Genomic DNA, 144,179 nt, shown 5'->3' with positions numbered 1-144,179 from the left:
TGGGAGGAACCCCAATGGTTTCTTCACCACAGCCCCTCCACTGATTGAAGACCTGCACTGTGTTTCGATGCTGCCTCACATACATCATCCCCAAACCCCATGGAGGACTCTGCTCTTGTCCTGATCTCACCCACAACCAACATTAATGCCCAGGGAGGTAACCTGGAGGGTTTTAACATCCCCACTCCTGACCTCCATCATGCCAGATTTGCTCTCTGGCTTTGTTTTCTAAGCCCTTGTCTAGCAGCGTTGCTTCTCCCTCCTTCAGTCACTCGCCTGATAAAGCTGCCCCGAGCCCCATCGTCCGCTCGCTTCTCCGACACACAGATTAGCCAACAGCTACAAATAAAGGCACCAGCTTTGCTTTTCTGGAAGGGATTAGTGCGCTTCCAGAAGAATATCAAACCCACAAGCTGGTCCCTTTGTTCTGCTCCACTTCATACACATGTGTTTTTGTTGAGGCTTATAAAAAAGAAATGAAAAAAAAGCGGGGTGGCGGGGGGGAAGGAAGAGAGGGGGAGGAAGAGAGACAGATTGCTTTGCTATTGCCTGGTGTTATCTCTCCTCGGCTTTATCGGGGGTGGAGAGGAGGCAGCAGTGTCAAAGCAACAGTGGATTCTCTGGATGGTGCAGCCGCTTGCCATGCTGCGAGTCAGATGTTAATAATTATTTAGCAGTTGAGTGTGCAGAGAGAGAGAGGGGGAGAAAAAGAATTGAATTTACATGCATCACTACAGTGGCCTTTTAAAGTCTTAGCATGAAAAATGCATGACTGCCCATGCATTATTTATTCAGCAATGAATAGAATTTCCCGAAGATCAGACTTGCAGGTCAAGACTGACAAATTTGGCAGAATTAAGCATCGTGTCTATCAGCCCAGTAGCAGATATGAAGGAGAACTGTGCTTCGACATGTAAGGCATTGCTGCTTTGTTGCATAAATCTGGCTTTAGAAGGGCACGCAGGGTTTATTCCGAACAGCGCTCCCTTGCCAGGCTGTGTTTAGTAGAAAAGAGCTGTTTTTCCATTCATGGTGGATTCGGATTGGGCCCACTCTCTCTTTCCACAACGAAAAACCTTTTAATGCTAAGTATCTGTGGCAAAATCTAGTCATTTTGATCCATTTCTTTCAGGTTTTCTTGTGTTTATTCTGTCATCAGCAAGGCAGCTTGAATGCAACCTTGAGGCTTCCAGCTGACAAATGCCCCCAAAATTATCTCCATCTCTCTCTTTTTGCCTTTCCAATTGTAATACTTGTTTGAAAATAATTTTGTGCAGTCTCTAGTCCAGCTGTCTCCAGAATACCAATGAAGTGCATCTGAGACAGCAACTCTATTTTCACTAGCTGGCCTGATCCAGTATTAGGCAGTATGCAGACCCTTCCAAAACCATGTTTCCCTCCCTACACACGCAGGCTTGCATCCATCGCTCCTGGCAGGCCAGTTCCCCCACACACCAAACTTCTAAGCATCCCAGCAGCAGGGGACGAGCTGGACCGTGGGGATAGCTCCGCATGCAGAGCACCCAGTTCCAGGCTCCTGCAAAGAATTACCAAACCTCGTTAGCTAATGAATGGGGAAACATCTGGTCACTCTGTGGGCTCTCACTCTGGAAAGATAAATCAGACATGTTTGGAGTTCTCTCCCCGTCAGGACTAGAAAGCTATGAAAACAGACACACAGCGGGTTTTTTTTGCCCACAGTTTTGCAGCTTATTAAAAGGGAGAACATTTAACTTTTGTGCTGGTTTCCTTACAGAGTCATTTGTTAATTCATTTGCCTCTGAGCTCTGCTGGGAACACTCTTGACATAGGAGACACGACCTATAGGTTTTGAAGTCTAATAAATACTTATCCATTGTTTAGTGATGGGAGAAATACATCTGCAATCACTGTATTTTCCTTGCACATGTTGAGTTTTGAGTGGGAACAAGTCCCTCTCTGTCACAGCTGCTCCAGGGACTCTGTCCCAAGGGGACCCCGTTGAACAGGGCAGACAGACCCAGGCCAGCCCAGCAGGACCCACCAGAGGCAAATGTCCTGGTGGCATGAGGAGGGAAAGGGGTCTGGAAGGGGATGAGCTGCATGGAAATCATCATCATTTTCATGGCAAGAACTGAGCAGGGCAGACAAGCAAAAAGAGGCAGGTGGGGAGTGAAACAGAAACAAAGCAGTTTGGGGAAGGAGAAGCATATGGTGCAAAGTGCTACCAAGTGGAGGCTGCAAGAGTGCAGCCAAGGCCCTTCTTGCTTTGGCTCACTCCCATCACATGTAAGCTTTCATCTGGAGAGGGCTGGGAAACACTGCTTGAAGCAAATTGATGCTGTTGCTCTGCAGGGTGGTTGTCTCTCGTGGGGACAGAGGACTCAGAGGACAAATATGTCATGGGAAGGGACAGCAAACGTCTTGTGTCCTACCACTGTTCCCCACTCTTTGTGCAGAGGGGTCCATAGCACGAGTTCTAGTTCTGCATTCAGAAAGAAAACAAAAAATAAGGTTGTGTGAAACAGACACAAGCCCTGCACACACTAAGGAAACGGGAGGAGTTAGCAGCTTGGTTCACTGTTATTCCTGTATAAGGTCAATAACATTTTCCCCACCACCACCCCACTCACAAGTGCCATAAGTGCATAATCCACATTCTATGAGTACAGAAGCATCTCAGGAGCAATCTACTCTGGAGCTTGCTTGAAAATTGCTGTTTGCTGTAATGGTACCCACGGGAGCACTGCTTTCTAATATTTGTTTAAAGCAGACTGGTAAAAGTAAAGTAATGCCCTTACTTTCTCAATGCAGGCTGTTCGCCACAACATTGAGCAAAATTGAATTGCTGAAAGAATAGCAATAAATTGCTCTGCTCTGGAGTGAGGGATCCTAATCCAATCAAAGCATACAGGTAGAGAGGTGAAGCCTATGTAGGAGGCAAGTAACACCTACACTTGGCATTTGGTGTGATGCTTACAGCAAGGTTGCCCACCTAAACATGAGCTGGGTTTTAGCGCTTTTTTGTTGCCTGGTTAGGAGCTTGTTTGTTTATTTGCTTTTTAAAAAGCAAATGAGAACCTCAGAAGAGAGAGAAAGCATCTGCAGTGGCAGTGGCCAAAACCAGGATGAGCAGAAGCATTTTTGGAGGCTCAAGCTCTAAATGCCTTTAGGAAACAGTCCAGAGGGAAAGCACTGTCAAGGTGATATCATGCATGATGACATGCACTGACTTCTGTAACGAAGCCGGTGGGAGAAAGAGGAATATAGGAGTGCCTGAGAAAAGCTAGAGGCACTGAGCCTCATATATAGTGTTGTGTTTCTGCACAGCATGGGCTTAGGAAGTGGATGGGGTGATGTGAGACCATTCTCACCTTCTGGTTCAGTGTTAGGGGAGCCGGAGCAGCCACTACTGTCCTTCACTCACCTCCCAGCTGCATTCAGAAAATAATAATCCCCTGTGCCTAAAGTATCTCCTTCACGCTGAGGCTGCTGCTTTTCACTGCCGATGCTCTGCTTCCCAACAGTTGGTCTGATGAAGGTGACAGGGCTTGTACGTAGACGAATTTTTTCCTTTTTGTTGAAGTTGCCCGGTGTCAGTGTCTCCTTTTGTGCAGCTGCACATTGAGGCCTGATGGTGTCTGCCCACGCTGACATGGGGTGAAGCCTGTTCATCCGAGGTCCCTCCGCAGCACTCCCGTTCTGCTCTGCATTAATAACGGCAGCAAAACTCAGCCCTGGAAATCACCCATGCGAGGCAACAACCGTGTGTGAATCTTGGCGTTAATGTTTTTGAAGTGCTTTGAGATCCCATCAGGGAAATTGTGTTACAGTGAAATATTAAACTACACAGATACCTACAACCTTGCAGGCAATCGCCGAGTGACCTGAGAGGCTTTTTGTTCTTCCCCAGCCTCTTAGTTTCTTTGTACAAACTGTGGTTTGCTAAGTACAAGATCATCTGCAGTTCAGTTGTAAGGAATATCTTCATACCACTTCCAGGCAAGAGGAGAGGGCGGGTAATAGAATGTAATGCAGAAGCTTTTGTTGCTCGAGTCATATTTACCATTAATTCAGCTACCATTTAGAAAGAGAGAACTAAAGTGGCTGTCCTTAAAAAAATATATTGGTCGAAATAATTCTAGGCATTGTTATTCCTATTGCACACTGTCGTGTTCATTGTTATCAGAACAGTTCTGTGAAATTGCCGTGGATGTACGAGGCTATTTTCATAATTCACTTTTGACACACATTCTGCGCTGCTGCTTTTACAGTGGACTTTTACTTCTTACCTTTAATCATTTGGGTTGTATATTGCTTTCTTTGCATTCCCATTGCAGCAAGCAATCATCCCAGAACAGGTATATATATCTCTCCTGAATTTGGTAATTCTGCACGTTCCAGGCAGGTGTGGACTCTTGAATTCTCAATGTACCTCAATTTGCCCTTAAGTATTGCAACCATTTCCAAAACATTCAGTGTTGCCCCCAGAGCTCACCCTGGGTTCTTTCAGAGTTGTGTTTTATTAGGTTATTGGATCACAAAATCCTGAAAACCAGCTTGTGCAAGATGATTTCTTACAACATTTTGTAATTACTGTAATAACTTCTATATGAAGATCTAAAGGTGCATTACCAAATGATATTTGTGGCACTCATTGGAGGTCTATAAATATTATTATTCACACTTTATGGGTAGGGAATTTAAACAAAGAGGAGGAAAGGCGGTGTATCTGAGACTGTGCTGGAACTATTTGGAGAGAATAGGATAACATAAAATCAAATATAGCTCTGACTTCCTAAATCTCACTTCATTAATTTGAATTCTGAACGATGCATCCTTCTTATCCAGAGGGCTGTATGTTGATGTGCTACCACTGGGGCTTTTTTCTGAGGATCAAAAGGGCCATGAGCCCTGTTGGGCTTGGTTGGAGTTCTACATCTTGACTACTCAGTAGCTACAAACACAAAAATGAGAAAAAAAAGAATCAGTCATAGCAAAAATGTTTGTTTCATCCATTTAGTGAGATGGACACGCTGTGTCTCTGCTGCCCTGGAGATCTCTGGCAATGAGAAGCTGGGGCTACCTGCACAGGTGACTTTTTGAACTCAGCATAGCCGGGAGTTGATGTCCCTGTAACCGGAGTGAATTAGGGGACTTTCATTTCAGAGCTATCCCTTTGGTGTCCACCTCTTACTAACCTTTAATTATGCCTTCGTGCTCACTCTCGCAGGCTCCGTAATTGACCACAAATTTAGTTGTGTGGCCCAAATCAAAGGCAAAGGCACATAACTGTATTAAGGTCAATTATCTTGCACTACGGTTCTCCTGCAAAGTGAGCTGCTTCTGATAAACCATATTATTAAACAGGCAGTTATTCAAAGCTAAAGTTGCTTTAGTTGTGCCTTTTCCTCCAAGTAACACCAGCAGGTCGTCAGCATCACAGAGGATTGCGGTGTTGGAGACAGTGTGGCAGCCAAATCTCATTGTGTGCCTGTGATCAGGGTTTGAAGTTCCCTAAAAAGGGACAGCTGATGGTGGACTACGGGTTTATCTGCTTTACAGCCAGTTCTTCTGGAGGGTCTAACATCTGAACCTACTCAAGTTCTGCAATATTAATTAAGTTGTCTAATACCCTGTCGAATTAGTATGCATTTTGCAAATGAAAATAGAGCCCTCAAAGTGCAGTTGGTCTGAAGCCAGTCTGAAAATTGGTGGTGAAGGATCGTAAAAGCTAGAGAGAGGAAAAGCCTGTGAGAGCATCAAGTCGCTCCTCTTTTAATGCAGGATTACTTTTAAAGAATAATGGGCTGAACTGTATGCAGCAGAGGTTTTAAAATCCCATTAAAACAATTAAAAAAGTTAGGGTGATTTTTTGCATGGTGCTAAAAGGAAAATCACTCTGTATCCTTGTTTCACATCTGAAAAAATGCTAGAGAAATAAAACATCTGTATAAATGCGGGGAACTGTGTCAGGTAGATTAATTAGGGAACTTCTTGATCTGTGAAAGATGAATTCTCCCTTCCATATCGCAGCAGGGATTTCAACAGTTAGCGGGGGATTTCTGAATTGCATGGTGGTTTCACAGCTGAGTTTCTCACGGAAGAAGTAAATGGAAATAGATCCCGGTATTAAACAAAACAAACAAACAGAGACCGAAAGCCCCAAACTTGATGTTTTTAGTCCCCATTAAGCCACAATCAGCGAGGAAGCTGTGGGTGAATGAATGGGCAGGTACATCCTGTAATCAGGCAGGAGATGGTGTCCCTGTCTGCATTGGGATAAATTACCTATTTACATCTATGGCAGATATTCATCCTCTCTGCTGTCTTTTCAAACAGGGAGCTACTGTTGGAGTTACAGACATTGCTGCTGTTTGTTAAAAGCTGTTGTTTCTATATCAGTGAGAAGTACAGCTGTGTTTCCATTGTGCATCATTTTGCTGTGCTAAGAAGTATCACTCAGGTGTTTTTCTTTTAATAAACATCACACATACGGAAAAGATACACATAGAAAATGCTGCTGTTTTCATTTACAGGGGATAATGCAGTGACTTTTAAGAGAGGTAAGGAAATTGTATCACTGTGTCAAAACTGAACTTGGTAACAGAATCAGAAAATAATCGCAGTTTAAGAGAGAAATACTTCAACTTCCAGGAAAAAAGGGCATCTTAGTATGAGCTGAAGGTTTATGAATAATCCATTATCTGGAATCTCCAGAGGATTCAATAGGAAAGCCATTGTTGTATTTCCTGCTAGAATTCAATTCAGTTTTGTATTCTTCTTTGACGTTAAAATATTGATGTTTACATCACTGCTACAGCTAGACACCAAATCTGGTAATGGGAAGACAGTGGGCCACAGTTAACATGAAAATTAGGAGAAAAAGCAGTTCTATTCTAGATTTATGGCTCCCAGTGGTTTTATGGTGTGAGGTGGCAAAGGAATCTCATGGTTTTGTAGTTCAAGATGGGATTTTAGTTTAGGATTTGAGACCTTGACTAAAACAGCTTTGCACTTGCTTTTTCATTTCCCTACAGACAATATTTTCGGCCAGGATAGTCCTTGAATCTACAGTGCTAGAAATTGTTGTGTGTCTGTCACACCTGGAATAAATCACTTTCTGTATGATACACATCAAGCCTCCCAGCCCACCAACCACGGGCAGGATCTGGCCCCTCATGGCTGATGGTCACTGGGCACATCCCAGTGCTCTGAGCCGGGTCCCCATCTCTCCAGGGGACCCAATTGCAGGGAACTCTGCCTAGAAAACAGGAGATGGTCCCAAGGACCCACCATCTGCAGGCAAACACAACACCCAGGACAACGCTTCCCAGCCCTAAACCTGAGCTACTGTGGGAATAGAGCTTATCAGTTCATCTCATCTTGATTTAAAGCCAGGATTTCCAGACTCTCTTGATCACTTGCTCTGATGGTAAAGTGCCCTTGCTGTTAAAAAAATAAATTTTAATCATTTGATTTCTAATTTAATCATTGCTGAACTCAGCTTCCAGAAATTTAATGCCTTTGTCTGTTGGAATAAAGAACACTCTTGTACCAAATGTTCTCCCTGTGTAGGTACTCACAAACTGTGATTAAATTGTCTCTTAATCTTCTTTTCAATAAGCTTAATTGAACATTGTATTACCAGTTGAATCTCCCAAAAAGGGCCACCTCTTGATAACTGATTTTCCAAAGAACCTTAAACCCACAGGAACAAACTAAGTGTCCCAGTTCCCCCACTATGTTTTTTTCCTTCTGGCCTCTGTTAAATAAAAACAAAACTTGTGGCAAGGATTCCGACTTCTGCCTGCTTAGTTGAAGCTCATTTCCAAGGCAGGCTGATGATACGGCAAATCAAAAGATTCAAAGTCCTCCATGTTGCCAAGGTGCTCTTGGCACTGAATTAAAAATGAATGTGAATAATGAAAGAAATCGAATAAAATCTGGGACATGTGAATAGGAGATATCCTCCAAGATATCTTGGTAGAGCTATTAAATGGTAACTGGTTATCTATTATCAATTTCACCAATTATAATTGCTTTTCCCTCTTTATGGCTGTTTTATGAGATTGCCATTCCTCTTTGCTGGCGGCGGGTGAGCTCCTTGCCAGGCGCCCCCTCTCCCCTCCCCACCAGCCGATGCTGCTCAAGGGCACCGGGAGGAACCCACTGGGGATGTTCCCACACTGCCCACCTCCTTGGTCCCTCTCCCCGTCCCCACCAGCGTCCCCCACCTCTGCCCAGTGTCCCCTGGGCTGGGGACCATTCGCCTGGCCGCCTTGTCAGAGCGCAATTTGCAGTCTCTGGCAAACACCAGGACCAGGAATGCAACTGGGATTACCAGGTAATTCTGAGCTTTGAAATGTGACGGGAGTGAATTCCTGGTACTTGATGTTCCCTTTCCTTGTATGGAGTCAAGGACTAGGATGTGATTTTTCTTCTTTTCCCCCGTGAGATCTTTGCAAAACTCTTTTTCTGTTTGCACCACAAGCAACAGCAAGCCACCAAATGCGAGATGCTTCTGTCTGTATAATCGCAGGTTAAACACACAATGCGATCTAAGGGTATGTAAGCAGCTGTTCCTCCTGGTGCAGCAACAGAGCTTCTCTCCCCAAGACAGCTAACAAAGCGTAGTGTGCTACGGTTTCCAAAATGATCTAAAACTTGTCAGACATTCCATTCACGCCTTAGAAATAGGGATGTCTGCTCAGCAGCCAGCTGACCTGTTCCACTGATAATCCCACATTGCACTGCTTGAAACACTTGCAATAACCAACACTAGAGGAAAGTCCCCAGTCCAGCTGGAGGGCTGTGAGCTCACCCTGCGTGAATATGGCTGGTGCAGCATCTTCATCTCCTGTTAGAAGCCTTTAACTCTTTTTCTTTTCCTTCATTTTAAAAACCACAAGCTGAGCCCAGTGCAACAGAAAAGATGTTTCAATTGAGAAATTTGGGGTGTCCCTCCACGGTTGCCTCCTGTAGTCATTGGCAATGCTATGAAACACTTCCAGCAACAAACAAATGAGAAACAGAAAATGAGCAATGGCAAGCTAAAGCTTGGATGTCAACTTTGCTTTGCCATTTCTTCCGCTGCCTATGTCAGTCACTTTGGCAGAGTGTCAAAAGCTACAACGTTAGCGTGTATGCCGAGTTGCACCCCCTCTTACGCCTGTATGTCTGATCTGAACACGTTCACTGAGAATCTGCTTCTCTGCGAATCCCTGCACACGCATCCTCCTGCTCCAGCCATGGGTAGGATAGGAAATAGTATCTGTGTGACAGCTCTGAACAGATGGAAAATACTAGTGTCAATGTCTCAATTATTAAGCTTCTGTGTACTCCCAGTGATTGCTGCCATGCTCTAAAGAGCTAAATACATGCACTAAGCCTTTTGTCTAGACTTCCAGGTGTTGCTGGGTTTTGAGTTCTTAGTTCTGCAGAGCATTACCCAGAGTAGCTGATCCACTGCAGTTATTGGTATTTTCTCTTTGACATCTTAACTCCTTTCTAAATCTCCAACATCCCCAAACAAATGCCTCTTGTTCTTCCACTACCATTTTTATGTATTGCCAGAGGGCACGCTGTGGGACATCACCAAAATAAAACAGTAATTGCAAATGGATATCTTCAATGCAAAAGCCTCAATTGGCAAAAAGAAGGTACTTTGATTGCCAGTGGGAGTCCGTGGAACTGCAAGTCTCCAGGTCTTGCATCTGTGTAGCCCCAGGTGGCTTTGAGGGGAAACTTCACAGTGGTGCACATGAGCACACAGAGCTGAGAACATAATCCTGTAATCTGGTTATATCTGGTGCTTAGTTGCCAAGGAGCTGCCCGCATTACAGCAGTTGCCAGGTCAATGAAACTCGGCAGCCTTTGGTGTGTATGCACGAGGAACCCAGAGGGTGTCGGGGAAACTGCTCTCGAGTTTGATGTTAGGCTTGTGCTTAACTGGGCCTTACACTAGAAAAACATCCATAGACATTAAAAAAATCAAAGACGTATTGCTCTGAATAATTTAATATTTAGAATAAACTTCAGGAATGTACGGTTACTATACATTTGCTTTTTTTTTCCTTTCTAGTTGCCCATTCATTTTATAATTAACAAACCCATCAGGATAAATCATTGTTTCCAGCAGCTTAGTGTGTATTTCCTGGGACAATGGCCTGGAAACTCTGTATGATACTGTTTATCAGCTGTTTCCCATACTCTGGCTGCCAAATAAGGATCCCTGGAAAGAGCTGCTGTTGACGTTCAGTAAAGTTGTTGCCTGCATCTCGGGGTGCTATAAACTCTGAATTACCCACGCTGTGCTTCACTGGGCTGCTGGGCCTGGCAGGAGGCTGTTGTGGCTCAGCTCCTCATCTCATCTGTGGGAACATTGATTATTTATACCCCAGCTGCCCTAAAACTTAATCAGTTGAAAAAGCAAGAGAGAAAAGCAGCATTCCCAGGAAAATGGCTAGAGTTCATGGTTCCTTCACTCTGTGAGTCTCCTTCAGGAGATGAGTAGTTGGATCTGTTTTTTCTTAAGGGAAGCACTTAGTCACAAGCTTAACTCTGAGCAAGCTTAAGTAGTTTGCTGGATTTTCTGATTGAATGGAAGAAGGTGGGAGGAAGAAAAACAGCATAGAAGTTTCCAAAAGAATAAAAGTTAAAGCAAAAAAAAAGACACATAGACAAAATACACAGTTGCAAGAAAAAATAAAAAGATGGGGATTATATTGGGAGGGGGAAAGGGAGAATTCAGATGTAGTTGAAGGAAAATAAGAGCAGCATAGGCCAACACACACACCCCAAACCTGCCCCTCCTGCCAAGTTTGGAAATAAAAAATCAAAGACAAAATACGCCTGTCTTAAACTTGAGCTAATACTCCAGTGAGTCAGAATAAATTATTCGTACTTTGTAGCCCACTTCATGTTTTCCTGATACACAATTGGAATGCTTATTATTATTATTATTATTATTATTATTATTATTATTATTATTATTATTACAAAGAGTAGTTGGTTTCTGGGGGAGTACTAACAAACCAGATCTGTTCTTTCCATTCTCTTTCATGCTCTGCTTGTGCAAGATGAATGTGAATGAAACCAGAGCTCCAACCCCAGCAGTCACACCCCCAGCATCACAAGGCTGTGATATGTTGAGTCACCCCGGGCATTTGCAGCTGTGGCAGGTGAGGGACTGATGCTTCGGTGCCTTTCTGGTGCTGCAGTCAGGAGAGCTGAGCAGCCTGTGCTGCGCTTGCTCTGATCGCTCAACGTGCATGTTAAAAATCCTGTCTGAGAGCAGGACATGCTGCAAGATGCTGCTATATTCTGTGCTGGAGCTTATGCCACGCTGCCGAGCAGCAGCATACGTCATATGTGCAAACCCAAAGTGCATGGGCAATAAATATAGTAACAGAGTCTTTATGCCTTATGTTCCAATATATTTGCAGGGTAGCACGTGCTGCGGGAGAGTGGAAATTGCATGGATGGGATATGCAGGGCTGTAGCAGAGGAGAAGCAGAGCAGCAGATACCCATTACCTGTGAGGGACAGCAGCTCCACGCTCTTAGTTGGACCCCAAATTTTCTCCGCAGCATTGTCCTACCTTGGCAAGATGCACTTATGGTGACATGCTCAGGGGTATGGAGAGAAAAGCTGATTTGCCTCCGCTGATTGCAGGGGCAGGAGGGGAAGGAGACCTTTATCCTTGGACAACAATGTGCCTTATTATGGTCTTCAACATATTCTGCCCTGCCACACACCTCGCTGCTCAGCAATCCTTCACTGCAGGGAACTGCTGAGCTTCAGGACTCAAATCCTCACCCACAGCAAGTGCACCTGCTATTGACACTTATTACTACGAGTTTGTGATGCTAGAAAGAGTTACTGAAGCTAGAAGGAAAGTAAATTTTCAAATCTTTTGCAGTTCCCTGCCCTGCTGGGTCTTCTCAGTACATTTGGGCTTCCTGGGCTGGCTTCGCACTGGGGTTTATCTCCTCAGGCCAACATGAAAAGCAGCAGCTTCAGTTGCAAGGGGTTGAGCCCAAGCTGATTAACATCTCCCCTGTCACCCCAGAGGGGAAAACAGTTTCTGCAAACTGCAGGTAAAAGCAAAATGGGCTGTGTGGCCTGGTGAGGACAAGATGAACATGGTGAGGGAATGCGCAGGCTCTAGGCAGCGGAAAGCAGAGCTGGTTCTGGGAGCTTAGAAACTGAGCAAGCCCCAGCTAAGCACAGGCGTAGGGGTGTGTAGAGGCAGTTCCCTATAGACAGAGGGTTATATACGATCCTCCAGTTGCCAGGATGAAGGCTGGGGAATGCAGGTGTTGAAGCTGTGAGGGAGCAGAGTATATTCAGCTATTAGTCAAGGACTCCTGCAGCTCGGCAGGCTGCAGTGCCACAGGAGGGAGGAAGAGGAGGAGCAGGGACATGGCACCGAGGCCAGGAACAGACAGCCAGAGACCTTCGTTTCTGCATGAACCTCAACCTTCTGGTTTTGTGCACGGTCTAAACACCAAAACACAATTGGGAAGGCAGCAAATGCACAGAATAAGGAGCTGTTCCCCAAAAGCCCTAGAGTAGCACCCGCTCTCCCCATCTCAGAGTAGCAGCCAAGGCAGACAAACCCCCCCACAGGCTTTTCGCCTGGGGGAAGGAGCAGAGAAGGACAAAGGAAAGCGTTCCTCCAAACCTTGCACACGCGTGGCCAAGAATTTAATTACATGCCATCTTTTGAGTCTGTCCCATACCTTGCTCCCTCAGGGGCTTGCTGATTTCTTTCCTCTCTGAAACTAATCCCAGTCACCTTGTTTGGATGGTTTAAGTCCTTGGCTGGCCCAGATGCCTTATTGCTTCTGCCAAGATGCTGTTCTGTTCTAAAATTCATGTTTCATGACAGAAGACTCCTGATGATACAGATGATTTTGCTCCATGAACAAACTGGGAAATAAGGAGGATCTACCAACAGAGAAGTGTCAGCTGGCTTGCACAGCCAGGGGATCGCCTGTCACTGGCTGTTTCCCCAGAGGACCTATGCTGTTAAGATGAAGTTATCTGTGTAAAACAGAAAGCCATGTTCAGGGATGTCTCCCTTCCATTCCTGGGGCTTTGGAGTCATCCTTCCACACCTGCTAGGAAATAGCATCTTGTGAGCACCTGCCAACAGCAGCAGTCTGACAATCGCAGCACAAGGGGGTGGATGTCAGGGATATGGACAAAGACACACGGTTAATCTTTTACATGAGAGTAGATCTGGGAGATCTTCGGTGGTATCTCATAGACTGGCACTTGGGGCTATCCAGAGGCTTTGCTGCTGTTTGACTGCAGGGAATCCAGTGTGGCCTGGGACACCCATTCCTCACAGCTGCATTGTGTTGGTTTTGATCATTGCGCAGTTTATGTCCAGTAATCCTCATCACAAACTCTACATGACTGCAAATGTCTCCTTGTTTTGGGTTAAAAAGTAGAAACTTCAGATCTGACAAAAGAATGGAGCCACAGGGAGAATTTTTCTTTGGGATCTATTAGTGAGCTCTTTGCAAGTGATGTTTTGGGTTGATATTTAGTTCTCAGCCTACATGGAGTCCAGTGTACCAGTCAGTGCCCAGTGTGAAACCGGGTTTCTCTTGTACTCCCAGTTTGGTCCTGACTGATTCCACATTCATGCTCTACTCAGTCAATGCATAGTCTGCATTACCATTCTGATTGGGCTTCAAGCTTTGCTGGAACATGGGAAAGCAAAAGACAACAAAAATTATCTCCATGGCCCAGGGAACATATGTGACCTCTGCATGTGTCACAGTCACTTAGAGAAGAGGGTGCTGTTTGCTTCCTAACCATTGCAACATCCTTCACAGGTGGTTAATGCATTCCACCAGCACAAGAAAGAATAATTGGACAGCCACTTTTTAAAGCTGCATGTAACCAACCGTATCAAGTTTATCACTAAATGTCACAGTTCATCCTAATCTAATCACCAGAGAGCGAGAAAAATGAGCATACTTGTCTCCATCAATAAACGAGTGATTATTCAGACAATAACTACGTTTATTTGCTTTATTTCCATAAATGTTTGAAGTGTTATGAAGATGCTCTGGAGAAAAGATTATTTATGTTGACATCCAGACAGTATAGTGATAGGAGGTTTTAAAAAGTTAAAGAAAGATATTAATTTAGGAATGATCCTAAAAGTCTTAATTTTTTTCATTCTGCAGAAGGCATTGGGGACATCAGATTATTATTATTTATCAGATTAGAAATACATTGACATTTCCATCTTGTAGCATGCAAGCCCGATGCACAACAGCATCACTGTAAAGCCAGTAACAACGAAGGAGCCAAAAGGTTTATTTTTAAGAAAACCCAGCTGTTTTCCTGCCGATTGGCCCTTCTTCCATGTCCCATTTTTGGAAGTTCCTTTAGTATCAAATGCAGACGTTACCAAAGAAAACCACCCCACTGACAACAATAAAACCAGTTTTGATCAGCGCCAGGAAAAAAAAGGTATAAAATATGGCCCCAAGTGCCCAGTATGTTCTAACATGAAGAAAATTATCGCTTGTCCCCAGGAGGCTGAGCAAATCTAACGCCACATGACACCTGCGCGCCCACGCGTGCCAGGAGACAGGTGCGTGCTGCAGTATTTCATATAAACAGATGTCCCCAGCCAATGCACCGCCTTGCCTGAGCCTCTTATGAGAAAATAGAGATGTCAGGAAAGGAAAACAATTTCCTCCATGATCCATTTGCCCTTGCAGTTATTCCTCACGCCTCCAGACCGCGGAGCGAACATCTGACGAGCACTTGGGCAGCAGCAGCTCTGGGGTTGGGAGGAGGAAGCATATGAGGAAGAGCTGGAAAATATTTTTGTGACAAAAATAGCAATACATCAGCCTGAGTGGCTGATAAGAGAGAAGGACTCTCTCTCTTCACTCAAGTGGAAATGCTAGTGACAGCAGTCTGGGGAAGCTTTACCAAATTTGGGTGCTTGCAAGGCAGTCCTGGTTAGCGACTTCTCAGTTTACCTGCAGAGACCTACCAGTTTGAGAGCATTTCCCTTTGATTTCCCTGGAAAAATGGAGGAGATCCCACGAGACAGGAGGTTCTTTGTGAATTCCTCACCCATCTTGAGTGTGTATTGAGGGCAACAGACTGAAATCACTGAGCATGGACCCAGGAGATCCGATTGCAGTTCTTCTCTCTTCACTTTTGTCTCTTGCATCCTGACCTTTGAAGCTGCTGCATCTCTGCAGACACAAGTTCCCAGTCTTATTGATGGGGAATAGCCAAAATGTCTTTTTTCTATCCCTGCTCTGTTTTATCATATTATGCACTCATGAAGTACCTAGCAACAAAAAATCTGGATCTTTTCAGTGTTGCTGTAACATAACAAAAAGACAGCTCCATGTATTTTCTCCTAAGGTTTCCCGTAACTTTCTATGACTCTGGTCTTCCTGGAGGCACTAAGCAAGGGCTTATGCTGGAAAATACGCAGAGTCATTGGTTCCTAAAAAGGGTTAAATGAGAACTAAGGCAAATTGAAATCCGCGTCTTGAACAGAATTGCGACTTCATGACTGGGGTCTATAGTTGCTGGAGATCTGCTTTGAAAATGTCCTTTAACCCCTTCAAAACATTCATTTTAAAGCTTCTGTTAGCTGTAGTGCATCGTTGCAAAATATCTTCTTAACAGTTGCTGGCTGTTCATGGCATCTTGGTGACACAAATGCTGCTTTTGTGCAACTGTAGCCTGCAAATAGCAAGTACTCTGCATGGTTTTGTATCTCCTACAGCCCCGCTGTTGGGAAGAGGGAGCGGGCAGCAGCAAATTGAGGGAACAGCCATTTATTTAACTGAGATTTTGCTGATGAGACCAAGGAGGCCAGTGAGAGCTCCATCTTGCTCAGCCCTCTCTGTACCTGCACCAAGAAGCAGAACCTGCATCACGGGGCATCTCATCTGGACAGGGAGGACAAACACCAAGAGGATGTTTTTCCTCCTCCCAGTTCCTTCGTGCAAAAGGAACTGAATATACATTAGTTCTTCCCAGTGAACAATAATTTTTAAAAAGGCAGAAAAGGTGCTTTCTTCTTACTTTTTTTCAATTACCGTTTACAACTATTTTCTATCACATTTACAAACTACTTCAAAAGCTTTCTAGGAAGTCATACATCCTCGAGTCATTTGGATGGAGTACAAACCAAGCAATCAAAAAAAGGGAGGGTGAAAAAATTTATTAAAATCACTTGCAGGTTAATAAGATTTCAGATGGTAGAAAAAAGCAATAGCTCATAGCTGCTGTGTGAGAAACTTTGAACCTATTTATTTCTGTTCTCTCACTCCTTATTTTAATGCATCACTGTTGAATTAGCCTTGGCAGCATTTACAGCCCTTTTGGTCTATTGAGTGTGCTGAGTCTTTAATGTCCCAAGTGGTCCTATGATCTGCTAATTACCTTATTGCACGCAAAGCTCTGTAGGGCTATTTCTCTACCAGAATACTTTGTCAGGATCAAATTAATTCCGGGGACCCCTTTCTGTGTGATGTTGAGCATCCTCCACTCTGCACAGGGAGTGTAAGATCCTCTGCTCATCGCAGGATGAGTTCAGCCCTTTGCAGGATGAGGCAGTTTGTGAAGTAAATGATCAAAATGGCCCATTAGATAAACCCATGTTCTCATCATTAACCATCCTGAAAGTTGTAGGAGAACGGTTTACATTTTTCATTTTGTATTCCAAGCACCATGCTTAATTTTGACATTCCCTTTCTTTGTAAGGACAGTTCTGGTTCTTGGCTCTGGGGGGTTGAACAGCAGGTGACCGCTGAACTGAGGCAGTCAAACATCGTCCTGTTTCTTCCTAACCCAGAGGAGTTGTCATGAGCAGAGAGAGGTTTTGAATGCATAATATTTCTGTAATGGATGGCCTCGTTCAAAGGTAATAGGAGAAAAGACATTGCAACAAACTGCTCAGAGAGATTTGAGTTTTCCGCATTTATAGAAGATCTTTCAGCCTTGGCTGGCAGAAATACCAGTTGTCTAGAGGCATTCACTTTCTCATCCGCCAAACCCCATGCTACAATTTGTTCTTCTTCAGCTAAAACTATTGCCCCTTACCTTCTAAAACAGCAAATTTCTACCTCCACAAGCAGCAAAGATCCCTGGGTTTGTCTCCTCATGCTGCAATGTCCCCTGGGTGCTCCTTATGCCCTTACAAAGCTCACTAACTGCAGGGTCACCGTTAATACCATCACTGTAGTATTGTTTCAGCTTTCTGTCCTTATCTGTGCAGGGGAAATACATAAAGCTTCTCCTCCTGAGGACCACTTAAGGGAGGCTGACACAGTATCCTCCACCCTGAGCATCTTCTCCCAGTCCCCACAGAATCCTGCTGAGGGAGGTGAACATGGGAGTCCGTCCATCAGGGTTGGATGTTCTAGAGGATGAGGAGAAACTTTGGTTCCTGCAGCCATGCTCCCGTGCCACTCCAGCCCCCCGGCAGCTGCACAAGCCTTGTTTCTCATCTAGATTAGGAACCTGATTTGGCATCAGATTAAATACATGTTCAGTTAAGGCACGGGGGCGAGAATGGTCTGTAGGGTTTTGCTGAGCCTGAAAGAGAACCCTTTCAAAAATTCACTGTATTTAGGCCACAGTGGGGGGAAAAACCTACAATCAGAGAAAAACAAAACAAAACAAGTATTAGAAATAGGAATCAAACTAAGCTATCATTTCTTCATATGTCTTTTTCCTTCAAAAAGCCATCCTTGATATCTTTCTGGCTTGGGCTGGGCAACTCATTTTGGCTGTGTCTTCGCATTTTCTTCTTGTTTGGATTTCTGGTCCAGCTTCTGGAAGCGTCAGGGTAGGGACATTACAGAGACACAGGAGGAGCAGGGCCAGTTCTCTGCAGTGCTAAGCAAGCACCACTTTCAATAGTACAGCAGTGCCTAAATGCGCCCTTGATAAGCAGAACTTGCTAATACTGTCCCCAGTGAGCAGCAGTCATTACCAATCACAATTATTAGACTAACTTGGTTTCCAGAGAGACATCCAACTAAAGTGCTTCTTAAAGCTGTGTAAATTTGTTATCACCACCTGCAGATGGGCAAAGGCGATGCCCGCTATGCTTCTCACCACCGTTCCCAAGGATGCTGCTTTCGCACCCTCTCGGGCAGAAACAACCACGTTGTCGGGGCAAATGGTTCTGGTGCAGCTCCAGGGGAGAAACAGGATGGGACCCCAACCTGGTGACACCCTGTCCCTTATTGAAGCCGCTACGTTGGTGCCATGACCATGTGTTTTCTTCCCTGTGCTGGCTCCTTGCCACAGCACATCACGCCTGGTGCCATTGCCATAGTGATGGGCTTTCAACAAATGGGAGTTAAATTATATAATACCGGGAATAGAAATGGGTAGGATTTTTCTCGACTTTCCTTGAGGGAAATAACAACTGTAACAACTGCAGCAGCATTCATAATAACAACATTTGTACAAAGTTAAATACTGGATTCAGTGCTCATACATACAAAGGAGGACTACTTAATTGCTAAAAAACAGAGGCCAAAAGCATTTCTTTCGGTATTGAATCTGGAATTACAGAGTTGATACGTGTTTTATGGCTAAAACTGCAGACAGTGTATTTATTTTTTTTTTCTTCTGAAATATATAGAAAGAATATCGAGGTCAAACAAGTATGGGTGTTAATAAGCCCTTCACAGATGTGGTGGAGGACAAGTTAACAGTATATTAGGAGACACTGAGATAAGTGACTTGTATAATCATTTAGAAGCTCCTCAGAAGCAAAAAACTGTTAAGTAAAATAAAATTACATCTCAATTAGCTAAACTCATAAGTTTAACATGCACAGTATAGGCAAATGAAGAAGCATATATATGATATTCAGATGCAAGACAGTGTAAACTGAAGGATTAAGAAGAAATTCACAATGTATAACATCACAGTTGTGAACTTATATGAAGAAATGTTTTATGCTGACAAAGGTCAGAGAAAAGATGTGTGGATGCTGCAGAATAGGAGCATATAACAATAGGAAACTACATCAGAGATGGACAATGGTCTAACTGGTTCTCTAGTACCAAAACTAAATGAGGACTACCTTGTAAATGAGACACAGTCCTTAGACAGACAAAAGGGAGAAATACACAGTTAAAGAATGGAAAAAAAAACAAGGTGAAGATGGTTTTCTCTGAAAAGACCATGTTAAAAAATTATGTGGCAAATGAGAGTCTTGTCAAAGCTGGATTAAAGGAAGAAACTACAAGTACAGTCATGTCTGTCCCAATATGCAAAAGGAAAGATAAAAGGTAGAAAGATGTAATCCCTATTATGCAGACATGCTCCAGGTTGTATTAGTTGTATTACAGGAGGATGTACAGAGTTAGCCAGAGGGAGGTATGAAGCACAATATGACAAATGTGGCTCGACTGAGCACTGGACACAGCCAGTTTGAGCTACGTATTACACGATGAGCCTGACAAAACGATAGGGACTTAAGAAGATAAGAATAATGGAATTTCTCATGCATTGCTTTTCTTAAAATATTCCCTTCAGGTCCTGGCAAGGTTAGGAACACAGGTATGATAGCGCTTTACTGTGGGCCTTGCCACTCACTTAGTGTGTTTTACCAGAGACAGGAAAAAACCCACATCTGCAGCTGTGACTGTAACTTGGTAAGGGTTGTAAAAGAAGTTGAGAGGTGTAAAAAATGTACCATTATGTGCTCTCGCCTGGGACCTCATGAAGGAGGCGTCACACACAACTGAGTAACTGGATCCACCAAGCCCTGCTGGCCACTGTATTGGTGGCAGTGTCTCAAACTCAGAGGAAAGCTTTCGACAGGGTTCCTTGGTGCCCCTTGCCCTGTTCTTGCCACCCTCCAACAATAAGGGACTGACAATGACTGTCTCCTTCTGTTTATGTCATGGTGGTGACACAACTGGGAACAGGGAAAGCCAGGAATAGCATCACTGGAGGATCGTGCACTCCCAGTCCTATTACCACACATTTATAGCCATTTCCTTTTCTCCTTTCCTAGTGATTAGACTTGCTGCTTCAATATCCTGAAATGCCGTGCTCAGCAATTCATGTTTTGCTGGCTGGTACAGTTTTCTACAGCCTGCTTCTCAAAGCCACATTTAGCAGCCTATGCAAGGTGCACGAACGTCCGATTTGTAAACAAAAGTGCAAGGACTGTGCACCCTTCGTTTGGATCATAAATACCAGCCAAGTGCTTTGGGGATCAAGGCTTCCCACTGCGTGCTCCTTTTTGAAAGGGACTCTGTTAAATTATATATGTGCTTGTATAAAAATGGCAGGCATTTGCTGCAAGCTGCGTTAATACAGAAGTATATTGTACAGCTGTCTCATTCACGCTAAAGAGTATGTCACCTTGTCGCACAGAGTCACTGAAAGCCAAATCCAGGACCACAAGGGTCAGGTTGGACTTGAATCTTCCTGGGGATGGAGTTACCCTGGGGACTTTCTGTTCAGTTTTGCACACACAGCATTTGCAGTCACAGTCCTGGGACTGTGATCCAAGGGTGGGATATCTCTCTGCTCCTCTCTCCTACACGTGTCTTTGTTCAGGGCCACGTCCAGGCTGTTGAGCTGTGCCAGGCGTCCTCCACAATTGTCTCTCAGGTGGGCAGGGGTCCTCCCACCCTCCACCTACTCCGTGTGCAGGTCCAGGAGCTGCGATGCAAATCCTGATCATGGTTATCATTCACTTTTTCTGCCTTCCTGATGTCCCCACAACTACCCGTGATGGAGGCACCAGGTCCTTTATAACAAACCTCTGCGTTTGACTCACACCATTCGAATGAATAAGCCAAGTTATGGCACAGTTCCCCTTCCCTTCTCCCAGATCAAGTGCAATATCACCGCAGCCCAATATGCAAAACCCCGCTACCATTGCCCTTTTCTGAGGGTGATTCCTTTGCATATGGATAGGCTGCAATGCAACCTCTGCAAACAAGGTCACGTCCAGCCTCAAAGGGACACAGGCAAAGTAGGGCAGGAAGCTTCTCGCTGTCATTGACAAGCCATCAAGGTGACCAGGGGGGTCATACCACACCACAGCCTCCTCCGGTTCTCTCTCGCACGCCGGTCAGAGCCCAGGCTGTGCTCTGTCCACCCCGCTCCATCACCGGCTGCGCTGGGGCTGCCCATGGCTGGAGCTGCCACTGAGGCTAATTGGGAGCGATGGCAACCTGAGGGTATTCGGAGCTTCCCGTAGTTAAGAGCAGCGCAAATGCTTTTTAATATCCTGTACATCATCCTGATTAGCAGCTGGGGGGCATTAAGACTGATATAATCTCCACATGGCAGAGTCAGCTGGAACAAAGGCAAGAACAACAACAAAATCTTTCTCTTATTCCTTAACTCCCCGAATGGGGGTGGCTGGAAGTGCTTGACTTTCCAGTACTTGGAAAGAGGGAAATTATGATATGAAGAGTGTCAAAGAAACGTCCTCCATTTCCAGCTCCTCCTCCGACTCTGTACTCCCCTCCACCGCCTCCTCCCCGCACACACGCTCTTCAGCATCACCTTTATGAACTTTCAGACTGACAAAATAAGCTGTTCTTCACAAAAGGAGTAGTGGGGAGTTCTCCCCCACTATTAGGGCACCGTGCACAAAGGCTGAGCCTGCTCAGCCTGGTTTGCCGTGGCACCAGGATTTGGGAAGAGGAGGCTCCGCAGGCTGGGAATTCTCCTCCGGGGAACAAAACTGATGAATTCAGTTCGATACTCCTATGGTTGCATCAAACAGACCAAGGTCAGAGTAAATGCATCACACTCCAGGCCTCATCAGTGATCCTTTAAATACACTTTCTCTCTGGAATGCCAGGGATTAGTGCAATTAATATGGGATAAGAGTGTTTACTCTGGTACTTTGTGTTGATATTTTGACAAAATGGAGGTGCTGAGAGCAGAGAATGGCATATTTAATAACAGGAGAAATAGTTGCTCTTTATTCTACACCTGTCTAAATTAAATCATTTCCTTTCAGTTTGCTTAGCCTCTGAGTGGGAAAATTGCTGAAAACAGACAAGACTATTAAAGAGAGTTATAGCTGGCGTAAACAGACCTTTGAGGAGAGAAATTATAGGACTGTATTAGAAAAACAGATCTTAGTACAGCCCAGTAAAAAGCAGCAGTTTGGGTTTACAATGTAATTTGCAAAACCTGCAGGTGATTGCAGGAACACAGGGTAAAAAAAACAATGGTGTGAATTATTAAAAAAATGTAGGGCCAGATCCTCCATTAACATGAATTCACTTGGTCCTTAGCATCTGTAGGATATATAGATAACAACAAGTGAGTTCAGCAATACAATTTTGAAGGGCAATACAAGGACAGGACAAAACTGTCTCATTATAATTTGGGATAAGTGTAGTGTTTGTTAGTGGTGCAGCTGGGAGTAAATGATTCTGGCTATTACAAGAACAAGCTGAAAATTCCCTTAAGCCACGCTGCTGTGTCATATATATTGTGTGTGGTAAACATGTTACCCAAACCAATTTGAAAAATGTTTTAGAAGGCTAAAAATACATCCTTGGTACTATTTGTTGCTAAATCCTAAAGCAGGGTTTCTTGGCATCATATAGGATTCAGAGAAAAGCATTTGAAACACCTGAAATTACCTTAGTAATAGTATTCATAGTAACCTTAATAGTTCTTCTGTATCTGAAAGTTACCTAAGTGGAAATCTAGATATTTTCAGTCAATGGAAGATTTGCTCCTGAGCTCAACACATCAAACCTGCCCTGAGGTGACATTCCCCACTGTGGGGACCTGGCGTGGTGGTAGCTGAACAGTAGCTTCCTGGGAAACGGAGACTTTCCCATTGGAATGGAGCTGCAGGGATGCTCCTTTAGAAAAGGATTCTGTTCCCCATGGCGTCAGGCCTAACTGCGTTTGGTTGGGTTTGCTGAAAATCCAGACACCCACTTCAGAACCAAGGGCAGCTGTGGAATAATTGCCTGGAAATATAGTGGGGTTTCATGGAGAAAATTCACCACTTCCCTTGTGAAGGGTTGATTCTTCTCCTGAGTTACCATTCCAGCAAAACGACCCCAAATGATGCTGTCTGCAGGAGTGAGCGTGTACATCTTCCCCGGCGAGCCTCAGGAACCCTCAGGGTGGGAGGGATTGCTGATGGAGCACGGGGCGGCTGCTCTCGGTGGGCTTTGCCTTCAAACCTCGACTGAATTCAAACTAGAAAGCAGCACAGAACCAGCTGATGGAGCGTGTAAGGACCGGCACCAAGAATCCCTGGGCACCAGCACTCCTCTGCTTTCTCCATGCTTGGGCAGTCGCCACCCATCTGTTTGCCGTCATAACAATTTGGAGGTAGGATTAGTTTGGGATCTGTTTGATAGCCGTGGCACGTTCTATATTCAGGGGGCTCAGACAGTAACATCCTCTTATTTCTCTATAGAGCCATTTGTCAGCAGGTGCTCGCAGTCATTCTGGGTTATATAGTATCTGGTCCTTTTTATAGTATAGACTCATTACATTGATAATTAATCTGATAATGCCTATACGTCTGCTGTTATCTCCAAGGAACATGCAGCTTAAGCAGTGCCATTAACACTCCTCACCGCTCATTGTCTTGTAGCAATGACAAAAGCTTCCCTAAACTTCACTCACTCTCCTTCCAGCCAGACTTTACAGTCAACATGAGATTATACCCAAGTGGTGGGGTTTTTTAAAGTGATTTTTTTTCAATTATGCAGCCAAGCCTTGTTCTTGGGGCTGGTGGTGGCATTCCCAGGCAAGTGCATGGGACCATGGGCTGAAAGACAAGTGAGAGATCTCGTTCCTTTGGCTTTGTGCCCCAAGCTGAGTGTTGCAGCTCCAGCCCTCACCAGCTCTAGGAACTAAAGTGATGGACGCGTTTGGCAGCCTGCCTGGGCAGGGACACGCGGTTATAAATGGCAATCTGCATGGGTCTCAAACTGCAGCCTTGCAGACTTATTTCATGCCTCATAAATATTAAAAGATTAAGTCCTTTTCACCCTGTTTCCCCCAAAGTAAGACAGGGTCTTATATTAATTTTTGCTCCAGAAGATGCTTGGTTTTTTACATTTATATCTACCTAGACTTTTTAAATGAACTGTAGCAAGGGCTTATTTTTGTAGTAGGGCTTATATTTCAAGAATCCACAGAAATCCTGAAAAATCACGCTAGGGCTTATTTTCGGGGTAGGTTTTATTTTTGGGGAAAACAGGGTATGAAGAAAATCCAGCGTCAGGGGAGATCCTTCAGCAAGGTACCTGTGATCTGACCAGGGAAAAAATGGTATGTGTGTGCCTGGCTTTAGGGAGATCCCTCATCAGGGTGTCCAGCCCCTCTCATGGTCAGTTAACCCTGCAGGACAGAGGTTTTGTAACAGCCACCGATTTTGAGTTTGTGTTTTCCCATTTCCATGTGTCTGAAGAAACCGGTAACCAGGAGACCTCCTGTTTGGGTCTGAAAGATGTTTTTTGCCTTGTTTTCCTTGTGCCACCAAAAAGTCCTGATACAGGGAAAAGAAATAAAGAACAGACTTTAGAAACAAGGGGAGGGCAGCAGGGAAGTGATACATGCTGAAGCAAATGAAGCTGTGCTGTACGTAGGGAGGAAAATAAACTGCAAAATGAAAAGAAGAATCAAAACAAGAAGGGGCATTTCATCTCAAGTACAATGCTCTTTTTTCCAGTGGAAGCTGAACGGAGTGCTCTTCAAACAGTCCAGGGAAATAGAATTCAAACTGAAATTCTATATCCCCCGTTGGACTAGATGATCTTTTGAGGTCCCTTCCAATCCCAAACATACTGTGATACTGTGATACTGTGATACTGCTGGCGCCCTACTGAGCCCCTGGCTCTGCCCCCCCAGCTCCGCTCCCACCCCAGCCCCTCGCGCCGCTCCAGAAGCAACAACCCCTTGTAGCATCACGAGTCTGTACTTTTCCCTTTAACCTCGAGGTGTTGTTTCTCCATCAGTCAAGAAAGAACGTGGCATCAGGCTGTTTTCCTAAAATTACCGTGATGGTTTTTATTCCTCGCAGCAGGCAGCTCCCTGACACAAAACGCATCGCAGGCAGAGGTAATCAGGGATCCCACACCGGCAGCCTAACCACACCAAACAACTTTCTCTCATCTTTCTACCCAATTACAGGCTGTAAAATGCTCTCTCTGAAAGTAATTAGGTTGTCTTGTTTAGTCCCAGCACAAGTGATTACAGAGAGATTCTCGCTCCTGTGAGTGGTGGAATTACTCACAGCAGATACATCCCAGATAAAAGCGCCCTCGCTATGACCTTAATGCTCTTCAAGAGCTTATTTGTGCTGTTTGATTTTAAATATGCACCAAAGCTTAAGCTCATGTCGCTTCAATGCATTGCACTGTCTGCACTGCAGGAACACCTCTCTGCCTCGGCAGCTCTCAATAAGCAGAAGAGGACAACTGCCATTTGGTAAGAAAAAAGAACACAAAAAACCCCCCACACTATCATTTAAATGTCTCTGTTCTTATGGGAGCCAGCAAATGCGACTTAAAGCACCATATAACCAAACGCTGTTGGATTATCCTGGCGATGCTCAGGTGTCCGCTCACTTGCTCACAGTTGGCACAAATCGACATTTTTTGTTCCCACCTCTGATACGTATCTTGGGACTTGGGAACTCGTGCCAGGTTAATGCAGGCAAGGGCATATCCAGAGAGGGCTGAGTCCATACCTGCCTTTAAATGCAAACATGATGGATTCGAATGGGCGACTGGGTCCACACGGTGCCCTGAGCCCGAGGACCTGCCTTCTGCTGGGGCTGCACCGCTGGGCTCAGGTGCTCCTGGCCCTGCAGGGACTGGGGCTGTGCGAGGCTCTTTGCTGGATAAAACTGCAGAGGAGTTTGCACAGGCTGTGCTGAGGTTCCCACCATTCAACCGGGTCCCCCAGTTTAAGTTGTCAGACTTCACAGATGAGCCTAGAGGACATGGAAATCAGAGCTCGAGCAGCACGCAAATGAAGGCAAGCAGTTGGGTAGGACACAATTTCTTGTCTGGTTTATGACTTTAATAATTGTTAGATGTCTTCCAGACTGGGGATTGCCCAGTCCTTCCCCTTCCAGACCAGTGCATGGGGGTTTTGCTGCCAGCAGCTGCTTCCAGAGTCCATCTCGGCGCAGGGTGCAGGGTCTGCTCAGGAATCCTTGCTAAGACTGGATTGACCAACGTACGTACTGCTGAAGTGTAAAGCTCTAAATACCATCCTGGTTGATCTCCGGTCATTTTCCTTCTCTTTCCATCCCATAAACTTCCCCTTCACCACCACTCTCCTGCATTTTGCTGCCTTATGTCAATTGTAAAGGGTTCCCCCAGGAACAATTTTATTACCCGTGGCAGAATAGAGGCAGATTTAAATAGACTCAGTCGAAGCTGTTGCTCAGCTTCTCAGAACAGCATTTCTTCCACCACGGGGCTGTGGGTTTTGTTTACACGACTCTCCCTGAGGGCCCCATTGCAAGGAGCCGGCAGTGGGATTTGAGATGGAATTGGGTAATACAGAGCTCTGCTGGCTGAACATCATATAGTGCCAACCACCAATACCTACAAAGTATCAGCTGTTGTAGGGACCCGAATGTTTGATTTATAGCACTCCCTCCATTGAGTAGTTTATTAATATATGTCTATGAGAAAATCAACAGCTTCTCCATCATGCACATGCCAATATATACTGGAAACAAAAGGGCTGAAGAGATGGGCAGGCATGCTGTTTTTATAGGCAGTTGCCACTGCACCACACAGATTGGATGCAGCAAGGAAAAGGAAGAGCAACAAAACCCTGGTGATGAATGAGGAACAGAACAGACTTTCCTCCTCCTCTTTGTTTATTTAGTTTGAGGAGGTTAAAGTGTCATATGTTTGTTTTTGTTTTCTTTTTTTTTTAAGCTTCAGTGGCATTTTTTAAAGTAAGGTCGAGACACAGATGTAAAAAATAATGGGATAGGTCGCAAGGCAGGGTGACAGCAGGGACGTGGAGCGTGCACAGATTAATGTCATTTGTACGAGCCAAAGCCTTTAACATCTTAATTACTCATCTTAAGGTCCCAGTAATTATGCCAATTGATCAAAACCATCAGAAAAACGCCTTCTCAGGGGATAACGTGGAGCAAGGAGAGAATGCTACATTTTTAAATGTTAAGTGACTGCGACACCTCAGTGAGATGGAGCCTGAGTCAGCTCACGCTGAGCGGGACGCCGGAGCCCAGGGGGATCCCGCTTTGCTGACACGGCCTCTTCCGCAGCAAAAACAGAGACCCACCTCCTCTCCCTCTGTTCTTCTCTCCTAGACCTTCAGCCTGAGGATCAGACTGAGCAAAATAGTTCCTCTGACATACCCGTTACTTGCAGCATCAAACCGAAACTCCATCCAAATGAGCTTGTGGAACCTGCACCCCGCTCTGAGCAATCAGCACCCGTTAGTTAACGAGGTTGTGTTTGAAATGCTGGTCCTGTTTAAATGCACAGGGCACTTGTAACTGCGAATCGTTGGCGAGTGTGTTCGCCCGCATCCTCCCGGAGTCCGCAGGGATGCTCGGGTGTTATGAGAGTGCAGGAACAGCCGCAGCGCCTGGACCACAGCAGCTTTACAGAGCAAAAAGGCATCAAAGATAAGCTGTGGGTTGGGTGGACAAGGACCCGCGAACTGGTGTGATGGGGCTGGTGTGTGAGTTTGCTCAAGACATTCCTATGGGAAAGTGTTGGAAATGTTGGTGAGTCACATGTTTTTGGGAAAAGACAGGTGTGCCTTCCCCTTCACTAAGGAATTATTGAAAGTATATCTTGTTTGGTTTTTTTTCACTGTTTTGATACTTTCATTGTTACCACTATAGTTTTGAAATTCCATTCACGCTTATTTTTGGGGTTTTTTTTTTGGTTAACATTTATACTTGTAAATTCCCAAAGATGCTCTAGCTATACTATAAAAAATATATTTTCAACAGATAAATGATTTTATTTCATTCCTCCCCCAACAATTCTTTCTTCTTGATGGCAGTGGGGAGTTGTTTTTCCTGTGAGCCAAAACTCCATAATTCACACGGTAATTCTACTGGCTGCTATAAAAATAGCCACATCTTCCCAGTGGATTAAGCTGTCTTGCAAACCAGACTAGCCAGTCCGGACCTCTGCCAAATGCTATATTTACATTTCCAAACTGGAATCTGTTTCTAATACATTTTCTGGGGAGTTTTGACCCTTTATATTTATTGTTAATGAGCTTTCATCTCTATAATAGCCTTTCATCCCAAAGGATCCTGAAGAGTAATTGTAATAACCTGGCATACAAAATATACACAGAACTCAGTTTACCCGCCGTTGAAATGTGGCCACGACTGGAGGGGTTGAGAATAAGGGACTGTTTAGCAGAAACCTGCGCAATGCTGCAGTTGCTGTTTCCATTTGAGTGACAGGGCGAGCTAATTACCTGCGCTGGCTGTTGTCCAGGCGAGCAGGGTTCACCCACAGGCCTGCAAAGCAGCTTGTGGAGAAGACATTTAGTCACCACAAGGGCTTGGGAGCTTGGGTTTTTGGGTTATCAAAAGGCCACCAGCAGCTGTGTGCTTATCCAGCTGGGAGATGGTAACAGTGGAGCCTCCAGCATTGGTCCCTGCAGAGACCTGGTGCCACCACCACGTGCAGGCAGGACCTGGCGTCATCGCTGGGCACTGGTCCTCTTGCCGGTGCCTCCCTCGGATTTGCACCGTGTGCTTAAAGCAACCCGCTGGCGTGGACCTCCTGACTCCATAGGAGAGCTGGGCTTGCTGTGACTTCACAGCCCCACATAGCATGAGCTTGGCTGTTGAAGGGCCGGACTGACTCTCCTTGGCCATCCGCAGCCTTCAACAAACCGTGCTGATGGAGGGATGGCAGGGGAACGGTGGGTAATAATGTCACCGTCAATCACAGATTGCCACAGGGAAGCCGCAGCACTAAAACGTGGTGTAAATATTTTATTAACGGCTGCCTCAGTTTGCAGTGTTTTCATTATTGCTCACGCCAGTCGTGCCTGTGCTTTGTATCATCAGCAATGGAAGCCACGGGGTGTTTCGCTTCCGACCCCCCATCCCTGTGCTAACCGGGACCAGCGGCAGCTGCGGCAGCCCCCGCGCAGGCAGGAGCACGGGAAGGGACCCACGTCCCCAGCAGCAGGACAGACTGGGCGATCCTGTCATGTCCGAGTAGGGCACTGGCCAGGTCAGGATGAACTGTGTAACCTGCCCTTAAGAGGCTTTTCCATTTCCTCTTGCTCTGCTCTGCCCCTTCGCAGCCTGCAGGACAAAAGCCTCTTCAGCGCTAATCCTGCCCAGCCTTTCCCACTGATGAGCGGTTTGGGCATAACGCCAATGCATTTATCACCTTCCTGTATGCAACCCACAAGCCTTCAAATTACTCGTCAGCCACCCTGCTGAGTAAAGTAAAGAAGAATTTCACCTTCTTTTCGCCCCTCAAAGAGCACAGGTCCAGGTGAGACGGGGACCAGTTACCCTGACTTTTCTGTGCACTGATCCAGGGCTCAGGAGGATCCCCATAACACCACTGCACGGCATTTTTAAAAAAGCAAAGGCAAAAGACATGGAAGGAAAGAGCCTTCCCTTCCCCCGGCCCCTCCCGTAAGTCATTTTCTCTGGCCTATTTTACAGGAACTGAAAATCTATTAGAGGAATAGCTTAATCCGTTTTGACTGTAATAATTAGGGTGCTTTAAAAAACCCCTGACTAATCGTATAAAATGTGATTGTAGACAGTTCAGTGCACGACCCTTACACTTATCACTTGAGGTATTATTACAAACCAGAAACAGCTGGCAAGCAGGGAGGAGGATAAAGGGGAAAAAAATTCACATGCAAAGGGACAGAGCCTGTTCCTTTTCTGCTCTGAGAGGCACCGGCAGCGCCCTCAGGGGTCTTTCTCATGTGGATCCAAAGCGTGAAATCACCTCCAAGACCTGGGACAGACAGACACCGCTGGTTTTGCCAATGGTGTGTCCCACCAGCCACAGGGTCCTGCCATCAGCGTCTCCTCTTCTTGCACTGTTTTTGCAGGCGGTCCGAGAGGATTTGAATCGGCGGCGGAGCGATTCCCCTCGGAGCGCGCTGCTGTCAGCAGATGTTTGTAGCAACAATGGGCAGCTTTTCCAAAACAAGACAGTCCGTATTAGTCAAGTAGGATATACTGCTTTAGGGTCATTGGATTTCGACAGGAAAGCGATGCTTCCTTCCCTGTCTTGGCTGGTAGCCATCTCTTTTTCTCTTGCTCTCGGTCTTTCTCAGGCTCCAACAGCCACCATTTCTTCCTCCTCTTCCTGAGCCCATGCTGGGGGCAGCTGAGTTCCCATCATGGCATCACCACACCTTTTGTAAAGCTATTTTTTTCCCCACATGTTCTGCCCGTTATTCCACAGGATTGTCGCCTGCTCAGTAAGTCCCTGTCCACGCAACATTTGCTCACCTATGTGTTGACACTTCTCGTTCATCCCTTCCTACCACACCTGATAGGACAAACAGTCCATGCACTTACCTCCTGCATGACTGTCTCAGAAGACAGATCAACTCTTTCCAGTCCCAGTGGCCCGAAAGCATATTTTGGTGGAGAATTCAAAATCTGAACCCACTGCAGCAATCTAGGATAGCGGAGAAGATCGCCCAAAGGGACTGGTGCCTTAGCAGGGTCAGTCACAGATGAAGGGGTTGGAGCTGGCTTGACTTGCCCATCACATGTGTCAGGAGAAGTGCAAGGAAAGCTTTGGTCACCGGTACCATCCAGAGCTGAGACTGAGCCCTCACCCAGACACAAGCTCACAAAACCCGGCTCTGTAGAGCCAGGTAGGAGCTTTAGACTTCACAGAGAGATGACAACCAGGATGAGACTGCGCTATCACCAATACGCTACTTCAATCATCCCTGGAAACACACGATCAACCCTGAAGGAGGCTTTTAAAGACTGAAATAAGAAGATGTACTACAATTTCAATTTACTCCCTCTCTCTCTCTCTGTTACTGTGATTAAAATATGTGGGTGATCTTGGAAGCTGTACTGCAGCTTGTACAAAAACTGTAATAGCAACACTCTCAGTAATGGAACTTGCAGCTGGAGTTGGGCTGTTTGGTTTCTTTTCTTTTGCTCTCCCATGAGTCTTCCTCGGGTCTTTTTTTTTCCATTCTGCTCCACACAGATTTTGATCTTTACTTTATTAAATAGGAATGGTTATCCCCACTGACTCACTTATCTAATAATAACTAGAACCTTTTAATTCAAATGATTTGATTCCTGGGCTTTTTAGATTAAAGCAAACATATGGTTAGAGTATTACTGGGAGAGTGGCAATAGAAATACCACGGTCAAATTATCCCATGACTCAATTCTGCAAAGCACGCTGAATCCTTTTTAATACATTTCACAAGTACTCAGTGGTGATCTCTAACACCAGAGTGGTTTCTATCTTATGGTAGCTCAATTTCACAACTCTGAATATACTTTTTTTTTTGGAAGGAAAGCCATCCAAAGGCTTTTATAAAATGTTCTTCAGCCTTCAGGAATGAGCCAATTAAGTGCCAGGGTATCATTCCGTTTCAAAGAGCTGAAGGGCTCGAGGAAACACAATCTGCTTTCTGCACAATGTGAGATGAATATAGTTGTGGTTTCATTAGAAACCGAGCCGCAACAGACCCCAACTTTTCCAAAGTTCAGCTGTGGCTCTTGCTTTGGCAGCTGCATTTCCCTGCAGCGCTCTCTCTGTAACGGCCCTCCGTGAAGTCAAGAATCACCCATAGAAAGCAACTCCACTTGCTTGGAAGATCGCCTTGGGTTTAATTACTATTCTTCTCTTTGCAATTGAATAAACCTCCAGTGACTGAAGGGGAAAAGCTCTGAAAATGTCCCCTGAAAATCAGAGTCACATCGGGTCCTTCCCTCAGCATCCCCAGGCACACACACGTGTTCCCCTCCTCACCCCCCGGTCACCAAATAAACCTGCCAGAGCCACGGAGACACTCGGTCACATCTAGCTTTATTTTAATCCCGTCAGAAAAGTTCAAGAATTACACCAAAAAATACTTCAGTCTCTGCTACCTACTGACAAAAAATACACCACAAAATTATAAACTGTTCAGTGGTTTGCTGGAGTTTTGATTGTTGGTGGAGGGGGCGGTTTGTACATTTGGAGTGAGAAATGAATTTACAGGTGGAAGGGGAAGGAAGGATAGGAAATCAGACAATGGCATTTGGCACTACATTTTTAGCTACGCTATACAGTTATTTATCATGATGCCTGTTAGGACTGAGGAGTTCTGCCCTCATTTACACCCTCTAGTGTCTATGTATGCGAAATGGAGGACAAAACTGCCCAATGCGGGGGAAGAAGGGGCCAGTTCCTAATTTCCATCCCAGTCTAGCCACGAATCTGGAAAAGCAGCTGTAGTCAAAAGCGGACCTTGCGCTCCCTGCGCGCCCTGCTCCTGCTGCTCAGCCTCCCCTGCCTGTGCTGCCCAGGAGCGGAGCTGCTTTGCAGCTCAGAAAAGAAGATAATCCTTTTTGGTTTTTCATTCCAAATCCCACCAGTCTGTACTAATTGCACATGCCATTTGTGGGGAGAGGATGTTTTATGTTGTCCAGGACTGGATTAAGTTTGGGGTTTGGTCTGTGTTTGCACGCGGAGATTTGATAGGAGCCTTGTAATCTGAGTGGACGCTATGGCCATCCCTCTCTAATTACCTACAAGGACATTAAATACTGAAGTATCTGAAGCTGAAGGAGGGAAGCAGGAGCGTCCCATTTCATAGGTGAGGGAAAATTAGGGGCTGAAAAGCTAGAGGCTTAATACTGTTCTATACTATAAGCACTCTGGAGAGGCTGCTCAATGTGCAATGGCATTTCTTTGTCTCATGGTGACCCTCCGGAGGGAGCTCCCGAGGGATGAAGCCTCATGTAACTTGCCAAAGGTCACACAGGAAATCTTTGCCAGAAGCAGAAATACAGCCCTGATCTCCTGACTCCCAGCCCTGTGCTCAGAGTTATATTCTTGATTTCACTACGGCAGCCTCCGTCTGCTTCCATCCCGCTCCGTATCCAAATGCCAACCAGGATTTCAGCCCCAGACCTCAGCCAAGATCACCAGCACAGTGGTGGCTCATTACAAACGCCTCGATCTTTCTGGCTTGACTTGGACCACTGTGCAGGGCTGTGTGTGTTTGCACATGTGTGTGACTGAGGGAGGAAGGGATGCTCACATTCCTCTGTCAGCAAATGAACACTGATGCTAGATTCAATTCGACAGCAATATATTCCCCCTTTGGCAAGCAAAACAACATCACAACGTCTTTGTAACAGGTTCTCTCTACCCTCTCTCTCAAAAGGATTTCAGCTCTTCCTTCACTGCGTGTTAAGCCATGTCACAGCTTTCCAGCAATGATAAAACTTTGTGGGATTCTCTTTGCTGCTTTTATCCTCTCTGACTGTTCATCTAATTTGCTTTTTTTGTTTTTTAGTTTCTTTTTCTAACAAATAGTTAAGCAATGATTTAAAAATATTTTTACATCGTAAGGTACAGTCAACATCAAACATGCCTTTGTACAAGAGCTCAACTCGGTTACAAATCAACAAGAACAATGCACGAAAAGAAATATCCATTAAGATGACTCCTGCACTTGGTTTTTATTTATTCCTGCCGTGCTGTTAGCACAGCACCCTCAGCTAGAACAATGCAGTATAGACATGGTATTGTCCCCCCACCCTCCCGCTTTGCCCTTCACCACTTGGTAGCTTTAATGACCTTCTGTCTTGGCAGCCTTGGCTTCGTGGTTTACCGCTCCTGAGGACAGCCAGGGCGATACGGCCCGGGAGCTGGTCTGCTTGGCCATGCTGTAGTGGCTGATGACGGTGTAGAACCTGCCCCGGGAGTTGGAATCCTGTGCGGAGTAGTACGCGTCCAGCGAGGCCGGGATGCACCGCTTGTGCTGGAAACAGGGAGAAAGCAAGAGAGGTAGAACGTGGTCCCATCAGCCTCAGGCTCTCGCTTTAAAAACCTCAGGGTTAGCTGTTCACATGGATGACGCTGGACTCGCTGCAGCGAGAGCATCTGCTGCGCAGCCCCGACTGCCCATCAGCGCCGCGGGGACGCACAAAGGTTAGAGTCGGGCAGCAGCCCTCAAAACCTGTTGCTATTGGTAACCCTGATTGCAGCTGATTTCATCTGTGGAGGGGAAGTGGGGACTGTAAACCAAAGTTCTGACCAGTTTGGTACGTTACTGGCACGCACAGAGACCAAAGCCCCTTGCTGCAGCCTGAGCAGGGGTGGCTGAGCTGCAGCTTCTGCGTGCTGGACTGGAAGCTCTGCAGAGCAAAGTCCAGAATTAATCCTCAGCCAGAGGACGGGCAGAGGCAGAGCAAGGGCTGACATGCTGCTCTGCTGGAGTGTTTTGTCTCTGAGCTATAGGATGGCCACCTTGGTCAGGGATGGTTGAAGCACAGCCCAGCAGACCAGCCCTTGTCAGGCTCGGTTGTGCAGACGCTGCCCACGCGTCTCCATTGCGCCAGCGCAGACACTTGTGTGCTAAGAACTGCACAGATAAACCAATTCGCTTTGCGGCAGCTGTCAAAGTGCAATCGAACAGTAACAAATGTCGGACCAGTTGGGATTCACCCGAGTTGAAGTAGTACCAAGGACAAAAAGGGCCCCAGGTACAATTATTATTAAATGATGAGATAACCCAACTCCCAGTTTAATATGACTAGCTGAAATCTGAGTCCAAAACCTTTAATCTGTTTCAGAAGTTCAGGTCTGGATCTGATTCTGAAATTCATTACTCCGTTCTTACTTCATTTTTATATACCCTAAGAGAATAATTCACGATGACCAATACACCAACATGCCTACCCTGTTTTCCAGCCCACAGACTATTCCCAGAGTGGTCAAGACTCCTGTGAGTTTATGAGTTTATTCACAGTAAGGAGTCAGTGGACTATTTTGCCATTTTTTCTTCTTTTAATCTGAACAGACAAGATAGATAGTTCTCTGTGAATATTCAATATAAAACCACTGGGCAGCAGGGTTGGAGCAATTAAGTTACATGGTTTTGGTCTTGCTAGAGGCTTAAAAACACCTAAAAATTAACTACATGTGCTGATTCAGATTTCTTTCACAAAAAGGACACAGGCCAGCACTCCGGGAGTTTGCTTTGCATTAAAATGTATGCCAGTAAACCCCAGTCACTTGACTGTTTGGGAAGCAAACGTGGGATTCCAGCTGCAATAAATCCATTCACAAATATGAGGGATTGTTCCTGAACATCTGTCTGTAGTGTTCACCAAATGCTAATCCCAACAATTACAGTGTAACAGTAGCTGATGGAGGCAGATGGAAATCCACATTTCCCATAACGCTCTTCCCATTTCAACACATTCTTGCCAAATGTTCCGTTTGGCCTGGTCAAAAAAGCAGACTAGACTGTAACCGTGTAGTCAATTAGAGTCTATCATTATCTCAGGCAATTCGTCCATCTGAAGTTTCTTACCTTATAAACAAATCCATCTGGGCAACTGTGGTCGTAAGTAAAGGCTTTGTATACCACAAGAAACACTATGCAGGCAAGGAATGCAAGAGCCAGACTTATGAGAATAGTGACCTAAAAGAGAGGGATAATATTACTCTACACATGTTAAAATGGCATGCGAGTAACCTCATAATTAAATGACTTATAGTAACAGCCATCCTAACAGCCTGCAGTCTTCACTCCACTGTGCAGTACTTAACTAAGCATGGTAATTGAATGAATGCTACATCCAATAGCCCTGAATTCTCACATCATTTCCATCCCCCATAGACCTTCAGGAGTGCACATTCCTGTGTTTAATCCCTTGCAAATGTATGGGGTTTGCTGAGGCATTTGGTGTTCTCAGTGGCTTTGTGTTCCCATGCTCAGCATCATCTGCTGGCCCAGCAGGACCTGTCAGCAGCCAGACTCCACTTTCGGGCTCTAATCCATGCAGATAAGCTGCCTTATAACCATGGCAAGATCCTGCTTTTCTGATAGCAGAGCCAGGTGGGCAGGTAGGATAAATGAAGCCTTTGTAGGACATGTCCCTTTGTGCCTTGTAGGCAATGTGATGAGGATAAGTTATGCCTTGAGCACCCTGCAGAAGGGAGGCTGAGAGAAAGGGAATCCTCCTTCATTTATCAATGCTGTGAAAGGAGAATGCCCTGAGCACTGACAAATCCCAGCCTGTAAGTCCCACAGCATGTCCAAGAGTAGATGTTGGTGTTGGAAGTACCAGACACAACACCCTATTTGGGTCAAATATTCCCCCTCTCCTCATCCCCAAGCAGGTCGCTTTGCTGCACCATTCTGTTGCATTGCGGTAGCTCCCTTCTCTCCAGCCCTTACAGGTCCCTCTGGAATAGTTCATTCAACGGCGAGTTTCCTGGCCCTATTCAGATGTCTGGACCTGATTTTAGCTGAGCTGCGTCCTCCCTAAGGACCGAGCAGGGGTCCCAAACGCACTCTCATACTTCTCTTCCCCAAAGCTTTCTTGGTCCTAGCTGGTCATTCCACAAATGCAGCATAAATGGCCCCGGACTTCTACTGCCCAAACACAGCAACCCCTCCTGTTGACACTGCTGTCTCACACTGATCTAGATTGGCGTGGAAAACAAAACCATAATCCCTGGGGCTGCAGTGTTACCATGCAAACCAGAGCTCCTAATCAAATGAACTGACGCGCAGAGATGACGGGGGCGGGAGCAGCGGCGGGGAAGCGTTCGGAGCTGCGGCACGGCCAGCGGCGCGGGGAGGGAGCCGCGGCGGGTCCGGCTGGCCCCGGCGCCCCGGGACGGAGCACCAGCAGCGCAAGTGCAGGATGCGCCTCTGCACGGGGACGGGGCTGCAACGCTCCCTGCTCAGTGAGCCCAAGAGCCCGCGCTGAGGAGTTCTTACAGCAAAACACTGCGGTCAGCAATGGGTTGACAGGAGGGATAGTGAGCAATGAGGCTTTTTCCTATGCACAACCTCAGTCTGTTCGTTTCTGAGTCCAACTTTCCCATCGTGGCACCAGAAACCGAGCCCATGATGGCAAGTTTTCTGTTTTCCTCTGAGAGAACCACAACAGCAGGACATGGCAGGGACTGCAGGCATCCCTATTTGGGTCAAATATGCCCCCACTCCTCATCCCCAAGCAGGTCGCTTTGCTGCACCATTCTGTTGCATTGCGGTAGCTCCCTTCTCTCCAGCCCTTCCAGGTCCCTCTGGAATAGTTCATTCAACGGCGAGTTTCCTGGCCCTATTCAGATGTCTGGACCTGATTTTAGCCGAGCTGCGTCCTCCCTAAGGACTGAGCAGTCCATGCACATGATCATCCTTAAAAACATGCCCCCATCCAAATACCAGGGCTGCACCTACCAGTACTAGAAGCAATCATCACCATTTACTGCCCTAATGAGGACATTTTTGGGCTCTACCTTGTTATTTAGGGTTCATCCACCCTTTGGTTGTTGCAGTTATGTCACAATCCTCTTAATTTTCTTCTATGGGTGTTCAAAGAAATTGAATAGTTGATACAGGTGGAACTTGTTCCTCAGCTAATATACAGGAGATTGGTGATGGTAAAAAGTGGGGAAACACAGAGAGAATTCCTACAGTATAGTGGACAGGCTGGTCAAGAACAGCAGATAATAAAAAGCAAGCTGGCCACAGAATTCATCAATATAATATTATTAATATAAAGATAACATTATGTAATACTAGTAGTATTATATCAGCAAAGACATACTAATTGCTTAATATTGTTTCACACTGAATTTTGCTCTAATTCTCTCCTTCGGTCATGGTAGCAGCTGTAATTCTGACAAGCTCTATGACATGCAACGCCTGTACAGACTCCACGGGGCCACTGGAGCTGCCTGCAGTGCAGGAAAAGGCTTCTCACCCTCATCAATCCTGCAGAAAGATGCACTGCCTGGTGAGATGTGTTCCTATTAGACATCTCGCACGGCGCACTGGGACTGTTACTCGGAGAAGCTAAAGCAGCCCTGGCAATGCCACATCCAGAGCTCCAATTTTGGAGGCTGTTTTAAGACAAAAAGAGCGAAGGTAAACCTGCATGTATGGTGTTAAATCTGACCCAAGAAATCCAGTTGAAAAGTCAGGAAATAGAGGGGTGTGGAGACTGTATCTAGTAGGAGAGTTCATAAGTTCATTGTTAAGTCAGAATATTTTAGAATAAAGCACTAAAAGGTAAGAAAATTGGGGCTAACAGGCTTTTCTGGTGATGAACTGAAGCCCCAACCCGCCTTTTGGAATAATTGCCTGTATTAACCTCCTCCTTGGGGCCTAATTTGCTGCAAAATGGGTCAGTTAGGCAAAAGGCGGCTGCAGAGGGAGAAGCACTTACTGCTGGATCTCATCAGAGAACATGTGTAAGAGCCCTGGTGTGCTGACAAGGTAGCCGGTAGGAAAGGAGTGCAGTTGTACCAATTGCACTAGTCTGACCAAGAAAATATGGGCTCCACCTCCTTTCCATCCACGCACACTTGCCTGCAAGTTTGAATGGAAATACTTCAGACCAGCTTCGTGGTACCTCGTCCCTTTTCATAGTGCTGAAGAGAAAGAAGTCTCAGTTGGATTTAATGGAGATGGAAATGTAACTTGCCGTAATTTCTGCCGCAAAGAGAAGTCAGATTACACTTGAAAATAAATGTTAAAATGTCACTTTGAAATAGTCTAGTCGAAAGGTGAGACTTCCAGATTAATTATGCTAAGACTCTCTACCTTTTCTAACAGACCTGGGAAAAAATCCCCTCTCCAACAAGACCCATCACAACCCAGCTCTGGCAGGCCAGCGTGGAACAGCGTTTCCCCATGTAGAGTGAGTGTCCATCCCAATTAAAAGAGGAGCATGTTAGGCCTGGTACTTCTACCAATGACAAGTTATGCAGTAATACAAAGATGACCATGACACGAGTCCCCTTTGAGGTCAGTTTGACGGTACTAAAGCAACGTGTACATCTTGCTCTACCAAAGCAAATGCTTAGAAAGCAACTCTGGCTAGAAATTCAGAAAATCAGAAATGCTCGGCTCTCCAGTTTGGCTGTTCTGTCCTAAATACAATGCACAGTGAAAAAAAGAAACCTTGCTTGGGTTAACCTGAAAGAACAAACTTGTGCTGAGGGCAAAGGAAGAGAAAATGGGCAACGAAATTACACCAAATGCCACCAGGAAATGCATGGAGTGTAACTCAGTGAGAAAGTACCTCTTGTTCCTGAGCAATGAGAAGCTGCTCATCCTTTAGCTTTCTTTAGTAAATACAACCTTCCTAAAGTTCTTCCTTCAGCTTTCAGAAAAAAGTCTGGAGCAAGAATGAACGTCACTTCTTTTGTTAAATCCAATGCACATGCACAGCCTATGGAAATGACCATTAGTAATGCAATTTGACTGGTTCCTTTCCTCTTGTCTGCCCACTGAGCCCCTAAAAATAATAAATTCCCCTCTGGTTTGTCACTCTGCTCTGGCAAAGTGCTGACACCCAATTCATCACCCCCAGGAGCAGGTCCCTCCCTCTGGGCTGTAATTGAGCCCGTTCTCACCTCCCTCCTGCTGCTTCATGCACTTGCAAAATTACAGCGTGACACAACATTACACACGATGACACGTCGTGTAAAATTGCTCTGGGCTGAAATGTCGTGTAAAATGTTAAAACCCAGAGGAAAGGGCAGAAAAACCCACACCCCCCTCCCCGCCCACAGATATTTTGCCATGCCAGAGCTAAGATCCACTTCTCGAGCTATTCCAGAACATACAAAGCTTCATGAACATTCAAATACCAAAGAATCACAGAGCTGCAATACTTAATAAACCTCCGCTCTTTTTTATGATGAACATGAACCCTGGCAGACTCTAAGCAATATAAACACTCACGGAGGGGAAATAAAATGTAGTGCGCAGATAAAACCTAGAAGTGCTGCAGGCACGAATCTGTCACGTGTGGCTGCTCGGGTGGCAGCAGAGGGGGATTTGCCTGCCCTCCCCACAGTCTTACATGACTCTCAAAGGTTCCCTTAGGAGAGGAGTGTCTGCTGGAATGGAGAAGAGAGAACATCATTATCAGACCAAAAAACTCCCCATCCTCTACAAAACGTGGGAAGATGCTCTTAACGTCCATGAAAGACAATGTCAATCTCCCATCCGCAACAGCACACCTGGCTTGGTTCCTCCCTACCTATCCCACAGATGAAGTAAATGTTGCATTTTCACACCGCCATGGGCCAAACAAAAAGATAAATCCTCATCAGCATGTAAGTTGCCACTAGGTTTTGCTCCAGCGAGGTTACATCTAATTGCGATGGTGCTCCAGTTGACCTGGTTCTCACGCTGTCCATCAAAGGATCCATCCTGCTCTCTTTGATTTCAACAGCTGCCCATGGCTTATTGTTTCATCAAAAATTCACTTTTTCCCTCTCTAGCTACAGTGAAAACCCTTATTTAAAAGCAAACCAGAGAGCAATGCCACATCCAAACAGCAGGGCGTTCTTTTAATAGCCACTTCCATTGCGAAGTTTCTACATTTTCATTCCTTATTGCAAAAGATTTCGGATTTATGCCCCTAGTTTTCAGCGGGGGGGTGCACCCTTCACTCCCCATGGCACTCAACAAAGGCTGAGAGCTGCTGGTTCCTCCAAGAATCGAACCTTAGGGGCTTCCTTTGTTTTTTGGGAACACTATTGCACAGAGCAGTTATTCCTAAGGAAGGATTTTCAGACGGCATGTGGGGAAGGTCCATCAGCAGATGGCAGTTCCCTCAACTTTACGCACTGTTTGAAATGAGTTGGTAAGTATTATTTTTCCTCGCGGTGACTGGATGCAGACAGCTCCCCATTAGTATTCGGCATCCAACCCGCGCTGGTGAGCTGCCGGGGGGGTGGTTTTGTTCCCACTTAAGCCACATATTACTCGCATTAGCAGCTGGAGGAACGTAACTTATAATCACGGCCTCGGTGTCTGGGGTTGTTGTTCCACCTTTACGTTTTGTTCCAGGCTCCCTCGATGGTGTCACACACTGTGGGGACTCGGCATAAATATGGTAAAAAAGAAATAATAATAATTGGATAGGGAGACAAAATAACATGGGTGTTCAAAGGCAAACCACCTCACGGTGAAGACATCCTACAGAACTGTGCAGCAACACCTTTTGAAGAAGTAAAGAGCTGTTTTCTCTAACCCAAACCAGAGTTATTCCATGAAATTAATCACGATTAATCCAACAAATTTACTCTGTTCAACGTGGGCGGCAGAAGGAGCTCGGTAAGATTCCAAAAAGATTCGACATTTGTATGGAGAGCCTCCACATGGCTCCAAGTAGGGCTTAATAAAACAAAAGGTAAAGCCGCCTCTTCTTCCCCCACTGCGTTCTTGCATTTGATGGTACGAACCAGTCATCCAGATCCAGATCCGCAAGGGCAGTCAGGTGTCTAAATCTCCTTTGGTTTCCTACAGGACACTAAAACCATTAGGGACCTTTTGTAGGCTCAGGTGTGTTCAGAGGGGTAAGAAATTGTCCATTGTGCTGTGACACATCTGCCTCTGTGTCATTCCATTGAAGGAATTACCTTGGTTCTTATTTCCACTTCGTAGGAGAAAAAGTATTTTGAATGAGGCAAAATTTAAAAATTGGCAGAAATTCTGTCAAGGTTATCGTCACAGAAGGGCATGAGAGCCACACTTGGATAGGCAACGAGGCTCTTTCCATAGTTTACAGCAATGCCATTACACCTGGAAACCTATCAATTCATTGCCAACCCAGTTAACAGTGAAACTTCAGGAAGGTAATTGCTTTCCCCTTCATCTCAGAACTTCTTCCAGCTGATAATTAGATGTAAGACTGACGACATTAGATCTCAACATGAAAGCTATGGCTAAAGTGAAAGACCCTGGTGTCCATCCGGACTGACCCACCTGCATGCCAGGATAAAACCCAAGCCTGAATCACTCCATGGTTTGAATCCAGGCTGCTGATGTAAGAACATCCAGGCTGACAGGTCACTTGGATGGATCGACTGGGGGCATCAGGACTCTGAAATACACCCCAAGAAGAGCTGCTCCACTGTTTAGACTCGGCCAAAGAACAAGGGTGGTGCATTGCCCTGCACCCTGTTACACAGCCCGAGCTGCAGGTAAAAACTATTAGGCTGCATTTCTTCAAAAATGGCATTTCACTTCTGTTTTTTTAACAGTCTTTTTGTAACAAGTTGCTGCTTTTTCTGATTTTATAGCCTCTGAAAATCTGAAAGGCTAACTGAAAAAAAGTGACACAATTGGGTCTTCATATTTGCTTGATACTGTTCAGGAAGATGTAGGATTTGTCCTTTATTATTACAGTACAGCTTTATTCCAGATGGTGTCCAGATTCTTAAATAGCATCTCTCAAGAGACGCTTTGTAAGAGGGAAATGTCCTTAGTCATGTACCTAAAGCTTCAGAGCTACAGGAAAATATCCTTAGGAACGCATGGCTTCTTACATGTCACTTAGGCGGGTTTCTTTTTCATCCTTTACCTTAGAATCCATAACCATAAATTGCGCCCAATTATCCTAAGAACACCGAACACCATCCATGAGGATGATGTAACCTTGGGGTTCAAAAACACCTCACATCTGCTCCAGTATTTCATGGGTTCTTTTCAGCCCAGCAATCGAAGTCCAAAAGGCTCACACAGCAGATAAATGAGAGGGTCACTTCTCCAACCACCCTAAAGCCTCCAAGGTGTTGATGTGAAACAGCTGTTTCCCAGCCAGTTTGCTATCCCAGCCATGTCCCCGCCATGTCCCCATCTCTGCAGGTGCCACCCCACCAGGACCACACCAGTGACCCTCTCCAACTTTGCAAACCTTAAAAAGAAACATCCACCTTCCAAGATGACAGCGTACCCACCAGCAATTCCTCTGTGAGTGCAGCACGAGTGTGGAACAAGAACACCATGTATCGAAGCGATTTGTCAAATAATTAAATTATGCACACAATAACTAGCTGGCTCAATTATGTTAGCCAGTCTCCATCATGTAATATAATTTCTAGTGGCTGTTTAGGCACTAATAGCCTCAGATCTTTTTAACTGTGTCTGGTGCCAGCTGCGATCTGCATGACGTCTTTCTGTGCCAAGTCAAACCCCTTGAAAGGAAAATTCATGGCTCATTTGCCAAGCCCCCATTCCTTACAGAAGGTCTAAAATGACATTTTCAATAAGGCTGCTTCCACCATTGAGTATTAGTGAATTTCTACTTAGGTAGAAAAAAAGCTCTGTTTGGTTTGCTTTTTCTTTTCCGCCATTTAATGTCATTAAAAAACCCCTCATCAGAATAGGCTGGCATATTGAGATGCTATAATATTGCTTCTAGGAACACCAAATAAGTACATGACCTTTTTGGCAGAACATACGGGTATTGAAAGGTCTTTTGTTCCCCCCTCCTCCTCCTAGAATAATATTTTCTCCCCTTTTCAACTATCATAAGCCTTCTGTCCTTATTTCTGTGACTCTGCTACCTTCAAAAGAAAAGAAGCAAACAACTAAAATTAAACAAGTGGGGTGACTCAGGGCCACTGCTTATCAAGGTGCTTTTCTTCCCAAACCCATGGTCCCGATCACACCTGACACACCATTTCATGAGCTGAGCAATGCTGGAAGGGGCTTCCTTCCACATCACTAATTTGAGATGGTTTTTCAATTAATGGGATTGCAGCAGAGATCTATCATCTCCACAGATAACCCTTCATGCTGCAGTTTCCCATCGCACTGTGCAAAGCATGTCCCTTCATGTGACAAAGGGTGCCTCAGCTCATCAAGGGCCCTTTTAAAATGCATTAGGAGGAATACAAGACAAATCAAGTCATCAATAAAATGTCTCCTTGCCTACCCTTTGCCTACCAAGTTGTAACCTCTGAAGAATCTCATACATGCAAAATCAGCCCCTCTGCCCGCTGCCCTTGCGTTGCTTTTGGTGCAGGGAAAGCATTGGGAGCCATGAGGAAGAACATGGCAAAAGACTTGGGACATGCGGGGTGAGTTTCTGCTCTGCTGCCTTTCTTTGGCCGCTGATCCACACTCAAGTGCAGCCTAAGTGTCTGCAGTCTAAGTCCCCAAAAGTTTGGCTTTTTCTGGGCCTGTTTGTGCAAAACCACCCAAGCACCAGCCAGGGCATGAGATAACCTTCCCCTGCCACTCCCCGCTCTCATGGACTTCTTAGATAAAACACAATCGAAGGTCGAGCTTGCACAAATTAAAACACCTTTGTTCAGTGCACCCTTGTGGTTAAAAAAAACAATCAGTTGGAAGTTCATTCCTTCCAGAAGGTCAACATGTTCATATGCATTTCAGCATCTATATCTACCACCACGGGTCAGGTAATAAAGCTGATAATATGGCAGCATTCATGGTCCACTACACCCATTTCTCTTAAAAAAACTCTCTTATTATGTGTGTGCTTCACACAAGGACAAAGTGAGGGCTTGGTGAGCAAAGTGTCCCATGGCTAACTTAAGAATCAAAAGCCTTTCCATTTTAAATTAGAAATGTGAGGTTTTATTGCTGCAAATGACTTACAAAAGCTACTCTTTTAAAAACAAACAACAAAAATGAATAATCTAGCTGATTACGATGCCTTCAAAGGCATGAGCCCAGTCCCATTAGCTGTGGATCTGACACAACAGGCTTAATACATCTGCAAGTACTAACGAGAGGGAGCTCAGGTCTGTTTAACATTCAACCACCAGCCTGTACTGCTTTATAAATAGAGAGAATGAAACAGGACATGGGGCAAAAAATGTACGAGTGAAGCATTTCTCTTCTCTGATTATTATATTTTTTTAGCATTCTGTGGTTTGGCTACAAGACTCAAAATGGACTTCATGACGGTCAATAATCTTTGCTTTGGCTTCAGTCTGCTGAAAACTCTCTCCTTCTCCATCTCATTCGGTCCCTTTTGCTACATTAGCCAAACTGGTATTAAGCACATTTCACTCCACCTCAAATGCTGACAAGAAAATTACTCAAAAAATCGAGTTTACTGTAGGGTGGCAGAGGTATCAGAACGTAACACGGCTTTGTGCTGTTGCAGACAAAGATGCAGCGTAAGACATCATTCAGATGAAATGGAAACTGCAATTACATTTTGTAATGAGCAGAATGGGTATCTCCGTGCAGTCGCTTAGGAAAATCTTTTTCGAGCATTTTGTTCCAAAGCGTAGGGTTAGTGGAGGTTTCTGCTCTGTAACTCCCTTCTTCCTCCAATATATCATAGTTCGGAGAATTTAGATTCAGCAGGTCTGCCCCACAAACCCTTAGTCGTGAATATTCTCTGTGACTTCCATTTTTAGCCATTTTCTGCACAGCAATTAACTTTCTTCTTCTCTCCAAAAATCAATTAAAGGAAAAAAATAACCCCGAACAAGGCTGTTCCGCTGGTTACTCTGTCAGTGCTTGCAGATGGAAAAATACAATATATTTGAGGTGATTTTTCTGACTTTGTAGAACAGTATGCGCGTGTGTTTCTACAAAAATAAGAATAGGCAATGATCTATTTAATACAAAAGCTATGTCTTTATTTTCTTTCCCTTTGCTTTGCTCGGCGGTCCCTAAGCCAGCCGTATAGAGCATTCTAGTTAAATCAAAATATAGGTTTTTTCTGTGTGTTTTACACATGGAAACTCTTCCTGGCTTCAGCTTCTTGGGCCCCAGGCTGCACCAGGAGGGCAGGGATTAGCTGAGAACTCTTACGGAAAGCACAGACTTGTACCCAGACAGGGAAACCTTGCAGGGTTTATAGCACCAGACCTTGAGATGTGACCAGAAATATCTGTTTTCTGCCAGCTTAGCCACAAATCCCCAGTCGGCTCCTCCCCACAGCTCCGAATTGTCACTGACGATCACAAACGGCTCCATCAATCTACCTGAGTGCCAGCTGTGAGACCAACTGGGACAGATGTGACCGATCCTCTTCTCTTCCCATCACAGCCAGAGGAGGAGAAGGACGATTTCTGAGCCCAGGCAGAAAAATGATGAGCGACATTTCGCACCTCCCTCTAGACACACCGTAATTGAGAGTCTGGATCCACACAGGGGCCCGTTTGCGTCGGATGTAAGTGGACGCAAGGGCAGAAAGGGCTGGGCAGTGGATTTTTGACAAAGGAGAAACTGAGACCTTCTGCATTGCAGTGGAAAATATTCAGGCTCCAAAGCAAAGGCAAAGCTTGGCCTTTAGAGACACATCATTCCATCACTGTTTGGAGAAGACCCAGGTGTTGTGAGGGCCACCTGACCCCCCCTCAAAAAGCACATACCCACCAGGAAAGGAGATCTCCTGATGATATTATAGCTGAGAACTCCCCAGGGGAGCGAATGAGCCTCTAAATCAGTCCCTGGAGACTGAGATCAACCCCTTCACACCGACACCTCTCCAAGGCTCAATGGGGAAACACCAAACCATCCTCAGCACTGGTGCAAAATGCCTGAACACTATCACCCCGACCGCCTTTCGGGTTTTCCTCCCCTTCGTTCCTTGTTCTCCCGGATCACACAGCCCATCAAAACACTGCGCAGCCTGGAAACGTCTCAGCCACATTAGCAATTATCACCAAAGTGAGAAAAATCCCTGTGTATCAGAGCGTGTTCCCTCCCTCGAGCACCGCGCACATTAGTCAGTGTAATGGGATCTTTCAGCAGCCACTCTGCATCGCCCAGATAACCGATGTGATGTGGCAGTCACCATGGTAACGTTGTTATTGGTAGTATTAAAAAGCAGTAAGGAAAATGGTCCTGCTCACACTCAGGAGTCCTTTCTCTAGGAGTTACTCCTGCCCTCTGATAACTTAATAATTAGGGAATCTTGTTTTGTAGGGTGCGGCCGGAGACAAATCAATTTTGTTCTAAGTCTTTCACATTCGGTCAGACAAAAATAATTGTTTCAAGGCATGAGCATTTCAATGGCAGAAACAATTGAACAGGTTCCACTATATTGTAAGAACCTGTTGAAAAGTGTGTTGAATAACAACATCCCGTGGATACTGGACCTGCATCTATCACAGCAGTTTCAGGATGGAGAGAGGTGAGGGTTGATCTAGGGATAAGAAATATCTTGTCATTGCATACTCAAAAGGAATGGATTGCACAGCCAGTGACAATACTTGCAGATGATTTTTTCCAGGTAGATAAATTGCTCACAATAAAACATCTTAAATATCTCAATTTCTCTCCTGTACACCCACTCCCAACTTATTCTGTTAAAGACAAGTACACAGTTTAATTATTCCAACTCTGAAAAAACAGTAACTTCAGCTTTGCTAAGAAAATGATCCAAGCAAAGGAAAGAACTGTGGAAGACTTGAGAAGTCAGATAACTACAGCAGGTAACTATAATGCAGCTAATAGTTACTAAATCACTGTCTCCCCAAAAAAGTAGTAATGAATAGCTCTATGGCGTTTAGTGATACCCTGTTTCCCTGAAAATAAGCCCTACCCTGAAAATAAGCCCTAATGTGACTTTTCAGCATTTTTGAGGACGCTTGAAATATAAGTCCTACTCCAAAAATAAGCCCTACTTACAGTTCATAAAAAAGTCAATTTAAATAGGGTCCAGGCAGCTATACATGTAAAAAAGTACTAAGTTTTGGAGCAAAAATTAATATAAGACCCTGTCTTATTTTCAGGGAAACAGGGTAACAGAGGTCAAATGGGTTGCAAGTGAAGCTGTGTAATAAAGAGCAATTTGTGCAAAACCAGTAACAGGCGGGCAGTTACGTGTGTCAACCTAACACTCCGTGTTGTAAACCTACACTGAAAAGCCTCTCCAGGACCTTTTCTGGTGCTATTTGGAGACAGAAATATCTGGGCAAGCTCAGGGCTAGCGCAGGTCTGCCCGCACTCAGCGGGTCCGACTGCATTAAGCAAAAATCCATCAGCAACTCTTCACCAGCTTGTTTCTTCTTAAGCAGGATGCTGATGTGTTGAACACAAGCTCCAGGTGAGTAACAGTCAAGAAAGTGAAGAGAAACCCACTCTTCACCTTATAAATGCTTCTGGTTGATTTCTGTGTCATCCGGACTGGCCAGAAGACAAAAGGAGTCATGAGAAAGTCTGTTTTCCAGAAGTAACAAGACCTTTCATTCAATGGATAATCTGCTTGAAGAGGGAAAGAGCATTTGACCTCATTTCAGCACAGACAGAAAGATATAAGGGCAGAAACTCGTGAGAATGAAGACACTTGCATATGAGAGATTGTTCTTAAAAGCTGTAACATAAGATATCACTGGCAAAAAGCAGTAAGCCCTCTCTCAAATGCAAAGGGTTAGATCTGTTGTCCCACAAAGGAACATGATTCTGTGGAGCCATCACATTTGCAGACCTTTCCTAGTGCACCTCAGTGTCATCACTGGATGGCCAAGCATGACCTGCACCACTTCCAAAGCGTGCAAAATGGAAGACAAACACCAGCCACCATTCCCCTCCAGACTGAGAAACCTTGGTATTCATCCTTACTGCGAAATAAGATCTTTGCAGTTCAAAAAATTCCTAGAGGGACACACTCAAAAGGCATCGACACTCTGGAGGAGACGAGGTCTATAAACCATTGCCAGTCAGCTTGGAAAAGATGTTGTCATTGCTTCCCTGAGGAGGAGTAAAATGATAAAGGAAATTTCTTTTATGTATGGAGGGCTCAACCATAATGCTATTTTAACATCATTTTCTTGTAACTATTTAAACATTTGTTATAAAGTATGTATAGGGTGACTCATTCCACTGAAGAATTAGCCTAATTGGTCAAACTTCCAGGACACTGTGTGCTGAGCTACAGAGAATCATCATCTCATCTATTAGGAGATGTGACAAGTTGCAGAAGCGATCTAAAATTACTGGAAGAGGTGGTGTGAAATAAGAACCGTCGCCTAGGGACAGTCTCTTCTTTACGATAATTAAAGAGCTCAGATCTGTGCTATTCTGGATGGATGAAAAATATGCATGCATAAGCTTAGATTCTGGCTTTGGCTTGCTCATGCGAGCAAGGTGTCTAATAATTCATTAGCCTCTTCAATAAAAGATATCCAAAAGGTGGAATAAAGGGCATCTGTGGATTTGACTGCCATGTTCACATGGCCCCAACATTCACACCAGAGATCCTGCTCTTCTGTATAATGCAGCTACATGATGCAAGAAAATAGAGAACCTGGGAAAAATGTCCTTCTTCCCTGAGCGTGTTCCCATAGCAAGTGACCACAAGTAGAGGAAAGAAAAGCACTTCATCTACTGAAACAGGAATGTTCAAACCCTCTCCGAAGAGAATATTATGGGGTGGGGAGCACAGCCGTAAGGATGGAGTCCCAGCAGTGTTTTTCCACAAGTACTTAGTAATGACAGAGATTCACTTTGCCATATTTCTGTTTCAAGTGATGGTAATTGTACTCTTTGGGTGAAAAATAAAATATAAGACATCTCACTTCATGTTTCCCAGGATGCCAAAGCAGTGCAATAGCAGACAGAAGGGGATCTCTTGGCTAATTCTCTGCACCGTCTTTCTTTCCAGGCTCTTTCCCCAGCACACCGAGATGGATTCCTCCTCAGATTAGTAAAGTCATGATAGCAAAATTGCTCCCTACAAAACCCCTTGAATTCAAGCATTGCTATGGACTCACCCTAGCTGTACCCGCATTTCCCATACAGATCTGACATATTTAGAGTGCACTAAACCAATGGACCATCTACACTTGAATGGACTTTTTGCCTTTCCCTCCATTACTCCTCTTGCACAAATCAATGGGATGATTTACTTGCTTCTGCCAGTATATAGCTACCAACAGCCCAGCTCAACTGCAGACAAATACTTTGATTTTAGTAAGTGTGTTAGAAGAAGGTATGGATGATATTTCCAACGCACCACATACCAGAAAGCTATATAAAGCCACCAGCCATGATCTCATTTATATTTCCATTTTTTAAGCTTTTTAAAGTATAGCTAAACTGAGACAGTAACAGTTAAGTATTTACTACGATTTCCTCTTACAAAAAACAACTGTAAAATGATTTCATCAGTACCAAATAATAGGCCTGCGTATAACCAGAGGGCAGTATTTTTAATAATGTCACTAAAAATATGCTCTGGTATAAAAAAAAAAATGTGATGCAATAAAAAAAAAGTACAAAATTTAATGAAATCTTACCTATTATCTGAGCTCATTTTTGTCAGGAAATAATATTACAAACTTAATACGATACATGGAAGCCTTATGAAAAGCAGGCAGGGAGAGGCTTATAGTCTTATCCAGTATTAGACGAGGGGCTGAGTGATTAATACGTTGACATTGAAGTGCTGAGAATGAAAATCATATGGACTTTAGGGAAAGGAAATAGCTGGAAAATGAAAGTGCGGTGCTGCCAGGCTGCAGAGGAGGAGGCAGAGGAAAATCAGATGCTCTCTAGCAGGAGTAGATGAAGTCAGATCTATCCGTAGCCGTGGGTGAGCTGTGTATCTAACCTATGGGCCATCGGCATACATGGTGCGTATGGATGAGATGTTCTTGATTGTTTTTTTTGAAATAACAAGGCCAGATCTTTTGATGGGATTAAAGCCTGGTCTTGCGCTGACCTTAACACTGTTCAGGGCTGCGGGATTAAGTTTTAAATACCCAGCGAAGCACTAGTACTTGCAATATCAATAATGCCATTTACTGCGGGTCACGAGCCAATGCATCGCTTCCAGGAGACTCCACATTTACTGGTGTTTCTCAGGCACAGTGTGTCTGGTTCTGATTTGTATGTTGCTCACACTGGAAAACATCTGCTGTGGTTTCCAAGCCTGGGGATTTAACTGTGGCTGTTTAAGTTACTAGTGGTAGCAATGGAGAGTCACTATTGGTGGTAAACAGGTGCTACACATGCAATGAGATCAGTGAAGACATCAGTCCAACACAACAGTGTGTAAGTCCCTGATAAGTAATTTAGATCAAAACATGTGATGTCCACTGAAAAAACAACAACAAAAGTAAAAATAAAAGCTATAAACATTTATTCACAGATCTCTTAGAATAAATTATGGCTTTAAACACCCTGGGTGGAAACAACAGAATTGTCCTTGTGAACTACGTGTCAGTGAATTTGGGGAAAAAAACCTGAAACAGTGTCACTCTATAGTCTTTAGAAGAGAGTAGGTAAACATTTCTCCTTTCAAAAGCTGAACAAACCTTATTGTGAAGTTTATCGAGGATGAATGGTAACCGTTTTTTATGGCTCACTTCCCAATTTTAAAGGTGATCGTTTTCTTCTAAAGTACTAGAAAATTATTGTAATAAACTTCTTTATTTCTTGCAACACCCAGAACAACTGAGCCAAATGAGAGGCCACGCAGTCCCTGGAGTCGATTCCTATTGATTGCCGAGGATGACACCCTTTCACCAAAATTGATAAGCCAAACCCTAGCTTTCTGAGGAGCAACACTATGGCTGGCCACTGCCTATTTGCTATGTTTTCTACTCAAATCATTGATATTCCCTCTGATTTTAGAAACGTGAAATCAGCTCTCACACGGTTATCACTGCCACGCTCTGCGGTTTAGGAAAAGCACCGTATCTTCTCAATGAAAAGGGAGAAATCACCAGCGGCTACCGAATGTTAGGAGGAACGGAGCTGTTCTAATATGCTGCAGCCAACAGGAACTGAGGGCACTCAATAGCTCATGAGTTTCTTTCCATGTTTGAGTAGCGCCTGTTGAAATTGCTCAAGGAAACGTTTTTTCATCAAAAAATTTCAGTTCCTGTGAAGCAAAACTGCTTCCAGGATGGGAAATGCTCGGATACTTGTCTAACATCTCATTTTTAATCCAGTTTGAAATGGATTTTAACTTATATTAGTATAAATATGTAATAATGAAATATTTTAAATAGGAAAAGGGTTGTTTGACTACAAGACAGAAGACTGTTTCAAAGGAGAAATAAACTGGCTCAATCAAGCTTCACTGTGATATTTTAGTTCTTTTTAAACACAAATGCCCGAGAACAAGAAAAGAGTCAAACTTGTTTTACTTTCAATTTGGGATGGAAAACATTTTCATAAGTTTTCCCGGGAAAAGGAAAACATTTCCCACTTTAGATCTAATTATGAAAAGGTATTTTCATGATTGTCCCCCCAAAAAGAAAAGGCTTTATATTCCTGGAGATAAACCTCTCCTTGACCCCAGTGATGAACAGAGTGTTGCATTTGTTATGTCCTCACTGTCACTTGGATTCGGTTATTTTAAAACAAATAGCATTTGCATCAGAAGGCAGCACAACAACCATTTCTTACCTTTAGTCTTTCTGTGACACCATCAGTGAAACTGACTGTGAATTCAGCAATTTTGGGCACTCTGAGTTTTCCTTTGTTCTTCTGGTCAGGCTGATATTCTGTTCTTGTTTTCACAATTACCTGGAAAATACCGACACTTTTAAGGTTTCTGCACCGAGCATACATTTGGTTGTTTTTATTGTTATCTAAGCTTTTCTATATAAACCATCCCCTGGACCTACACAAGTACCTTGGGACCATAAATCAACAGAAACAAATCATACCCTCAGCAACTAAGGGAGACAGACAAACAGGCACATACACAGACCTAGGACAGTGATCTTATCACGCTGAGTCTTAAAACAAGACAGCAAAATGTCTGACACTCATTTTGTTTAGGACTAAGCATATAATTTTTATGTTCTATTCAACAGGCAGAACACGCAGAATAACAGCCCATCCTAAAGAGGAGCCTCGCTTATTAAAAGCCCCATCCTAACAAGTTCCACTGAAGCCAATTTAAACACAGGCCATTTGGTGTGTCATTTATTCTGGCTCCAGATTATCAATATTAATCTCATACTATCACCTCGGGTTTGCCCCAGAAGATCTCAGTGTCATTTGCTGACTAATCCAGGTCCTACTGATGGTATAAAAATGAGGTGTCTCATGCCAATGGAGAAGCCCTAAGTGGCTTTTATAAGGCTACAGTCAAATTACCAAAACCGCATTGTCAATCTACATCGAATTTACTTGTAACCTAGAATGACTCTAAATATTTTGGGCAAAATGCACTCAGAGCAAACACAGAAAAGGTAACACCTAATGCCAGCTGCTCCCAGAGGGGACAAGCATCAGGGCTCTGCTCTGAAACTAATAGTCCCTCAGAGGACTGAGTGCATCCATCCCATTATACACAAGAAGCTCAAAAACTACCCATCCATGAGCGTATGCAGCACAACAGCGATGTGAGAGCATGCCAGGATAGCTACACTGCCCTCATCTAGCTGGAAAATGCAAGAGAAGACAAAATGGCCTTGTCTTCAGCACTGGCCAAGAGCTGGAGCATCATCCATAGAGAGGGAGTTGAGGTCTTGAAGGACAGAAAAAGATGAAGTGATGCGCAAGGTTGAGATACCAGCTGATGAAGACCTTATTTCCAAATGAAGACAGCAAAGTCTGATTTGGACCAGAGAAAACCCCAGGTATTTAATCCTCCTGCACTTCACACCATGTGAAAAATCAGTGAGGGAAAATCAGCGTGGAGGCATAAGCCAATTTTCTGGATTCAAATGCAAATCATTAAAGACTGATGAATATTTACATCCTTCAGTGAATCCCTCTCAATAATATTTATTACAGCAGCATTTGCAACATTAAGACTTGGGAAGAAGAGGGGACAAAAAGCCACTCACACATATTTATATCAGCAGTTTGGAACTCATGATTTCTGATGACACAACATAGATGATGAGATACGACACGTGGGGGCAAGCGTGATGCGTTAGGTTTGGGATGAACCCTGACCCTGCTCTGAACCTATTATTGAATCTAACCCCACAGAGTGGAGTACATAAAGCAAAGCATCCTCTCCATCCAGGACAAACTGGCCCAGTTTAGCTCTGAACAAGCAACAACCTCATTTTTTCACTCAAAAGGAGGCAAGTGCACTCAGGACTGCACTCAGGACCCCACACACCTGGCCCCCAGCTTCCCACCCTCCTCGCTGGCCTTTTGTAAGCCCAGAACAGTAAATTACAGAGTGTCGGCCGCCAACACCTGCCAAACAGCGTTTGGAAATTGCACTCATTCTGTTCTCAAATCTACCAGTCGCAGTGTCCAGGTCTCCCAAATTGACGCTTCCTGCCCGAGATAAATCTCAGTTGCTGACAAAATCTCTAAACATACACAAGGGCTTTCTCACAAACTCTAACGTTAGATCTTAATGAACCACCACGAAGCCAGAATATAAGGAAAAAATTGAAAGCCTCACTTGTTTCTAGATGTAATTTCATTTTCTTTCACTCTGTGTCATTAATGCTAGTTTTCTTATGGGTATTTTTTAATTGTTGTTACACTCAACTAATATCTTATAAGCAAGAGAATTTGAATTATGCTGTCTACAGGGATCCAGCATGAGACTGAACATAAACCCACACAGCCCTTCATGAGGCACCACATTCAAGTCCAATAGCAATGTCTATCACGTCTGCGAATAAATAAAGCAGCTCAGTCCCCAGCCAGATCAGAAGCTCCTTGAGACCCATTTGCTGCCTGTGCCAGCAGTGAAATGTGTCTGTGTGCACAAGGCTGGACTCATCCCGCTGGTCAGTGCTTCGCAGAGAAATCTGCAGAGGTATCAAAAAGCTTTAGTAGAGGAGCTAAGAAGTACTTTTGCTAAATGCCTTTTGGCATTGCAAAAGCTAAATATCTGCTCTGCGGGAGTATCTTTGTCAGACACCTGGTGGAATTACTCAGCAGAAGAAAGACAGGTCGGTCAGTCAGGTGTCCTCTTTAAAGAAGAGCGCGGAAATAAAATGACAAAGGACAAACAGAGCACTGGAAACCTGTAGCGCGGGGGTAGCGTTCAATATTGCGGCAGGAACGATAAAAACGCAATTCTGCTGAGGGCGCTGGGTGCAAATTTAGAAGGAAAGAGCTACCTCTTATTCAGTCGCCTACGGTCCAAATAAATACGCCCGAGCACGGATCCCACTTTGGCAGCAGCGTTCACCCGTCTCCTCGGGGAGCCCACGCAAAGGCGTGGAAACCGAGACATGTTCATCACGGTCCCGGAGCCTCCTGCAGCGAGACCGGCCCGGCCAGGACCCCCCAGCAGCCCAGCCACGAGCAAACATTGTGGGTGGGGATACGGACAGACACCCGTATCCCCAGTGCAGCCTCCAGTGGAGCGTTTGCTGCCCCGACAGCCTCCCATGCAAATGTCACTTGTGTCTCTGGAACGTCTCCACATGAGAGCTGCTCACAACCCAAAGGAACTTTTCTAACGCACCAAGTATTAATCTAAGCACAAATTTTAAAAGGAACAATTAATCTTATAAAGATATTTTTTTTTCCTATATTCGTAGCATTATTGGTTATTTCCCATTTTGGCTGGTTGTTCTGTTTTCATTTTCTAGCTTTCTGATTTGGGTTGGGTAGGAAAGAAGATTTGCCTTCCCCCATTCCCTGCCAACGCTCCTTTTTCGCCTTTCTCTTCCATTTTGTCACCGAGAAAAAATTCCTGGCAGCAAAGTCTTGCAGAAATTCTAACCAAATTGGATGTACAGTAATAAAAACCCTACTGGCTCCGCAGTGCAATGATCAGTGTTCATTTATCACCGGCTGCCCCAAAGCGGTTCCATCAGAGCCCTGGATCCCACTGTTTCAATGCAAACAAGGTACATCCATCTCACACCACGACAGGTTTCCTGGGAGACCTACTGGCGTTTATTACAAACCACAGCAAACAGAATCATCCCCCTTCCCTCTTCTTGACCATTTTGCGGCTTTGCTGACTTTACAATAGAGTTATTTGTGATTGAAACCAGTAAACGGGAGTATAAAATTGAGGTCCTGGGTAGGTTGCAATTCAAAGCAAACTAAAGTGAGAGAAATGCCCAGCTCCTCATTCTTTGCAATGCTGTTACAGCTGTAATGAACCGATGTACGGGTGTAAATCCCAGAGCGGGCAGCAGTGCTTGGCTGTGCTCTGGCCCCATGAGTACAGACGACAAATGCAAACAATCGAACCAGTGCTTAAATGGACAAGCAGCCTCTTGAATACTCCTCAGAAAAGACAATTAGCCCCCTCTCCACCCCCACTGCAGCAACACAGAATCGCAGGATGGTTGGGGTGGGAAGGGACCTCTGGAGATCACCCGGTTCGACCCACCTGCTAGAGCATCTTCACCAGAGCAGATCACACAGGGTCGTGTCCAAGTGGGTTTGAATGTCTCTGGAGAAGGAGACTCCACAACCTCTCTGGGCAGCCTGTTCCAGGGCTCTGGCACCTCAAAGAAGTTTCTCCTCATATTCAGATGGAACCTCCTGTGCTTCAGTCTGTGCCCATTGCCCCTCATCCTATCGTTGGGCACCACTAAAAGGAGTCTGGTCCATCCTCTGACACCCACTCTGGAGATATTTATAAGCATTGATGAGATCGCCTCTCAGCTTCTCCTCTCCAGCTGAACAGCCCCAGCTCTCTCAGCCTTTCCTCATAAGAAAGATGCTCCAGACCCCTCAGCATCTTTATGAATATTATTAATCTCATGAAGCAACCTGATCACCTGCAAACGAACATTAAAAACCAAGAACAGTCCCATCAGCTTTCTGCATTGTCTGAGCCTTTGCAATATCCAGATAAATGCCCTTTGAACATTTTTTGGACACTTGACAGCCTTTGTGTTTCATTATCTAGACCCTGATCTAGCACCAGCTCTGCCTGTGCCTCATTTTCGGCGTTGTGATCACGCACCAGGGAGCTGCCTCCCTGCCAGCTCAGCCCAGCCTATCTACAGCGCTTTAAAGCCAGTGCTGTGGATGGAGTCGAGCAGAACACCAGCTCAGGGGATGTCCCTGCAAATTACGCTGCTGTTGTAACCTGTTCTTAAAGTTTTCACACTATTTCCCAGACACCCGCTGCTTTTAAACTGCACAAAGACTGTGCTGTTTATGGTAGATGCAACAAAGGAGATACAAATAAATTACCTGGGACTTCCTTCATTTTACATCCAAAATAAAGCTGTTCTTTGAAAGCTGCTTTCCTGCTAACGTTTGCGCACTGATTGTAAGAATATAAGAGAAAAGGGCTTCCACAGAGCAGCAAAAAGACATGACTAGTTATGCGAGTCCACACTGCCAGGCCTTGAAGCTTCCTCCAAAACTTAAGCTTATCGCGTGAACTCATTACCTTCCAATTCACCAAAGCACTTAAGCATGCAAGTAGTCCTATTAAGAGTCCTATTAACATCAGCAGGATTAGTCAGATATTTAAAGTTAAGTGTGCATTCAAGTGCTTTGGCCAGGTCAGAGCTTAAGCTGGGCTTAAGAACCTTCCCACAGCCAGTTCTAACACCGATGCTCAGAGCTCCTGCGGCATTCTTCAGCAAGACAGTCAAAGCACTTTACACACCAGCATGACCCCCATGTCCCCATATTGGTAACATACTGAGTCACAGCAGCACTTGGGGGTTGAGTTGGGAGGACTGACCACACTTGCTGCTACCCACAGTGCACAGAGTTTTCCCAGTTTGTCATCAACTGAGTGATAATAGTAGCTCCAGCGCATTTTCCATATAAATAGAACATTTTTGAGATTAGGAGCTAGCAAGAGATATGGCTGGACTGGGTAGGAGTCAGATGCTCTATAGAAAATGATGCTCTCTGAAGAATTGTTGTCCTCAATCATCCCAGGTTAGCAGATGTAATAACATTCTCCGTGTCTCGAAAGGTTGTCACTTTCTGTTCTCTTTCTTCTGGTTCCTCATTCCAATCCCTCAGCAGCTTTTCTGCAAGAGCTCAGTAGCACACCATAGAGAATGGCCTGTCAAAGCTATAAAACCCCAAACAGGCCAAGACAACGAGCCCCACCTGTCATGCTGCTCCACACGAGCAAGATTTTTCTAATGACGCCATTTGCTGATACATTTATCGAGTCCTAAAACTAAACGCGCTTATTATTCTGGGCTTAACGCTGGTGACACCACTGGAATCAATACGAAACTCTTCCTCGGCTTTAATGAATGCAGGACCAGGCACCTTCTCTGTAGTGATGCTTTGGAAAATTATAGATGTGCTGAGGTGAGAACAGATGAGGGTCTGTGTGCACCAGCGGGAGATCCATCATCGACAACCCTGAGAAAGTAAACAGTGCGAGAGAGCTGGGAAAACGAGGGATTCTGGGTGCTGAAAGAAAAGAGCAAGCCAGCTTCCAACCAAGCTGACTATATTAAAAGCATTTGCTTTCAGGAGGAAGGAGCAGAGTAGATGTGAAATGTGACAAATGGGAGAATATCACATTAAGCACGGAACCTTAAAAAGGATTTTCCTGCAATGGGATGAAGTAAGTGTTTCAGAAAATGAACTGATATGAATTCTGAGTCTTGTCTCAGACTGGCTAAATGTAACATCATTTATTGCCACTTTATATTTGGGTTTGAGCTCTATGGTTTTCCCTGAAGAAATGAGTAATAATATTTAACATAACTGGCATTGTGAAAACTTTAAATTATTCATCTGGAAAAGGACATGCAGCCCTGCCGTAATTCCCACTTCACTGCCACGGTGCATGTAATATATTGTGGTTCAGGTGCTGCAAAGTGCAAACCATAAAAATTTAAAATACTACTTCCTGGGATTATTAATAATGAAGAGTCTCTCACTCGGAGTGGCTTTCAGATTGACAGAAGAGATAAACAAAATGTGTTTCTCCTACTAAGGAGAAAGGTTTCCTCCAGGTTCAAAGCTGGACTTTGTAGTCTCACAAAATGGTTGTAATACACCCCTCGGTTCCATGTGGATTAGTCATGCTCACTTTTAGATGAAAATGAGACTCTTGGCTTCCAAACACCTGCCTTTCTTCATTCCTTGCAGAGAGAGAACAGAACATGTAAACTCATTCCTGGCACTGACATGGGGGTTTCTTTTGCCTTCGTTACCCAAATGAGCATCAACGTGAAATCCCTTAGAGGGGATGGCGGGTACGGATGGGAGCAACGTGGTGACCCCCAGGCTTGGCACTAAACCTGCTGTGACTGAGTCACTTCCTATGCTTATGTGCTACAAGACCAGGGATGGCTAAAACCACCTGCTCGCACACAACATTCTGCAGTGACCTCCAAGCCCTAATCCTCACACATAGCCAGCATCAAAGAGCAAACGAGATGTGCGCGTTGCCAACAGTAGCTGAAGTTCAAACACTTAGCAGTAAAAAAGTATAGGAAAAGAGATGCAAGAATCTCATGTTTCGGGGCTTAAAACAACCTCTTTCTTTGCAGGTTTAGGGTGAAACATTCATAGACGTGCAGCTCCATGCCTGCGGCAGCACCCCCTGCACCTCCTGCTGCCTCTTGCACTGGCTGCTGCCACAAATAGGACACGTTGGACTGGATGGACTGAGGGGAGACCTTATTGCTCTCTACAACTGCCTGAAAGGAGCTTGGAGCATGGAGGGGGTTGGTCTCGTCTCCCAAGTAGCAAGTGAGAGGACAAGAGGAAATGGCCTCAAGTTGCACCAGGGGAGGTTTAGACTGGATATTAGGAAAAGATTCTTCCCGGAAAGGGCTGTGGGGCATTGGAACAGGCTGCCCAGGGCAGTGCTGGAGTCACCATCCCTGCAGGGGTTTAAAAGGCGTTTAGACGAGGTTCTTAGAGACATGGGTTAGTGCTGGAGTGAGGTTATGGTTGGACTTGATGATCCTGAGGGTCTCTTCCAGCCAAAATGATTCTACAATTCTATGACAAGTCATCAGAGCCTACCTGCAATCACTGTGCTGCAAATTCAAGGAGTTTTAGACAATTAGGTCTTTAAAAACTGTCCCAAATAATTATGACTCTATCCCATCTCATGGGTGAGAAAGCTGTGCTTCCAGATCTACAGGATGAACATATCTCAGCAGGCACACTTCCCAGAGATTAGAATTACAATTGGCATTTGGGATGTATGTAATGGTAGCCCCCATGGTATCCTAGTCACTATTTGAATACGTGGAATATCTGAAATATCGAGCGGCAAAAGGAAAGTAAAGAAAAAACAGGATGCCCAGGGATCAAATCCATAGTCAATGGAGAAAGCCACAGTCAGAAGAAACACTCTCCTTTTTTTTCCTGTATCAGCTCATTTAATGGATGTTGTGCTGGAAATGAGTTTCACAGAGGGTGGTAGAAAAAAGTGGTCTCCTGAATCAGTGCCAGGATATTCCAGGCATAAGGAACATCACAAAAGGACAAAGACAGCAAATGTAATCAGCCCTGGCATCACCGATGAAAGGCAGCACAGAAAGCACAGGCTGCACTGGGAGCTGAAAGCAGCTGAGAAGGGAAAGGCACAGCTCGCAAGCACAAAGGGAGCTTGGAAATGATTCAGCTAAGTCTCCCTACAAATCCCTAGGTGACCATAACCATCAGGAACCCACAGGAGGCTGCGAAGGGGTGACAAAAATTGATTTCAGTAGGTTCAGCCAGGAGAGGGTATAGCAAAGCAGACAAAAGAATCAATCACTGCGCTACAGTGATGGCAGATTGGCCACGGTAAATTAGCAGAGCCCCATTGATTTCATCTAAACGACACTGATTTACACTCGTCAAGAATCTGCCCAGTCTTACTTTCCAGACCAGTAAGTAACTGGTATGCAGGGTTCACTTCACAGCCTTGTTGAAATAACGTCCACCTGCAGCAATGGGCTTTCATGTTAGAATAGAGAACAGATCACAATGGGCTTAGTCAAACGTCCATATCTTAACACATTTCTGTGTCCATTCCTGCTGTTTCTGCAGAACACAGCTCTGGGATTGCAGCGCAGACATAACGGGGTTTAAGGGATGCAGTGGAGCTCACAAAACCAGCCACGAGCTGGCTTTAACCAACCCGATCCAGACATCGGCAGCAGCGCAGTTAGGGAGAAAAATTTCGGCACAGGCTGCACAAATCCTGAGACTTCCCACGCTCAAAACCAGCACCGTGTTTTCTGTGTGCAAGAGAGGCAGCCGAACGCTGCCCCGGGTGCGAGCGAGGGCTGCGAGCACCGCGTGGGCTGCGGCACAGCCCGTGCCCAGCGGTGCAGTGTGCTCCGGGGACGGATAACCCACAGCGGCTGCGGCCACGGAGAAGGAGCGTGAACTGCCCAAAACCCCGAGTAGGGCTGTCCCAGACACGTCCACAAAGTAAAAAAGGTTACCCCAGAAGCCCCGCGCTGCCAGAGTGCGCGTTGCTGCAAGTATTTATTACAGCTCGATAGGCAGAGGCAGTGTTTACATTCAAATACACATTTAGAGGACAAACGGATTTGCGTAGTGCAGAACGGGGACAGATTTCGCAGGAGAGGAAGGTGCAGACTTTGGTATTGGTGGGGATTAGACAGAGTATCCCAAGTGAAGAAAGGAAAGGATGGGGAAAGGCAGGATGGCCTGGCACTCCTTCACATTTGCAACGCTCTCTTTTTATCCCTTTCTTTTTTTGCACGCTTCTTTTCCCTTCGCATCCTCCTCCCTTTCACTCTTCCTTCCTTCAGCCGTCACCATGACCAGCCCCGTCCCACCTCCCCTTTGCCATATGCTCCATCCCACCGAACTCAGTGGGAGCGCAGACACAGCCCTCGGCTGCAACAGGAGCCCCCCCAGACAGTGTCACAGGGGACTGAGCCTCCCCCAGCCCCACATCATGCAGCAGCACCCCAAAACCAGCCCCATGCTGCCCACCGGGGAGCACCTTGGGGCTGGCTGGAGCCGCCGTGCAGAGGAAAGCCTCACATCAGTATTTCAGGGCAGAGCCGCAAGTAGTCCCCCAGGTACAAAAGCACTCATCCGGCGTACTATTAATTATGCCTGCTCAGCTGGCCAGGACAAAACATTATTTTCTGTTAAACCGACAGGGACAGGCTGTGAACACAAGGGACCCCCCTGATCTTCAGCAAGCCTTGATTACTCTGCGTAAATGCCACGATCTCAGCCACTCGGAGAGGGACGCAGCCAGGGATGGCAAGAGGCAGGATCGCGGGATGGGAAAAGCATCCAAAGAGCACAGTTACACCTATTTTTTCTTTCTTGGGCTGGACGGCAGGAATTCGTCACCAAATAAATGATTTCTCAAGCCTCCAGATGCATTCAAAATCAAGAACAATGGAGCACATGATAAGCCTTCTGCAGCCTCCGCCACAAAAGAGACGCCGGATGTTTTTTGCAGCCCTGACAATAGCTTTCGCGTACTTTTGTGTTATGCAAAATTAGGGTTTTTACTGCCAGAACAGAGACATTTCCTGCTGGATTACACTGAAGCGAGCCTATGAGACCAAGGGCTCCCCAGTTGTTGGTCTCATTTAAAATTTCAGCGAAACAGTGTGGTCCCAGAAAAGCTGCGTATCTTTTAGTATTCTCATTGCAGACACACGTACAATCACTGCTGAAGCAGTCGGTCTGTGCCTAGGAAAACAAGCAAGCAGCCAGCCTTTGCCCCTTTGGTCCTAAAAGCAAAAAAGGCTGCTTCTTTTCTGCTTTTTGAATACAGTAGGAATTAAATTCAGAGACATAAAAAGCCAGGTGAGGGGCTTGTCGCCGGTGACGGCCATTATTCCTGTGACATGGTGGGATTTCAGATCAACAGGACACACAAAAATGATTGAAGAGCATGTGTCTTTGCTTTCTGCAAATGCCGCCCCAGCAAGAGAGGAGGGGGGCAAGGAAAATGCTTGAAGATAGTCGATAAATATAAATACACAGCAGGCTTAGCACCATAGGGGAGAAATCACTGTCCCGGGGACATTTCTCCCATGGCAGCCACACAACTGCTGACAGAACAAGGAGAATGCTGATGCTGCAGGAGGAACAGCACGAGCCTTGGGGAGAGACGTCCTCGTTTGGTGGAAAAAGTCCGTCCAGCAGCCAATAATTTGGAAATAAAAAGGTTGCCAAATTCAAGCTTCCTGAATTTCTGCCTGGATTTTTCCAACAGCATCGAGGTGGAAGGCGGAGGGAGCTGCTAAGCTCACAGCACTTCGAAAAACAAGCCTGTTAGGAAAGCATCCCCAAAAGGACGGACAGCAAGTTTTATCATACCTTTAAGAAAGTGTTTCCCTCTATTACTCCCTCCTCCCAAGAGGATTTCATACAATCAAAGAGATGGGCTTCAGGGATTAAACCACATGCGCTAAAGCCTCATTTTTATACTCTTTCACTGTATCCTTTCTCAGAAAGGGGAGCCAAATGCAGGAAATATTTTGAAAGAGATGAAGCTCTGGTGAAACACCTGCAGAGGTTAATGCTGAGAGTCACTCCAAGTGACCCAGTGAGAAAAATATCCTTAAAATGATGAAAAATCAAGTGTTTACAGCCCTTAAATCACAATTGTCACTTTGCAGATTCCACGGGCTTTGCGGGGTGCTATTAAGGATCTGCAAAGGTAGGAACAGTGACAAACAACAGGTTTGCTTCTCTTCAACTTGCATGCAGGTGTCTAAGGCTCAAGGGGAAAAAGCCTATAAATGAACAGAGCTTGCAGACCTTTGCCATGCACTGCACACAGACGAGGTGAAGTCATTACTGCACACCGGTGGTAACAGCAGTTGCGTTGCTTTTTCCCCCCCTTAGATTTGACTCACAGGACACGCCAGCTCTGTGTGTGATTGCAGCAGGGCCGGGACCGTTGCCGCCTTGTGGTTAACGCTCAGCAGCAAGGGCTTTGCATTTCAGAAAAGCAGCGAGCAAAGCCCTTCTGAGCTGCTGCACCCAACGCCAAACCTGCTTGGGCTCTGCTCATTTATGCATCATCCCTTGCAAGAGACACAGGAAACACCTTGGCTTGCGTTCTCACTTGCACAAGCTAAAAATCAACTACTGGCAGGTTTTAGGAATAGATAGAAAAATAGTCAAATCAATTTTAGGGGTCTTTTTAATTTTTCTAAGCCAGCCTCCTGACTGTAAGGCAAGTCCAAGCACAAATACACTCTGAAAGACTTGAAATCCACGTCTACTCTTCCTCGGGCTCACAGTCTGAATTCTGCAGCAGCTTTGCTTTCCTAAGTACTAACACAAAGCCGAAATTTCCCCCTCTCACTTAACCTTTGTCCAAGCTTTTCACCTGAGGCTCAACTCCTTATTAGCAGGTCTTTAAACAGCCCCTCTGCCCCAGGGTGGACTTACCCCTACAGAATCTGTTCTATCAAAAGCAAAGGAAACAGATTGTGAATTATTTTGCTTTTATCATAAATAACCTCTTCTCCTTGCAAAGATCTCCAGTCGCCGTTAACTCCAGGCCTCCTGCACGCAGGAGCTGAAGCACAGCCTGCAGAAATCAATAGCAGTGACTCTAATGAGTTCTGAATCACGCTCTGCACTCCTGGAGATACATCTCACTCTTCCAGCAAAGAAAAATATGGATGTCAGGAGGTGCATTGACAGTAATGTATGCTAATGAAGGTAATGTAACCTAACAACATGTGAATTATTGATGTAGGCATGTTTAAACAGAAAAATCAGCAAGGAATCACACCAGACTGATACACTCCGGTGTTTGTTCACCAACAAGCAATTGGAACACGGTGGTCATGAGAACACTCATTACCACTTTATTGGCTTGAAAGGATTTTTGTTGGTTTATCCATGTCTCATCTGATACACGAATCATTTAAATTTCACATCATGTGACAGCGTGTGATCTCAATGAGCCGTTTGTATCGGCATCAAATGAGTTACTTTTACACATCCCTAGTTTCCTCTGAGCCTTTCACATGTTTATGATAAATCACACTGCTTTGCTTGAATTATTTTCCTTAATCTCATTTATCAGAGTCATAGATAAGGGCCGATTTAGTCTCTCATTCACAACAATTCATGGAAGTGTAAGTCTCCTTAATGCAGCGAAGTTACTCCGGATTGCCACGAGGCACATGGAGAATGGAACCAGCTCCTTTGACACGGCTCTGGTTCCCAGGATGTCAAGGCAGTTGACTCAGCTCTATCATAAAATAAACATAATTTATCTATCTGGACAGTTTTATCACATCCATCATCATGTTCTCCTGGTGTATTTAGAGAAAATTCATTTTGTACCACAGTAAAAACAGGATATACATTCAATAATCATCAGTGTTAATTTTACTATTATTCCGTTATCCTGTAAGATCTAATCATTCCGTCTGTACTTTCGGGTGAGTTGGCTCCATCTCTGTGGCATCTGGGAACTACATTGCAGACAGGCTTTGTTTTCATAAGGACTGTCAGGGCACACAGATTTTCACAGTCTCATCATGTCCTCACCAGGTTATATTGATACGCATCATCATTGCACCGACAGAGACAAAAGATTTCCTCGTACATACTGCATCTAAAAAACCCCAAGCACCGAAATGCAGCCCACGGCAAATGCACATTTCTGGGTATTTTAGTGCTGCGTTCGGCTCTGACAGTGGTGAGTGGGCAGGGGACAAAGCTGTCCCACCCAGGACATGGGGACACAGCCACAATCCTCAGAGAAATCACATCCTCAACGCCCAAATAAGCTTTGCAAAGCCAGAGAAAATCAAACCAACCTTAACTGAGATCATTAAAATAGCTGCTTATTTCAGAAGAGCTGTCACGTTACTCTCAATTAATGTTACTGATAATAATAACACACTGTAAATTGTTCCTCAGTTTCTGCAGCGTTTGCAAGAGAAACACACTAAGGCTTTTCCAGTTATATTTATGAAGGAACATTTGGGGTTTTTTTGAGGAGGGAAGAGATTGGGAGACAGCTGTGTGCTTATCTGCCATATTAAAACAGGTAAACACACTACGAAAGGAAACCTCTTTTTATTTATTGAATAATCACTATGCCTCATTCCTATAATCAGAGACCAGTAAATCACCAAGACACTGAAAACCAAGGGATATATCTGTGTGCATAATTATGCAGGAGTGCCATTCAATTTTGTTTTACCTTTTCCGGAGCTGGGAACTGCAGGTGATTTACTTCCAAAGGTGTGATCAAAGGGACAGTCTGAAAACCATCTTCGGTGGATGGCTGTTTGTTGTTCTTGTCGTTCAAATTACTCCCCAGCTTCACCATTCTTGGACCTTGCTTTCCAGACCTAAAACCAGCGAGACGAGCGGTGTCACAAGGGAAGGGGGGGGTTCTGCCTCGCCCCGCTCGGTTTGACTTTGCGCACGGGTTACCTGGGCTCGCACACCTGGGTATCCAGACACACGGCGTCCCACGCCGCCACTCGACCTCACCCGTGCGTTTTGCTTTACGCAGACACCCCCACACCCCTTACAACCCACGCGCGGCTGCTCCCAACGCTCCCACCCCCAAAGCACCCCCAAACTGCGAGGGGCCGGGGCGCACCCCCCGCGGGCAGCCCGGCCCCACCGATGCTTTGGACATCCAGCACACCCGCCCTATATTTTTCTATTTTGCATCCCCAGTGAGGGCGCAGAAACAGCCCCCTCTTGCAAACCCCGCACCCTGGGAGACTTGGGGGTGCCCGCTCGCAGCTCCCCCTGGGGGTCGCGTTGCAAGGGGGGGATGGTGGGGATTGGGGGAAGGGGGCTGCGGGCACCCCCAGCGCCCCTCCCGCCGCCCCCGCGCCCCTACTTACTGCAGACCACGCGGTGACTGGCGGCTCGGCCCGGGCGCTGCGGCGGCGGGGGAGGGCGGTGCGGGGGGCGGCAGCGGCTCGGAGAGGCGGGGGGGAAGGTGTCCGTTACCGCTCACCGGGCGGTGCCGAGGCGCGGCGGTCGCGGTGCTGAAGGGACAGCGCTGCGCCCTGCGCTCGGCTGCGGCTCCGCAAGCGCGACTGAGGGCGGGCGGCGGCTCCCCCGCCCGTTCCCACCTCCCGCCGCCGCCGCCGCCCGCCGCGCGCGCGCACGCCCCGCGGCCTCGGGCACCCCCTGGCGGCCCCACCGCGCACGGCCGCGCGCCCCGGGAGGCGGGGGCGCCCCCTGCAGGCTGGAGGGGGCGGGGAGTGCGGTGCGGGGGGGATGCGGGGGCGGATGGGGCTGCACGGGGTGGGGACACCCGCGGCAACTGCAGCGCTGCAGGAGTCACAGAATCCCAGAATGGCAGGGGCTGGAAGGGACCTGGAAAGCTCATCCAGTGCAATCCCCCCATGGAGCAGGAACATCCAGATGAGGTTACACAGGAAGGTGTCCAGGCGGGTTGGAATGTCTGCACAGAAGGAGACTCCACAACCCCCTGGGCAGCCTGGGCCAGTGTCCATCACCATCACTGCAAAGAAGTTTCTTCTCAAATTTAAGTGGAACCTCCTGTGTTCCAGTTTGCACCCATTGCCCCTTGTCCTGTCCCTGGTTGTCACCAGCAGAGCCTGGCTCCATCCTCCTGACACTGCCCCTTTCCATATTGATCCCCATGAATGAGTCCCCCCTCAGTGTCCTCTTGTCCAGCTCCAGAGCCCCAGCTCCCTCAGCCTTTCCTCACACGGGAGATGCTCCACTCCCTGTAGCATCTTGGTGGCTGCGCTGGACTCTCTCCAGCAGTTCCCTGTCCTGCTGGAACTGAGGGGCCACAGCTGGACACAATATTCCAGGTGTGGTCTCCCCAGGGCAGAGCAGAGGGGCAGGAGAACCTCTCTGACCTACTGACCACCCCCTTCTAACCCACCCCAGGTACCATTGGCTTCCTGGCCACAAGGGCCCAGTGCTGGCTCATGATCACCCTGCTGTCCCCAGGACTCCTACATCCCTTTCCCCTACGTTGCTCTCTTAACAGGTCATTTCCCAACTTACACTGGAACCTGGGGTTGTTCCTGCCCAGATGCAAGACTCTACACTTGCCCTTGTTATATTTCATTAATATTTCATCTCGTGGTGCATGCAGAAGTGCAGCTGCACAAAGGGCGGAGAGGGCCACACACAAACTGTGACACTTCCCCAGGTCACAGGGGGGGCTGGGGGCTGGAGGCACGACTGGTGCTGCTGCTGCGTCCACCAGGCACCTTCTGGCCCCAGATCACCAGTGAGCGCTGTGTCCATCAGCAGCTCAGTCACTGCTCCTGGTGCCCACTCGAGTGCTGGAGCAGCAGGACGGGAACGAGCGCTGGCCCTGCTTGGCTTTCTAGGGAACTCTCCTTCAGTTTGCAGGACCCAGACTGATAACAGGTCACCCCACGACAGCAGGTACCACCACAAAGTGGTCTGCCCACAAACACTGTCCACCCCAAAGTGTCAACGAGGTCAGCAGCACCTGCAGCATGAGGCTGCAGCACTTTGCTTAGAGACACAGGACACTTTGGGATGACTTTAACCTGATTTGTTTATAAATATAGAATTTGCCTCCAGAGCTTGCAACTTGGCATCTTTTGCAAGACCTAAATATACTCGGGAAAAGCATGAATTGTTTCCATAATAAAGCCTTTTAGAAGCCACTTGTGAAAATCCGTTTACAGCCATGCTTTGGCAGAGCAAGTGAAAGCACTTTATGTTTGGTATGAGCTTGTTCACAGTACAGCAGTTTAATGTCTAGAGTGAGAAGTGCTGAGAGACAGTCAGGAGAGGTGGGGCAGCTAAAACTACCTTCTACTAATATCATCATCACACACGGCCCATTAAAGGGCTTCTTTCCAGTAGCTTTGCCAGTGTTTAATGCTCGGGTTGGAATTTTCTGTATCACATTTCTGCATAAGGCCCAACTTCCACAGAAAATTTCATCCCAGAGCGTTTTTAAGAATAAGCTTCTGTCATATATAACATTTAACTTGGAATAACGTTTGCTCAGAGTGTTAAAAATTCCCAGCAGGTCAGTTTTTGATGTTCATCTGCAAGATACTGATTGTGTTGTAAGATTTTGGGAGTTCATATTCATGGAATTCAGGGAAGATTTCTTACGCTAAGTAGCAGAATTCCCATCCATTAGGGGCATGTTCAGCTCAAGACTCAACACGATTTTCATTCTAATTCCAGGTCACTGCAGACTGGACCAGGAATAGATATGCACAAAGAAAGGCAGCAGGTTGTGTCCTGCAGGTAAGGGAGTGTGGGACTTTGCACTCCGTAGGTCTGAAAAGCACATAAACCCACTCACTAAGGATTATTGACTAAACTACTACAATATGATGATTTAATATTGCAGTAATACCACAAGTCAATGCTCATCTGGGCCAGGGTCTGTGCAAATACATTGCAAGGTTTAAACTCTGCAAAGTCCTTTGCTCGTGTTCTGCACAGGGGTGAATGTCACTGTGGCAGTTGGGTGCAGGATCATAATTAGGGCCTTCAAAATGTGAAGGTTGTAAGAAAAGCCCAAAGCACGTACCTTGCAAACAATGACAGAAGACGAGTCTTGTCCCAGACGTTGTGCATTCTCCAGATCCCAAGCAGAAGCCTCTGGTCCTGGAGGGCACTAGACTGGGCTCCTCTCAGAGTATTTCTTCTCCTTCATGTCCAGCATCACTGAGTCTGGCAGGAACCTCTGGAGACCACCCAGTCCAACCCCTGCTTAGAGCAGGGACAACAAGAGCAGGTTGCTCAAGGCCATGTCCAGTTGGGTTTTGAATATCTCCAAGGATGGAGACACCGCAAACGCTCTGGTAAACCTGTTCCAGTGTTCAGCCACCCTCACAGTAAAACAGGTTTGCTTATGTCGCAATGACATTTCCTGTGTTGCATTTTGGGCCCATTGTCCCTTGTCCTGTCACTGGGGACAACTGAGGCTGGTTCTGAGACCCCTGAACCTTCTCCAGGCTGAACAACCACGACTCTCTCAGCCTCTCCCCATATGGCAGATGATCCGAGCAAGAAAGTGCAATTGCAGCAACTCTTTCCACAACTTTCAATATATTACAGATTACATCATCAGAAGTGATTTGACCAAAGAGATTCACAGAACCTGTAGTTATCTTCCACTGAACACATACATTTGAACTGTTCTAGCCCTGCTGTCAGCAAAATGGCTATTTTCAACTAAGGGACTAGGAAATGTTATTAAAAACTGCAAAGGAAACATTGCATTGTAACTCCACAGAGGTGGCATTGTGGGTTTCCACCTTTATCTGGTGATTACCAAGAAGCATGAGAGCTTTGTTGAAAAGCAAAGTGATGGCTTTCACAGCTCGCAAATGCATTCTGTGATCTGAAAACAAAATCATTCCCATGCATATTAGTAACTAATATCCTGCTAGCCAAAATACTACCTTAGCAACTCTTTGCCAGATCCTCTGACTTAAGAGATGGCTTAAGCAACACCTCACAAACACACTGACGTTAAGTCTCCAGAATCACTTGTGCAAACCCACGGAAAAGGTGGTTACACAACGAAAAACAAGGTTGCAAATGAGGTTATCTGCTTGCTCAGTATGTGTAATCACTGGAACACACTGATATGCTCACAGGGCCTAATATATTAAACTTTTGTTGGTTATACTTTAGTACTTTTCAGAGTAACATGGCTAAGGGGCAACGAGGTGAATCCCATTCCTCCTTGTACGTTACTACCACTGTAAAATACCTTTCATGTAGCTGCAAATCTACTGTTAACCAATCAGAACTAAACTCTACTGGACATACTCCATATAACCCAGAGAACGCAGGTCGACATCCTCAGCACTGGCAGTTCGAGTCACTTTTTTGCTAGAAGACTGTTAGTTGTAAGTTCTAGCAGCAAGAACCTGCAGTAAGTGAGCAGATGCTGCTTTTACATTATGGCTTTTCAGCGTAAAAGTCCATTTTAAGCAACAACATTCAGTGGCACCATCTGAGGATTTTGGCAGCGTGGTGGAGGGAGATGTGCAGAAAGATGCTGAATCTCTCAAAGCCCTCCATTTCTTCTATGAGACTGAACGAGCCCTGTAACTACTGAGGTTCCATATGCCCCATTTCAGTTTGAAAATAACACTTTGCAAAATGCCTCTCTCACAAACAGACAAACTACCAGGAGTAAATATAGGTAGCAGGATGTTTTATGGAAAAAAAAATATATGCCTAAAGTTGCACCAAGATCCTAAAAGCGAACATTCTCTAGGGACAGCATCATAGCAAACGCAATCGAATATAAGAAGTCAAAGAGTAACATACCGATTTTCTTCTGGGGCGAATACAAAGTCTGACATTTCCACCTACACGGAGCAGCTGGGTGACCGGCAATAACACAAAGCAGCAATAAGAGCAACAGGAGATTCCAGAGGAATAAACAATATACTTATTCTGCCAAAAAAAAAAAGCGCCTCTTTTTATTCTTTTGATAAGACTCCCATGATGTATTATTTTCTATTTCCAGTTTAAAAAATCAGAGCAGAATTACTGTTTTCATTATCAGTTTACACTTGAGATTATTTGCTTTCCTTAAGAGGCATAATATTTATAATAGGGCTTAGGAATAACATTTCACTGTGTTGTATGTAAATTCCGCAACTTGCAAACAAAATATCAGTCACAGTTCAACCTCTGCCCACTTCAAACCTGAACATATAAGTCAACTTCAATGTTAATTAATATTATTTTACTTACTTGCTCCTTTATCTAAGAAATTCTTATGCTCATTGTCTCTCTTCCTAAAATACTTCTCCTGCACACCGTGCATTTTTCCCTATAGTGTTCTTGCTCATTATTATAAGTAACATTATTTTTATCTGTTTTCATATATGAAAAACTAGGATCAGGCTTTCAAGGAACGTGTTTAAAATCATGTGAACAGGCAGAAGGAATTACTAAGAGAAGAAACTACAAAACTTGAAGGCACAAAGTGAGGACGATGTCCCAGGAGGTCAGACCAGGCAAGGTTGTCAAGGCAGGAGAACCCTGGGCGGGACATCAGCCACCAAAAGATCAGGTTTGTTTCTCAAACATTCACATTAAATCCTTTCAAAATGAGTCTAATACAACAATGAAAACCAGTACAGAGCTTCAGGAGACAGCTGAAGCCAAACCCAGCCCTAATTCTGAGTCTCGTGACTTAACAAATACATACAGTCAGAATTCAGATCTGTGTTTTCCTGGAGAAAACACTACGGTGTGGATGGAAAGTAACATTTAGAGCACATTGACAGGGGGAGGAATCTCACCAGAACCTCATCCGAAACCCAAAATGTGGGACTATTACCACTAAAATGCTTGCTTGCACCATCTTCAGACCTGTAGAGGATCTAAAAGGACAAGTCTCCGTTCCTGCCCGGCTGCTCCTCACTGCGCAGCCCCTGCTGATTTGCTCAGTTTAGGATGACAGGGTCAAGCAAAGGGGAAATCACTCCACAAATTAGCGCCGCAGTCAAGAATTTTTACTCTAGATATAGTTAAAGAAATTTAAAATACCAAGGGACATAAAAAGTGATCACGGACTTTTAAGTTGGGGTTAACTACTTGTAGTCATTGCTGTGGAGGAGCTCGTTCGTTACACAGAATTACACCCTGTCACACATGCATTAGGAACAAGAAAACAGGCATAGAGCAGAACAGGAAAAAAAGCCATGATAATTTATAATTCATTTCAAAATGCAAGAGATTACAAAGATTCTGGAAGAGAGGAAGCATTTGTCAGAGCCTTAGTGAACTTTCCTGCACAACACTTTCAATCTGCGGCCATTGCCATCTATGCAGGAATGCCAAGTGTGCAAAAGCATCACACATTCACAGCATGAACGTGTTCTTGTCATGGTCTCTATGAGTCTGCACAGATCAGACACATTCACAAGCAGCAGCACCCACAGTTCAGCCGAACCACTCGGATGAGACACACGTGGGCTCACAATTTAGAGAAAGGAGAAGTTCTCATTAATATGCCCCATAAATACAGCGCAGAAGGTGCGATCTAGCTCATTCTGAGAGGCACAAGTTCTCAGCGCCTTCCCGGCGCTATTCAGCCCCTCTGGATCAAGGCATTCTCCCTTTTTCCCTAGGGACCTCCATATCTTTTCCTTCTAACAAAATGAAACTATAGCCACACGCATTGATTTTCCACCAGCTACAAGGCAGGCAGAAACTTTCAAACAAGACTTTTCTGCATCAGATCAGTTGGCCGCGACGCCGTCACTAACGAGTGAGCAACTTCCTGGGAACATGCATTAAAAATTCACTGAGGCCGTAATATGCTTCAATAAATTTTGCTCTTTTTCTCATAAAGTAAGGTTCCAATTAAGCGATAGATTCCCCTGCTACTTCAGTTTGCTGGAAAGCCTATAATGTCAAAGTCATCAAAGTGTGGCTGCTTTGGTTTTTATGCAAATTCCTGTCATCACAGTTACATAAGTGCTTATGCAATGAAAATATACATAATACACAAACCTGCCTGTGTCGCTGAGAATTATTTACAAGAGCTATAAATCAAAGTTGCATCCTCTTTTGTTTAATATTTAAGGACCTGCTGCACACATAAATGTCACATATGCCCAAAATTTGCTTTCAGTCACTTCCCTCCCCCAAAAAATGAGACTTGAACTGCCTGCTGAAGGCAATTCTTTAGTCAGAGTCCATGCAAAATTGTATTAGAAGCTTTGAAGTTACAACATGAGCATTGACTACCAGAGAGGGCCCTAAAGACAAAGACATTTACTGGATGTAAATGTTCAGTGAAGACAAAGGTCACTTTTTACTTTCCCAAAATCTGACCATGTTAGAAACTCCGCATCCTGTTCCCATGTTTTGCTTAAGAGCTGAAATCTTTTCGTGGAAGGAATCAGCAATGAAATATTATTAACCTCGGTGATTGATTATGTTGTAATGGCCAAGTTATGATAACCTCAGAGGCCATGGGACTGCGGGACCTTTGCTGTTAGGGCAGAGAAACTCAATTCATCACAACAGCAGAGCAGATGGGGCACGAGCAGAAGAGCTGCCCGGCAAGCCAAGCCCCCAGTCTGCAGGAAATGAAGTTTTCTCTGAATTGGTGGCTTCGGTCCAAATCAAGCAGGAAACAAACTCTTTTGAACGTGCCCACAAACTGGAAATTCCCAGAGAGGTCACTTCAGAAACATCAAAACACAATTCCTAAGTTCCCAAGCTTGCGACTGATCGACGACATCCTCTCCGGCAATAGCAGCAGATCTGTGGATGCCAGTTCCACCCATAGGCTGAGGGAGCTCCCCAGCCCCTCTGGCTCCAGCGCAGCCGTGATGCTGAGGACCACCCCTGGAAGGCTGCCCAAAGCCACCACTCCACAACAGGGACGGCAGCAGCTCCGGCGCTCCCGCTGGGCCACTTAGTGCTTCCAGACATGGAAACCAAAGCGGAGTTCAAGCTCCCAGAATTTCCACTTTCCAGCAGGTTGGAAGCAGCCGAGCAAGCACACCAGCTGGGGTTTCAAGTCCCAGAGGCTGCGGTGCCTGGCTGACCTGCCAAGAAGTGCTCCAGGAGCCAGGGGAGCTCAGTTTGGCAATAACTTGCCAAATGGGACATCTTCAAAACATTTCAGGACTCACAGGTGTATTAATACCACTTCCAGTTAAACTTTGTTTCACCAGTAAACATCTAACTAGCATGAAATAAATACTAATAGAAAAACCTAAGGTCTTACTCTCCCTTGCTTACCTTCATTTGTACCAGTCATTTGTATTTATGAAAACACAGTACAAAAGAACACTTATTCACACCAGCTCTAAGATTTTGAGACAAGTGGCTGACACTATTATTTACAGATAATAAGAATCCAGCAGCAATGCTTTCAGCTGCTCTGGGTGCTCCCTCCCACCTCTGTAACACAAGGTGCCTCCTCAGATGTCTTGGCAACTGTTCGTAGGGTTGAGATGAAACCTTTCTGAACTTTTAGAATACACCAAAGTTTTTGTTTTCTGTAGAAAGGTAAATCACGTATTGAGAAGAAGGCAAAACAAAGACGAAGTGTGACCTTCTATATTTGCACATCTGCTTCGGTTCACACTCCAAGCGAGATTTGTTATTAAAAACCTCAGGTAACTGATCTGCATTTTGAAGAATGTGAAAGGACAACACGGCTTCCCAGGAAAGCACAGCAGGACAGTGTGACACTTGCTTTTGGTTCTGCAGTGATGACCAAGGACTCCAGAGGAGGATCAGTTGTTTTCTGAATCTCAAGTATATGACCCAGTGTCCTGAGGTTCCCCTTTTTATTTCTGACTCCTTTTAACAAAGAGGCTTTCAATAAAGTTTTTTCCTGTATAAACTGATCTTTTTTTTTCTTGTTTTTTCTTGTTTTTTTCTTGGATCATATAAGCATGCTCTAATGCAACACAACAATTACATTCACTTCTGTAGTTTACACTTAAATGGGCATATAAAAAAAAAGAATGCATTGCTACGGGGGGCTGAGCAGATAGTGCTGGTGGATGTGTCAGCTGGTTTGGTTTGTGTACCTTGAGCTGGGTTTTTCTCCACAGCTTAACTGCTCTAGCTTTCCTGATTCAAAACAGTACCTTTGAAATCTAGTCCCTACATTAATAAGCTGGACTTTGTCAACCAAAGAGTTAGAAATAGAACCTAAACGACCATACCTCTTTTTGCCCCACTGCATTAGCTATTTTGGCCCAAAGTGGCTTGAAGTGCAAGATCCATTTCAAAGTACTGCCAACTTTTCTGTTAGCAGATCTCAACTAATTAATTATATCATCACCACCCCAGGGTTTCTTACTTGTGGTTTCACACACATCACAGGCTGAGAAGTGCTGCTGCTCACCCGTCTCTGCTCTGGACACAAACTGTGTTCCGCAGTGAGCTGGAAGTGAGACAAAAGTAGAACAGAGGGATGGGGACAAGAGCTGAGACAAGCAGGCAGGAAGACAGATTCGCTGGGATCAATAAGGCGGGCCGTGGTTGCTTCTTTCTCTTGATTAGTGGGATGTTAACAAGTATGAAGCCATATGGCAAGGTTGATGTTGCATAGGCCCTCCCCTCAGATCACTCCGGGATGAAGATGGAGCAGCACAGCATATCAATCCAGGCTGCTTCATGTCCCCAATAAATGCAGCAAAGCTACTGAAGGTGGGCAATGCTGAGGCTGGATGGTCACAGCTCCCTGGTCCCCAGACACAGGGGAAGCCGGGGAACCATCCATTCCCAGATGTGTAACAATAAAAGAGCAAATCTGTTCCATAGGGCCGGAGTGTTCCCTTGCACCTGCAGGTGATTTCCACCTGTGAAGTGGCTGCATTGAGCACGTAAAACGCTGTCAGGCAGCCCCAGCAGCTACTGACAACTGACCCGAACAGATCGTAAGAGGTAAATGGATGGGGATGATCTAGGGCCATATTTGTCTTTTATAATTTCTTCCTTTTCAAATGATTTAGCATAGTCCCACAGGCAAAGATCTATATTTATCCAAAGAATCGTGATAAATTGGGTGAATTTCATTCAGAGATTTAGGCCAATGTGTCTCCTCTATCCTGTAAAAGTAGCAATTATGTACCTGCAAGAAAAGCTTTGTTTCCAGGGCCAGGTCTGTGCCAGTGAAGGTACCGACTGCAGCCATAGTTTACAAGAAAAGAAACATTAGAGCAACAACTCTACCATTTATAATCCAGGATTATACACTAAATACTCTCCATGCAAACATTTCATTGGTAGACCTGTGGGAATACAGAGATCATCTCCCTTAGTACAAAGAAGAAAATTAAAATACATGTGACTCCAAACATATATTTTGAAAATACCAAAGAACTATGACATTTTTGCTCTGCCAGAAAAATGATCACATTTTGATTGAATACTTTGCTTTCTCACTTCCTTTTCCAAGCTGAAATGTCAACTATTTTAAGTAAAATCGGAATATTACTCAACCACAAATCCGAAGAGAGCCTTGATGCCAGAGCTGTCATCAAAAAGGCACATTCCAGTTATATACTTGCAGTTTTACTATGAAGAAAACAGAGATTAAACCCCTCCCAATGCTTTGCCGCTTAATGACACAATCACTAATGTGTTATTAAAGCCCAACACGCTGACATTCCAGTCATTATATCTGCAAACACTAAGACATTATGCAACAAGAAAACAATCCTTTTATTGAACCCAAGGACAGCTAATTGTGACAGGTGAATGTTTTATCTACAGAGATGAAATCCATATACATACTATTTTTATGCAGTCTGCATGTTCCATTTACACAATTTGATAGTTTGAAAGGGTTTAACAGTCAATCAAGAGTTGAAGTACAAAACTCCATAACAGAAGAAAATGATATTGTGTTATTGAAGGCAGCTAGATAAACAATCCCTTCTGATGATGATGATATCATTATGTGCTTCATGCTGAACAGTAAAGCAGAAAACATTCACCTGGTTTCATATTCAAAATACTCGTTGAGATTCATGTATAAATGGATGAACGAGCAGAAGGATAATTGGATATTATTTTAATATAATGAAGTCAAATTTGTTCAATCAGTAAGAAAACTAAGTATTTCTTTCTCTTTTATGTGGAGTTCAGCCTTACTGAATTTGTGTTTGTTTATGATTCTGACAAGCTACAGAAAATAGCTATAAATAGAGAGCCAACATTAAATGTGTATCTCTACTCTTTTGCAAGCAAACTGACACAATATTACGCTCATTAAAAAGCTTTTGAAAACTAATAGCTATGTGAAACACTAGATGTAAATGAAATGAAATGAAATTAATATCTCACAACTGAACTGTTTAAGCCACTGTAAGAAGAAACCTCTTAAACAGGAGCAGCACATACAGCAAACAGACAACAGAGAACCTGTGTTCACTGAAATCACTTGCGGACTTGCAAGCAGCTTCAGCAAGAACCAGATCAAAACAAAAACTTATGGTTTGGATTGAATCTTCCTTTATTCTCGTGCTATATCCAGCCAAAGAGGGACTCCTCCTAGAGAAAAAGAGAGGACAAAAGTGGAATCGTGCGTTCTCTTTAACATAAAGAAGTCAGATATCAAGTGTGATGAATAAAAACTCTATACAGAGTCTTCAGATTTTACTTTAGACCATCAAAGATTGATTTAGCTCGATAAAAAGGTACAAATCCACCTCTCTGGCTTGTAATGCATGCAGCCCTTCCTGCTGAAGACAGAGCTGTTGTGAAACCTTGATGAACATTCGAGCCCAATGTCAATAATAGCGACTTATACAACTGGTACTTACTAATAACATTAAACAAAATCACTGCATCTTTTTAATATGACACTTTGTTTATTTTAGCATTTAAGCTCGCTTGGCAATTTATGGTCTACATACATACCCTGTCCAGGCAGGACGCTTCATTCTGTGAACTTTGGTTCATATCATTGCCTGTAGGAGAATATTATGTGGAGGTACATCAGCATTTTCAGCCACACTGAAACTAATCTCATTGCAGCATTCCAAGGATTAAATAGGTAGCATTAGAATTCAAGCAGATTTTTGTTCTCTCAAGAAAACTATTTATAGAGACAATAAACTGCTGCATTAATTTTCTAGCTTTGTTAATCTAGTAAAAAAAAATTAATCTAGTTTATTCAGATTGTTGATACATATCTAAATGTCTGCTAGAATTATTCCATTTGCTTCTTGTTTAATGAAAAATTCAGATCAATAGGAAACTTATCTCCCTGATTTGATGTTGTGTAAAATCTGCTAATTAGAAGGAAAGTATTAGAATTGACGGTTTTCACCTAAATAGAGCTTAATAGTAGATTGTCAATTAAAGCTCTGGAAAAATGAGGTACAATTACAATTAAAAATAGAATAAGTGTTGGGAGATTGGGGGATGAGTGGGTTGTTTGGGTTGTTTTTTTAAGACACAGGAAATTATATATAATGTTCTCCCTCCAGATGCCAAAAAGAAATGAGTGCCTGAAAGGGGAACGGGCCAGGCCCATAAGGCCAAGCTTTGCAAAACAGCACATTGCTCCTCCACAACAAACAGAAAGGCACATTAGCAGCCATTATGTTGAGATGGTAAATCCACCCAGGACATCTTTTGCATCTGCAGAATTCTTGGGGTTTTTTTACAATAACTTGCAATTTTGGAGGCAGTCAGACATTCAAGACTTTTCCTTGTCTCTTGTTTTCCTCTTTCTTAAAAGCATGTAAATTGAAATCCTGGAAGGCTTATTTTTGTCTTCAGTGACTACTAAGTCCTAGATACACATTCCCAGCTGTGCGCAAAACCCGCTGCAATGATCGAAGCTGCAGGAGAAAGTCCGTGGGAGCTGCTCGATCAAACCCTTCGGATCAGGTGGAGAAACGCAATGTTACAGCAGCTTCTGCAACAGCTGGTACAGAGGAAAGAAACCCGTAAGGGACATTCATCCCTTGGTCCAATATCTGCTGGTGAGCAGGAGGGATGGGCTCAGAAGGAAGAATTCCCATGCTCAGCCCTGTGGAATTCTTATGTTTCACAGGTGCTCGCTTATACAGGCATGAGTCAGTTGCAAATAATTACTCTAATTGCCACAGACAAATGAGCAATAATATGGATGAACTATGCACCATACAGAGAAGTTGATGGTGTTTGAATTGATGGCAAAGATAAGAGGATAAGGCTTATCAGAGCCAGGAAACAGTTTCCCTATGAGGAGAGATTTAGTGGGCTGGAATTTCTCTGCCTGAGAAAGAGGGAACTAAATGGAAATAGGACAAAGATCAATGGAATCGTGATTGGTGTAAAGAATATGAATAGCACATAATTAATACTCGGCATCTCATAATACCAGAATTAATCAGGAATTGGCTTTAAAGCAAACAGAAGGATTGCTTTTCCACATCATGCAGAATGTATTGTTGCAGCATATTATGGAATTTCTTGTACGGTTCCAATAACATCCCCTGTAGGTCGCAGGGACATCCCTCGGGGAAGGCAGATTTCTGATTTGAACCAGCACTTCTTTGGTTCTCATGAAGAAAATTTTGGAGGGAGTACTTTTTCCTGTCATGTATGTGGAAATCGAATCAGCGTTTTACAGCATTTTACAAAAATAGGGTATGGGCAACAATCAGCATACATTTTTGTATATTAATATATCCTAACATGCCTACACATGGAAAACTTCCATCAACACAAACGTAAGTTGAGCAGAGCCGCTGCAGGTGAATATGCCATTTTTTAACTTGCCTGGTAACTCTTCATGGATTAGCATATTCTGTTTCCTAAAAGCTCATCAGCCTGTGAGGTCAGAAACCTCAATTACATCTATAAGCATACACTGTAGTATCTTAAATTGTGCGGCAACTACAATGTCTCTAATATAAGTTGTCTCGAAGCAGAGCACAAGTTTTAATTCCTGAGTCATTTTCCAGTAATGAAACAGCTGTAATTCAGGGCACAGTGTGAGAACATGTTTGACGGTTACATTAGATTGTGTTACCGTTGGGAGCATCTAATTTATTTATTCTCTGTATGAAACCAACTACTATTTTCCTATGTGAAAATATAAATTATTATTCATACAAGGACTGCCTTAGAGTGATCTGTGAATAATAGTTTAATTACGTATTTAACATGTTCGGAAAAATGTGCAGATATTTTGTGTTCGCGTCTTTAATATTAGAGTGCACCAAACACTTCTGCCATGCTTCTTCCAAATTAATATATATAAGATCCTCAATGAAACACAAAGGTTTTTCAAACCTGGCCAGAAGTGTCTAAAGTATGCAATTAATTCCATAATTTGTGAGCTGCAAAACCCAATTGAATGGACCTAAAACTTATGGATCTTAAGTCAAAGCACTTGCATTAATGATTTGTTTTCTCTGGTAAAACATTATTAGTTCACTACTTACCTTCTCTGTTAAGCTGACTGCAAGTCAAGAGTCGACTTCTGAACTTTTCATTTTCTTCAAGCATTTTTGAGATTACTTTCTGAACTTTAAGCCAGGCTTTGGACTGAAAGACAAAATTGAACTTCCTCAGTAAGCCATATACAAAGGTTGTATTAAAACATCTCCTATATAGTAGAACTTTGAATTCTCCAGGATTATGAAGTTCAGCTGGGTTTTGTTGAGGATGGGAAGGGGGAGATGTGGAGGAGAGATGTATATGTGGGATATGCTAGAAGAATCAACTCTATTTAAAAATAAAAACACATTAATTAGCCCAGAATTTTCTACTGTTTCTTGCCTAGAACTCTTGTTTATCCAGGACTTATGAAATGCCCTTTTAGAAAAGAATTACTTATGAAAACTCACATAGAGTCATTAAATTCTCTCCAAAGTAATCTAAAATGGGGGGAAAAATGAGAATGGTACAAGATCGCTTGCTTTTTTTCCAGGAGCAAACACTTTCCCATGTAATCCCTCAACAGCAGCATAATTCAGACCCATGGTCAGATTCTAGAATAGCAATGGCCTTGCCTATTTCATGTCAAATCCATATTAATCTGGTTTATAGATGTCGATGACCTTTATTTCAGAAGCATAAAACTCCATCCATACTTGGTCCATTTCAAACTGTGCCTTAAAAATATTACATTGGCATTGTTAACAAAGGCATTCAGAGACACACCTAACAAATATAAATGGCTGTTAACACGCTAATGTTATTACTTTTGCTGTACCCCATCCGTGAAACTAGTTTAAATCTAAAGATAATTCCTTTCTCATGGACATTTATTGCTAAAACATTACACATATTCCACCTTCTTTTTGAAGACTGTGTAATGTACTAGAAGAGCAATACTATAGTACGTTATTAGCTGTTCCTCTGAAGTCAGTAGTATTTTGCTGGTTTTAAATCAAGCATCTGTGACATTACTGTATTATAGTCTAGCTGATTACTTGTACTTCACACATATTACCAAGATCTCATAATGAGTTACTGTTTTAATAAATGTGCCTTTTAAAGTTTCAAGCGTTTATTGAACTACTGGGCAGGAACAGAAATACATTTGCGAAAGAGAAAGCAATTTGGTATTGCTACTACTATGGTGTTAATATCTCTGATTCTTGCCTTCCATTATTTGTAACCCGTGAGGTTTCTTTGCTTAAAACATAAGAGGAAGAGGAGCTGCAGAGCTTTTCTGAGCCGAGTTTCACGCACCAAGGTGTGCGGCACCCTGGCCCAAATCCAGCAAAGCAATTCAGTGCAGGCTCGAAGTCAACAGCTTGCTCTCATTTCTCAAGGTAAGCACACACTTAAGTGCTTTATTGAATGAGAGCCAGAATTTTAAAGCCTCCAGAGAGGGAAAATAATGCCATTTTTCTTTTCTCTAAGTAAAGTTTTTGGTAACAGACTACCAATTTGATCTCTTAATCGCCCTCATGCTCTTACATAGACATATACAGAACAAGCAGGAAGCAATTTTCTCAAATGCAAAGGCAGCTCATTCAGCTCCCACAATTTATACCTTTTGCTTCTTTCGTTTAATCACTTTATCAACATTTCTTGAAGGGAAGGGAAAGTCAAAGGTGTCAGCCTTAGCCTCTCGAAGGTCACCTAGAAACAGAGTTTAGAAAGCACATTCTGAGTGTTTACAATATATTGCTGAGGAAGCCGTAGATTCCTCATCTTCCAGAGGAATATCTATTTCTGGTCCCAGCGGGATACAGAATATCGGTTCTCACATCGTGCTATCATCTTGCTTATTTTCTCCATGATAAGTATGGGGCAAACTCCACAAAACACATTTAAAGCCTGTACAGCCACCAAAAATGAAGACAAGAGTTACCAATAGTCACAGGCTGCCCCCGAGCCACATGTTGGCATCGCTTAGATAATAATCCAGTAGAACTGGTGCTGTTAATTACAGACTAACACAACACTTCACTTTTTGTCATCTTTGCAAAAAAATGGCTTTTAGGAGGAGGAAAAAAAAATTAAGAAAGCAAAAATATCTCAAGAGCAACAAGCTGGTACAATTCAGAACCAGCCTGTCTGGGTCACCCATCACTTCCAGCTCACACCTCAGCTTCTTGTCCAGAAGCCACGTCACATTCCCCATTTTCACTCCATTTCATCCTGTGCAGCCACAAAGAAGGAAAATTAAGTGACATCTTCACGCTGTCCCAGCAAAAAGGCGGCCAGCAGCACAATGGCTGCCTGGTTAACCAGGGATCCCGTGAGAAGAGGCAGGAAGGACGCGGAGGTTGGGTGGATAACTGTTTTAATTTGGGCCTTACGGCTGCCACAGGAAGGGACAGGGACAGCTGCCCTAAGGTGGCCACCTCACCACACAGGATGGAGACGCTGCAGCTCAACAGTGTAAGAGTTTGGGGCAAAAATATTGAATTTTTCACTCATGTAAGTTTAACACCATGTTCAACCTCCTGCCTAAATACTCAGTCCAGCTGTATTGGGCACAACAATTTAAAAAACTGTGTCACATTCCCCGCTCCGTGTGCACGGTGACTGAGAGGGAAGATGGTATCACCACGCGCCGCAGGGAAACGCTTTCCCGCCAGAAAAGGGCCATGGCGGGGCAGCCCTGCGCTCTCCCATGCCCGGGCACACGGAGGTGACACGTACCGTGGTGGCGCCTGACAGGCTTCCCCACACCACAGCTCCCCGCTGCCTGTCCCCTGGCCCCGGGGCCGGCCTTGTCCCCTGGTGTGAGGGCGGCCATCTGTCCCCCGGCATCGCCAGGGGGGCTCGGCTGGGAAAGCGGGGGCCCAGCCCGGCCCGCCTCGTCCTCCCGGCAGCCCCCGCCATAGCGGATGATGGAGCCGCAGCGATGGGAGCCGAAGCTGTTGACATAGACGAGCGGCACGCGTAGACGCCTCTGCCCGCAGTTCGGCTCCATGTGCAACGGGGCCGGGCGCTGAGGGGACACAGGAGCCCGGGGGTCACAGCGCCTGCAGCCCCTTCCTCTGGGCAGGCATGGCGGGGGCCTGCAGAGCGCCCTTCCTGCCCCAGCCCAGCTGACTGACAGCGTCCCATTTTGGTGGGATGGGAGGAAAAAGGGAGAAATGATGGCTTTCTGAGCAGGAAGAAATGACTGGCTCAGCGCAGAATAGGAGCAGGGCTCGTACCATCCCAGTGTCTCTCTCTTGGCAGGAACCCGCTCCACAAGGTTGTTTTTGGCCAGCATTAGTTAGGGCTCAGCACAAAGTATACTGCCTCGAGCTATATATGAAAATATATTTCATGCGAGTTGTTGATAGAATCATAGAATCATGTCAGTTGGAAGAGACCCTCAGGATCATGAAGTCCAACCATAACCTCACTGCAGCACTAAACCATGGCCCTGAGAACCTCGTCTAAATGCCTTTTAAACCCCTCCAGGGATGGCGACTCCAGCACTGCCCTGGGCAGCCTGTTCCAATGCCCCACAGCCCTTTCCATGAAGAATCTTTTCCTGATATCCAATCTAAACCTCCCCTGGTGCAACTTGAGGCCATTTCCTCTTGTTCTGTCACTTGCTACTTGGGAGAAGAGACCAACCCCCTCCATGCTCCAACCTTCTTTCAGGCAGTTGCAGACAGTGATAAGTTCTCCCCTCAGCTCCTGTTCTCCAGCTGAACCCCCCAGGTCCCTCAGCCGCTCCCATCACACTTGTGCTCAGCCCCTCACCAGCTCCGCCACCTCTCTCTAGTACTTCAATGTTTTAAACGATTGCTCTAGCAGCACCAGCAACACGAGCGGCGCTGGCAAGCTGCCGCCCCTGCCAATGAAACTGCAAAGACCACGAAGCCAAGCGGAGTCTTTATCCCGGGATCCGGGGGTCCCCCCGGGCGCTGTCACCGTGTCCCCGCGGGGCAGGTGCTGTGCGCGCCGGCCCCACCAGGGGGCAGCGTCACCCGCCGAACGCGCCGCTGTCCCCATGTCCCCATGTCCCTGTGTCCCCGCCCTGCGAACACCGGGGGGGACAAAACCCACCGCCCGCTCCTGCCGGGACCCCGGGAGTTCCGGCTGTTTACACACTGTCAGGAAAAAAAACCAACCAAACAAACAAACAAAACAGGTGTTTTGGGCACACAGCTGGGAAAAAAGAGGAAAACCATTTCTATAAGCACAGCCTGTTTGTCAGTCATTTGGTGTTCGATTGGATATCAGGAAAAAATCATCCCTGGAAAGGGTTGTCAGGCATTGAACAGGCTGCACAGTGGGCAAACACTTCAGTTCCTCTGGTTTCATTTTTCCGCACAAATGTGCAAGTTGTTGGTATTTTTTTATGATGTCCTGTGTTTCCAAATCAGATATAGCAAAAGTTTACCAAATTTTAGGCTGCGGAGACTATGATATTAAACATTACTATTGCTGTTCTTGGGAATGTGCAGTCAGACCCTGCGTGAACACACAGATGAAGTTTAGTCCTACCTGTGATAAACTACCAGGCGTCTTGTGCCCTGGAAGAACTCTGGTTCAGCGCAGGATATAAACAGTGAAAATCACGAATTCACCCTCAGATTCAGTGGTAATGTAGGTCTTCCAAGAGCTCCTGTCCAAGCACAGAAAGCTCACGGTTTCGTGGCCTCTCTTCTGAAACCTGACGTGATCTCAGGCCAAAGTGCATCTGTAGGACCGTGTCATCACCAACACATCTGAGCACACACCAGACGGCCCCATTGAACTGCGGTATCAACACCACTCAATGTCCTCGAGCAGAACGGCCACTTTGTAATGGTACCAGGGTCTTTGCAGAACCATTCCAGACACTGAACTCACAGGATCCCAGAATGTCAGGGGTTGAAGGGCCCTGGAAAGCTCATCCAGTGCAATCCCCCAATGGAGCAGGAACACCCAGATGAGGTTACACAGGAAGGTGTCCAGGCGGGTTGGAATGTCTGCACAGGAGACTCCACAACCCCCTGGGCAGCCTGGGCCAGGCTCTGCCACCCTCACCCCCAACAAGTTTCTTCTCAAATTTAAGTGGAACCTCTTGTGTTCCAATTTGAACCCATTACCCCTTGTCGAGTTCTGTAACACGTTCAGAGCGCCGATCCAACCCCCACTTCAGCTTCTATGACTGGAAAGACAGCTGCACGTATATTCTTATCCCACAGGCTGTTTTTCAAACTGACAGCCTGAATCAGCTTGTTTTACACAGAGGAAGAGATGTCGGTGTTTTTTCCTCATCTGTCCTTTCTGGGGCTGTTCCTTGTCTCAGATTTCCTGCAGTTCGGGCTGCGGCTGGACCGGCTTTCACAGCGCTGAATAAACCACAGCTGGAAATCGGGACGGACAGGAGAAATTGTCCAACAATAACTGGACAGCTAAGAGACTCTCTTTAAAATATACCTTACCCTTTAAATCTGTGCTAGATGGGTTATATCCACCTCCGCCCAAACAGTTTCTCCACTGGTGTGGAATGTCGCAGCTCATTTAGCCAAAGCAGCACCCAAGAGAAAGCTGGTGGCTGAGAGAGCTCCATGAGTTTGCATTGAAAGAAAATAGCTGAGATTCATGTACTGTGGAAATCATGAAATTCCACCCAGCGGGCACATCCCCATCTTCTGGAGCCTGCCTGTAGCGTTTAGTTATAGTTTCAGGACAAACTGAAACCCAAAAGGGATTCGTTATATCATCTTTCCTAGAAAGTTACTTCTCAGCAGTTCAGAATGAGCCAAGGCCACCACCATCAATGATTATTTTTAGTTGTGAACACTCCAGACTTTTGGCATTTCACCTTGTCGAGCTGATTTTTTTAGCCTTTGCTTATGTAAGAAAATTTCATTTATTAAACATTGAAAGTATTTCACAACCTTCAGGTACGAAATTTTTGAATGAATATACAAGTCCCACACTGTAAATCAGACACTATGAACTGATAAACGCCTCTAAGCTTACAGCATTTTGGATTTAAATCAGGAAGGGAGTGCCTTGTTCCGGAGGGACATCACTAATCCCACCACTATGGCACAGAATCACTTGGGCTGGAAAAGACCTTGGAGATCACTGAGTGCAACCATTAACCACCGGGAGACTCAGACCACCAAACTCCAGGACCTAATTTCACATCTATCACCCTTATTAAAACCATTATCAGATAAACCACTGGTAAGCACATGCTTCCTAAAATGCCATTTGCACTTGAGAACAATGTCAAGAACTTGTTATTCCATTGGGAGCGGCTGAACTGTGACGATTTCTAACAAGACCAAGGCAGAGACCAGAGAGATAATGTCCCGTACCAGCCGAGCCCCGTGCTCAGCGCCGGGCAGTCCCGTCCGCTGCGGTTCCACCAGCACAAACAATCAATTCGCTGCGCAGACAATGCACCTCCAGCCTCTGCATTTTTGATCCAGAGCGTGCCAGCATTTTCTGTTTATTTTTAAATAGCCATTTTAAGGGATCGGAAGATTACGCGTGGAGTCACCAGCGAAACTTTTCATTCTTATGGAAAAGTATTTTCTAAAGGCATTGGCTCCTAAGCGCGCATCATCTGAAGCCAGTGGGAATTGAAGTGATTAGCATCTTGCAGAACTAATCCCATTACGGCTCAATTCTGCAACATCTGCATTTCCTGAAGCACCCGCAGAAAAGAACGCTACTCGACATCTATTTAACACGTGCAGCACGGTTCCTTAGCTGATTGCATGAGAGATTAGCGGCTCAGACACCAACACAAAGTGCTGCTCAGGGCAGCGGGACCAAGTCGGCTCCTGCTCCGGGACTCTTTTGGGCAGCAGTTCATTCTCACAAGGTGCACGGGCATGTTCCAACTCACAATTCCAGAGCGACTCCCAGACCAATCAGAATTACACTTCACTGGAGCGTAACAAACACTGCGGTTTGTAACAAAGCAAGAAACCCAAGGAAGTTTGGGGAATTCCTTGTAACTGAGGATGCAGAACTCTTGAATCCTTTACGCAGGATTCCTGTTGAATAGGAGGTCATAAGGGCAGCTCATAAGGCTGTTAACACTCCACAAGACACTGCAAGTTTAGATATTTTAAACACTACCAAGCTCTTTAAAATGCCAGACCTTTTCCTTCAATCAGATCACATCCCTGCAACAATTACAAAAGAATTGTCTGTCCCACCTTGTTGGGATCTACCCCATCCCCAGGCTGGTGATCCCTTTGCCCCAGCTGCACATGGTGCGTTACCCATCTCAGTGGTGTTGTCACCCACCTGCCCAACTGACTCCATTTTCACCTTTGTCCCTATGAATTAGCAGCAGAGAGTATCAAGTAGAGCCAAGTGATCCAGCCACAGTCCTTTGGCCGGGTCGATACACATAAGGCTGAGCAAAAGTAGAACCGGCAGCGCTGAAGCTGCTGAAAGGCTTTTCCAAAGCTACACGCGACTTCTAACGAATACTCAACAAGCACCAGATTCACAAAATTAAGGAGCTGGCATTCAACGTGCTCTGAAGACAAGAGCTGGACGCGAGCAGTGAAAGGGTTCATCTTAAAGCCTGATTTAAAGAGCAGCTCTACGGTCCTCCGGACATCACCCTTCCCGTTTCTGCAGCATCGCGCGCTGATTTGGCACCAATTGAACGCAGCGTTCAGGGCACTCAACAGCCCTCAGGTGGTTACGACCCTCCCTGCACTCCCTGCAAAACCATCCTTGGTGCTGGGACCAGAACGGGGCTGCAGGACCAGGACCAGAACGGGGCTGCAGGATCGGGCCCGAGCCTACAGGAAGCTTAAAGAAAAACAGGTTAAGAAGAAACATTGAGTTAAAAGTTTTATTCATTCAACATCTCACATTACAAATATTTAAAAATTATATGCATACTGGTATAAATAGTCATTTGCAAACTATTTAATAACATTAATTTCCACTAGCACTTCAACAAATGAACTCTTTAAAAAAAGTAACTTGTGTTATATAACTTAAGAGTAGAACATACAAAAATATGAACTTAAACGTGAAAATGACTTTAATAAAAAATGAATTACCCTTATTTAAAATGCTATAATAAATACTACAACCTCCCCATACACAGTAAAAACTATATGGAAATGCAGCCAAGTAGTACAATTAACTGACATACTTAAATAACTCTTCCTTCTGATAATATGAGCAATACATCGGGGGAAAAACATATTAGGGATTAGTAAAAACTAGACACCCACTTGCTAAAAGTTTCACTTCCAAAAAATATAACAAAAAAATCTGATGAAAATTATAAAAACTAATTATACTTTAAAATTTTAAAATATAAAAAATAAAACAGTTGAATACAATATTGTCCCAATTCTTACAATGCTATCACAGTAGCTTTAAAATAAGATAATAAAATAAAGCAAATGACCCAAACCTTTTATTCCATTTTTTTTTAAAAATAATCTCAAATTTACATTAGTAGAAAGATTGATTTCTGATTCTTTTCTTTAGAAACACCAGCAAGAAAGAGGATTTACTAGAACAGTAGAAAATGACATTTTTAAATGTCTTCAATTAAAAACAAAGAATTACACTGCAAAGATCTTCCAGAAGTCTGAAATAGGTATTGCACATAACTTGAAGTTAACTTGCCACAATTCATCACATTCAAGTTTTAAATCACCTTTTAACAGAAGGTTTTAATTCTTCAACAACAAAAGGGGTGAATTATCAAGTCTTTCCAACAGCATCCTTAGAAAACGCTCAATTCACTCACTGCAAGTTCTCAATTTGCGTTCTGCAGAGCTCTGTGTATGGAGAAGTTCAAACTCTACCAAAAGCACGGGGCGGTGGGGCTCCTCTACATAGAAAATAATCAGAAACACCTTATTTTACATTGCGAAAGGAACCATGTAATTACTCTGTAACTACACTGTAAGTACACGGCCGGTGCCATGCGAGTGGGAGGAAAACTACATGCGCGTTCTGAACCCCGTTGCAAACCCAAGTGAAACCCCCCGGGGCCGGCGAGCGAGGACGCGGCGGTGCCGGCGGGGGCTCCACGGTCACCCCGGCTCCCAATCCCGTGGAACCACTATTGAAGTATACGGAGTAACGTCTAGAATTGTTTATGCCCTGTAAATCCAAGTGTAACCAAATAATCTGTAAACACGCTTGTCACACAATCACAAAGTGAATATTAGTAGAATAACGATTTCTTACATTAGTCATGCATACTAACATTACACGCCCGCCGCCCGGCAGGCTCTCTTTGACTCTTTAAATAGAATTTAAAAGAGCAGACAACGTTTCTGCATCAAACACCTAACATCAATTTTGTATTAATATTAAAAATGGCTAAACATTCACCAAAAACGTCTGCGTTTTGTGTTATCGTTTTTAAAAACTCAGTAAGAAGCGGTAGACAATTTCGATGTTTCTTTACCTGTAAATTTCTACACTCTATTGATGCGTTTAAATTTCATGGGCCTAAAGACAGCGTCGTTTGTCACTTTCATGCTTTTCTTCTTTAATTCTCAACTTTACATATACTATTTCTTAAATTATATGTACACCAAATACCTGGTGCTGGGCTAAGATGTTTAAGCAACATGCTTTCTTTTCTCTGCAGATTCTAAAATAGCATTGCCAGTGCACAACATCCATAATTCAAAATGTATGCAGAGCACTGAAATGTATAAAAAGCAGAATATAAGAAAATAAAATTTATTAAAATTATTTATATTAAAAAATGAAGTATATGAAGATCTCTCAGTAATAAAAGTACAAAAAGCTACTCTTTGCAATATGAAAAATTGAGGTATTGCATAAAGAGATATCCCGTCAGTGAAAAGTGTGCCTAAAAATGCTCACTGTTGGAAAAACAAGATATACAAAAGTAGTGCATAACAAATATACATTATGTGCATGACAAAATAAGTTAGCTACAAAAACACTGTACCGAAATTCAGCAGGTCATGTACAAAGGGAAAATTATTATTCAAAGCTAGTTCTCAAACAGTGTTATTTCTTGTCATGTGAACCCATCTCACCTGTTCACCGGGTAGGATCGGCACAATCACACCCCAAGCCACCAACAAGCGTTAAATAACTAAAGGAACATTCCGACTAGAATTATGTACTTCAGAGAAAAAAAAGTCCCTGACAATCTACACAAGAGCACTCTGCATTTGCATTACTGTTGTCAATATTTTCAGGGATTTCAGTAAAAGCAGCTCTCCCTTTCTATACTTGACTAGTAGACAGCAAATGTCTCCATTTTGACCTTTGGAACTTTAAGGTATAGTTCATTAAAGCCTGTATTGAAAATCAAAACTGCTTCTCATACAGATAATAAGGTGGGAAGGGGACGAGGGGCCGCCCGAGGCTGTTGGGGGGCAGGAGATTCCCAAGCAGGTCCGAGGCAAGTCTTTGGTTTGAGATCCGGGCTGCGAGCGCGGTTCGGAACATTGCCACTGAACGGGGGCGTTTGGACACTGCTGAACGAGCGCCGGAGCAGCGGGCCGGGGCGTTCGGTGGAGAGGAAGCAACACCGCGTTCAGAACGACTCCTTCAGTCAACTATTTCCAACTAAAGCCCTGCACCCGGCTCTGCTCTGTCGCTCCGTTAACATGCGCTGCGTTAATGCTTCTCAAGGTAGAACGTATGGATAGTAAAGCAGGCATTAACCTAGCACTGTTGGCACTTCAAATACCTGTGTTTATCTCCCCGTTTTAAGTTCTGAAGAGGTGGATTCTTAGCTGGGATCCTTTCTACAGGAAGAGTACGAAAGGCATAAGCGCTTGCACAAATTCAGAAAACAGTGCAAAACAAGATGTGGAAATTACTCCGGCTCATGCCTTCTCTTACAACTAAATTTCGAGGGTATTTAGCACTAACTTTGCATCCAAGATGGGAAAGAAACAAGCAGCCAATTTTAGGTTGTGTGACACAATGGAATATCAAAACTTGAGTAAAAATCAGCGATATCCTTGAGGTATCTTTAGGTTTTCTACGTCAAAATGGAGAGCAAAGGCTGGCCCCTGATGAATGTTAGTATATTAGGATATAGAGTTATATATAGCCATCAAAAATAAAATCTATATATTTATCCTTCAAGAGAGGAAATGCCAGTGAACTAGTTGTCATTACTCTAGCTTTGGTAGGATTTCTAGGGCTGTAATCACACAATTGATTTCTTTTAAAGAAAAAAAACAACTGCACTCCCCCCTCAGTAGTAGCTTTACTCAACTTTTACATTCAGCAATTCTTAAAATGTTATCACTTTGATGAAAATATAGTAAGCTCTGCCTATCTCATCAGTAATTTGGGTGTGAGTGGTAGTCACAGGCACGGTCAGGTACACACCGAGCTAAAACTTCAGCCTCAAAACCCTTAACAGATTCTTAAAAAAGAGATCGTTATTATAAAGCTGCTTCAACTTTGCTCATGCATTTTTGTTGCTTTAAACATGCTCTTTCCTGGTGGTAAGTAAATGCTAACTTCATCTGTCGCTGCAAAAATCCAAAGGCAAAACAAAAAGAGAGGCAAAACCAGGCTTCCGTGGGGGAAAAGTGTCAGAACAGACTGATAGTGTTATTGTTACACAGTTATTTTAATAAAAGTATTCTTACGTTCTTTATTAACAATAATTTAATTAAAAACCCAAAATACTCTATTGTTTCAATTCTCTTTTCTTAATATTTTTTTCTCTCCTCTAAGAAAATGTTGCATGAAATTAAGTGTTCTCTCGGTAGGAAAGACAAGAGAATGCAACTCGCAACGTGTTATCGATACGAAAAGGAGTTCCCAATACAGTTTTCAATGACAAGATTCTACAAAATACCCATATTATAGGTCGTTCTTTCATTATACTATTGTTAAATTACAGACTACTACAAAAGGACATGCTATCTCGAGTAAGAGAAAAGGTGGGGCGGGGTAGGGACAATCAGGATAACAGAAGAGTGCACTTAATTGGAGTTTGCCTGCGTCTGAGCACTGCAGCGATCCATTAGTTCCAGCGGAATGAAATATGTCTCGGGCGATCTCCTCCCTCCTTCACCAGGGGCTTGTGGAATTCCCTGCCGGCGCGCGAGTGGATAGCAGCCCAGCAATATTCACAGTAATACTGCAGACAGGTAACGTTAGCACAGAAAAACGGAGCGAACTTTCCACCGCAACGGGCCCCCTGACATTCGTCACAAAGCTGATCGTCCAGGACATATGGCTTAACTTCCACCTGCAGTCAGAAAACGAGAAGGAAGTTGACAGCTCTTGATAACAAGGTAGATAATGACAATTCCACGCTATTTACTATGTTCTACCATGATTGTAGTCAGGGAGCATCACACTCAAGAATCTTCCCCCTCGTTACACATGACCATCGCCGTTAAACGTCTGAAACTAAAGGCACTTGAGACCAATCCTGCCCCCGCTGTCCCCCCTGAGCCTCAAAACCCCCCAGAAACCAACGCTGACCATCAGCATCACATGTGTTGATGCTGATTTACAGAAAGGACCCACCAACCTGTTGTTACAGATGCGATACACAGATTCACACCAAAACCCTGGAGAATTCTCGGGGTTTATTTTCAAGTATGGTGACGCTCAATTAACCTCCTACCTTTCCAAGTAGGAACGTCAACTGTTTACACAACAGTGTAACTGTGGGTGAAATATGCATGTGGTCTGCAAATTTCTATGGCTGAATTTCCACCTTTCTAATATTTCATTTATCATCTTAATAAACAGCATGTTTTCGTTTTCTTTTTCTATGGCTTAGTGCTCTCAGTAAAAGGAAACCTACCTCACCCTGTTGGGATCAAATGAGAAGCTTAAAATGGGACTGACGACCACCTACACCATTGGCATTAAGGCCCAGATGACACGCAGTAATTCAGTAAAGCAAACGAGAAAGGAGGAGAAACGTTTCTCCAAGTTCTTCGCTGATAATGACTCAAAGGAACTTACCAGCTGGTGCTCCCAGGATACATCGATCCTGCAACATCTGCAGGCTACTAGCTTTTAATTGAGGTTTTTGCACCCCAAAACCAAACTCGCTGCACTGCGGGGTACAAAACCCAATTCCGGAGCACGTTGTCGGGGACGGCAAGGTAAACTTGGCCGTTGGCAGCACCCAAGTTGGCTACAGCACAGCTCGTTCAGACATGCCCCAAAAGGCTCAGTTTCACCTCAAAAACACTGGTCACCTCCACCCCCGTTCCTCTGCTCCGTACAACTGCGAAAGGCCTGTGTGATATATCACACAAACCTTCACGTTGAAATAAGTCTAGTTACAAGTTCCTGCTCTAGAAGTGTTTGTGAGGGTTCTCTAAAGCTTATTTAATTAGGTGTTTTCACAAACATTTCCAAATATCCAGCGTCTCTGCCATTAACCTGTTATCTCTGCATCTGCCCCGGGGATGCTCACAAACCGCCGGGGGAACCCAGCTCATTCCAACCAGGACATTCATGAGTTCACATGTTAAACTCACCGAATTCCATCACAGTCCAGACAGGGCACTGCACTAGTTTGATGCCATTTTGCTCACAAATTTCATCACTTGGAGACAGTACAGCAGCCTTGGTTTCTCTCATCTTCCATTGCTAGAATTGCATTTCTCAAATGCCAATTCAGAAGTAGGAATTTGTAAAAGGCCCGAGGCAGGCAAATATTCCTAATACCATGTTCTCCCTTCATCACCTAGTTTGCCCTGTCATTTGAGGTTGGGTATTCATTGACGAGTGTTGTTCTCTACAAGTGCTGAGAGGAGAACCCACAAATATGCCATGCAGGCCTCCACAACGTGGCAATTCTGCTGCTTTATTACGTCTATATTCAGACCCCACACCACAGGTAATTACACCTCTGCTTGCTTTAGCCTGTTACCGTGGCCCTGGTTTTTGTGCAAGTTTAAAACCCACAGATATTAGTCAGAGTCCTCAGCACATGTATTCAGTGTGCGCCAAAGTGCGTGCACCAAATAAAGCTTGTGATTTGTACTTGTGCTGGGTGTCCCGAGTTCAGAAAAGGAGCTGAGGTGACAGCAGCTTCCCCAGGTGAGCGTGGGGCGGCAGCACTGGCAGCAGCTCCACGGTGCTGGGTGCCGCAGGCCGCTGAGCGCTTCATGGATTATCTCCCCAAAGGGCGCAGCCCTTGGCAGCACCTCCTGGGCTAATTTGACAGGAAATCCCTTCTTGTTCCTCATTTTTATTTGTATAGAAGAACCAAACTTCATTAGAAAAATATATTAATAAACAGCAGCGTATTAGTAACAGTAGCACTGCCACCGCTGCACTTTCGTAACTCTCACGCCGCCAACCCCTCTTGTACTGAATCCCCTGAGCACTCACCTCTCCACGTTTCTTCTGAACGACACGCAAAATGGGGAAATGAGGAGGCGAGAAGGAAGGGGAAATAGATTGCAAAACCGTTGCTAGAGTTCACAAATACTTACTTAAATTTGTAGTCCCACCAGCTTCAATGGACCTATTCACCCAAGTGTCTGCTTATGCAAGCACAAGTTGCACAAGGGAGGCCCAAATTATTTGTTCAAAGCCGTACGGAACTTATTCCAGAGCCAAGATTAGAACAAAGACATTCCAGTTCGCAGGCCCACAGTCAAATTGTTGTTACAATTCTTCTACCCAAGCTTTATAGCCAAAGCAGAAGTGGAATGATAATCAGCTAATCAGCCACGTTTGGGGGGTTTCCTCTGTAGTAATTACAAAATTAACATCAATAACAACAGTCACGTAAGAAAAATCCAGAGCCAAAGCGCGAGTTAGACAAGATGGTAGATGTAAGGATCCAAGTTTCTCAAAATTGTGGCCCAAAGATCACAATTCAAACTGCAGATCCATTTGGTATATTCCCTTAATTTACAATAATAAAGGAAAAAGAATAACCAGACACAGCCTTTACGTAAGCTGTGGAGGATGACTGCGGGCTGTAACGCACGCTAACAAGGTTACAACGCATGACTGCGATGCTCTTTAGGGACGCTCAGTACACCATGTGTAACAGGAGGGCCACATTCTGCCCCCTGTGTCCAAAGAGGCAGAACAGGAGCAGGAACTGCTCCGTCCTCGGCAGACACCTCCGTCCCCGACCTTATCACACACTGCAAGCGCAAATACTTGCAGTGGGAGGATATGACGAGTGCAATATTCTTACAAAAGGGCAAGGCAGCTGACACGCTTCCCATTATGCAAAGCAATTTGAGAAAGTCTGCTTCACAGTTGCCTCCCACGTTCCAGAAGCAGCAGCTCTGTACCACTCCTGCATTTTTATTCTGTGTCGTATCCGAGTGGCACAATCCAGCCCTAAATATGCAATTAATCTGATACAACACTTACGGTCTGCACAATGGCACACGTTTACATGGAAAAGCATTTCCAGCGAAAGCACTGAACAAAAATAGAAGGCGTGTAAAGACCTTACCCGTTTATCTATCTCTCCGTGCTGCAGCTGAACAAAGCGAGCGCTGATAGCAGCTATGTAACTCTGTTGATTAGAAAACGCAACCCGCCCAGCTCCTTTTGGGTACTTCAGCTCGGGGTCCGTGTCGATTCCAGCGTAGCACACCCCTCCGTACAGCCGATCCATTATCATCGCCAGCTCCACTAAACCAGAAAGGAAAGAGAAACGGTGGTGTAAACTTGGTAATTTGTGCTAAAAGCATCCAATGAAACAGTACGTTTGTATTCATGGCCCCCGCTACGAGTGTTGACAACACTTTGCACTTCTCTTGCTGAAATAACTTGTCACCCCCATTGCTTCCCAAACCAGAGTGCGTGTCCGACGCGCCCAGCGCTGCGCACACACTGTACCTGCTCGTAAGGGCCGAGGAACACCGCCAACAAAAATGGTTTTTCGTGGGTCAAGAGGTTGTGAACCATCCATAACAAAATCACTATCGCTGAGGTTCCAAGGCCGGATCTGAACCTAGGGACAAAAAGCCTTTTTTTTAACCATTCACAATTCAAAATATCTCAGAAATACAAATGAAAACAGTATCTGACAAAGAACAAAACCTCTTAAACGGCTGTACCTTCTACATTAGTTTTCTAGCCTTTCAGCAATAATTTCTCAAAATGAAATAGTAACAAGCTCTGTTAAGACACACCACTTGATCAGAATAAATTTCACCACTTCCGTGTTACCCAAATTTCTGGGAACAAACTCCCCCTCTGCTTACACGTTTTCTTAATCAGGACTGGGCCGTGCAGTACGAACCACACTGGTGCAGACAGATCTGAGCCACTCGTGTTGTTCCAGCCATGTGTGAGCGCTAGACCGGTGTTATCTCCGTGCAACAGGCTCCAGCGCACAAAGTTGTGTGTTTATTTACCATGCAGAACTACCTGCTTTGTATTTGCCTACAGCTGGCCAATTGTGAAATACAGATACATGGGAGAAGTCTCTCCAACAATTAACAGACTTGCATCAGCCCCAAAACCATTTGTACTCATAATTTACAGTCCGATGCCACGTTATGGGTAGCAACACTCAGACAGTATGAATTCTACAGTTTAATCAACAATAAGCATAAAATACCTGTCTGGAAATATCCTTATTACATCAGTAATGATGACGTTTAGCAATCCTTTTTCTAACAAAAATACTAATTGTAACTAGAGTAAAAAACTTCATAAGGTCCAATTTAAAAGTATGTTGGTCTTCTCTTTGAGAACTTAAGTTGACACCTTAAAGAAATTTAAACGTTAGCACTCTGAAGCAGAAAAAAAGCATCTGAAGAGAACAATTTCTGGTTATCGTGAAGGAATTGTGCAGGTCCTGATAATTCTACTTACTGGTTTGTCCTTGATAGTGGGGCTGGAAACACAAAGATAGAGCTTTCCATCTTCTTCAATACATGCATCAATCAGTGCCTGCACGGAGCTTTCATCTTGGAACAGCAAAAACGCATATCCTGCAAAGGCAAAACCAAACATAGAATTTCTTTTGTCTATGTGCCCGTAGGATAATAATTCAAGGCAGAATTATGCTCGGCACCGTGTATCACGCTTACATACAGCGACGGACAAACTTTAAGATGCTCTTGCACATTTGCGCCAGGAAAGGTTTGGACTGGATATTAGGAAACATTTCTTCCTGGAAAGGGCTGTGGGGCATTGGAACAGGCTGCCCAGGGCAGTGCTAGAGTCACCATCTCTGGAGGGTTTAAAGGGTGTTCAGATGGGGTTCTCAGGGACATGGTTAGTGCCAGAGTTAGGCTGTTAATATAAGGTATAAATCCTTCCCAGACTCTGAGGAAGGCATTTAGTCCCTTTAAAAACAACCTTGACTCTTCTGACTATTATTACAAAAATGAGGAACAACGGGGGAGAAAAAAGAAAATGGAATAAAGTAAAACCAGAAGTGAAGGAAGAATTCTTCCAGTGCAGAATAATTGCAAAGTCACATTCTAAACTCCAGCAGATTATAGCAATCCCAAAGATTCTATTTTTCTCCCCCAAAACACTGGGTCACTGTCACAATAATCTTGTCTAACGTTGAGTCTTATCAAGAAAAATGATTCTAAAATGCTCTTATGTTATTGGTTACCAGATATTTACCTTTAGGAGGAAAATAAGATTTGCTCTCTGCCTTGTGTGGCCAGTCCACAATCAAAGGCCCAAAGCGCCGGAAACTAGCAGTGATCTCATCTGGAAAGAGAGGGGGGAAAAGGCACCAATTGAAATGAAAATACATCGAATTTGAAAGACAATTTGAAGAGCACTGACTTCAGGTAGCTTTCTCCTATAACTAAACATCCTGTGACCCTAAAGGTTCAGCAGCTCATAGCAATGTTTACCAGCTGATTAGGAATATTTGTAAGTGAGAATATGCACTAAAAAACAAGACAGATCAAAGATGAAGCTTTTCTTCCTACAGATTATTATAAAGGAAGGATCATAACCCAGTAAACTGCAGAAACGGAATCATTGCATCTCTCCAGCTATCATAACACAGCTACAACTATTCCCTCACAAAGACTTTAAAGACAATTTCCTGACGTGCTTGTAAGCAGTCAGCTCTGCCAATGTTCCTTATATCTGCAGAAAGACTAGAGGGACTCTGCACATCACACGCCAGTGCCACGTGTGCCAAGACCATCTGAGCTTGACCTCAAAGTAACATAAACTTGCAGGCCATAGCTATGGAATTTCAGAGAGATGGCAAGAATATATTACTGTATCAAGAAGCAATTCTTGCATCCATTTCAATTTATAAACCAAGGAAAACAATACTTACTACAGATCCACCTTAACATATATCTCTGCTAAGCACTTAACACAAATTTAATGTTAAAGCACATACATAAAATGCTTCTAACAACTGGATGAGAAAAACCTGAAAAATTCAGCTGTGATGTAGATTTTAAACGGTATATTCATCCTCATCCACACTTGTGCATTTAACAGGAAGCAAGTCTCAAAAATTCAAGCTACCCTCCTAGCACAGGTTTAAGGAAAGTCCTATTCTTTAGTAGCAAAGGCACACAAAGCCCAAACTATCCATGTGCTCATCTGCTTTTAAAAAACAGAGGCGATGAAGTTAAAAACACAACTCCAACCACAATGACAGACTGTAAGATCATTTTTCTTCTCGGAAACATCATGTTATAATTGACCTTAATGAAGTAGCTCCTACATTTGACGTGACGGTGGGGTTGTCAGGTCCCAGCAGCACACTCTGCACCGCCTGCCAGTTACTCTCCCTGACACAAGAACTGGGCATTCAAATGATTGCGTGGTGAAGAAAAAGCAGCTTGTCAGGTTCAGGGTTGCTGTAGTTCTTTTAAGCACTATCTCACCACGCTCAGACAGAACACAGAACTACGCTGCCATGAAGCTTCACAACACTTGTGCATTATATATATATATATATATATAAAACTTATTTTTTTAATAACAACCGCAGTATTCTGTCACCTTTGTCCGTATGATGGACCCAACACAAACTCCCAGTTCCTCACCGTACACAGCTGCCTCTGCACAGATTCAATCCTGAGTCCTCACCACTCACGTCAGAAGCCACCACAGGACACGATCACTGCTCAACACAACACCTGAGAACTACACATCAGCATCCAAATAAAGAGCTATGACTTACTATGCTATAGTATAAAACTACTAGCAATTCTTTTCCTACTAAGGGCTTCTGGTGCCTATAACATGATTGCAATGTATATATGAATTTTACCAGGTGATGTTTACTTCTTTATTGTTGCGCCACTACCCCTTTTTAGTAATTTTTATACTGTGAAAGTCAGTTAAATGTGTAGTAACGTACAATCTTGTTCTTCAATGGCAGAGCAATGCTATAGCCTCAACTAGTTTGAATTATCTCGCATTACATATTTACGTATCAAAGCCTTTCCGCGGAGTCTGGAAAACAACCATTCATTAGCCACCAGCCGAAAAGTTTCACCCCAGAGTTTTGTGATTAAGCCAGAAGCTTTTCTGGACCAGATTTTCCACGTGTACCTTCATCAATATCTGGGGGCAGGCCGCCCACAAAGACTTTGCGAGAATAGCGTTCCACGCGCTCTCCGTTCTGGTGGGAGAAGCAGTGAGGGGATCCCAAACCACTGTGAAGAGTCTGATCCCCACGACCATCGTCCAGGAACCCGTCTTCCATTGGAAACAGCGAGGACTGACCTGAAGGGGGGGTAAAAAAAGAAAGGAAAAGAAGAAAAAAACACACATACTAACAGAACAAAGCACACACTGTTTAAATATAATTTTTTAAATGCACTAGTTGCTCATTAGCGTCGAACTGTTTGCAATCTTCCCTTTTAATGAGCGGTTATGGTCTCGATTTCATGACCCTTATAGTTCTCGATATCATTCAGTAACTCCAATGCGTCACCTCAGAGAAAAGGTGGTTACCTCCTCCTAACTGCTCTACAGCTAATGAAGATTTGAAACACACCAGTATTTCTAATGGATGCTCGAGCTGGCCATTTTCCGTAATATTTCATGTTTCCAATTAAGATTTATTTTAACAAAGGGTAAAAACAGAAGAGAATATAAGCCAATTGTTTTTCTGAGACTTTCCCAATAGCAGACATCACTAAAACCGAAGCCGTATTTATCATTTGCCAGCAAACAGCTTCTTACAATGAGCAGATACAATTTCACAGCGCGGGTGGGAAAACAAGAATTCTACCAGCTAAATATAGTTCACCTTGAAATTACCTGATAGCAAAACATCCCATAAAACACCCATGTGTAAACAGCAAAAACATCCTGAAAAAAACCAACCCTGGAAGACCCACTTTAATTTACTGCAAATGGAGACTAAAAACTCGACAATACTGTGTCATTCCTAGAGATGTTACAACAGAGTTTCACTAATGGACTCTAAGAGAAAATGTTCTAAGCATGTGTCCCCTCACAGCCCAATATTCTTCTATGATAAGCCTTTACCACGGATTCCCTTAATAATATCTCTTATTTTCATATAAGATTAGCTGATTTATAAATGCTACTGCATAGTGTCATAAACAGAGCACACAAGCTGATCTCTTCCATGAATTCACCCTTGAGTGTTCAATATCTAGACAACAAATGGAACAGGCTTGTACTCATTTAAGGAGCATTTTTAGGACTAAATAGATATAGGGAAAGTAACCAAATAAAGGAGGTGAGCTACGAGTTTTAAGATACATTTCCTTTAGCCTACTATGTGATATACTACGTCTGCTTTTTCAGAATTCATTACCATCTACCACAGTAATGTACTGGTTAATTTATCCTGCTCTTGCTTCCTTCCTTTGCAATAAATTGATTTTAGAAAAAGAAAATGTCTTGAAAAGATAAAATTTGATCAGTTCCAATATCCAGACATTTTCCATGCAAACAGATAACACGATGGAAGAAAAACAAATACAATGAAATCCCCAGTCTATAGAATTTATACAGGTGAAAAACGGAAGGCTCGGTCAGCTTGCTTTATTTGAAATGTCAATAACCTTTGCACACCATTAACGAAAATAAAAGTCGACTGTAATTGGGTCTATTTCTGAAGCGAGGAAAACCTGGTTCCTACTATGAAAAATGTTGTTAATATAGACTTTATTTTGTTTTCCCCTAATGAACTGATGCACGTGTGAGCTGTTTCATCTCCAAATCCTGCAGGTAGTGTCGGGAGGGAGCAAATCTCCCACCGAAACAACCTTTTTGGGTTCACCAGCATCACCGCTGCTGGGCGGTAATTCAACATCCACGCTTGCAGGATCTGGTTCTTTCACCTGGGGTATATTCACTACAGTCTATGCTGCAGCAGGAAACCCACGAGTGCCCATAAGAACCAAAAGCAACTTCTCCAGCATTGGCATTCAGAACATACACACAGACACAGCGACAGCGCCCTGCAGTGCAGTGAATCAGATCGCTGGGAGGACTGGGGTCATTTCAGCCTCTACAGTAGGGCTGTGGAGTGCTCCCTAATTCAGATTCAAGGTTTCTTTATGGCATGCAGACTATGGAAACTGATGCGAAACTGGCGCTTTATAATCTTAAATTTTGGAGTTTGCCCTCTAGTAACAACTTAATGTTATTTCTCCCATGAGACATTGTCAACATTAGAAAATTAAATAGGAATATCGTTACCTCGCCTTCTCCCATATGTCCTTGCTGCATGTTAAATGAGAAAGAAAAGAGCCTTTCAATCATTGTTATAAGGACCAAAAGACCTTGTTTTATCGCCTTTATACTAACTCAGTGATTCTCAAGCCTTTTCATACTCCAGGTCATTTTAAATGGTGTTCACAAGCTGCCCCCCCCACCCACAACACCACGCTTTCCTTGCACCATCTCTGTTACTTACTGATAAAACACATCGATACGAGGCCGACAAAGTATAGATGTATGCTCAAAGAGACTTGCTAAAGACAATGTGAGTTCCTAATTTGCACATTTCTTTTCAAACCTATTCCTCAACCCCATGCGGGGTGTGTGCCTCTCAGTAAATGGATCTTTTCTTGGGTGCCCCAAAATGTTCTGCAACGCCCCGTGCTTTCCACCTCCAATCTCCACCTGAGCTGCAGGAAAAGCCCTAACACAAGGCAAATGTTCATTTCTGGTTTGAAACGATGTTGCTGTCAAAGCTTTGCACAGCTCACCAAACCCTTGGTTCAATTCTTACTGGTCAATAACCAGCTGCACATCTTCCAGTCGAGGAGAAAACATCTGGGCCACTTTCAGCGCTCCCGTGGTCCATGTACATCACTATAGATTGCCACCCTAACTCCCTACTCTTCACTGTCATTATTCAACAGCTACGCACTGCTTCCCACTTTTCATTTTTCAAAACAAATCAATTCTACTGCTAAAAAATACAACATTTTTCTGTGCTGGCTTCCAGGACCCCTTGTCAGAACACGGCCAAACTTTCTAATCAAACGCGCACATTCCTTCTCCTTTAATCTCATTAAAACCCATGTCTGAAAGCAGGCCAACTGTTTGCAAAACTTGGTTTCTCCTGGCAAGTACTATGAGAAACTCTGAGCACATCATGCGTTTCGTTTTGCTTCCTCATTCAAAATTGAGGCTGACAATTAGTTTAAGGATTTAAATATTTCTAAACCACAACAGAACAGGAGTCGTTTCCTCTCTCACAATAAAAATCATACCAATCCAATTTCCTCCTTGCTTATTTGACATCTCTAAGATCATTTTTACTTCCCTGATCTTTTGCTGACAGACGTACGCACAATGAACACCGAGTACACAAACTAACTAAGCTCTGGTCTTCAGCCTCTCAAGCATTCACACAGGTTTTGTGGGAGAATCTTCAAGGCTGAGGGGCAACTTCGCATTTTTCCATGGTCATCTTGAATTTAGGAATCCAAGATGCTCACATAGTCCTCAAGCAGCAAGTTTTAAGGAACTCGCCTTTCACTGAAAGCAACGAGCAACCCCACAGCATTTCTGATAAAGCTCAGAAGCCTCTGCACCTTTTGGAAAAACACCGAGCGCTTTCCAAACCAGCTCTGCCTATAAAGCCATCAAAACCCTGCTTGTGGTTTCTAAATGACTCACAAAACCACCAAAGGCCCTCCCATTTTTGGCAGCAAAGCGCCAGCGCGGCCCCAATTCCCACTGCGACTGGTGACAATTGGGACCGCAGCCTCCGCGCTGCTTTGCCACCTGTGTCACCCACGGCTGTCACCAACACAGCTCTGCCACCAGCTGGGAAACATTTCCAGTGCCAAATACTATAGAATAGCTTTAGAGAACCAAATACTAAGTTTTTCCTTTTCTTCTTCTTAATTTACTTCTTATCTTCTGCATTTGCTTCATCCAACCCACAAAATATCAACATTCGACATTTCAAAACATTTCTCAGAAGCCACAGTTTATAAACTACCCCCGTTCAGCATGGACACAAACTTTCCCCGCTCATTGAATCCAGAGCTCATCACATGCAGCTCATTTCACACAATGTCAAACCCAACACAGCAGCTCGGGAATGTTCTTTTGGCAGGGCAGGAACACGGCGAGCCGGGATTGACCAAGTCTGGCCCTGCCTTGCATAATTTCACATGAAATCTTTGCTACGGGAGCACCCTTGCAAAGCTGCAAACAGAAATGAAGCCTGAAGGTAACTGTTCACAACCAGAGGAAAATATTCATTCTGAAGACTGGGAGCCTTGCCCGTCCCCTGCTGAGAAATGAGACGATGACAGTGCTGGATTCCTGAAACCTGTTTTTCCTTTCCCTCATTTCTTCAACATATCAGACAACTGGGGGATGGTCAGTAGGTCAGAGAGGTTCTCCTGCCCCTCTGCTCTGCCCTGGGGAGACCACACCTGGAATCTTGTGTCCAGTTGTGGCCCCTCAGCTCCAGCAGGACAGGGAACTGCTGGAGAGAGTCCAGCGCAGCCACCAAGATGCTGCAGGGAGTGGAGCATCTCCCGGGTGAGGAAAGGAATAAAGAGCTGGGGCTCTGGGGCTGGAGGAGCCTGAGGGGTGACCTTATTAATGTTTACAGATATATAAAGGGTGAGTGTCAGGAGGATGGAGCCAGGCTCTTCTCGGTGACAACCAGTGATAGGACAAGGGGCAATGGGTGCAAACTGGAACACAAAAGGTTCCACTTAAATTTGGGAAGAAACTTCTTTGCAGTGAGGGTGATGGACACTGGCCCAGGCTGCCAAGGGGGGTTGTGGAGTCTCCTTCTCTGCAGACATTCCAACCCGCCTGGACACCTTCCTGTGTAACCTCATCTGGGTGTTCCTGCTCCATGGGGGGATTGCACTGGATGAGCTTTCCAGGTCCCTCCCAACCCTCGACATTCTGGGATTCTGTGAACTGCATAAAGGGCCTCGGCCAGATTTACGAATCTCACAAGGTATTTGAGCAAGAACCGTGTGACAAAATCTAACAAAACCAAGGAGTTTATGCGACTGGTTAAACTGCTTATTAATAACCTTTGCAGAGGTTTTTTTTATAAAATCAGTCTGAAATTTAAAGTGCTATTAGCAGCTCCTTCAATGATTTTGCCACCTCAGGCCCCCCCCCAACACTCTGTTCTAGATAAGCAATCAAGCCACACAGAAAGCCAGGGATTTTTTGAGAAAAACCTGCTGCTGTTACTGTCTTTCATTTTAAGGAACTTAATGAATAAGCAACCCACTCCAATTTTCACATCTTTGCTTTACTTGAGACACTTAATGGGCTCCTGGCCATCTCCCTCTCTTTTCTTTATTTTTTAAAATCACAACATTTGCGTCTAATGTACCTCCAATTAAACGTGTTGAACTTTCTTCTCTCTATAGGAAGCACCAAAAGGGTGTTAGAATGTTGTGTATCATCACACGTGCCGTTCCGCATAAAGCACCCAGTTCCCAATGACATTCTGCTGAAGAAGCATGAAAAATGTAGGCGGGCGTCCTAAATTACTTAAACCTCAAACTTCCTCCCAGCTTGTCCTGCAAACGGTGCCTGGGCTGAGCACCTGGTGCTGTTTAATGGTTTGTGCCACCTTCCCGTCGGCAGGATGGCCCAAATTTCAGGTGTATTTTGTGCCATTGACTGTGAAAGATTCACACAAAAAGGGCAGCTCAGGAGGAGACTGTTTAAAGGAAATGGACCAACAAGCAAGAGGATCCAGATCCCCTGTGAACGTCACCCCAGCTTTCTAAGGCCACATTATAGCTAAGAGATTTATAGAAGCGTTCATAGTTAGTATTAATAGAAACATCATAAAACCCTGGAATGGCCAGAGCAACTGAATGCTCAGCATTAAATTACGGTTGTACCATCATTCTCACTACCTTGCGATAGTCCTTTTAAGGCAGGTAAGTCCAGGTTGATGCAATACCTGTCCAGTTCTGCACCTCATTTGTATCTTTAATCCAAGAGCTCCTCCAGGCAGGATTGTGTTCTTTATCTCGGCACAGAGGCCAATTCGGTCACACACTCTAATCTTTTCTGTTCGTCATCGATATGGTCCCATTTCTTCCCTTTCAACGATCAAACCAGACCAGTTCACTAGTGAGTTCCAAGGAATTACAGGTTTCTGTGCACATTAATCACTGAACTTACCAGCATATACCGATACTCCTGCTGACTTTTTCCATAACCTGACCCAGTCTCACCCTTCCCAGCTCCAGGAAAGCTCAGAAACTTGGGGCCATTTGCACATTCTCCTTCATATTCCAGACCAATCCTACAGGCTCTAAGACAAATATTCCAGCCAAACAAGGTTTTGCTGAAGCGACCCCCATATCATAAGATAAGGGAATGATCGTAACTGCTGATTTTCACGGAGAAAAAGTACTAAAGTACTAAACAAGAACCTGCGTTAGAACCGAGGGAACCACTATGGGGAAAGGCTCCAGCTCTCACAGATGAAAGCAGCAAAGAGCAAAAGGGAAAACAACCATCCTCAGCTATTTGTTAAATATTATGTAAAGGGAGAAAACGTAAGAGTCCAGACTATTTTTAAAAGGGGGGATAATAAGGTTTTCTCTACGACCATATTGAAACCTCTCTATAGTACTTGAAAAAATTGTACCTGTAGATGGTCACAGTGGCCAGTTTCTTATGTTAGAAAGCAAATATGATCAATACACAAACATCAAACATAGAGGTTCAAGTTTTTACTAAAACTGTTTACTCTGAGAGTCATTTTCTCCCCCTAAACAGAAGACAAGAGGTAAATTGGTGCTGGTCTGCCTCCTGTTTCACTCAGGACTTAACTTTTAGTCAAACAGAAGGATCAAAGTCTCCCGGGATTATTTCTAAGCGTGAGCTAGATACCCCTGGCTCTAGTATAGAAAACATTTATGCCCTCCTGAGTTTTACTTTTAAATCACAGCAACAAAACTGAAGTACAATCTGGTTTTGCCATTCCAACAGCAAAGCCTTTTTTCTAACTTATTCCACGCTAAACCATAGTTTGTAATTGTAGCAAGATTGACAATGCTGTGCACAAGGCCATTAAAATATCAACTACAGGATTTTATTACCTTTTTCCCCAACTGCTGCCTGGGGGCGGGTAGGGTTGATTATAACTCGAGAGTGAGATTTTATCAGCACTTCATATTTCACAATACATGTCATATGTAACGCAGGGACCATGTATTTCTAGCACAGGTAACAGGGCATCTCACGAGAATAGTTCTGCAAGGTCATCTCAAGCTCAGTTTCACTAGTGAAGAATCTAATCACATCCTTAACCAAACCAAAAGCAGGGAAATGAGAATTATAAAGAATTCCCATATTTAACCTACCTTTGGTTAAATTATCTCTGTATACGAAGGAGCAATTCAGAGACCAAGGCAGGTACTTTCAGAGATGTAGATATACTTTCTCAAATTAGAACATAAAAATACCATCTTCCTATATGTATCTATTTCTTCCTAGTTAAAAAAATATCTTCCTTCTCAAAAAAGAGACATTTTCAATAGGAAAGCAGACAGTGATAGAAACTGTTGCATGGCAGGCAAGAAAGTACAGCTTTTTATGCAGTCCTTGATTTGAATTCTAAAATATTAAGGACAAAAGGATGAGGCTACAGTTCCATGAACACACATGCAAAAATGTTGCCCGGTTCAAGCAGATCATCACATTTCTGTCAAATGACCCCAACATGAGGTGTTGCCTGCAGAACAGCCGACAGCTGATCCGGGACAAATTCCATCAATATAGAATAAACTCATCAGAATTTTAACAAATCTACAGCCACAGTGAACTTATTCCATGCAGAACGCTGCATCTTTATGATATCTCCAAATGAGATCCCTTTTCTTTGGTCAAAACCAAACTACTGAGAAGGGATACGAGAGATTCTCTGGTATGCGGATTTCAAACACTGCTCAAAGAATCCAAACCATTCCAAAAGTATTTTCTTAATCTAAGGCGACCTTACATAAATTAAACACCTCTAAATACACATCTGGAGAACGCACATCTGTCACACTTTTAGTAATGTCAAAGTCAGCATGAAAGCAGCAAAGCAGACTACACTTGGCTGCGCAGTAAAATCAGGGATTAACACCTTTGGAAGTCCTGATTCTGCAACATTAAGCAGCAGAGATGCCAAAACCTGCTTTTCCTCTTATTTTTAAAGAAACACACTGTAATAACAAATTAAAAATATATATATATAAAAGGTACATTATGAGAAAAATAGCTCTATTGTGTATCCCAAATGTCCAAACAAATGCTGAAAAACGAGTACTATTCTAGACACAAGTATTATGCTTTATTTCAAGTAAAGCCAGATGCCTGAAGCCAAGTATTTATCCGTTTCTTCTGTCGAGAACACTAATGAGATGAAGTTTCTGGTTTTCTGCAGCACCCAAGTCCAGGTCTGACCAGAATCTTTCATTTCAAATTCCAGGTCAATGTCACAAAACACAACTGACACCTGGAAAACAAACTGATTTCTTCTAAAAGCCTCAAGAGAATCCACCTAGAAAAGCCTCCCACCCCTGGCTCTTCTGATGGAAACACTGGTTCACCTGTGATTATGTTGAACTAATTGGGTTCACACGGTAAAAAGGCAGAAGCTGTGTGGCACAAAGCAGATTATCAGCAGAATAACTTGTTAATCATGTGATTGTTGACAACTTTATACATTAAATAACCAGGGGGGAAGGAGAGAGAAACTGAGAAACGGTGAAAATACTCCTGAAAGGTGACAAACCCAACCCAGTCTCCCTCCTCTCAAAAATACAGAAGCTTCAAAGCAAACTTCAAAGTCTCCCTCACTATCAAATACAAGAACACAGAGTCACCTTCTCCTAAACAAACCTACTTTAAATCCTAAACACAGCTACAGCTTTGTATTTTTTTCCATAATTCTAATTATGTTACAGTGGCTTACAGCAAATCAATTTGAGTGGCACTCTTAAATATCATATGTATTTGAATACAACTCTCACCTCTCCTCCCGCAACCCCCACAGGGTCAGAGATAAGAAACCAAAAGCAAAGGATGGAGCGCAAGTCTCTGCATGGAATTACAGGTTTATTGCAGAAAAGCAGCCACCCCACTCCTGGTGGCACTGAGCTTCATTTCCTATTCATGGGTGACTTCTGGAGAATAGAAAAGAAGTTATAAAAACATCCAGTGTTTTACCGCAACACATCTTCCAGTTTATGATATGGAAGCATTGGTAGCATTTATCTTCTGAACAATTGAAATTACTACTGTATTCACTTGAAAAATCAAAAATGAAAGGCAGAATTTCCAAGTGGGACAAGGAAAATCATTACACAGCTTTGCCAAAAAAAGAGCAAATCAGGGTGTCAGCCATAGAACTGCTTCAAATGTGCCAACTTCAGTAAATTCCTAAATATATGCTAAGGATGGACTTGCTACCATGAGGAAAGAACGGGATGTCGTATGCTAAAACTTGCTAGAGATAATTTATTTTGGAAGTGGCAAGAACAATGTATTGAACCTATTCTAGAATTCATTGAGCAACTTATGGAAAAGGTGCAAGATCTTACAAACCTCCCGCTCACAGCATCGCCTGAACTGCAACTCCCGTCTGGGGCTCCCAAGAGCTGCATTTAACACGCTGCAAGATTTAAACCCGCAGTTCCTTAAGAACAATAATAGGTTGAAAGCAACTTATTTTTGTCTGTGGAAGGAATGATCACAAGACAGCCTGGAACGCACCGTGAGGCCTTTGTTTCTTTTTTAAGCATCCTCTGACTTCACTCCCAAACAATAAGGAAATTGTAACACGAGCACGTCAACATCAGAAGTCGCTGCAGTATCACATCTCCCCCATTTTTCATTTTTACAGGAACCAGCACAGATAAGACGCTGATTTTTCCAGTAATACATGTGAAAAAACTGTATCACACACTTCCCCACAACCAATGGAAATGGGAAGAGAAACACACAACTGCATTTGAAAGAATCAGCACTGCATTTTCTCTGCTTAGATTCAAAGCTGTATACAAGACCAGATGCCAGCACTGTTTATTATAACAACTTAAAAGGACACGTGAACAACCAAGCCGTTCTTTAGAATGCCTTCAGAAAGCTGTCCCCATCTCCCTCACCGTTTGTGCACTAGTGACAATATGCAGGTTTGTATGTAACGTTACTATGCATGACTAGGGATTTATTAATGAGAATATAAACCAATTGATAACACATTTTCTCTATCACAAGTATACCCACATTCCATACACAAAATTTATGCTGTTCTTGTACCTTTCCAACCTGACCACTGAGCTGGGACTCTTGTTAATTGGCTTTCTTAATAAATTTGGAAGAGCAGCGCTCCCTGCACCCCTAAAGACACTTGACATTCCCATCTAGAGACAAAATGACTGTTCCACTCATCCCAAACTCCAACTATCAACATCAGAGTAGAAAACAACCAAGCAAATTAAACACCAAAAGCGCCCCAAACACAACTGGCATCACGGCCAACTCATCTGCGCTCCAACAAACAATATATCCATTCAAGTTCAGAAAAATCCACTGAAAGATACATTTTCAGATTTGCCTCATCAATCATTCTCAACAGTCTAGAAAATGCTGAATTAAAGTAAGTAGATATCTTAAGTAATTGATGCTAACAATCAGATTTCAGGCTGTGCACAGTCACTCATGGGTACACGCACAGACCACCTGCCACTGTAAAGCGTTTCTGTCCCACTTTCCCAGCAGCCTGTTCCCATTTCCACTTACACCTCAGCCCTTCATCTTTTTTCAAAACTCAGCCCCATTCTCATTATACCTCCCATTTCTTCTTTATCGCCAGGTTTAAGCACCTCAGGCTTTTCTTTCTGCTCCTTTTCATGCCATTTCTAGCCTGATAAACGCGATGGTAGAGAACATGCAAAATGTGGCTAATGAAAGATTCAAAGAACTAACAATTCAACATCAAGGCAAAAAGTGAACAAAGTCGGCAAAAAGACAAAAGACAGGTAGTTTGGGCAGCCCGGGAGGGGAGGTGGCTGAGCTCTCCCTCTTCTAAACCAAGGAACAGACCCAACTCATGGAATAATACAGCTCCAAATCAAAGGCTGCTTTGAAGATCATCCAGAATGGTCAGAGGTTATCTAAGCAAGAACTCAGAGAAAAAAACCAACACATAAACACACTTGGTGGACGGTGATGTGGAACAAGCCAGAAGAGTAAACATATTTTTTAAAAAAGGGATGGAACTAATTTAACAAAAATATGAAAAAGAAAGCAAGAGAACCTTAGAAAGGTTTAAGCAGATTCCAAGGCTGCTGTCACAGAATTCAGCAAGATTTTGTTGGCTAAAAGGCTTCTCAAGATCAAGTCACTGACTTAGACATTAAAATCTTTAGCAGTAAGTCAATGGTGTGTTTTAAAAATCTTTAACTGTCCCATCATTTGCAGCACATGCATTCTTAGGAAATATCTTGTCTAAGGACTGTGAAAGGCATTGAATTTCCCATACGGACTCGGGAGCTGGGGCAGCATGACAAGGGGCCTGGGAGAAATGCTTCAAGATTGGACAAAAAAAACCCCGTTGGTCTCGTACCCCCATGAAGTTAACAGGAATCCTAACGCTGATTTCAGAGCTGGACCGGGATCAGAAAACCCTGGGATATTTGTACTGCTCTGTGGTGGCAGGGAAGGAATTTCCTGGCCTCAAAGGGTGGTTCCATTAATACCCTCCAGCTTATTGCTCAGTGGCTCCGTTTTAGACAGACAGCATAAATCAAGGTGCTGCTCTTCCTCAGCTGAATTAATACCCTGCAGTAGAGAGGTATAAACATCTACTTGTTTGACATCGGCATTATCAAGACCTGTATTTCTACACAAACATAGGTATTATCACAAAATTTTAACTACTCAGGAATTCCAGCAAAGGTAACAAATAGTACGTTTCCTTATTTTCTTCCAGCGTTATGTTTGACCTGATGTATATCTAACATAAGTCAAATTCAAGTTTCAAATGCAGTTCCAAAGGCAAATACATGTCAACGTTTTGAGGATTTTCCCAAACTGTGAGCAGCACCATAACCTACAGGCTACTTCTCACACACCTGAAATTAAGAATATCAACAAATCCATGGGAATTAATTTAACATCAACAGTAATTCACCTCTCCCAGCTGACGTTTTCCAACCATGAAAATAAACACTAAACTGTTACATTTCAGTACATAACTTGGATCACGCTAAAATTTACAAAATTATTCCAGACGATTGTAAAAATGCTTATTATACAGTCTTAAGCGTTGCATCCCTGTCCTGGGATTTTTGCAGTTTTCATTGTAATAAGGGATTTTGCACAAATAGTTAAATGAAGACCAGCAACTACTGACTTTTTAAATCATATGCATCAGTGTACATGGATACAAATGGTTTAAATTATTTATTAGGTAATGCACAATGTTTTCTGAGATAGTATAAATGGGTCTTGGCTTTTCACAGTTGGTAACTGAAAAGTAAGGTGTCAAGGCATAATCAGGAGAAGTCTCAAAGTCTTCACCTACATGATACTCAGGGCAACCTGTGTCAGTCCAGACTTCCAAAGAACAGGCAAAGTTTCATTTATACCCACCGAAATGCTGCCACTTCCAGACTATTATAATAAATTAAAAACCTTTTCCAAATGGACCCCATTTTTTTACAGCAGACAGTGACACAAAACCAGGCAACCACTTGATAACTTAGCAACCAGTTTAGTTTCAAGACTTAAACAATGCAAAATCTCCTGGATACACCCGTGTTCTTTCTCTTGCTCCAGAATGAATCCCCACCCGGTGCTGCTGGGCCTGGGGGGGTGTAGGTGAGGAATTAAAAGCCTGATTTATGGAGGGGGTGGGCGCGGAGAGGGCCCGCCTGTGGCTTTAAGAATCCAGCCACGTTCCAAGTCTCCATTGTTGGTTAATACCGGTATTATACAAACCGAGCAGAGCACGCAGGCTTCAGGAAGCACAAGACAAACCCTGACCTTTAAACGGGAGCTGGGAGAAGAGCCCGATCCAAACAAAGCTCCCAGAACCTGCCGCTCTGCAGCGTTTTCCTCTCCCCACTCCCAACCCGCAACCCGACTCTTGTCAACTTGCCCCAGCTCGAAAACACCGCCAAGGCAAAAGGAGGCGATGACGAAGCAACGCGTGCGCTCTCCTATCGCCGAGCACAGCCCTGGCAGCAGCAGCCCCGCCAGGAGAACGGAGATACCTTGCGGTGGGGAATCTTCATGTGGCGGCGGGGATCGCGGAGGCTCCGGCGCAGCGGGACCGGCGGCTCCACCGCGGCCGGACGGGCCCAGCGGCGGCTGCCGGGAGAGTCCACGCAGGCAGCACTGCGGGGGGGAACAGGGGGAGGGCTCTACTCCCCTCTTTTCTGAGGGCCCCCTCTAAACCACAGATGAGCTCTGCGAAGGGGGCTGGCTTTTAAACTGTGGGGGCTGTGTGTGTTTAATCCATGTTTCAGTAGGCTGTACATGATTTTTACATTTTACATTAAATTCTCTATGTGAAATTGAAGAGGTGCTCACCCCCACTTGGAAGTATTTGGTAGTGCCAGGTGAGGCTGCGGCTCAGGAGCCTCAAGGAAACGCGTCTCCTCACAGCGAAAGTCGCTGCGGCCGCGTTTTACTTTGATTTCTCGCTACGTATCGTATGTGTTGGAGTCCTCATGTTTCTGCAAGCTCGAGGCTTGATTTTTCCTCCTCCAAGTCATGTTTTGCCTTTCTGAGCCTCATCAAATCAAGCATCTCTTGCAAAGAAGCATTTCGTTCAAGCCACAGAACCGAATGTCAATTTAAATGAGAAAGCTGGGAGTTGATTAGATAACAGCCAATGAATGTAAAATCAGACATTATGTATGGTTGTGATTACTGCTATGTAAGGTTAGAATCCAGCCTGTGATCTGATGTCAATATTTATTAATGGAAGATTTCTGTTCCTGTTGCCTGGGTGGTTTCATTTTCTCCCTAGATGGACTGTTTCTAAACAAAGGCTCTAGTAACCCCCAAATATTGGAAAGGTAGAGATAAACCAACAAACACTTCAGTTACCAGGAGAGGAACTGGGGAAAAAAAGCATACCAAAACACTAAAACAATTAAAATACTGCATATCACCACAAAATTGTGAATATTAGCTGCATTTGTAAAGAAAGCACACCCTTACTCCTGACTAGCGCCTACAACCATTTAACCCAATAGTTTAACCAAAATAGTGGATACCACAGGAGTGGGAGCTGCTAATTTCAAATAAAATTCAGACTGTTTCCTCCATTAGCACAGGTTGTATTTTATTGCCATTAAACCCAGTTTGGCAATGTTTTGAGATAATAAAACAATTGATTTTCCTCTTAATTCTCACGCACTCAAGCCTGCAAATCCCACGAGCCATTCCTGGTTGCTGCAAAGGAGTTAAAACTCAAGAAGATTCTGAGTAGGAAACATTCAATACAGGAATTGATCAACAGTTTCCCAAGACAATAACTGTCTACAAAAAATTGTCTCCAGCCTGGTGCAGTAGAAGCAAAAGATTTGTGCATTTCATCCTCAATTGGATGCATTAAAATACAAATGGCCCATTCTACCCAATTAATATGATCATGTTGCATAATCCATACAGCTAGAAAACAGAAAACTAGTTCAGTTTCTTATCTGACATCCATAAAATGCTGTCAAAACTATTTTGATCCCTCTCATCAAATAACTCTTTATAAGGTTTACCTACTTTCTTCACATCTGAAATAGTTTTTCAGATCAATATTAAGGGGCTGATGATTGCTTTAAAAACACAGTTAAGCGTATCTGCTTGCTCAGAGAAGTCTCAAACGGTGCCAGTTCTCATCATTCTGATTTATCTCTTATCTCTGAAACTCAGAGCTGCTGTCAACTCTCCCAGTGTCTGTATGTGTGCTCTGACCTCATCCTACTTCTAAAATCTTCCTTTTTGTGCATGTTTAGAGACTGTTTCACACTTGCAGCTTTCACCCAGATACTATTCACATCCCAGTTTTACAGGAACGCTGCACGGTGCTAGAAGATGTACTCCCCTGCTTCTTGAATCCATTTCACCTTGCACGATTTCCAGGCAATAACCTTATATCCTGAACTGAACCATAGGATATTTCAGTAATAAAACAATCTGCCGTTATAAAGTATTTAAAGGCATTTCAGTGTCACTTAACAAGGAAATATTTAGTCAATCTACTACTATTACAGTAATGCTCCAATTGCCATCTGGAAGGCCCAGATTCAAAAATCAGGCTCTGGATCCCAGGCTCAGCTCACAGAGGCTGAATAGACGGTCAAGACGATGCAATTAGTGTGCAGGGAAAGGCTCCTGCAGGCTGGCACTGGCCATGCGGCACACTCGGGCGGGTAAAAATAACACAGTGAAATGGCAGCTGCTCAGCAAAGGAAGAGGATTTGAGCAGGGATAAAAATATACCTTAAAAAGAGGGGGGAAAATGGCAAAATGCCTGTCAAAAGCATTCAAAGGTAATAGTGAATCCATGATACTTAAGATTCTCCTTTGAACCTCCAGCAGGAAACACTATTTATTTCATACAGCAAGACCCAATAACATAATTATTATTACTGTCCTAAGCAATGCTCAGACCAGCACAGCTTAATCACCTCGGTCAAGAAGTCCACACCGTGAATGGATTTTGTTACATTTTGAAGAATTCCTACTTATCATTTTGTGAGGAGATCCACAACCTGCTGCTCCGAACATACCTTATAAATATAGAAATTATTTCCAAGAGACAGCAGGTTCCAAACTGTGACCGATACCTATTATTGTGACCATACCCTTCAAGCTGTTTTGAGGTGTATTTTAACATAGCACCTCTTTCTCTGCAGGTCTGTTACAATAGGAAAGGGGGTGGTGTTGGTGTTATGTACTGAACTCACGCTGAATCAACACGAAAGCCTCTCAAAGACTCACAAGATAGCAGCGAGACCTATTAGATCATCTAAATTATTTCCATGCCATTCTGAGATTGCTCTCTGCAGTATGTTTTATTAGTGTCTTGCCCAGGCTATTTTTAAAGCCTCAGACCCAGAAGCTTTTCCTTTCTGAGTCTCCAGCTTCAGTTTAAAAGCACCGTATGCTCTGATTAACCCGTTTAAAATGCAAAACAAAAAGCTTCTTATGGATCTGCTTGTTGAACTGCAGGTGTTAGAAATGGCAAGGACGACTTGAACTGACAAGCGTGATTTGTCACATTTTAAGATTTCTAAATCCAAGGTTTTTAAAGATCGCTTGCAATCGGCTTACATAAAGGTGAGGCAAGAAAAGTGCAAACGGGAGACAGAATCTGCGATAAGAAATAATCATGTACCGACTGGTACAGATGGGAAGAAAAGAAACACAAAAGACTCGTGATCGCATGAGCCCTTCTTCAGACTTGCCTGGAAATCTGCATGGTAGCAGGAAGTTACAATTATTTTCCAGCTGTAGCAGTAGTTTAACTAAAGGTGTTTCCTCTCCTCACAAATCCCACCCCACTTACAGCCCATCACCGCAGCGTTACCACACCACAGTAGATGCTGGTTGGAATAAAGATCCATTCCTAAATATATTTCAACAAATAAGTGATTGTTTTAAGTCTGCTGTGCCAGATAAGCTGCAGTCAAATTCAGTGTACTGCGTATTTCACTATATCAAACTCAATGTTTTTGCTGAGGAAAACGAGACTTCACAACAAAGTATTTCACGTAAGATCACTTGGATTTTTTCATCTCCATTTGGAGGTTTTTTCTTTATAGTTTTACAACTATCAGCCATGAAACAGAACCATTTATAACGAACTTAAGAAATAATTCCCAAATAATACCTGATCGCTAACACTGCGTTCTGATCAGTATGATCCAACGCACACAGAACTTTAGACAAACCACAGATGACCCTGCAGAGGGATTAAGTGTCAAGCTCAAGCAGGAATTAAAGTGTCTCAGAACTCTATGTGTTCTTTGCTGACACACTTATTCCATCGTTCTCAACACACGGTAAGCACTCAATAACATATTGCAATTGCAAAGAATCTTTTCAAAGCATTTAAACTAGAAATCATACCACTGTGCAGAACTACCCTTGTTTAGGTGCTAAACACATATGAACCTGACTTTGTTAAATTCAAATTTCAAGGTAAATATGGTATGTTCCATGCCAGGGGCATGGGGTGTTGCCAGACAGCAGATAAAACAAATGAAAGCTATTACTACTTGTCGTTAATAAAAGCCCGGCCCCCACAACATAAGGAGGAAATGTATTTTGTTTTTTTTTTTAACTCATTTGGCATTACTTTTATCTACAGCAAAGACTCCTTGTGATTTCAAGAGGAAAGTGTATTTTGTGGTGTTTCTCATCACAGTACCGGGGATGTGAATTGCAAGCTATCGCCAGTTTCTGTGCAAGACTCACTATTAAGTCACATTTCACTAACAGCACAAGCTTTGATAGCAAACGAAATTTGCTGCTTTCAGAAACCACAAATGCAGGTTTGTTTTCTCCAGTGGTCTCATGACCGGTAACAAAACTCAACGCTTAGATAATAAGTAAGAGTTTGACTTTGACTTGTACAAGTAACCATCAAACCGAAATAGATTAAGTCAAGAATAAGAAACTAGACTTCCAAATTCTATATTCAGGTTTAGATAAAATACGTAGCTAATGCTTTGAATACTTTGTAAGTTGAAGTATTTTCAAAGAAAGATTATCCTCTGCCAAAAAGAAAAAGAGAAATCCCAAGTGCAAATCAGTTCAAACCCCTTTTCCTTTCCCAATGGTACAAAGAATTCAGCAACAACAAAAAAAGAGAGGTAAAGAACTAAAGAAAATTGTGATGAAATGCTCAGTGTTCTTCTCAAAATGACACGGATAAACATCACTCTCTCCCAAGACAGCAAGAACTCTGACTTCACCAGAAAAACACTATTAAGCCAAAAGTTCCGCCTCACTGAGCTGCACAAGATTCCTGAAGTCCAGCATTTTTACAGGCTGCACACATTGTATCTATTAAAAACAACGCTGGCAACTGACACAAAAGATCAGCTTATGTTTGTGTTTCCCATTGTTTTGTGTAAAGACAACACACACTCAAGTGCTCGTGTGTTGCAACAGCTCCATGTGGAGACAACTGAAAAAAGGAGGCCGGCCTGACACGCATTGGGTGCACAATGGAATGGAACTCTGCCTTAACAAAACTGAATTTTCTCACTCTAAGGAAGCAGTCTTCCCAATTACGTACTGCAGGAAATAGTCTCTTTCTAAATTTACCTTTCAGTGAATCATTTTCAGCTCTCATGATGTCAATTAGTGAGTTCTCCAGCGAATGCATGTCAAAAGTCCGTGTGCGATCCTGCAAGCAAATGCAAACAAAGCCAGTTTAGGCAACACACGGCGTTAAACAAGACCATCTAAACCAGAAAAACTTCAGGTTTGTTCTGCATTACTACAGCAGAATTAAGCAGCAACACATACACCACTAAAGTCAGGCTGATATAGGAGTATTAGAATATTCTTTAATATCAATCTGGTCTATATTTATAATAACCGATCATTTAAGAACCCCAATTCCATGTTTAGTTTGTATTCCTTGCTGTACAGTTAAACTTTGTTAAAAAGAATTTCACAGTTAGGAAGTGAAGATCCTGGGAGACAGAATTGCGAGGAGAAATAATAAAATGGCTATTTCAGCCCAAATTTAGGAAAATTTAAATTGCAGAAACACATAGAATTTCCTTCACGTAAACTACTACCCCAACAACTTAACCCAATTCAGCTCAGTCTGTTTAAATTCTGCGTAATTACAAAGTATTCCATGTAAGCTGTGGTGTTGCAGACAGTCTGGTTTACTAGGTGACCAATTAGCTCTGATTTTTAATTCTCTAATTCACAAGCTTGGTATTCCAGGCATTACTTGACTTGAGAGAGGACTCAACAAACGGGAGGCAAGATGTCTCATGTACCTTATGGTTTCATTATCTCAAGCCATTTGAAGTATACTTACCAAACTTTTAGCCTTCATATTAACCCAAGCCATCATTTAACACATGTATGGCTCCTGCTTTCCCAACTAAACCAATAAATTCCACAGCTTACCAATCTGATGCTACATTAGTGTAAGCAACACAAAATATCCCGGCACTGCCTCCTTTTAATTAGCAAATTCAAAGTAACTGAGATTATATGTCAACTGTGGAATTCGTTTTCCTAAGAGATTCACTTCTGAACTGAGATCAAGCATGAAAAGTATCTGTCCAAATAGGAACACAAAATGTGAGCAATTCCAGACATTCGCTCTAAACTGCTCCTCTACAACTATCACTATTACAACAATGAATATATATCCTTTTTGTTCCTAACTCCAGCTGTGAAGCTGAATTTCTTCCAGAGCACACGGGTCCAGCTTTGATCGTTTTTAAAACCAGCGGTGAAGTAAAAAAAAGGGTATTGCACAAAACCTGTTGTGTTTCAAGTTATAATACCCTTTACTTCCCCAGCTGAAGCGGTAACGCAATATTGACTGCAGTGTTGCAAGAGACATTCGTTGTATCAGACTGATCGGTCAACTCGGACTTTAAACACCTCATACTCTTTTAAGAGCAGGAATCCACGAGGCTCCCGGAGTGCTGATCCATTCCCAAGTCCCTGCGTGACATTTCTGACCACTAAACAAGGCTATTTTTCAATTGCATTTTCTGATATTCTTTCTCTCGGCCCCAGAACAGGTGAAGTATTTCCCCCGGATGTGCTGCATTTCAAATAACATTAGAAAGATGAGAGTTTGGAACCATTTGCTTTATTATCCCAGCCCCAAATCAAATTTGCTATAAAAAGCCGAGTGGTGCCCTCTCTCCTCACAGTCTTTACTTCCTCAGTCATTTATATTACAAGACAATTGAGGCACCTTATGGAAACCATCGTGTGCATTTACATTCTTGAATTCTGTGGTTTTTTTACTTTCACACGTTTCCTATGGGTTGGTTCGGTTCCTGGAAGTATTTAGTTTATTGGTTTGGTTTATATGTTCCTAGTTCCTAACTAGTTCAAATCCTAGTTAAACTAAAATACCGCAGCAGGGTTGAATAAAAGTCCTTGGATCTGCATCCTGGACCCATTAGGATCTCACAGCCGTGTAACCCAGGAATGGATGCTCAAGACAATCTCTACATTTTCAGCAGTCCTCACGACACAGCAAAAATAACCTAAAACACCGCTGGGGGCATTTTCTAAAAACCCACCGTCCCTCAGTAGCTGTTCCTTCTCCCAGTCTGGCTTTCGGAGCATATTGTGTTTCTCTGTGTGGCATTAACCTCAAGTCCAATCCATGAGCAGCCACACAATTCTCATTTCACAAAGTGCGCAGCCTCAGTAGTTCCAAGTCTTTGTTGAATTTGTGGCACTTCACATTTCAGTTGTCCGAAAAACACAAAGGAAGAAACCCAAGCTGAGTAATTTCTAGTTGCTTGTGCTGTGTATGCACTGGAGTACGTGAGCCCAAAGAGTCTCTTGTCTGGGTTGGGTTGAACTATCGTAATGAACAGTGAGGTTTGCTGCAATGGCAAGTTTTTAATATTGATAACAGAGAGTTTAAACATTAGAGAATAAAACACAATAGAACTGGTTTGCTGACAGGATCAGCACATTCTCCAGGGGAAGCTTCGGAGTGAACCAGCCAGCTGGCACTTGGCAGCATAAAGTCCATAAGCTTCTAATCATACTGCAAACACTTTAAAACATGACCCTGTGCACCAATACAAAAGATTAATTGGTCACATTCCTACCTGCAGCTGTCAGCAATGACAGAAAAAGGAGGACCGGCTAAAATATGGCTCACATTCACACTCAGGCTCTCCAGCGGTTCCAGTGATCTGTCCCAGCCGTGGAACAGGCTGCCGCAGGCTCAGCACCCTCAGAACGCTGATACGTTCTTGCCTGTCTGTCCAACAAATGGTCTCTGTGCTCACAGTGTATGGAATCACCAATCTAATCATCAGTTCACGGTGCTGAACCGCCCCGGCCTCAACACCCTTGGGAAGATCGGCCTTGCTCCTGGTTGTTGCAAACTGTTTGCTCTGCCACGTCTCTGCCTTTTAATTAGACGATGGCAAACACAACATGAAGAGCCGCTGCTACTGTTACCTTGAATCTGGGTATGTTCCTGAAATGGATGCAGCAGCCCACCTCTCTGGAAATGCAGAGGAATTCAAGAACTTAGTAGATAAATAAACCTGTGCACATCTATAATTAAAAGATGTCAGTCATGGATGTCCTAAATAAAGACCAGCCAAAATGCCACGCTCAGCTGGTTCAGAGATTTGCACAGTGCTTATGATAAAAGAACTCCATTTATTTATTATAGTTGACTACTTGCCCTCATACTGAGGGAGGCCACACTACTAGAGACAGCCGACATTGGGACTTTTTTAGAATTTATATGCCATTTAAAGGCCTTTTACTCTAAGACTGCTTTGAAAACAGTCGCACAGATTTTTCCAGCCTTAGCTTCCAAGATGGCCAGCATATTTTATCAGAAACTCATATCAGAAATCAATGTATGTATTATATACCAAACATAAAGAAAAGACCAATGACAGGTAATGGCTATATTGCTGAAAATATGTGTAACTATAAACTTAGTTCCTTAACATAAAAAAGCTGTAATGGTCAAGATATTGATCATTTACTGGTAACCAAGTGTGAGCTTTTCTCAGACACGTGTTAGTTGTGAGTTACAAAGCACACAAGCCACACTGCACTTGGCAAAAAGGTGATGTTTTCTCCAAGAGACATCATGGAGAATGAATAATGATATTGCAGTGTTTTTAACGGATCAATACACAAAGTTACAGTGCTTTCCATGGAGCTGCATGGCTTACTGTACACTTGTGTTGTTTAGTTATAAAGAAAAGATAGGGGGGTAACGACTTCCCAGGAACCGAGTATGTCCGCTTCAGTAACAAAAGAAGTTAACACCAGCCTGGTCTTACTTACACAGGTTGATCACAAGAACTCGGCTTTATATGGCTTGTTTAGGGCATCTAAAATTTTGCTTTATCAGAGGGCTAAAGGGCACATGAACTTATCCTTGGGAAACAGCACAGAGGCAGAAGGACGGCAGGTTGAAAACAAGGCCACCAAAAAAACGTCTACCACAAAGCAAGAAATCAACCTGCGCTCTTAATATGCTCCAACATTTCAAAGGATAGTCAGTAAACATAATTTTGAATAAGGAGTATTGTGTTGTTTTCACAATAATATAGGAGAGGTGACAGCTAGCAGATCTGGTTGAGAGCTATCGAGACCGTAAATATTGTACAACAGCAAACACGACAGTTCTGCCTATACACCAGCCAGCTGTCTACGGAAAATAAAATGATTCTGATTGTCTCACTGTCTAGAAACCGTCTCTAAGTGTGCAGAGTTCTCATACTAATGCAACCTCATTGCTAAAGTATAGAGAGTAGAACTCAGGAGTTCTACTCTGGAGCCACTTGTAAATAGGAAATCACTAAATTCTAATTGCTATTTCAGTTTTCTTTTTCAAAGCCCAAAGACATTTCATTCCAAAGAGAAAGTCACCTGGTATTAAGCATGTAGGGCATATACTGGGACATCCTCCTGTGCAAGAGAAATTAAACATTAATTTTTCATAAACAGGAAGATCATACTCGGCACTTCAGAATCCCATACCTAAATTCTCTTGCACGGCAGAAAAATGTACATCTCATCTAACTATTAAAGTGCAGATTCATTGTGTTTAATCTGTTCCCACAGCATTATCACCATCTGAACAATTAAGATACCAGAACCTGAGAGTTTCTACTCAGTGCTTCCCACCATGGGGCTCCCAAGGCTAAAAACCCAAGTGTACAAAGAGCAAAGGCTGGCAAGGTAGGAGCACTGGCTGGGGGCAAAGGCCGGGCCTAAGTGTATAAAATATTATTTCCCTGAAGAGAGAGACATCAATAATAATGCAAAGTATGCCACTGCGTTAAGCAATTATTGAGGGTGATTACACAGTATTTATGGAGTATGCGTAGTTATAAAACTGGGGCTTATTTTCTATATTTACATCTCTGCCAAACCAGAATGTTTGTGAACATGAGCAAACTCACAACTCATTACAGTACAGGAAGCCTGAAACTTAGTGAAACCTTGTGTGTATTTCCCACCATTAAAAAGCCTTGTGTCTCAGGCAAAGTCAAGGTTGTAGGGAGAAGTAAAATTGTAGGTAGTAAATACAAGTTCCACATATTTCTTTTAATTGCGAAGCAAATTTGGACTTGATTATGCTTCTGAGTAAGCTCCTCCTGCTTCCCACCACATTGCAAATGCTGGATTCCAGCTCCTAGTCCGGCATCCAGTGAATTAAAGGCTTTGAATAAACAGGTTTTTCCTGAAAGGATGTTGCTGTGTGCTGCCCTGATCATCTTCTATAGCTTCACCAAAGAACAACAAGGAAAAGCTGGAAAAGTTAAGTGACGCACAACACAGGAGGATTTTTGGGAGGGAGCGCTCCTAGTTTAGTCCAACTTGAGCTTTTTTTTTTAAGTGCTAGAAATTACAGACCTCTATAAAAATTTCCAGTAACGCAGATTCTATTTTAGTCACATATTTTTAATGTATCTTCTAGGAATTATTTTCCACAATATCTTGCGTTCTCGGTCTTTATGTTGGGCTGCTAAGTATGCAGCTTTCAAAGCAAAATGCTTAATAAGAGCACTCCTTTTCATCTTAGGAAAATACAAACATAATTCAAATAGCTTCTAACAAAAGCTCTCTTTAAAAAGAAACCCCGAGGTCAAAAACAAGCAGGAGGGCCAAAGCCAAAGTATTAACGTCAGTAGTAAGTTTATAAAACAAGAACAGTGTTAACTTCCACAGCACTGAACTTGTGCATGTCATACCACATTAGAGCGCCTCTAATTCCAGAGATCAGTAGCTGTGGGGAACAGCAGACAAGACACTAATTACTACACAACTGATGTAGTTACAGAAAAACGGGTGAACAGACATCTAAAAATCCACCTTCAAGTATTTAATCTATTATAAAATGATAGCTTGAAATTCCTTGCAGTGGTGGCTGTTTCTAGACTAAAAAGCCTGCAGAAGTCTGCCCAACAAACAGGCTTGTTTTCTGCAGCCAGCCGTCATGGTTTGGGAAAAGGTTCCTCAAAAACAAAGAACAAATATTAAAATAGAGAGGCATGGTAAAGAAATTTGCACAATTCATTTCAGAGGAAAGATTGGCAAATTAATTCCAGTTCCCCGTGAATTTGTTTAAAGCACTTATTAAATCAACCCATTTCTATGGGCAAACAAATCCTGACGTATAGCTCAGAATTCAAACACGTTCTGTAATCACGTATGTGTTTTCTCAAACATTCCTTATCTGCCTGGGGGAAGAGAAAGTCTCTCTGGCACAGCCCCTCGGTGGATTTGGAAGGGGTTTTATACCTGGAAACCAGCCACTGCAGAAGAAAGGAAAAAACATTTTGAACAAGTGGATATAATGAACCGCTCTCGTACAGAATTCTTTGAAATGGGCAGTTATTTTCAAGCCTGATTCCAGGAAGAAACACGAATTATTTTTAAGCATTTTTACAGAAAGCTGAACCCTATTGCTTAACTTTGCTCGCGCCTTCAAAGGCCTATTTAAAAAACATGGTCACACGTTTGAAGATGAGATCTGGAGACCTGGAAATGCCTATCAGAGCAAGATTTACACATTGCATAACAGGCAGGATGTTCCACTCTCCCGAGGAAGTGCAAGTACGCGGCCAAAGGAAAGGCAGAACAATCTCCAGGGCAATGCTGCGCTAAATGCAATTACTGAGCACTTTGTTTGTCAGTGCTGCTGGGAGAGAAGGAGAAGGAATTCTTTCTTAAAACCCAGTAACTTTGTAAGACGCAAAAGTCACAGTCAAAGCGTTTTCATGTATTAATTCTCAGGGAGGGCTGTTATATTCAAAAGACTATTTTTTTTTTTAAATCAGAAACCATTTTTTCGTTTGGAGACCATTTCCTTTTGAAATGAACACACAAAGAACAATGGCTTTTCTCTTTTCAAAAGATCTGTGAAGGGGGAAGGCTGCCCAGTGGCTAAAGCACAGTATCAAAACTTAATTTCATTAACAGATCTGCTAACAAGTCTTCTCTGACCTTGCATCCAGTTCCACCTCTGCAACAAGAGACCCCTACAGATGTGCTGCTTCTGAAGTGTCACGAGACACCATTCCAAACCATTGTTTTAAAAAGCACATTTTGCGTGCAGCTCTCAACACCAAGCAAGCAACCATCACATTGCAAGATTATCAAAGAGATCAGCAGCGTATTTTCCTTTCAGCTGCGCCATCGCAAGCATCTGAAGGCCAGAGGAAGAAATATTGGAAGTGAACAGTAGTTCGCATTGGTGGCTTGTAGGGACATTGTGCAATGTTGTCCTCTCCGAGGAGGAAACAAGCACTTACACTTGGTTACCCTACGACTTCCAGCAAAACAGAGACTTGTGTGTTTCACTGAGCTTGGGAGCAGAGACAACCAGGGAGGGGAAACGAAGTGATCCCCAAATATTTGCAATTGCTGGTTTATGTCTTGCCTCCTAAAGAAACTAATTTTCACTAGATTGCAGCAACACTTGTTAATGATTTAAGCAGCAAAACATAAATATTAAATGAAAGGGATAGTTGTATCAAATTACTCCATTATGTTGCTGCAAAGACAGCTTTCAATTATTTCCTAAATAGGAATCTAAGAAGATTCCAGTAACAAAATAGCCTTGTCCACTACATGATTGCATCAAAGATACTTCATATATATACATATGCATGAACACAAATATACGATAAGCAAAACTCCTTATTTCTGCTTTGAGTTGGGGATACAACCAGCAGAATCAAGGAAAAAAAAAAATAAAGACAAAGGTCAAATCTCACCTCATTTGTTTCCAGCAATTCAAAAATTCAGTGTGCTTTCAACACACAAATGACCCAGTGAGCAAGGGAGCTAAAGGTTTGATACCAAAAAAGTTACAAAAAGGAGTTGTCCAAGATTCAAAATTAATCCGCATCTTCCTGGGTGTGCAGTGCCCAGGTCCCTTTTGCTGCCCTGCTCCTTTCTTCAAGAAGTGACAGTACCAGACTGGAAAGCACTTCACTCCAACACTTTCCTTTCCTTGGCATCGAGAAGTGTCAGACTCGGTCTTGACATGTACAGCTTCACCTTGGTGTTTATGTAAACAGATACCAACACGCTACACAAAAATTATTTCTTTACCACTATCAAAATACGCCCATCTGATATTTTATGTTTGGAACATAACCCAGAAGTCAAGGTCGACTTTGCCAATTTCCTGAAATTCCCTTGATGTCAAACCGAGCCCGTTCCCGTCGCTGTGTGTATATTTGGGCCGTGCACACGGCAGCAAGGACACACTTGATCTCATTCTGTCACTCCGAACATCAGCTGCGTGTCAGGGTACAGGATGAATTGAACTGGGAGCCAAGTCTCACTGCAGCGAGGCTGAAAAAAGCCCGACTGCAGCTGCGTCCCTTTTTCTAATGCTTCCAGTGCCTAAATTTGGTATGCTGGACACAGGTTCATTATATTAATTACAAATTCTGACATTAAAATCCATGATTACTATGCATTCTAAATTTACAAGGGCTCTACCTGGTTATTGGACCAGCTCAGAGCTCTGCAGTAGAAAATAAGGTCTCGAAAGGGTAGTTCTTGGCAGCAGCTACTCAGCTGTCAGGGGCTGCAGAGGCTGGACAGGCCCTGCAAATCCACCCACACGGCACAATTTACCAAAAAACAAACCATTCCTGCATCTGAATCCACAAAGTCATTATTAAATATATTTACATTTCTCTAGGGTTTATAACATGAGACGTATCGCACGTTTTTTATCTACAAATCTTTGAAATTACTATTAAGTAGGTCACCCTGGTTCTTACAGCGTGGCTGGAAATGCTGCAATCGTTTGGAAATCTTTACTTTTGCCCTCATTTGAGGATCTTGAAAAACAACCCACTCCATGTAAAAGAACTTTGGGCTTTTGGATTCAGCCTAAAGGAGTTTACAAAAGGTGCACACACATAAAAGCTGGGTTTAGCTAGTGGTCAGATGAAGAGTACTTCTGTTTCAATTTTTACTGCAAATTAGGTTTAGCATTATACAGCTATTTTTAAATTCATAAAAAGCTGGCCTAGGAGGAGAGGTTGAACAGCCAGAAGACCTGCCAGGATGAGACTGTATTAAAATACAGGAGACCACCAGGTGAAACTTGTCCAGATCTATTTTTGGTGATGATTTAATGGCCCGTAACCAAAACGTGCTGCCATTACCGAGGAAAGCAAACTGCATTCATTACCATCATGTAAAATAAAGTTTGCAAAAAATACTACAGCATTTATGTTGCATTAGGAGTCCATATGATACTGTAAAACAAAATACAATCACTTAATGCTTTTGCTCAGATGTGGTGCATCCTCAAATCATTTAGAAGGCCTCAGATCAGGCAGCACTTTTTTCCTTACTCCTCTTAGTAGATACACTTGCTATTTGTAACTAAATTTGTTCATTGACTGTTTCTCAATGTGCGTAAGTATTAAGCTGAAGGGAACTGGATAATACAGATATCTGGTGGGCAACATATGACAAGCACTATTAAAAAAAATAATAGCTCAGAAGACAGTTCACACTGTAGCATTTTAAGTTAGACATATATTTTTTTTAGTTGCAAGCACAGAAGTCATACAATCAGATGGTGCTGTTCAAGCCTCCCCCCCTTCTTAGGGCATTTAAATGCACTTACATGTTATTTTTCTTACGGATATAACAGCACATGCTCACCTGAAAAGGAAAAATGTTGTCAGCTCTATTCAGACTGTCTTCCATCCACGATTTTGGAGCGAAGGCTGAGCTGGGTCGAGCATATTTCTGCAGCTGGATATGATTGCTTGCAAAATTCTTCTTTAAGGGCGAGATGGAGTTGAGGGGCGTGATCCCTCCATTCAGTCCCCTGCGGTGGTCTCGGCCTTGGGACCCCCCCCACCCACCGTATCCACCGCCACCGGGGCTCCATGAAGAGGGGGTCGGCGATGGACTTTGGTAGCTGCTCCACGGAGAAGGTGGCTTGTTAAGATTATTAGCCAAATGAGGCAATTGATTAAAAGCAGCATTTCTATGTGCAAAGGGAGGCGGGTGAGGACTTGCAGGAGACCTCCTCTGTTGCTGATGCTGATTGTGGTGATGCTGAAAATGGGGGTGATGAGGGTGGTGCTGAGAAAGGGGTCCGATCTGGGGGGAAAAGCTACCACCAAAGCCAGGGCTGACGTGATGTGGGAAATTCTGAAACAGCAGAGCACCATTATTAGCCGAGGCAGCAGGGACCCCTCCCTGGTGAAAAAAACTTGCATCTTCATTGATTATTGTAGAAGAAGAAGGAGCTATAGCTGCAGACCAGTTGCTAAAACCAGTCAGAGAAGATGCAGTGGATGTCAAGGGCTGTGTCGAAGTACCCAGCCCCGAAGCCTCTTGATAATCAAATCCTGTCAACACCGGCGATTCAATTCGTATTTTCTCTTTTCCATTGCCGTTCTCTGAAGAACTATCGCCCTGATTTTCTTCAGTTTTAGTTTTCTCAGGTTCAGAGAGCATGCCTGCTTCCTGACTTTGGCCAGGGGAAAGCTGCTGTTTTTCTAGGGACTCTTGCTTTTCCTGTTGCTGAGTTTTAGATTTTTCTGACCCCAGAATCTCATCCTGAATATTATGGGCAGCTGGAGCAGGAAAGAGCCAAGCTGACCCAGCAGTACTGCCATTGGCAGCTGTGTTATTATTTATAAAAGCAGCAGGGCTGGGGGCTGCATTTTGATGATGGTGTGGAGGCTGCAGATGGGGATGAAATCTGACTGGAAAAGCTGACTTATTTCCAGTGTTGTTTTGCACTAACACTCCAAACCCGTAATCCCCCATTTATTATATTTAGGGTTTGAATCCTCCCTGTAAGAACAAGTTGATGTTTAGTGTTTATCTCGTCCTCTTCTGAGGTGAGATTTGTAAGTATCCTGGTTTTAGCTAGATATTCCAGTTTCTCCCTCCACAAGATTTATTTCAGATTTGGATACAGATGTTTGGGTTGTTTTTTTTTTTTTTTTTGCAAAAGACAGATCTCTTCAACTATTTAAATGTGTCAATTTGTGTCCGTTTCCTTCCTTTGGCCAGGAGGAAGGGAAAAATAAATCTTTGGTTCACAAAATAAGAGGTTTCCTTTTTCTAAAGGAAATGCACTGCAATGAGAGAAAAAGCTTCTGAGGAATAAGGATAAAGAGACTCTAACTATCCTGTTTTTTTCCTCCTCAGCAGCCTTGACTCGCCCATAAATGAGTTAAGAGGGAAGTAAAAAAAAAAATATACAATGATGTCTGGTCCCCCAACCCCTTGGCAGCAAAAAATAGATTTAAATCTGGAATAATTTAATACATCTCTATAATCTAATATATATTTGTGTCCTGTTCAAAAAGTCTTTGCTGTGGGTAAGGGACAAACGTATCTCAGCACTCAGGTGAAAAGCAGGGGGTGAGTTACAGAAGAAGCTTTTTCCCGTTCTATTAGTTTTAACCTATTATATTTAGTAATAATATACACTGCGTGTGTGTGTATGCGCGTGTGTGGTTGTTTAAAGGGGTAAGATCTTATCTCAGGAAATTAGTATTCTATGTGTGCTGGGTGGGGAGTGAGTTGTGCAGAAGGGTGGATTCTTGATGCTGCTCCTTTTGGGCTGGGTTTCTGAGCTCGCCAGACTCGCTTCTTATTTACGATCCAATATTCGCGTGTCCCTTCATACGAGTCCCGGCTGTCTGAAGAGGAAGATTTTCATCTCAGAAAAAAAAAACCCCACAGCGTTCGGGAAAAGGGAAGGGAGGGGACGGCGAGTTGTGCAGGAGGAAGGGGAAGGAGGTTGTTTTTTTTCCTTGCTCTCGCTGCTGCCGGGAGGGCGGTTTGCGGTGCGGGGCTCTCACCTCCTTCCACCGCGATCCGTGGGGTTCCCCCGGGGCTGAACGGCCGGTGGATCCGTCCGGGGGTGTTTTTTCCTCCGCGGGGACGCGTTGTCCAGCGGGGCAGGGCCGGGCCGGGCTCGCCAGGCCCCGGGTGTCTCTGGGGTGCCCCCCGCGGTGTCCCCCCCTCCCTCGCAAGAGTCGGGGAAGGCAGGAGGGGTTTGTTTTACCTCAGGAGAGGCGCAGGCTCCGGCAGGGAGGGGAAGGTGCAGGCGGCGGGGGGCCGGGCTCCTCTCTCCCCCATGGAAGGTGTTTAACCGGTTCTCCCGAATCGCCCGGGGGTGACGGGACGGGGTCTCGGCCGCCTGGCGCAGCGGAGGGGGGGCTCGGCGGGACTAACCGGGGCGCGGGGTCCGGCGGCGGCTCCTCGGCACAGTCCTTCCCCTGCTGCGCGTCTTCTGGGCTCCAGCCGGGCTGCCGTCCCCCTCATGTACACCGGCCGGGCACCGGAGGCTCGCCGGGGGGGACGCTGTGCCGGGAGGTGGAAGGAGGGGGGAGGCTCCACGGGCGAGAGCGACAGAAGGCGGGGGTGGGGGGGGGAGGACGGGCGAGAGCGACACCGGCTCCGGGGAGTCGGAAGGCGCTTCGGTAGCCGCGACGGGTCCTCCGCGCGAAGCGTTCGCCGCTGCCTTGTTTTGCCTCTTCTTTTTTTTTTTTTGTTTTTTTCTGTCTTCTTCCCCTCCCCCCCACCCCCCCAGCAGCCGCCGCTTCCTGCCTCGGTGCCGCAGCCGGTGCCTCCCTCCTCCCCACCCGGCCGCTGCCGAGCCCCGTCTCCTCAGGACCGAGCTGCCGCACGAAATGACAACCAGCTGGAGGAGGCAGCGCGGCACTTCCGGTTCGGCGGCGGGCGCGCCCCCGCCCCGCCCCCCGGGCCAGGCTCCCCGCCCGCCGCCGCTCCGCGCCCGCCATTTTTGGTAGGGGCAGGAAACACCTCGGCTGGGGCGGCCACTTTTTTTGTGGGCGCGTCACCCGCGGGCTTGGTAGCCATCCTAAGTAAGGGCAAAAGGTTAGGCGGATGCCGGCGGGGCGACCATCTTGGGCTGGGGAGCGCAGTTCCCGCCGTGAGCGGCCATCTTTGTTGAGGGCAGGTCGTCCTCCGCAGCGCTGGGCTGGGCCTTGACAGGACGGGCTGGGTGGGGCACCCAAGGCGGTGGCCCTTGACAGTCGTTCCGTGCTGTAATATCGTGGCTAATATCTAACAAATATCAAATCCTACCCGGAACGCTGCCTGTTTGCAACACCCTTTGGCACCCAAGGGCTGAGGCCTCTAAAAAATCATTGTCTCCCTAAACTGCGCTGGCCTGGGCCACCATGGTGAAGCCACTTCGCTCGTGTAACAGAAAATAAACAAAATAATGCAACAAAACGCCCTGAGGGCAACTTCTGTGGAGAAAATAACACAGTATTTGTCTGCTGCTTGCTTATGAAATGTGGAAATGGGATACTGTGACAGAGCGTCATATTAAAAATGTGTGAAAAACGTAGGGAGTTTTCCAAGACACTCATTCTGAAAGTATTTTGAAACTCCATCTCGCCTAGGTATTTTAAAGGCTTTCCCAAATAACTTGTGTTATGGTGGTTCTTAAAAAGGCTAAAAAAACCCACCTAATTAGTGGAAGGTACAAACAGAGGCAAATAAATGGGCAGTAAAATGGAGTCAGGGCAGGGCCCACCCAGTGCCAGGGGAATCACCACCCACCACACGGGCCACCACATTTTGCTGATTTTCAGCTTCATTTGTCGATGAAGGGACAGGAGGTTTGACCTGTGACAGCCAGCAATGAGGCCACTACAACATTTTAAGCACTAGAAGTAGAGATGTTTACGGGGAGGGGGATTGCAGAGATGCGTTCGCACTGAAGTGCAGCTCTCAGAGCTGGTGGTGGGATGAGAGAATCTTCATCGCATTCCTCCGATGTCTTGAGCTTTCTTGTTGCTCCTGCAGTGTGTCCTGGATCAGCACACCTTCCCCTCAGCCCGCTGCAAAACTGCCTCAAGCTCATGGATCGCCCCAGCAAGAAATCCTGTCCAAACAACTAATACAAAGGCCCTCGCTTCTAACAGACTTTGGGAACTTCTATATCAAAAGTGAACGCACGTTACAGCAAGTTGTACAAGACAAAGTGTTAATCCAGCATGTATTTTATATAGCTCTGTTAGCGATTATTACTTCATCACACATAGCAAATCTGTATAAAACCAAGGGGCTTGCTTGTCCCCAGCTGCCAGGCATACAAAGTACAATCCCAGTGTTAGCTCTACTGTGGTTACCAGATGGCTGGCACCACACATTGCACACATCTGATTTGCTTTTTTGTGTATATTGTTACGTGGTCTATGGGCACAACTATGGGTCCAAAACTGACGTGCGCTTTAAAATTTATTCTTACACAGGAATGTGGATTATTAAAGGGCAAGCCTCAAAACTTTTGTCTACTACAGATCAGTTTTGTAAAACAATTCGATTTTGGGATGGGTGCCCTTTTTGCACATCTACAAATTAACACACGCAAAGAAAATATAGTTCAAAATTAAACAACAAAAACCAATGAAATTAAAATAGCTATATGTAGATGCAGCAGCAGAAGAATCAAATGGAAAAAGAAACATGCAGAAACGTTTCCTGAATAAGTTTGATTTAGTAGTGGGGTGTTCACTACTGCTTCCTCCAAGACTCTTTCCAACCTGCTCAGTCACCTGATTGTAAGTTTGGATGATACAGATATTTTTACCAAACCCAGTATTTCTCAACATTTTTATTAAATAAACTTTTTTCTTTACAATTGCATATGCCTTATTTCCATGTGTGAAAATAGACTTGTTTACTTCTGGTGCACACATTATTGTTTGTGAACGTGTAATTACTGGATTTTAATTTCCACTTTTGTTTACTGTTTGCAACCTATGTGAGCCCATCTGATATTGTTATTTTCCTCTGTATTTTTCTGGTCGCACTGTTATTATCGTCGTCATCATCAAATTGAGGGTTAACAAGCACTTCTCTCAAGAAGCTATGAACCTGGCTCCAGCAGCAGATTGCTATTACATGAATAGTTTGGGAAAGCCTGGGTAGATGGCCTTAATTTAATTTCAGGCGCACCCTTGCAATGCATTAGGGTAGACACAGATCAACCAGAGTGATATGAGCAGAACTTCCAAAACCTGACTTTAATCGCTTTGCTTGACAAACATGGTTTGCTGAAACCATGGGAGGTTTTTGACGGCTGACATTTTGATGGTATCAGCCGCCCAGCAGGATTTATGTCATTTTATTCAGCCTCTTTGAAGAAAAAATGCCTGAACAATATACAGGGATTGCAGTCACTACATTTAGTTGCAAAGAATAAATCACTAAAGAAAGGGAGCATTATCTATAAATAAGAGCATTTAACAACCTGCGAGGAAGTTGCCACTTTGATGTCTGGATGACGTAAAGAGAGTCTCGAATAACGCGTCTGAGCTTTATTTGGAATGCAGGAAAACCAACAGGATTGTTTTTGAATTGTCATCTAAGTTTTGAAGAAACTAATCGTCAAATCCACTACCTGATTAGCTTAAAACATTGTCAGATATTTTAACAGCAATAGAATTTCATTTACCAGGAGAGAATCTTCCTTTCCCAGCTGTCTAACAAAGCAAAACCAATCTAGTTTCCATGGAGTGATGACAATATTGTTATTGCTTTTCATTACAGACATGTTAAAATAGCGACAAGCATTCCTAAAAACTTTCTTATTGCTCCATTTCAACCTATAGCTAACAGTATAGGGAAGATTTTTTTAAGTCACTCAAGCCATAAGCTCATATCTTTGCATGGTCAAATCAACCTTTTATCATGTAGCAAGTGACACACTGATTTTCCTGTAGCTTATACCATGACCTACCTTTTGGGTGAAACTTGAAACGTAAGATCGAAATAATTTAAAAACAAAACAAAAAACCAACCGTGGGCATGTCGGTAACGTGAGTCTAATTTAGACATTTAATGCTAAGATATCCCCTTGCCTCAACGATAGATATCCAAGGACATTTTCGATGGGAAGGAAGGGGGAGAGTTTTCTCGGTACCATTTGCTGACTGAGATTCAGTGCCCGATTTTGCCGCCACGTCCACCAAGCAGGTACCTGCAGCTCGGTTGTGATGTATCCAACACCTTCCACCTGAAAGGGGTTTCAGGCTCAATTACACTTGATGCACTTTTAGTCGCTATGGTACCTTCCACTGATCACTATCAGCACTTAATGGATTAATTTTTGGAAGCAATTCACTTCTTCTGGCCACCTTACGGGAGTGGGTTCCTCTGGCCGCTCCGGCTGATGTCGTTCAGCAGCTTTAGCTGCTGATTGCTGGTGGTGACGTGCACTAAGCAGGCTACCCCCAGCCTCAATCTGCAGGATCGCAAACCCCTTGACAACCTCTTCACTGCAAGACTGAATCACACCTGGGAACACATTGCTCTCCTCTCAGGGTCAGATTTCTCAGCTGCTTTTATTCCAACAGTCTCACCGTAACGTATTACCCAATAAGCACACGGCTGTGACTCAGGTCACAGGAAGAATCGACGGTGTCTGAACTGGTGTAGAAAAATCTGTTTGCTCACTTGTACTCAGTCAGAAACCATCTGGAGATCTGCAGTTTGCTTGTGTCTGGTGTAGCACCCGTTCAACCTTTTGGTGTTACACACCCAACGAAACACAGCAAAGGGGAAAATCTTCAGGGCAAAACAGAACAATGTTGTCAGGTGGACCACGTAGCCTTGGTAAGGTTGTATGACCCAAAAGACATGGAATCGTTAATGATCATTTAACAGAATTAGCTCACAGATAAACTAAACCCGAAAGAAATGGAAGCCCCAAGAAGGAAACTCTCCAGATCATCCTGGAAGAATCCAAGAGAGCAGATGCGCGTTTTGTGATACACCCTGAGTGTTATCAAATCAGGGTCCTATTGAGCTAAGAAGTGAAAGGACTTACAGAGCTTAGAAGGAAGTCCTTATGGAAAATGCCTTGCCAGCAAGCCGGTTTTTTAAAAATCAAAGGACTGTCATCTCTCGTGCATCTGCTGATTGCAGCTGTCACAGCGGCATCTGGAAGAAAGGTGAACCCTTGGTGACTCAACACACAAACTTCAAATATGAATGCTGCACACATCGCCGGTTACAGCAACATCGGGCTCATGCATCCATTTAACACTCTTGGTGGGGAAACTGAGAATTCAAGTCTCATTGCCGTATAGTTAAAGTCATCTTGTGCCTTAAAAAATAAAGAAGGAAGAAGAGCAGAAAGAGTGTAAGAATCTCTTTTATAAGAGCAGAATTATCAACTGGATCTTGTGTATCAAAAACTGTAACAAGGCCTGATGTTTTCTTGAATGTCAAATGCCCTATCAGGATGTCCACATCTCCAGTTTTATAATAATAGTAGTTGTATCTTGTCCATGCAACAGTCTAGAGCATATTAACACGATTTTGTACATCAAATTAAAAGTCAAAATTAATACTTCCAGCACAAGGACTTTAGGAAGAGTGCACTGGGCTATGCTAAAATTCAAAGGGATTATTTATTAGTCGTGTGTTCCTCCACATTACTTTAATGTATCACATAAGACGTAGGAGTTGTTCACATTCAGTGGTGATAAAGGCAACCAACAGGCCTGAAAAGCTGCGTCAACACTTTATCTGAAACAATCACCCCAGGAAGACCAAGCTAAAAAGTCCAGGCAAGCTGTCAGTAGTTAATAGTAGCCTACATAGAGAGAAAAGTTTTATTTCAGAATAATTTTCAAAGCCTGCAGAAAACTGCACAGAAAATCCAGCAGTTCATTTTCTGCTGACGCAGCTCCAACTGCTGTTTGCTAGATCATATCTCAGCTTGGTCATTGCAATATCAAAGTATGATTTTATAAACCCAGTAAACCATTTAACTCTCGTGTAAAACACATTATACATGCTAATGGCTTCATTTGGCTAAGCTGGCTTTGTCATTTTTCTGCAACTGGGTGAAGGTACCATATATTGATATGCTCTCCTACGTTAAGCAACCCCTTAATGGAACACATTGCCTTGGAGTCTTTAGTCTTGATGAAAAAAATCCTTATCACTGCCCAGAGAACTATTTTGTGTGCAGTAATTATGTAATATTAATGAACAATATTACGCACAACTATATTTTCCAGCCCTACTCTTTGTATGGAATGTACTTTAGAATGACCTGACACTGCAAAAATGCCTCCAGCTTCCATGGCTCATGTAAAATACAATAAACACATAAATAATGTAGAAGAGGAAATAGGTAGCGTTGCAACAGCAGTGGTGTTCTTACCACTGTACTCCAAAATTCGGCAGTGTGGCCCTTGGAAATCCTTTTTGCACTTCAGGATACTGTTCCCTCAAGCTGGACAAAGAGTTCCAAACAGGTATGGAGCTTTAAAATGCAAACGTGAAAGCTAATTTTATAGCTTTATTTCTGAACTTGTAGAAGGAAAGAAGCACGAGGGGTGTTTGCCCACTGCAGGATTTGCACAGAGCCTCATATGTCTCTGTGCCGAGATGCCGAAAGTGCCTAATTTTTGATCACAACTGCATCACAGCATCGTATCCATGTGGAAGCAGGAGGGAGATGCTTCTCTGGTGCCTGGTATCAAGACTTCACTTCTCAATCTCTCTCTTTTCATTTTGGTTTTGTTTCTGTTTGGTTGGGTTTGGTTTGGGGGCAGGAGGTTGTCTTTATTTCCCCCACACACACTTCTAAAATAAAATAACTTGTTAGCTACTTCCTTCTCATACAGGGGGAATCCATCAGGGTTGTTGCAAGGGCCAATTAGTCAGGGCTTACAAAGTGCACTGGTGCTAAGTATGATTTTTACTGCAACTTGGTGACACCTTCATTTCTCAGAATAAGATTTCACAGCCTGTTCATTTACAAAGTGGGCTAGTGCCTTTGGGTATTCGGAAAGGGCAAAAAGACGAATTGAAAAGCACCAAATCATTTAATTTCAAAGTGCACTAAGCACACACCTTCCCATTTTCTGACTAAAATGTTCAGCGGCTTTTTCCAAAGAGGTTTGTATTCAGGGCACAGAAATAGTTTGTGGATTTTAGATTCCTGAAATACTTAATGATGCTATTCAGGGAAAAAAAAAAAACCAACAAACCTGGCTTCTTGTCCTAAAAAAAACAGATTTCACGTGCGAAGTGTTAATGAATCCAGGTGACAGCTTATGGATAAAAATAGCATTAAAATCCCTAAATGTTAGCTCATCAAACACTTTCAAGCACAGGATTCCTGCAATTATAATAATGTGAAAGCGAAGAGCACAATATTAAGAGTCAAATTCAGAGTGACCAAAGGGAGGCTGGTCCTCTTTTCCCTTCCTGGGCTCCCCATCGATGCTCAGTGTCCTGCCCCACAGCGCTGGGCTGCTCAGCTCCCCTTGGAGCTGCTGGATGGGATCTGTCCTCTCCAGGCTGTATCTCCATTATTAAATAGGAGAGCAGCAGTAATCTGCTCCATTTTAGGCAAATTAAGTGCAGCTCTTTGGCTCCTGGCACGTTCCCAATACGGCTCCGAGATGAGCGTAATTCCACAAAATCCATAAAATTCAGAGCCTGCGACTGCTACTGTTCCCCCTGCCCCATGCCTTGCAGATAATGTCAAGTCCTTTGCTGGGTACTTCACAGGGGAGAGATATATTGTGTGTGTGCCTAATGAATTTTGGTTTTCTATGGGCTAAGGGGACAAGTGAAGAAGAGAGTTTCAGTCTTACCTTGGAGTTCTCTACCTTGGGGGTTTTATGTTATATTTCCACTGGCAAGGGAGGGGGGGACGTTACATTTGCAGCGTTCCCCTCCTTGCAGGGAAAGAGGGTGTGTTTCCACCGACAGAGCAGAATGAACTCATGCTTTCCAATTTTTCCCCATGTTAGGAAATAGGTCCTGTCTCATTACTGGTGACAGCACATATTGGTAGGTCATAGAGCAAAGGGAGAGCCTTGCGTAGAACAGCTGGGGCCCAGAGCCAGAAATCTCATTAAAGTAAGCTGCTGCTATTTCCAGCCTGTAATAGAGCTTTGGAGCTTGATTATATTCAGTGAAAGCAGGTCATTACAAACACAGTGCTTTTTGCATATTATCTAAATTGAAATAATAATATGTTCTCTCCTTTCATGTGCTATATTGATAAATCCCAACTTATGAATGAAACATGTTGATTAGTTAGTTAAAAATAATTAGTTCCATATTATGCCTCCAAGTTTAAGGCTTGATTAGCGCAAACAAATAACTTTTCTTGATAATAAGTCATTTACAGATTATTCTCTTAAATGGAGCACAGAGGCATAAAAATAATCTGCAGCGATAAATTCTGTTATTTGTTCTCTCTTTTCTCTTTGACTTGAAATAGAACAGTACTTTTAGAAGTTCAGATACAGAATATCTACATGCAGATTCTGATCTCAACAGCAATTGCTGCAATGCAGCTCTGGCGTTATTTGATTGAGGTGGCCGTGTACCAGATAAGAACGTGACCCATACATGTCCTTTGATTCAATCTTTCTGGCCATAGAGTCCCAAAAGAACAACAATTATTGCTTGCAGTCACTGCGAATATAGCTCTGGTTTGCTTCTCGTTATTTAACTTGCGTTTAAATATTCTGATATTTACATCAGAACTGAGCTAATGAGCAGCTGCTGGTTTAAGGTTTTCTTCAGTAGTGGTAGCACTATGTAACTTTGTCAGTTCTTTTGAAAGAACCTTTAGTCATCAGTTCTGTGAAGCCAGCACCATTTAAAAATGCCCATAAAGCTTAAGCACAGTCCTAAATATGAACACTTTCCTGCACCAGGACTTAGGGTGGTCAGAGGGACAATGTTTTTCGTAGCTTCCCTTGGGTTATTCTCACACTGGCAAAAGATGGATCCACAACCTTTTACAGGAAACACCCACTAAGGAAAGGCCATACATTGATAGGATTATAGCATATATAATGTAATAAAATCAGCTAGTATCCTGATAAAAAGCCTCCACTCTGTTGATACTACTGTCTCTGCTGTTGGTCCCACTTACAGAGCCACTCAGCTGGAGCATTATGGCTCTCAATTATCACCGTGAAAATCCAGCCCTATTTTGGTACTTGTAGCAGTCGAGTACAGTGTGGGAGTCTGACGGGGTTGTTAGAGAACATCAACCTTCGTATTTAGGCGCTGGAGCATGACAGTTCGGGATGAGGCAAATAATACACTTTTGTAAAGCATTTCTATGAAACACTTTCCTCCCTGGTTGACGGGAAGACTTTGCAAAGCCTGAGAAGAGAAGCATCCAGCTCTTTCCAGACTCCAGCACAGAAGGTAACTCGACAGCAGCACTTGTGATAGGGACACTTGTCCACCAGCAGCTGAGACCGCCAGCTCACCAACTACACATCATCACCAGATAGCCAGGAGCTGGAAGCAGCTACATCTCTAATGTTTTGTGAAAGACCTGAAGTCACTTACTGGTTAAAAACACTTCAATCCTTCCCAATCCTCTCAGAGGGCACTTACTGAGCAGCGGTAATGGGTTACAGTTCCAGAGTGCTTTTAAAGCACTCAGTGTCAGAAAAAATGGCATTAACTCACTCTTCCCCCCAATATTCTGGACCTGATTTTCAATGCTGATCAGGAGTAATTTCACTCAAGTGAAGGAAGTTATACAAGACCTGCGTAAAAGTGGAATCAGATCTGTGTATTATGCGATTAAGATTCCTGGCAAAATATGCTGTATTTACTTGATGAAATTAAAACATTTCAAAGAGGGCTATGTTCTTACTTCCTAGAAAACAGAACAGAACATCAGGTAATCAATAAGTGTATAAAAATGTTTAAAAGGCAAGCATTGCAGAGGCCAGGAAGGGAAAAAACGCAGCTGAACTCACTTTACATGATATATTATTACACGATACATTATTATTTTTACCAACAGTGCTGAGAAGCCAGTGCAAAAGGCAAGAAACTGATTCAATGGTATGGCAAATAACATTTGTCTCATAAAGCAAATTTTGCCACTTCCACGACAAATAAAACTAAACACAAAATCGGACTGTTCAGTAAGGACTTTGGCTCCAGCCTTCCTTGAACTTTAAGAAATTCGGGGAAACAAGCTCGTGGGTTGGGCCCACTTGTATCAGAAACACAGCACTGCATTCATACCGCGTTATCTGTACTTTTTCATCACTTCAAATCACAAGCACCAGGCAGTGTGGGGTGTGTATCTCCTGTAACAGATATTCCCCAGTTACGTGTGAATCCTCTCCAATGCCTTCCACAAGAAGAGGCTCCATTAGTGCTAATGAAAGTGCTGATTCTGCACAACAGACACCGAGGATTCTCCGGGAGAGCTGTAGCCAAAAAATGGGCTCTTAAATGGGTAGGGAGTCACTCGGCTTCCACCCTCCAATCTAAAAGAGCTGCTTGACGAGTCTTGCTTATTGACAGAGCCTTAGAGGTAAACAAGGAGCTCAAGAAGGAAATCTCGAGGAGTTTGACAACATAAATAAGCTGCACATAGTTTTCTGACTTGTTATAACTCACAAATCACTGTATTAGCTCCTGGGCTACTGCAGGAGCACAAAGAGGCCACTAGAACGAGGAACAAACACTCCTCTGTGCTCTTCCTTCCCCCTGTGTTACAATAAGCCAGGGCTTGTGATGCTTGGCCGAAGAATGGGGAAACCGAGGAGTGACTTTGGACAATCCATGCTGCTGATCGTGAGTCACTGGCTAAAGATAAAGACAGATCTACAGTCGGATGTGGTGTGTGTAACAGCAGCTTTGTTTGCCATCAGCGCAGTTGCCGTTTGCTTTATGTCTGATCTGAATTTTGCATCACGGATGCTCCGAATGGCATTAAAATGAATTTTTGGGAATGTACATGAGGGGAATAGACCCCTGCAGTGTCAGCCTCGCCTTTGAATGGGTTGGCTTTTTTTCCTTGTCACATCTTTCTAGCCTCTAAACCTCTGCCTTTGTATTGTAATATGGCATGCTGTAAATATCTATAATGGAATGGATTACATCAGCTAACTGAGTGTTGCCAATCTCAATATTAAACTCTGCAGCAGTAAGGAGCCCTGCCCAAAGGACTATGACAAGTATTCAGCTCCATTTGTATTTGAATACAAAGTACAGAATAAACCCGCATAGTTTCTGGTAACTGATACTACCTGACAGATAAGAATGACACAGGGGAAAACAACACTAGAGCGCTGAAGTTCCTGCTCAGAATGAAGAGCTGTGGGGTACCTGACACGTGCCCTTCCTGAATTTGCCGCAGGTTAGTCATTTTGCTTTTTTGATAGTAACTCCCCACCCCAAATACCCAAGCAAGTTCAAAAAGTAGCATCCTATTTCTGCACCCACTGACTCTGCTAAGGCTGCAACGAGAGAGAAAGCGATCTGGTGGGATTTTAACATATTTTCACCTCATTTCAGATACACAAAAGACGCTGGTTAAAATGCTTAAAAATATGTTCAACATCTGTTTGCAGTTTCTATATGCTCAGTCAGCTGCGCATTGACTGTGCTGTTCTCATGGCAATTTCAAGTTAGCTCGAGGTTGTTTGGGGCCAAATAAAATCCCATTCCTATGAGATAAGTTACCATCGGCTTCCAGCGAGCTTGACCAGAACTATCGTCCCCATGTTAGACTGTTCATCTGAATCTTCTCTTTTTCAGCCCTCACCATGAATGTTCTTGGAAGAGGCTGCTCAAAGATTTATGTAGCAAGTGCAAAATAATTAGACTCAGTGGAACACAAGTTCTAAAGCGTGGGAGGCATGATTCAGCACTTCATCTTTCCAGTGTTAATGATTTGTTGTTTATCTGCTGGAGATTTTCAGGGGGAAAACTGGCCGGCTCTGCTAAGGACATCAAGATTCTGTAAGTGGAAAGATAAAGAAGTTGGCAAGAGCTTCCTTTACCCACCATGCTGGTTCCTGACTGCTGCTAGCCACACAGAGATGGCTTCATTGCTTTAGGATTTACTGCATGTAAATTGCAAACAGCATGTTGAGATGCTCTGAGGAAATAAGCCATAAAAACACAGAAAATATGAATGCTCAACATTTATATTGTCTGTTGCACAAATATAGAACCAGATCCTCGGGTCCTGTGCCTTTATTTCGGTGAAGGAGCTGGACTATTGTTTCTATTTAAAATTGGTTGCCATGGTGGTATCATCCGGGCTTTTGCCCTGATGAAAATTGTTTGCATCTGTGACGCAGTAGCGCTGGCAACTCAGTGTTTGCATCCACCTCTAACACAGGAGCAATTGTGAAAATGGAACCTGACTGTTTACCTTTGCACGGTAAACAGGTTCCTTAAACACACACGTTCCTCTTGCTGTTTAAACCGCATGGAAGTGGAAAAGCAGGTGGTTTGACAGCTCCCGAGGCTGCAGGGACCTCAGACAAAATGCGAACGCTGATGGGAAACTCCAGGACTGGTTGGAGCCTTCCCCAGGTGGGACTCAAGTCGTGGTTTTGATTTTGCAGCCCGATGTGGGATTGCGGGGAAGTTAAATGTCGCACATCCTCAGACCGATGGGAAGCCCTGCCTGACATTCAGATCTGCTGATAGGAGAGTCTCCCTCCACCATTTTCTAGTGAGTCTCAATCATTAGCTCCTTGCTTCACAGGCAGCTAGTGGTCCCATTAGTTAGGCGAGTGGTAGTCACCACCTGGAGACTCAGAAATGTCTATGAACAATAAAACAGGCTAAAAAATGGACCCTTCTTATGCGTTTATTTTAGATGGCAGTTCAGCTTCTGGTCCAAAACGGCTATAGGTTCAGGTTTAAGAGTGTCAGGATCTCATGTGGGTCCTCCAAAACCTCACCTGCTTCCAACTCAGTGCTGATTCTGTAAAACAAACCCAAGACAGTCCCATGTCTCCAAGGGACATTTAGGCTTAAAGCTTTCTCTCTAACTAAAAAAGTTCTCTTGGAATACTAAATCTCGTACGAGGAACAGATGGAGTTAATGCTCCTCCCTGTATAAGCTGTCAGCACTGTTCTTTGGACAAAACAGCAGCAGCTTTACTAGCTTGAGTAGTGCTTGTTAAATTGAGTTAGATCTGGAACATTACTATCAGCCCTTTCTCTTTACCTTTATTGGGAAATCCTCCTTTCCAGCATATGTGATAAGTGGGGGAGGAGGAACTCAAGAGCAGCTCTGAACAATGAACAAGGACCAAACGTTATCAGCAGGAAAGAAAAGGCGGTGGTGGCAGCTCCACAACGGCAGCGTTCTGCCGAGCAGAATCGACTGGGGCTGCTGGCTCCATATTCCCTTCCCGTTTGCAAACGAAAAAGCTGGGCAGCCGCCTGTCTGTCTCTCCAGCATGCATATTGTATTTCGGCCGATGTGTCTGCAATGCCGATTCTGCTGAGCTGTAAGCGAAAGATCTGCTGAGTAAGAAATTATTAAAGGCAAGCAAGAGCCTCGTTGTCTTTCAGTGATGTCAGTGCGACCCTTATCAATAATTGAACGGCTTTTCCAGGAACACAATCTAGAGAGACCAGAGTCTGCGGTACCACATCACTGCTTCAGTCAAATGTTCCAGGAAAGGCTGCTCTCCACGGAGACAATATTGTGCCTTTTCTTTATTCTGCAGGCTCACGAGGCTGAGAGCTGCGGCAGCGCTCCATCTGATACACCGCTTCCCACCCACACACTGTCATCCTTAAAAGCATCGTAGGCTTGAAATAGGGACCGTTTGTAAAGAGACTGGTCTGTCTGCTACAGACTGGAGCCCAAGAACCTTCTTCACTGCTGACTTTTCCATTGAAAAGCGGACGGTCACAGGTTAGAGCTTCACCCCACCAGTGTCTAAAGGACTTGGCATGGGGAGCGATGGTTATATCAGAGCACCTGGATGCTAAAGCTGGGAGCTTTGTATAAAAACTGAGAAGCGCATTCCTGAAAGCCCCCTGTTCAAAAGCTGACACCCAAAGGATGGGAGAGTCCAGGTGATTTTGCATTGGGATCACTCCCATAGATGACAACTTTCTCCTAAGCCCTCCAAATCGATATACCACAGTAAGAAGGGGCC

The 144,179-nt window shown here is 44.0% G+C and overlaps 3 protein-coding genes across 8 annotated transcripts; all 3 read right to left on the bottom strand.

The window, feature by feature from the left end:
- Positions 1-33,798: 33,798 nt before the first annotated feature.
- NSG2 (neuronal vesicle trafficking associated 2) lies at positions 33,799-66,079 on the bottom strand (the record flags this gene model as incomplete). 2 transcript variants are annotated; one of them, XM_080352983.1, is made up of 4 exons in its annotated part: positions 33,799-33,990; positions 35,548-35,658; positions 52,342-52,461; positions 65,951-66,079. In XM_080352983.1, 4 exons carry the CDS (start codon positions 66,077-66,079, stop codon positions 33,799-33,801), a joined length of 552 nt encoding a protein of 183 aa, XP_080209109.1. The 2 variants fall into 2 exon arrangements, with proteins under 2 accessions (XP_080209109.1, XP_080209110.1); XM_080352984.1 differs by having other exon boundaries at positions 52,378-52,461.
- An 11,622-nt stretch (positions 66,080-77,701) lies between these two features.
- On the bottom strand, positions 77,702-83,602 carry LOC308045800 (uncharacterized protein C5orf47; the record flags this gene model as incomplete). The annotated part of the gene is made up of 5 exons (XM_080353309.1): positions 77,702-77,757; positions 78,127-78,176; positions 80,649-80,751; positions 82,211-82,299; positions 83,329-83,602. 5 exons carry the CDS (start codon positions 83,600-83,602, stop codon positions 77,731-77,733), a joined length of 543 nt encoding a protein of 180 aa, XP_080209435.1. The 3' UTR covers positions 77,702-77,730.
- A 4,822-nt stretch (positions 83,603-88,424) lies between these two features.
- Positions 88,425-131,017, bottom strand: CPEB4 (cytoplasmic polyadenylation element binding protein 4). Of its 5 annotated transcripts, none has more exons than XR_013922813.1 (9): positions 127,894-131,017; positions 118,309-118,390; positions 100,078-100,251; positions 98,164-98,253; positions 97,399-97,517; positions 96,415-96,529; positions 96,026-96,207; positions 90,163-92,821; positions 88,425-89,440 (listed from the first exon to the last, which is right to left on the bottom strand). XR_013922813.1 is itself a non-coding variant. In XM_080353009.1 (9 exons), exons 2-9 carry the CDS (start codon positions 129,013-129,015, stop codon positions 92,594-92,596), a joined length of 2,112 nt encoding a protein of 703 aa, XP_080209135.1. In that variant the 5' UTR covers positions 129,016-129,899; positions 130,062-131,017; the 3' UTR covers positions 88,425-92,593. The 5 variants fall into 5 exon arrangements, 4 of the variants coding, with proteins under 4 accessions (XP_080209135.1, XP_080209134.1, XP_080209136.1 ...); XM_080353009.1 differs by having other exon boundaries at positions 88,425-92,821; positions 127,894-129,899; positions 130,062-131,017; XM_080353008.1 differs by having other exon boundaries at positions 88,425-92,821; positions 127,894-129,899; positions 130,268-131,017.
- Positions 131,018-144,179: the final 13,162 nt, after the last annotated feature.

The sequence above is a fragment of the Nesoenas mayeri genome (genome assembly GCF_963082525.1).
Source record: "Nesoenas mayeri genome assembly, chromosome: 14".
Lineage (NCBI taxonomy): Eukaryota > Metazoa > Chordata > Aves > Columbiformes > Columbidae > Nesoenas > Nesoenas mayeri.
The sequence above is the reverse complement of the archived record's forward strand: the minus strand, read 5'-3'. Positions and strand labels throughout refer to the sequence as shown.

Coding starts and splice junctions, on each gene's coding strand:
- CPEB4 (XM_080353009.1), bottom strand. CDS start 129,015: ATGGGGGATTACGGGTTTGGAGTGTTAGTGCAAAACAACACTGGAAAT. Junction 97,518..98,163: donor ATCTTATTTTCCTCCTAAAG/GTAAATATCTGG, acceptor TTGCCTTTGCAG/GATATGCGTTTTTGCTGTTC. Junction 96,530..97,398: donor CCACTATCAAGGACAAACCA/GTAAGTAGAATT, acceptor TTTTGTCCCTAG/GTTCAGATCCGGCCTTGGAA.